The sequence below is a fragment of the Natrix helvetica genome (assembly GCF_964273705.1).
Source record: "Natrix helvetica genome assembly, chromosome: 1".
Lineage (NCBI taxonomy): Eukaryota > Metazoa > Chordata > Lepidosauria > Squamata > Natricidae > Natrix > Natrix helvetica.
In genome coordinates, this window is record NC_138548.1 from 307,187,852 (window position 1) to 307,332,030 (window position 144,179).

At 40.6% G+C, this 144,179-nt stretch overlaps 2 protein-coding genes across 5 annotated transcripts; both read right to left on the reverse strand.

Annotated features, from left to right (window-relative positions):
• Positions 1–1,326: 1,326 nt before the first annotated feature.
• Positions 1,327–28,991, reverse strand: CARD19 (caspase recruitment domain family member 19). Of its 3 annotated transcripts, none has more exons than XM_081932013.1 (6): positions 28,870–28,991; positions 16,208–16,350; positions 12,736–12,889; positions 5,085–5,144; positions 2,889–2,960; positions 1,327–2,111 (listed from the first exon to the last, which is right to left on the reverse strand). In XM_081932013.1, exons 1-6 carry the CDS (start codon positions 28,883–28,885, stop codon positions 1,996–1,998), a joined length of 561 nt encoding a protein of 186 aa, XP_081788139.1. In that variant the 5' UTR covers positions 28,886–28,991; the 3' UTR covers positions 1,327–1,995. The 3 variants fall into 3 exon arrangements, with proteins under 3 accessions (XP_081788139.1, XP_081788140.1, XP_081788141.1); XM_081932014.1 differs by lacking the exon at positions 28,870–28,991 and adding an exon at positions 23,118–23,521; XM_081932015.1 differs by lacking the exon at positions 5,085–5,144.
• A 4,663-nt stretch (positions 28,992–33,654) lies between these two features.
• On the reverse strand, positions 33,655–91,127 carry SUSD3 (sushi domain containing 3). Of its 2 annotated transcripts, none has more exons than XM_081936463.1 (5): positions 90,840–91,127; positions 58,213–58,401; positions 55,013–55,160; positions 51,898–52,062; positions 33,655–34,589 (listed from the first exon to the last, which is right to left on the reverse strand). In XM_081936463.1, the coding sequence occupies exons 1-5, from the start codon at positions 90,910–90,912 to the stop codon at positions 34,373–34,375; spliced, it is 792 nt and encodes a 263-aa protein (XP_081792589.1). In that variant the 5' UTR covers positions 90,913–91,127; the 3' UTR covers positions 33,655–34,372. The 2 variants fall into 2 exon arrangements, with proteins under 2 accessions (XP_081792589.1, XP_081792588.1); XM_081936462.1 differs by lacking the exon at positions 90,840–91,127 and adding an exon at positions 90,370–90,713 and having other exon boundaries at positions 33,658–34,589.
• Between the last annotated feature and the right edge of the window lie 53,052 nt (positions 91,128–144,179).

The window sequence follows — 144,179 nt, forward strand, 5'->3', positions numbered from 1 at the left end:
CTGTCCAATGAATGTATGCATTCACTGGCATTTTTAATTAAACTGTAATATACAATGTTATTTTGAATCTACCCAGCTAGGAGGAGAGGTGTATGAGACCTCAAGATTTGGATATATAGTAAGTGATAGTTCAATGTTTCATCTGAACCAGGCCTCTGCTCAATCACCAAAACAATGAAAAATCTTTTGGTCAAATAAAGACTAAGTTTGTTTTTAGACATGAATCTTTTGCATACTGTTGCTTTTCAATATTGCTGCTGTTGCTTGAAAAACCGCAACCCAATTCATTTCCAACGAATGGTTACTGGAATATACTCCAATTGCTGTCTGCTACTGCTGTTCATTTCAACCCTCTTTTTCACCTTTCTTCTTCACTACTCCAAAGAAAGTAGCAATTATGATCAGGCACGTACGTGTTTTATACATTTGTGTAGCACCTTTTCCTTCTTTAAAAAAGTGGACTCTGGGCATTTCAAAAAACTTAAAGTCAGCACCTTCCATTCAATCCTCCGAAGAGTTGCGATGCTTTAAACAACATGATTTCATAGACAACCAAGGAAGATTAACTTAACAATGATTTGGAAACATCCCTTATGAAATTGAAGGATGGCCACTTCTACGTACACCTAAGAAAAGATTCCACTTATTCAGAGTATCAAAGATGAAAATTAGGGGAAGGCAGGATTGTAGCATTAATTTTAAGGGTATAATGTATTGACATTCTGAATTCCAATGTAAGAAAAAAAAAAGTTGCCCGTACAAATGCAATATGCATTCTCACAGCTGAGGAATTCGTGGAAATAAGGAGAGGGAAAGCAAAGATCATTATCACTAGTGTTGCACCCCGTGCTTTTAAAGACATCTGTAGTCGCCTATATTATACCATTATAGCTTTGAAGCTTTGTGTGCTTAAGTCTTTCCAGCTACACAGATTACCCTTGTTAAGAGAGGTGAAAAAAGGCAAGGCAGAAGGGACTAAAGGATGATGACAGAGTCTTGATGCTCCATGAAATTGCTAGGCAGAATGAGCATGTAAAATGAGCTTCTGAGAAGTGAAATTTTTCATGGGACAGAACCCTTCAGGTGTGTGAGGCAGTTTATGCTCCTCAAAAGCGCATGATATTATAAAGGCTAAATTCTTGGCTACACACTTAAGTTTCTGTTTGGAACGTAACATGAAATCTGACACGGTTGGACTAAGAAGCAAATGCTAACAAATGCTTATTTTTGCCTAGGTTATTCGTATCAGTGAACTCCTGGAGTCTGTTAAAAACAAAGAATGCAGCATTCTTTTAACATTTAAAAAATAAAACTGTACACTCCATCTTTCATTAAGGCTTTCGGTTCATTTGCACCTCTAGCATTTGTTTATAATTGCTTATACATTATTTCAAATATTATTTCTTGTCTAATACAATTAATACAAAAAAAGAGAACAATTGGTAATGGATTAGCCGATGTACAAAACTTGATGGGTTCTATCATCAGCACTCAAGGTTGTCACTCATATTAGGTGGAAAACTTCCATTTATTCTCAATGAAGCAGGGCACCCAGAACAGCTTTCATGTAGAGTTCATTATCCTCTTAATAATGAGACACATCAAGGCTCCATCATTCAGTAGTAGCCTAAGCAGGAGCTTTCAGTTCATCTTGTAACAGAAAATGGCAGAATGCAATATATATATTTACTGTATACACATACATACATGACTTGACTCTCAAGACTTTGCAATGAATAAAGGCATGTTAAAATGCTTATTTGCATTAAAATATATTTTATCAAGGTGATAAATAATTTTTAAAAATAAGCTTGTACAAAAATAAAAAAAATCTGCTCCACAAGTAAAAGGCAAATACAAGTGATCTTCTGAAAGCCCTTTGAAGCAGCAAAGACTGCTAAAGCATCTGAGTTACATCTTTGGTATATGAAAAAGTAATTGCTTGCAAAGCATCCGTGTTATTAGCAGGGAAATCTGATGCTGCCCCATTTATTCTTACTGTCTTCCTGATGAATCTTCCATGTATAACAAACAGATGTTGCTAACATGTCTTCCTATGATAATTGGGGAAAATCCCAGCACCTTCTTGGCTTTTCCCAGAATTCTCGAATCTAAAATGAAATGATAATATGGAATGAAATGGAAAGGTGGGGGGAGGGGAAGGGAATCAGGTGTGTAAGCATACTGGATTTTTCCTTCAACAAATATTTCACAAAAATATCTTGCTAAAGTTTTACGCAAGGAGAACCAATTAAAAATATTATGAAAATTGGCTTCTCCCAAAGAATATCTAAGCCTGTTCTGAGTGATGGAGTATTTCATCTTAAACAAACAAACCTGCACATCAAGTTATGACTTTTAACAACTCTGTATAAAGATATGCAAGACACTCTCATGTGTTTATACCTATCCCAATAAACTTATCTTTCAAGTTTTGGACCGAAAAAACATTTTGATTTACCAAAACTGAAAAGAAAGGTAATCCCCAAAAGTGCTAATGTCTACAATAATATACTAAATTAACAACTGAATTACCAAAATAAAACTCTGAATTTTGATGACAAGGAATGTCAATATAAAATATGGGAAAGTGAAAGAGAGAGAAAGAGAGAGAGAGAGAGAGAGAGAGAGAGAGAGAGAGAGAGAGAGAGAGAGAGAGAGAGAGAGAGAGATCAACCTTTAACAAAAACAGATGGAATTTAAGAAAATGATGTATTTTACTGGGACTAGTTTTGTTCTTTAATTGCATGCATTCCTCTTCTTGCTCAGCCCACATCCACCAAGGTTTGAGCCCTACTAAAGTATGCCTGATAGAAAGCTAAAGAAGCCAAATAGAGCACCCTTTTAAACTGGCTCAAGTCTTGAGAAAAATATCAAACTTTTATTACCTGGATTGCAGCAATACATGAAGAATGCTAATCCCGCAGCAATACTGAAACAGGCAAGAAAGAAGGTAGGACCTAGAAAAGGAAAGAAATAAAAGCAGCGGCTACTTTGTTTTCTCCTTCATATTTCATAGTATATCACTTGTTTTTTCAAATGCAATTAGAATCATGGATGCCTTTATTGTAACTTTTGTAACTTTTTTTTTTCATTCATCACCAGCCTTTTTAAAAGCTTGCAAAAAGAAATGTTCTTCAGAGATTTAAATTCTATAGTAATAAGTTTGGCATTTTTGTCAAATTAAATCATACTGTGTATTATTCTAAAATAATGTAAAATGATACTGTATTATCCAATAGAGGCTATGTGATGGCTTTTTTGCAATGGCTGAACTTATGAATCCTCATTTTTCCTATTGGCTATCCATGTTCACCTTCTCAGGCTCAGAGCTGAATAAAATACGGGAGAATCTGATAGGACTAATGATGACTCTCTCCTCCCACAATATCCCTGCCAACTGGACGCTTTCCCCATTTACACGTGTTAAGTGTAAAAATCTCTCAAAGGTCATGCAGACCAAATACCATTGATAAATTGATTTAAATGTGCAAAAAAATATTTATTTATTCAGCGCTTCAGAAATTTAGAAGCTTGTATGGCCAGAGCTGCTCAGGTTCAGTTAAACTTGCTTACAGGAATGAAAGCAAATACACATCTCCCAGAGTAATGTTGCAGGATCCAATCTGGTTCGGTCCCCCGGGACCAGAGGTTTAGTCTTTCTAGCTTTCAGACTCATGCTGGAGCCCATCCTCGGGGAAAGTTCTGGTCCCAGTGCCTGACCCAGATTGGAGCCTTGCTTACAGGATCCTAAAGCCAATCTTTCCTTCACCCAATCGGTGCCCACCACCTGAAGGCTACAAATTTGAGTCTTTTTTGGACTAGACCAGTTCACATCTTACTTAACTGCAAATGGGCTGTGTCTCAACCATTTGGGAGATAAGTATCACCCCAAAACATGGAGCTGTTAGAACGAGGTCAGTGGGTGCAGCCCTAAAGGTACAGTGTTTAATGTTTTTAAAAAGAGACACAGAGAGAGGGGTGAGAGGGAGGGAGGGAGGGGAGAGAGAGGGGAAGAGAGAGGAAGGGAGAGTGTTGGATCTGGGCAACGAGAGACAGACTGCGGACACGAAGTGACTTAACAGCTCTTTATTAGTAGTAATAGTGATCCAGCTTACTCTGAGGTCGGAGGGTTCCCCTTTTATAGGGAGTGGGCACGCCCCTCGACCAATCAGAGGAATACCTGTTTCCCGCTGTAGGAGCGGACCAGAGGGAAGACCTATCCCGATATATGTTAATATCTAACAGAGAGAGAGAGAGAAAGAGAGAGAAAGAGACAGAGGGGCTTTGACTGGGGAAAGAAAAGGAGCCGGGTGTGCAGTTTTCACATTACAATAGGCTCCTTAACAATGTGCTGGGTTTGGTACAGCATTAATAACCTCTACCTGCCGAGTTGCTTCCCTGCCTTCTGGCTTCAAAGGAAGAACGTTAAGAGAAGAGAAAAGGAGTCGGGGGCCAGAGGGCAGCTAAAGGGAGCGTTCCTTTTAAAAATTGTATGCAGAGATATCATAAGAGGAAGTAAGACACATATTTGAACACTCAGGACCCTGCCAGGAAACCCAGCCAGCAGGTATATTTAAGTTTAAATCAAAATGTCATTGTTTAAAATATTGAGTAGAGCCCTACAGTCCCTTGCCTATGAAACCCTATGCAATCTTCAAAAATGAGAGCAAAAATTATGTGGCAAGAATAGATGCTGAAGCTGAACCTGTTATTGTGGAGATCACAGGCACAATTCCTTGGGATGCTCTACTGGGAAAAGCATACTGAAATTCTTTGCCAAATACCTTATGTGAGGCAGGCACAGGTGCATTCTTAGGTGATCCCTTCCCAATCCTTAGAAGATGCAGAATTTTAAGACAGCAAATAGATTAAGCTGATTGGTAGATACAACCCAGTTCTAATTATTACTAACCCCCTTTTGGATTTTACATATATAACCTTAATCTTTTCACACTGATGCATATGCTTGCAGCATGAATATTTTTTTAAGCTTAACGTCATCAAAATCAATCACATTAACGTAGTAATTTTGTTAACCTCATTATTCATTTGCAGCCAACAATATTTTACACGTTATTTACCCCTGTCATTTAGAATATATTTCTCCTTCTCAGGGTTTATCCCTGTGGGATCTGAGGTTTCTAGAAACAAAAGCAACACACTGAGTTAGTGCTATACACAGTCCAACAAGTTTAGGAAACAAATAATAAAAAAATGAAATTAATTTTCAAAATAATATAATCAAAACAATATGGCCTCAAACCCTCATTATTTTCTATATTTAGCCTATTTCGTTCTTGTGTTTTGCTGCTGCATATAAAGAGAAGGATCTGTTATAAAGACTTTCTGGTATAAATAACATTAGGTGTTTCAATGCTCAATTGATGTTGAAGGCATGTCCCCCCCCCAAAAAAACCCATCCTTCTTCCTCCTCCTTCACCTGGCTTGAAAAGCCTTGCTCCTACATAGATTTTTTTTTTAAAGTTATTTTACAGCAAGACAAACTTTAACTATAAATCTATTTTCCTTCCTACTCCAAAAGGTTTAATTATGGAAGACATGCATCAAATTCTGAAGCAGTATAATAAGAAAAGCCATCTTGAGAATTTGGACCAAATCTGGATATTCCCCAACATCTAATTTCAACTACAATATTGTCACAATTTCTTATAATATTGGTTTGAATATAGCTGGTGCAATTCCCAGACATTTGTTTAAAAGCCAACTGTTTTCTATCTGAAAGTGCTCTTTCTCACAGACCAAGCTCAGTGCTGCTTCTACCAGGGTATTCAAAATCGATGTTTGAACTCTAAGAATGGGTCTCAAACACCAGCACTTACAGTACGGAAAAGTTGACAGAAGTGGTAGAAAGCCTATGGTTCCAGTCTCTTTTCTCATGAACATTGCAAACCCACAGGACTTGTACAATTGACAGCAAGGCCTCAGGGTATCATTATACACAGCTGCAATGTAACATGTAATTTGCACTGGAAATCCATGCAAATGCCTAGCTCTTTATTGTAAAAAAAGAAAGAAAGAAAAGAAAAAAGGAAAAGCTCAAGTCTAAAATCATAAGACAAAAATAAATGTGGTTGATTGATCCCCTTACTTTGTTCTTGGAACATGTTGAACTAAAGCTACCAAAGGAGCTGATTAACTTTTGCACTTTCACAAAAGGCTAAAGAGCAGACACTTTTCTTATCTTCTTAACAATGAAATAAGTCTGGAAAGCTTTTGAAAACATATGCCCTTATATTTGGCTCTTTCAGGAACAGATAAATTGTGAAACAAACAGTTACTAGGAAAGAACTATGCCCCATTCGTTATAGCCTTACCATTGCAAAATAGAATAATGATGTATTGATTGAAATATTCAAATCACTTGATACCAGACAATCTATATTTCTAATAAAGGTCTTTAAAATGAAGCATGTTCCTAATTCCCATCATTGCTGCGACACAAAAAATGGCAATTGGGTTATTTTATTGTTATCACTATATAAGCTAATAGTGATTTTTGCAAACAATACTATTATATAATGTTATGCACTGCCTTTCTAGGAGTAAATTGTAGAGAGTTAAATGGGACAGGTTACAATTTACTTTTCAGCTTATACTTAGTTCCACAGCTGCCTTTGTAATCTGTTGCCTATAAAACTCTGTGGAGCTCTCACCTTGCTTCTCTCAGAGTAGTTGGTGGTCTCAATTCCATGGGAAAATACAAGATACAAGTAGGATTACTAAACCTGTTCATCAAAATATTCAATCATATTGCAAATAGATCAGAGGTGCTCTTTACTAGTCTATTGCCCAAGTCTCGTGTGCTTGCTGGCAAAAGAACTATTTAAGGGACCATAAATCAACCACTGATGTCTTTTGTTTTAGCACTTCTATGACAGTTCAGAGGAATCAGCTATCACAGTTCTTGACATCATTTTAGCTAGGAGAGCAATCCTAACAACCAAATCTAGACAATTAATAGATAAATTTAAAAGGAAAGTCAATGGTGTCTAGGGGAAGCAAGGATAAAACATGCATTTGCCTTGCAAATTCTAAAGACATTTATGTACTTGCATACCATGTAATCATAAAAGTGCAAAAGAGTACAGTCATATGTCATAATGCAAGCTTCATTAAAAGGCAAAGGTTCCCCTCGCACATATGTGCTAGTCGTTCCCGACTCTAGGGAGCGGTGGTCATCTCCATTACAAAGCCAAAGAGCCAGCGCTGTCCGAAAACGTCTCTGTGGTCATGTGGCTAGCATGACTAAATGCTGAAGGCGCACAGAATGCTGTTACCTTCCCACCAAAGGTGGGCCCTATTTTTTCTACTTGCATTTTTACATGCTTTCGAACTGCTAGGTTGGCAGAAGCTGGGGCAAATAATGGGATCTCACTCCGTTATGCAGTGCTAGAGATTCAAACCACCGAACTGCCGACCTTTCTGATTGACAAGCTCAGCGTCTTAGCCACTGAGCCACCGTGTCCAGATGCAAGCTTCATTACTTTGGTATTATTATGGATAGGAGCAGACAACCACAACGGCACATCTGGTTCTCATTGAAGCTTTTCTTGTCCATTGTACAAATAGTTTATTATGAAGTGGGAAACCTGACAAATGATGTACAGTGCTGAAAAATAATCCTGGCTCAAAGCTTAAATCAGCACATTAACCACAGTCAAACTAAACAATATTCTTCTGATTCCAGGTTATTAGAAGAAAATCATAGAAATAACATTTGAAAGGAATTTGATAATGGGAGAAATTTTCCTTCTCTTACAATTCATAAAAAGTCATCAGGAACTGCAGTTCTTGACACTGTTTTAGTAAATTGGAATGTCAGAAACAATGCAATGAAAGTTTATTACAGCAACCACAAAAGAGAAGCTTGTATACCAAATCAATTGGACGGACATCATAATATGTTAATGCAAATATGCTTTCTCGACTGAACACCTGCGAATTGTTAAGGAGAGTATAGTACATCTATTATTCCTCTTTGCTACCTGCAATCTATTTATTTGAGCTCCTTATTTCACTCATGTATATTTGCCAACAACAAACCCAAAGGACAGATGATATAGTGTTCTTGGTAATCTGTGAGCTTGTTTGCTTTCCTGCAAATGTTTCATTACCAGACTGGGTAACATTGCTAGTGCATGGAGAATGGGATTTGATGTCAATTATCCTGATTATATACAGGTAGTCCTCAACTTATGACCACAATTGATCTCAAAAATTTATGTTGCTAAGTGAAAAATTTGTTAAGTGAAGTTTGCCCAATTTACAACTTTTCTTGACATATTTGTTAAGCAAATCACTGCAAGTTAAGTTAGTAACAATGTTGTTAAGTGAATCTGGTTTTCCCATTGACTTTGCCTGTCAGAAGGTCACAAAAAGTGATCACATGACTCCGGGACACTGCAACCATCATAAATGTGAACCAACTGTCAAGAATCTGAATGTAAATCATATGACTAGGGAGATGCTGCAACAGTCTTAGTGTGAAAAATGGTTATAAGTAGTTTTTTTCAGTGCCATTGTAACTTTGAACAGTCTCTAAAGGAACTGTTATGTCGAGGACTACCTCTACAATACACTGGTCTGCTAGTCTTGGTTGGGATACGGCTTCTTTGTTTATGGTTTCAGAATTTCCTTAGCATTTCTGCATCTGGATTGGTCTAGGACAGTGTTTCTCAACCTTGGCAACTTTAAGTCCTGTGGACTTCAACTCCCAGAATCCCCCAGCCAGCTGCTGGCTGGGGGATTCTGGGAGTTAAAGTCCACAGGACTTAAAGTCACCAAGGTTGAGAAACACTGGTCTAGGATATCAACAGCTTCCTATTTCAAATTGCGGCTTGTCTATGTGTTGAGAGATGAAGAAATTCCATAACCAAATCAAATCATGGTTAAATCAACTACCAGCAGGTTGGCAAAAGAATGAGACAAAGGTATATATACCTGTGATGGCGAACCTCTGGCATGTTCCCGAACGTCTGGGTTACCCGTAGGGCCATTTTTTGCCCTTTGGAGGCTTCAGGGAAGCCTCTTGAAGCCTCCGGAGAGCCTCCGGGAGGAGGGAGCCCGTTTTCACCCTCCCCAGGGTCCTAGAAAGCCTCTGGAACCTGAGGAGGGGAAAAATGGGTCCTTTGCACGACAAAAGCAGGGAGAGGGTGGAGGTCGCGTGCACATATGCAGGGGTCGCACACTCATGTGTGCAGGCGGTGGGTAGGCCCCCCTGTGCTCCCCCCACTTTTGGCATGCAATGGGAAAAAGATTAGCTATCACTGGTATATACTGTTGCCTTATTTATTAAACCTATATGCTGAATATGAGAGTCATTTTGGTGTAATAGTTAGGGCACCAGGCCCAAAGCCAGTTGGGAGACCTTGGGCTAGTCCCTCACTTTCAGCCCTAGGAAGAAGGCAAAGGCTTCTGAAATTTTGTCAAAAATCTATAGGAGCTGCTTCAGACAGACCTCAGGAATCAATACTGACTCAAAAGACATAAAAACAGAAACAGCTAAATATACAGAGGGAAACTGGACTAGGAGATGATTACTGTGGTTTTAAAAGTGGATGAAGAAATACTGATAGCCTACCCTACGCTTATGGCAATACTCTGATACCTGAAAATGCAAATAGTATGAAAATGAAACCAAGGAACAAAAGTCGACGAACACAGGGAAAAACTGGAATTAAGATTAAATACAATGAAATAGGTACAAAACCCAGCCTCTGAAATGGCAGTGAAGATATTGTATTTAGGTTTACTTTTTAAAATCAACTATTGACAGGAAAAGAACCAATAGTCAAAAATGTTCTTCAGGCTTGGTAGCATAGCTATAAAGTCCTAGAAAGATAGTCAGTTTGTAGCTCTCTATACCTACAAAGATCAGCATTGTGTAGGGCCTAGCGGCGGTGGCGGCAGCGGCGGCAGCGATGTGAAGGCCGGGCGCAAGGATGCCGAGCCTGAGGCGCCGCGCGGCGGAGGCGATCCGGGCCCGGGCGATGGAGACGCACGTCTCGTGCCTGTTCAGGGACCCTCCCAAGGCTTCCCTGAAGCCTTCAGAGCGCTTAAAACGACCATCCGAGCAACCCGGAAGTCACTTCCAGGTTGCTCGGAGGGTGGTTTTAAGTGTTCCGAAGGCTTCAGGGAAGCCTTGGGAGAGTCCCTGAAGCCTCCGGGGGGGCGGGGGAGGCTCTTTTCGCCCTCCCCAGGCTCCTATAAAGCCTCTGGAGCCTGGGGAAGGCGAAAAATAGCTTTTAAAAAGGTGAATTCAGCTGACAGGGCAGCGCTTTGCATGCCCTGACAAATGACTCCGCCTGCCACTTGTGGCACGCGTGCCATAGGTTCGCCATCACGGGTGTAGGCTGATGGTTTTCCCTGTGACACTCTATGGAAGAAGGAGGATAGGAAGAATATTGATTCTTTTAAACTCTGGTGTTGGAGAAGACTATCATAGGTAGTCAAGAAAAGAAACAAATCAATCATCTAGAGTTCTTACTTGGAAGCACAAATGATCAGGCTTAATCATCACCAGCAACAAGGTGGATGGATTCAATTACAGTGGCAATGGATATACTATAGGAAGATCTGAAGGGCTAAGTTGGGGGCATAGCATCTTGGAAAAGGTTGATGAGAGTAAACATTGCTCTGATGGCACATAAATGATAATGGCATATAATTAAAGAGAGATGAAATATTTACAGTCTGGGTAAAAATTTGGGTTGTACCCAGGGTTATGATTTCTTGGTTTTCAGGTCCTGCTATAACTCAGACTGAAGCTAAGCCTAAGCACATATCTCAAGTTTTCCCTCCTTTAACTAATATTTACCCTGCTGAATTTTGCTTTGTGAACATTGAATTATGTGCACACTTTTATGAAAATAACAACTGTGAGGATATCAGAACTTGAACTGATAATGATGGATGATCAGTTCTTGCCATGATTTGCAATTTTCTTGCCAATTAGAAACCTACATACATATCTGGTTGAACATTATCGGTTTCAAATTTTTCTAATGTTTTCATATTTTAACACATTTGTCGTAGAGACCAGAACATGGTTTGTTGCATTTTTCAATATAGAATAACTCATATTTTTGTCCCTGAATAGTGTATGCATATAATTTTTTCACAATGGTAAATATTGATTATTGTAGGCTGCCCAGTCACTTCTTGTAAGACAGGCAGCTATATAAATTTTATAAACAAATAAATAAATAGTAATGATATATATTGGCATAGAAAAAGAATCAGGTAGAAGCAGAACATGCAATTTTTAGGGGCAACCTTTTGGGAAATGATTTTCCATCTTCTTTTCTTCTTAGGACTGAGAGAAACTGACTGGTCCTATTTTACCCAGCTGACTTTTTAGTCTTTCAGTTTCTACCAAGTATCTTTAACCACTACACTAAATTAGTTCTCACCAAAGAACTACAAACACAAAAACGGAAGAGTTTGAATGTTTAGTAACACAGAGAATATGAATAGAGGTATAAACTAATTCATAATCAATTTTCAGGTGAATTGCAAAAAAGAATTTAAATAACGGAAACGAAGTTAGGCTTGATCTTGAAACTTTTCTATACAATCTGCACATAATCTAGATATAGCTACACATTTGGCATCATCCATTCTCTTGATTAAATTACCGTATTTTTTGGAGTATAGGATACACTGAAGTATAAGACACACCTTAGTTTTTGTGGAGGAAAATAGGAAAAAATAAATTCTGCCTACCAGGTATTCATCTGGCTAGCGTCCTTAATCTGGTCAGCTTCAGCACATAAGTTTGCTGGTTTTTACCCCTGGGTTGGGGATAAAAACAGCTTCTAACACACAGCTGATCGTCGGAGAGAGAAGCAATGAGAAAAGCAGGCAAAATATGGAAGATCAAGAAGCAATGAGAAAAGCAGGCAAAGCATGGAAGATCACTTCATTCATTAGTGCTTCATTAGGGCTGAAAAACAGCTTCTAAAGCACAGCTGATCGTTGGAGGGAGAAGCAATGAGAAAAGCAGGGCAAAGCATGGAAGATCATTTCACTTGGTAACACCTCATTAGGGCTGAAAAAAAGCTTAGAAAAAGCTACCATCGGAGTATAAGACACACCTAATTTTTTAGGGGGGAAAATATGTCTTATACTCCGAAAAATATGGTAAATCTGAATCCAGTCTCTCTGTATGTTAGCCTATGTTACAGCCACACAGCAGAAGCAATCATTTCAACTTAGGTAGCTCTTGTGCAATAAAGGTCATAATTGTGGAATTTCTCCTAACAGAATGCATACAATTGACTCTGAAAATGACCTTAACCTTCCAGGTCAAGAGGCAACTTTGCAAACATAGATGATTACTGTCTAATCAAAGCACAACGGAGTCCTGTAGCCTTTAACCTCTTTGTCCAGAAGCAATATCACTTTTCTATGTTTTTAACAAGCAGCTTGAGAACTCAACGTTATGCAGAAGTATGTATTTAAATATACATTTGGGTATGGCTAGTGACGCCTAGTGATTGTAAACAGATATCAGATTTAATCACAAAAAAAAATATCAAGAAGGAATTGAGAACAAACTTTTAATTGTCAGAGCACTTGAGCAGCTCTGAGTATAAGAAACAGAATAGCAGAAGTTTCACTTAAGTTTCTGAAAATAAGACAAATCTGAGCACAAGAATTTGGAAGAATTAAAAAACAATGACTGAATAAAGCTGCTAGCATCCAACTTACTTATAATTTTCCTGCTTGGCAAGTTGTTATAGAGATGCTCAGCATTGATCTGTAAAGCTCGGTAAAATTCTTGACAGGGTTTGTCTCCTTTTTTTTTCAAGTGAGCTATAAGGTTTGATAGCCGATTATGAAGAGGAGCTTTGGGATTCCGAAACTGTAGAGAAAAAGTACTATTTAGATTGCAAGAACTAGATGTCACTGCCACAACTACCGTAGAATGTTAAAACAGTTCCCCATCTCATTTCTGCAGCACACAAAAGAGTACAACACTAGATTTGTAGCTTCTTCAAATTTGTTAGTTGTTGTTAGTTGCGAAGTCCTGTCTGACCCAAGGACAATGTTCCTCCAGGCCTTCCTGTCCTCTACCATCCTAGGTGTGAGCTTAAATGGTGTAGTATTACACGATTTAAGCTCACGCCTACTGCTTTGGTGACTCCATCCAACCACCTCATTCTCTGTCTTCCTCTTCTTCTTTTGCCCTCAATCTTTCCCAGCATTAGGATCTTCTTCCTTCTCATTAGGTGGCCAAAGTAGTTGAGTTTCATCTTCAGGATCTGTTCAAACTTATCAGCAGAATATGTGAGTCAACATAACATGTTCATGTTGCTTCTCTAACAGGATGGGAATAAAACATTTTCTACGACATGAAATGTTCATCTCTGGGCAGAAATATTCATCCTTTAAATGCTTAAATAAATAAGGAACGAATATGCTATACATTCAAGATCTCTGCTGTGGTCTTAGGAATGTACAATGGTATAGTTAGCCCTTATTATGCATAGTTACATGAACTGTAGTTTTGTGCATTTGCAATTGGTGATTAGAGATCTTTCACATAGCTACAGTTCTGGCCTTGTTTTTTGTTAACACACATGCAAAATAGTAGAGGGACTCTTCATGTCTAAAGTATATTCTCTCCACCACCAGTTAAGTCAGGAGCTCTGAAGGTCACCTACCATGAGGAAGCCACATAGACCTTTGTGATTGGGCTTGCTTATCCAATGAATTGAGTAAGCAAGAAACGTCTGTCCACTATGGAGTTTATGGGAACAAAAGGCCAATCATTGATTCAGGAACTTTATGCCAATTCTCATAGACTCAAAGGCTCATTCTTTAGTTCCAGATAATAATTGGCAGTTCCAGAGAATAGTTGGATTCTATATTTTCAAAATTGCTTGATTGCCTGTTTTTTTATTTATGAGTTACATCTCAAAGGGCAAATTCAAATCATCATACCGCACTTGATATAGTCCAACTTAATTATCTATATAAGTCTATAAGCCTCTATTCACATTTTGATACTTTCTGTGGATTGAACTGGAAAGCCATGACCTATGCATCGGTTGGAAGCATTCAGGCTTGGAAGTGCATCTACATGTAAATCAGCTCATTCCTATTTTACACAGTAATGCAATTGTAATTTCCTTTGCTGGAGAAGACGTATGTGTGCAGGTGCAAGCAAGAGACAATTACACTACAAGTGCACTATGGAAGATTTTGTTTCAGACTGGATGTTATGGCTGCAAACAGAGGGCAATCCCACTCAGAGTTCTACATGAATATTAACAAACACATGGATATGTCTCCTGCAGCTACAGAATAAGAATCTAAATAGTGTGGGCATATGTTCATAGCATTTGGAAGTTTGATGCCATTTAGATAAGTGCTCTCTGATTAAAAGAGCTTTATTTGAAGGAGCTATGCAACAACTTATGAATTAAAAATATTTTCTTACCTTCCACATGTTTTCCTGATGTGTCATTGAGTATTGCCATTTTTTGGCTTGGAGTAAAAATGATAGCAGCTCTCACATGTTCTTCTAAAAGAAATGTGCAATGCAATACAGAAACCCCTCCTAGTTTCTCTTTTAGATTTTTATCCAAGCCAGGGAAGGACTAATTTTACTCAAGCAGCATAACAGGTCTTGGGGGGATCCTAGTTTCCTGGACAAACCATCCTTACCTTAGCAAGGCTAATTAGCAGAGGAAGGAAGGAGTGAGATTTTCCCCAATCTGTATATATGCAAGAAACTACTTATTCTTTGTAACAGGGATCAGACATGCTGATCTTCTGTTCACAACTAGTCTACCTTGCATTTTTTTTCTGGTGACACCACTCTGGAACCTTGGTTCAAGGATCCATTTTGTTCCATTCAAAATGGAGGAAGAGTTAGTGAAGATAAGAAAACTCACTCAGATGGCCAAACTGACTTCTCTAATCAGAGAAATAATATCTACTTTTATTGCTGATTGAAAACCCTTCATGGACTTTTTGTCTAATACAGAAAAAAACAACTTATGTATGGTTTTGAAGATTAGGCGGGGCAGATTATAGAAAGCAGAGTGTCATTGTATAACTTTAGAGAAATTTATAATTGTACTTGTAACAGCTGTAAAGAAGCCGCTACTTTGTATCATTTTCTTTTCTATGTTTCTTTTTCTTTCTCCCTTGCACTTTTAGCTTTCTCACTGATTTTTTTTTTCTTATTTATATAATTTGCACTATTTTTTACCTTTGTCTTTAAAACTTTTAAGGCAATTATTATTATTTTTAAAAAAGAATTTATGTTATTCAGGACAAGCTTCAGAGTCAAGGACTTGGGAGCATGTCCGGGGGACGGGGAGGGGGGGAATAATGCATACAGAGAATCAAAGTCTCATGTACTGAAGTGCCTCATTCACTAAGAGAAGGAGTGTCAGGTTAACCTCCGGGTCCCGATTTTTCTTAACAGCAGAAACGAAATAATATTCTAGCCCACATGAAAAAACATGGGCTGAACTATTCTCATTCATAGAATCTACCTCCTTTTTTTCAAAAAGAAATCCTGCAGCTGTGACTGAAATAACTGAGCTATTCTTCTAATCAATTATGCTGTGTGTACTGCACCTTTGACAAACACCACTTACTCTTGCGTCCATGATGCAGATATGAATAGAAATTATCCATTAACAGTGTATATATTAAGAGTGTTCATATCTATTCTTGGAATTTCCTTCATGATAACTATCAGACTTATGACGGGTATAAAGAGATGCCAATACTGAAATCCTGTGCACTTTTATTTAACCAACTTGAATGGAATTAAGCTACATAAATGATAAAAGAATGGGAGTTCAGATTCTATGCTGTGCCTTCATTAGTTACATAGGAACAAGTCTCAGCTTTCAGAATCTTCATCTATAAAATCAATGTCTTCTAGAAGTATATGGATTGTTCCGTTTTTTTAAACATATACTACAAATGTGGTATGAGAATCACATTTCTACACTGGAAGGTTTTCATTTTGGCTTCTTATTCTTGGACCACTAGCAGTTATTGCTTTCTGGATCTTAACCCTTTCTCAGCCACATCCAGGGATATTATAGATTTAGAATTTTTTTTAAAAAAAGAATTCAAGAATGCAACTGTAGCTGCATAAAATGAGCACAGAAAAAATAATATGTATCTGGAGACACCATTTTCTCTTGATTACCTTTTCAGCTTCATTAATGGTGAGAATTTGGGGATAAACTCGATTTAGCTGAAGAATGATTTTATCAACCAGCTGTTCACTCAGTCTGCCATTGCTGGTTAGAAAAGCCGTGTCCTGTCGCAAACGATCACAATAAGTCTGATCTATAAAACAGAAACAGAAACAATAAAACCCAGGTGATTTCTCTCTTAAGCATGGCTGAAATGGAAATGATACATACTTCATTCTGACCAGGTCGTTACAATGCTAATAGATTTCAGACATACCTCGAAAGTATTTCATGTCGTGAAGCTACATCCCTTCTTAGATATGTGCAACATTTAAAGGGGCAGGCCTTGGATTGCAATGCCACGGATGCCATATTGCCTGGGTTGACCCTTCCTGGAGGCTCCACTTAAGCTACTTACCCCATCAAACTTAAGAATGACCCTTTGCCAGAGTCAGTTGTGTATATGAGCCTCTCTAGTAGTATAATTGCTACTCAATTCGACACGGGATAAGCAGTGCTGTGTTATCTCTATTGTGTTTGTAGTACAAACATTAGGACCATTATAAGTGAGGAAGATATAGGAAATGAGTTTCTTCTTTTAAATCCATTTTTTTGTAAACATATACAGGTTCAGGCTATTGTAGCTTTGTTTTGGTATAATTTACATAATTAACAAAAGAAATTTTCTTGCCTATCATCAATTGTCTTGAAAGAAGCAGCGTTTCCTCATCTTTCCTTAATGAAATCAAATGCATTTCACAAACCAATATCATCACCCTACATATTATGTAAACTGATAAAATCAATTTATACATTTGACAGATGGCTTAATCCAGAGGCCCCAACCCCCAGTCTGTGGCCTGTTGGGAACCAGTCTATGGAAGTTGCAGACACACATGCAAAATCATCCCCTCCCTACTGCCCTCACTGCTGCCAGTCAGGCTGGGGACCACTGCCTTAATCTGTTCTAGTTACAAGTAGTCCAAGTTATAACCATTTGTTTAGTGATCATTCAAAGTTCAACAGCATTGAAAAAAGTGACTTATGGCTGTTCCTTGCAGTTATGACCATAGCAGATCTCCAGGGCCATGTGATCAAAACTTGAGTGCCTGAAAATCAGCATATATTTATGATGGATGCAATATCCTAAGGTCATGGAATTGCCCTTTGCAACCTTTCCAGCTGGCGAGGAAAGTCAATAGGGGGAAGCCAAATTCACTTAAATCCACATGGTTTACTTAACAACTGCTGTAATTTACCATAATATGGCAAACAAACAAAAAGCATTTTATTAAAATAAATTTGATAAAAATAAAATATCTGATTTAAATTTTAAAAAAAATCAATTTAAATTAAAAAAAGTTTTTTTGATTTTTTTTTAAAAAATCAATTTAAATTTTTATCCACTCTGTTTAAAACTATTAATAACAATGAAATAATGATATCTGACATTTAAATGAATTATAGTTACAATGAATGCATTGTGGGAGAGTGGCCCATCAGAGTTTGACAGATCTTCTGTGCTACAATGTAGTGTCTAGAAACTATTGCACTCCCACACATACAACTAAAAGCAAGGCTCTGGTATGTAGACGACACCTTTGTCATAATAAAAGAAGGAACAACTAGACAAGACACATGAAACAAACACAGCTTCAAAGAAATAGAATTCACAGTATCTTTTCAAGTAAACACAGTGTATCACTAAATACCATGTCAGTAGTAACCCAAAGAAAGGAATAATTCAGCTATTTTTGTTTATGGACAAGAGGAAAGCTGACAAAGGTAAATGCTCTTTATTTTGGCTTTGACATAGATGATAAAGTGCTCTTTTGCACAAAGCAGGCAATTATGAAACTCAGAATGACTGCTGAATTACCAGGTCATTATGATAACTGCAGGTGTTTAAGGCCCACCTTTCCTTGTTTCTTTGAAAGAATCAGACAAATCCATACAAACAGAGAATTTTATTGCTGCTGGCACCAAAACTATAAGGTATATATAAGGCATCGTTATTTGAAAGAAAGTAGTTATGAAATTGTTAAAACTTAGGCAACTTTTCAGACCCAGATTGGGAAGCAAGAAAGGCTCCCAATTTCTGATTGTTGAGATTTCTGCAGTTTCTGATCATCACAGGGGAAGCAAGCAACAAGGAAAAGCAGTTTTCTTGCCTTTTGCAAGGTCTACAGTTTGGCTGGGCTACTAAATTAAATTGGAACATGCTGTTATCTAGTATGAGCAACTCTTATTTTACAGAGACTAGAAATGTATTAGTAAAGGAAAAGAAAATGTAAAAGTAAAGCCCACAAGTCCACCAACAAATTTAAATAATAAATAAAACTTTCTTTGGCTAGGGAGCAAGGTGAATCCATAATATCTTAAAAATGGAAATATTTTGATTTGACCATAAGATAGTTTGGATTAGATATAAAAAGTGTATGAACAATGGATGGCAAATCTGAAAAAGAAATTATAAGGAAGGAACCCTGGCTTTTACCAGGTTTGCATTGTACAAAAAAATGGGGGGGGGGAATATTGCTCATTGCAGTTTGTTTATTTATATTTTATTTAGTTTGTCACTCATGTACAAGATAACAGGAATAAAAATAAACATGAATAAGAACACAGGAAATGGGTACAAATAAATGGGGATAGTAGGACAGGGATGTTAGGAATGCTGGTGCACTTATGCATGCCCTTACTTAATCTTAGAACCAGCAATTAAAACAAGCAGTTCTTGGACTGTGCTCCCTGAAGCTGGAGTCTACAGCTACCTACAGATATTCCAATAAATCCAATAAACAAACAAATAATTTTCAGTCTACTTTTCTGTTTTACCACATCACAGATAAAAGTCTAAGATTGAGAGAATTGAGAGAATATATAACAACTCAGAACGGCTCCCCAAATTTCACTGCCTTGCTCCTTAATGACTTTAAAAAAAATAACAAGCATGTGCTCTCAAAAATACAGCAATACAACACCAAAGTCAATTCTGATTAAGAAACACCTTCAGATTATTATGAATGCTAGACACAGATAAATTAATCTAAAGGTAGTTCTGAAGGATAGCACTGAGAAGTTTAAAAAAAATTAAAATTCTAAATGGGCAATTTGTGGACATGTTAAAAAATAGCCATTCACTTCAGAATAAAACCAGGCCTTCATAAAAGTGTTAAAAACACTATCTGAAATGTCCCCTCGTGGGTGACTGAACTGTTATGCCTATTTTTTGATTGCTGTTAAACCATCTGATAGGAAAGCTATTTGATGTTACTTATTATAGATACTTCAGGTCAGGACATGCATATAATTTTGGCTTTCAAAGGACCACAGTAAAAGCTAATAAGTGCATCATGTTATTTCCTTCAGTGTCTCATCTTAGAACATCTAAAAGGGTTATTGTTTGCCATCAATCAGATGACAACGTGCATCCCAGGCACTTATTACAGGCAGCCTCAACAGTACATCCTGCTTCAGCTCTGCTTTTAAAGTCCCACAGGACATGAATCTAGCAAGAGAAGCTTTTCTTGCCCTTCTTACACTTGAAGTAGTACAAGCATTTCATACCTCCTTTTCCTGCCTAGGATCAGCCACAGGTGTGGTATGATGGGTCCGAAGTTATTCCATGTGATTTGGTTGCAAGCAGATCTGAACCCAAGTCACACCCATGTCCTAATTGAGCTTTCTACACAACAGCTCAGAAAGACCCATATATCTATGGATGCACAACTGCCTCTGCATACTACTACAGGTAGCCTTCAACTTACAAACATGATTGAGCCCAAAATTTTCATTGCTAAGCAAGACAGTGAGTTTTGCCCCATTTTATGAAATTTAGTGAATTGCTGCAGTTGTTAAATTAGTAACACAGTTGTTAAGTGAACCTGGCTTCCCTATTGACTTTGCTTATTAGAAGGTCCCAGAAAGTGATCACATGAGCCACAGTGGCACAGTGCTTAGAGAGCAGTACTGCAGGCTACTTCTGCTGATCACCAGCTGTCTCCAGTTTGGCAGATCGAATCTCACCAGGTTCAAGGTTTACTCAGCCTTCCATCCTTCTGAGGTGAGTAAAATGAGGAGCCAGATTGTTGGGGCAATAGGTTGACTCTGTAAACTGCTTAGAGAGGGCTGTAAAGCACTAGGAAGCAGTATATAAGTCTAAATGCTATTGCTATTGCTATGACCCTGTGGAACTGCAACCGTCATAAATACCAGCCTGTTGCCAATCTATATTTTGATCATGTGACCATGGGAATGCTGCAACAGTTGTGTGAAAAATGGTCATAGGTCACTTTTTTCAATGCCATTGTAATTCTGAACTTTTATTAAATGAATGGTTGTAAATCAAGGACTGTGTTAAAAATGTACAAACTCTATCCTATTTTAACACTACAGTAGCTATTAGAATTGTGCAACTTTTCCAATTTGACTGAATGTTTCAAAATGCACTGGAGTATATTTTTCTAAATCTGTTCAGATGGGGTCTCAAGAGAGATTAAGAGCCAAAATGAAGAAAATTCACATGCAGTTAAATGCAGCCAATTTTTTTTATCACTAGAGCTTTGCCTCTTGACCAGGGGTTCAAGAGGGGTGTTGGTTTTTAGACTAGCAAGTTCTGCAGCCTGAATGTTTTGAAAGCCCCTGCGCTGCAGTCTACTCATCAAAGCAGCCCTTTCTCTTTCCAGGAGCACATAGTTGTTTTACTGAGTCAAAGGCATAGTTTATGCTCAGTGCCACGGGACAGCCAAGCACTGCAAACAAGGCCTCAATTCTCTTACCATATCATCATTGCCCTAGTTTCTAGAAAATGGGTTTCTGACAAGAGTTAGGAGAAAGAACACAGCACTTTCTCTGAGTTCTTTCTCTAAAAGGAGTCTCATTACAGTGGCTTCCATGGTTACAATGCATAATAAGCCACTTCAACCTTCATGGAAGACCATGAAATGTGACTCTTCCCACCGAGCATTGAACTAGGATGGGGGCTGAGCCAGGAGACCGATAGGGGTTAGCATGGCCCCAGGTGGGAAAGATTGTTCTGGTTTTATTCTCTTTTTATTGGCTATTGTAGGATCACTCTGAGACATTTCTTTAAATAAATATATAAATTGAATCAATCAATCAATAAAAGCCACCCCTTCCAGCCAGTCTATATATCCTATCCAGTGGTGGGATTCCATTTTTTTTTACTACTGGTTCTGTGGTGTCGCTTGGTGGCGTGGCAGGGGAAGAATACTGCAAAATATTCATTCCCACCCCATTCAGGGGTGCTACCAGTTCTCCAGAACCTGCTGAATTTCACCCCTGATCCTATCCTATTTAAATTTATCACATTCTCTTTAGAAGTAATTGAAAGTGGCACCATCTTACCTAGCCTACTTCTGTTCCTTGACCAAGTTAGCAACTAATTTGCTGCTTAAGAAACAGCAAAAATAAAATGGCATTCACCATTCTACTTACAAATACCTGCTAAGGTGGAGAATTTTACAGGATAAGTGAGACCTGCCTGATGATAATAAGAGAGATGGTGCTCAAGTTCAAAGAGATATTCAGATGATCAGAAAAAGGTAGAATAACATCTAAGAAGCAGACAAGAAAGAAGCAAATGTTCCGGAGCAGTTTTTCTCAACTTTAGCAACTTTAAGGTGTCTGGACTTAAATTCCCAGCATGCAGCCTGGGGAATTCTAGAATTTGAAGTCCATACATCTTAATCTTGCTAAGGATGAGAAACACTTAAGATAGAAAAGGACTGGAGAACAAGATGATTCAGCATGAATGCTTATGCAGAATGAATATCACAGCATGTAATATTCCACAGGCTACTGAGCTGACTGCTAGCTGCAGTTCAGCAGATCGAATCTCACCAGGATCAAGGTTGACTCAGCCTTTCATCCTTCCAAGGTGGGTAAAATGAGGACCCAGATTGTTGGGGGCAATAGGCTGACTGTGTAAACCACTTAAGAGAGGGCTGTAAAAGCACTATGAAGCGGTATATAAATCTAAGTGCTATTGCTATGTGCCGGGAGACAAGGAAAGGAATGATTCAATGGAAACTATAAGGAACCCAGAGCAGCCTTTTCAAATGGGCAACTCTTCAGGATTATGGAAAGAATGTTTCATTAAAAATGTAGCAACTCTATTTTCCAGTCTTAGCAAGGTTTCAGGATCACGAAATTCAGAGCCTTCGATGAAACTGTAGTTCTAGCTACCGATAGTAAAAGGCCAATGGCTGGAATACATTTGAATCCTCTGCATGTTAAGTGATGTTTAGTATAATAGGGTTAACTATGACTGCTATAGTAAAAGTTTATGTGGGGCGTATTGGCAAAAGTATAGAAGTAGTGACTCTGTTACCATCTCAGTGAGTCACACATGCATGACTCACTCGACGCAAAGCCACATACTAACTGCTTTATTTCATTATCACCCATGTAGTACTTACTGTTAACGTATGCCTATGCAAAGACAACATTTAGGTTACATTGATTTAAAGTACCGTATAAAACTGGGAATATACAGAGATTCAAATTATATAAAACACAAGCCTGAAACTTGCCTACGAGTCTCGGATCGGCACTTTAATACAAACTTACTCTTGCTTCACACACCCGTTTAAAACCTGCACCGAGGACGCCCCTGCCTGGGCTGAACGCTCCGAAGTGCCCCGGAGTAAACTCTGCGGAATTCCGCTAAACGCTTTTCCTGCCAGGAATCGGTGCGAACTTGGGAGGTGTTCGGAACGCTACCGCGCCGCGCGACACCCACAAAGGCGTTAAGAGACCGAACTTCGCGGTCTCGCAAGTGGGTTTCCCCGACTCAGGCGGGTCCTGTCCTTCTGCGCCCCCTGCAGCCGAGAGTCGGCGGCGCTGACGGGCGTCTGTCTTCCCTCCGCTCGGTTGGCTGGGAAAGAAGCTACTGACCTGGCATTATGGCGGCAAGACGAGCCGGTGTGGCGAGGCAGGAAGCGTCTTTGTCCCGCGGCTGGCGAGCCCTCCCTTCCGAGCTGCCTCGGGGGCGTCTCGAGCCTTCCCGAGAGGCTAGGAGGCCCTCCAGCTGCGCGGCTCTGATTACAGGCCGGCCTCGTTCCCGTGCCTTTCCTGCAAGTCTGTCAGAAGCTGCGGAGGAGGAAGTGGGATAGGAGCCGCCGCCCGGCCAGCAAGTTTCTTTCCTCCCCGCTTGTCCTCTAAAGACTTGGCCAGGGGATTGGAAAAGCCGAGTCGAAACTCTCGCATTCCGCCTCGCGGCTGGTTCTAAAACGTTGCTGCTGGGATCTACACACACAGACACCCACACGCATACAGAGAGAAACGGTATTCTGCTCCTTGGCCGGAGCTTGTTTAAGTCTCCGTAATGTAGCAGGATGCATGAAAATGGCAGGCGATTAAGATAACTCTCGGCCGTGTCAGTGTGCAACTGCGGCTGGATTTGGGGGAGGAGGTCGCTCTTAGAACCTACTTTTTAAGAAGCCATTAGAAAGGCATCAGGGTCTGAATACAAAACCAGCAGTTCTTAGGCCTTTTTAGAATAGAATTCTTTATTGGCCAAGTGTGATTGGACACACAAGGAGTTTGTCCCCAGTTTATAACCTCACAGTGTACTTACAAGCAATAAGTGATACATCTTTTTTTCCCCAAATGTACAATGAATTTGCAAGAACTAAGCAGGAGCCCATAGAATGAGCCTCATCATGTGCATGGAACATAAAAAGCTGTCGTACTCGGACCATTCTGCCTTTGTTGTCTGAGAAGCATTCATCCAAGTCCAGGGTTACGCCAAGGACTAGATTGGGGTCCCCTTGAATCAGAGGATTGTTTGAGTTCAATGGGGCACTCGCTGAGTTATGCCCAGTGGTTGGAATGATACAGATGCTGCTCTGCGTGTGTATGTTGGGAGCTCTTGAATCTGATCAAATTTGGAGCCTCTCATTGCAATTGTATGAATTCTTTTTTTCCCTTTCATTCAATTGTATTCAATTCTTGGACACTACTTGGACAAGACTTTACAGTTTTGGGGGCAAGGCTTGTCAGAAGTGGTTTGCCATCGTTTCATTCGTAGGGCTGAGAGAAAGTGACTGGCCTTAAGGTCACCCACCTGACATTGTGCCCAAGGCAAGACTAAACGTCACCATCTCAATTTCTAGCCTGATTACTTATGCACTACATTAAACTGGCTTCAGGGCTAATGTTGAATTAACATCAACATTACATTATTGCGGATACTTTAACTTTGACCAACATGTAATGAAACAAACAATGGTAAAGGAATCCATTGAGAAGAGCACTTTTATTAAAGGGCTCCTGCTCTTCTCTTCACATGAGGTGATGATAATGCCTGAAATGGAAGGATTCTGGACAGATTACAACATTGTTTAATTGAATGTTTCTAAAGCATAAGAGGTGGCTGGGCTGTTCAAATAAACATTGGAGAAAAACATAGGGATTTTAATTTGGACAAGTTCTTCTCTGCAGGATATTTGCATCTGATTTATAGTAACTTTCTCCCAGGTTTTTCCTTTCCTTTTTCCTCCAAACTTTTATGACCAATAGTCATAAAAACCTTTGCCTGAAGATACAATGAGGATTAAGGTGGGTTAGATTTGTGTTTGCAAATCTGGCTCATTCATCCAAATTGAATTTGTATAGATTATTTCCTGACATGAAATTCTATAATATTGTCTTCCTGCCAGGGCAATCCCATAGAATTCAGTGGAAATCTTTTCAAACAAGATCACAGTTTGATCTTGGGTTCAATTTCTTGACCATACTAGAAGTACAATTGAATTTTGGAAATTAAGAGCATATAATAACCAAAACATTGACTGACTAAGCTGCATGGCTGCTTCATTAAATCAACCCCTTCCAGTGACATGAAAGCATTAACTAACAGTTATCTTTGTCCCTTCAGAAGGCTAGGAGGCTGAGTTATCAAACATTACTATTTTGATTTCTTCACTGTTCTGTGGACGAGCATCTAGAGAGAGTGTTTTGGGCTTGGGTATGCATGTTAACATGCAGAACTGGTTTCTATAACCTGGGTACTCTGGAACAATGATGTCCAACTTTTTGGCTTGACAGACTGGTAGGGGGAGAGAGGGCTGGTTCAGTGTGAGCAGCAGCTCCTTTTGTGCAAGTGGCGGGTGCATGTGCCTGTCACACAAATGGTGGTGCAAGACAGAGCATCCACCTCTCACGCAAGTGGGACCCGGCAGGCATGTGCACTCAACTACTGCTTGCATTTCCTGGTTCTAAATAGGTCACCGCCCGGTACTGGGCCACAGCCCAGGGGTCGGGGACGCCTGCTTTAGAAGAAATTTCCTGTTCTGACCTAGGCTTCACAAAATCACAAAGCAGACTTCTTGTCCCAACAAAACCCCTTTTTATGAAGCTAATATGAATTCTTCATTCACATCCAGCAAAGTCCTGGCAAACAGTCTTTCGAAGGGTGAACTTACAACCACAGACCTTATCAAGCTTGGAGAGCTGCCAGGCCAATATCTTCCAAACGCAACGCTGTACAAGAAAATACTTGGCAAGGGGCCTCTGAGAGTCACAAACAAATCTTCACACTAATTAAGGAAACTAATGATCTTCTGCAAATTCCACTCCCTTTTTGCTCCTCTATATTCCCTATGGGAGGGGCCATTCACTGTCCACCTGTGCCTTCACTCCCGAGCCAGCCCTTCTTCCTTAACTGTTTCATTCTCCTGGCAACTGTGTGCATGCGCACATTGGGAACAGGCTCCAGCTGTTCTTCTGCCCCATTGATCTGCAACTCCAAAGGCAGCTGATAACTGTCAAATGGCCCTGGCCCCATCTGTGCCTCTGAAGCAGAGCCCTCATCAGAGCCTTCCCCAGACTCCAGGACTGGCCCATGTTCCTCCCCAACCTCCTCACTGTCGGAGTCTGCCACCAGCTCTGCTGGCCACTGGCGGGCCACAACACTTCCAAGTTTGTTTGTTTGTTTGTTTTGTATGTTTGTTTGGATTTATATGCTGCCCTTCTCCAAAAGGACTCAGGGCGGCGTACAACATAAAAAAAAAAAAACACATCCCAAAAGTAAAAAAAAATTAAATCCATATCCAAAAAAACAAACCGAATTTAAAAGACAATACATTTAAAATAAGTTAAAATTAACAGGCCAGGCTGGCTTGCTGGAAAAGCCAACTTTTAGGGTGTGTCGGAAGGACTGGAGGTCAGGGATTATGCGAAGCTCCGGGGGCAGCTCATTCCAGAGGGAAGGCGCTCCCACAGAGAAGGTTCTCCCCCTGGAGGTCACCAGCCGACACTGTCTAGCCTACGGCACCCTGAGGAGGCCAACTCTGTGGGATCGTACTGGATGGTGGGAGGCTACTGGTGGCAGTAGGTGGTCTCGCATGTACCCTGGGCCTAAGCCATGGAGCGCTTTAAAGGTCATAATTAATACCTTGAATCACACCCAGAAAACAACAGTGCAGGCCGCCTAAAAGGGGTGCAACATGGGAGCACCTAGGTACCCCCATGACAACCCACACGGCCGCATTCTGGACCAGCTGAAGCCTCCGGGTGCTCTTCAAGGGCAGCCCCATGTAGAGAGCATTGCAGTAGTCCAGGCGAGAAAGGACAAGGGCATGAGTGACTGTGCACAGAGCATCCCAATCAGGAAGGGGCGCAACTGACGTACCAGGTGAACCTGGTAAAAGGCCCCCCTGGTCACAGCCATCAGATGTTCTTCTAAACTAAGCCACGTATCCAGGAGGATTCCCAGATTGCGAGCCTTCTCTGAGCGGGCTAAAATTTCTCCCCCTATCGTCAGAGATGGGACAAGATGTACAAATTGGGATGACGGAAACCACAGCCACTCAGTCTTGGAGGGATTGAGCTTGAGCCTGTTCCTCCCCATCCAGATCCACACAGCCTCCAGGCATCGGGACATCACGTCGAGGGCATCGTTTGGGTGGTTTGGGGTAGAGATGAAAAGTTGGGTATCATCAGCATATTGATGATACCGTACCCCAAAACCACGGATGATCTCGCCCAGCGGTTTCATGTATATGTTGAACAGGAAGGGTGAGAGAACCGACCCCTGGGGCACCCCGCAAGTGATGCGCCTGGGGGTTGATCTCTGCCCTCCAGTCAACACAAACTGCAACCGATCCGACAGGTAGGAGGAGAACCACCGTGAAACGGTGTCCCCCACTCCCAACCCCCCGAGTCGTCGCAGTAGGATACCATGGTCGATGGTATCGAAAGCCGCTGAGAGGTCTAATAGGACCAGGACAGAGGAGCAGCCCCTGTCCTGGGCCCGCCAGAGACCATCGACCAACGCGACCAATGCCGTCTCCGTGCTGTACCCAGGCCTGAAACCCGACTGGAACGGATCCAGGTAGACAGCTTCATCCAGGTACTGGGGAAGCTGACGTGCTACCACACTCTTGACAACCTTTGCTACAAAGAAGTTCCAGAATTTCCAATCAAAGTGTAACTAGGTAACAATTCAGAAGTTTGTTTTTCACATTTTAGATCAGATTAGATTAGTTGATTGTGTAAACATTGCCAAATTTAGAACTGTGGACAGAACTGATTGGAATTTACAGTTGAAAATCAAGGCAAGATACGGTAAAGCCAAAGTTCTGAGAAGAACTGGCTCTCTGGTTCAGTAATCCACTAATCGACATGTTAGGACCTTGCGAAATGTGCACACTCGCTTCTTAATGTCACTGATGTGCTAACAAAAAAATAAGGAGAAGTGTGTGATTCATCTGTTCACGGCTCTTTGCTGTGCTTTGCCTAGGGGTGTGGTTAATACACCTGATGCTACAGACAACTTTCCCAGTTACTAGGAAGTACTGAAAATCATTCTAAGAGCTATCGTGGAGCTCTTAATTTGCTAACTAATCACGTGATTCCAAGTTCTGGAAACATATAAGACTGGTCATTTGGAATCACAATTGTGACTTAATAACCTGTGAAGAAGATTTTACAACCAAGGTTATAGAAAAAGGTTTCCAGTTGCTGCCTATATATGGAAAGCTGCTTTTGAAAAGTCCTCACACTTAACCTTCAGAAATATTAGCGCTGATGTTGGTTGAGACAAACCTCTCCCTCCTTAAACTCTTGATTTAAGTTCTAAACTTGGCAGCAAGAGAAATCATTCCAAAAGATTCTTGGAGTTCCTTCTCCCCATATCCCTATCCTTTACAAGTCACAATCATACTTCTAAAGATAGACCCATTTTTGGTTAGCAGATCTAAAACCTAACAGTCAAATATATCATTTTAGTGCATATAATTGTTTATATAATAAACTGCTATCTTGACTTGCCCAGAAATAATATCAGAAATATTTCCCACAGAAGAATAAATTCAGTCCAAAATAAGATTACTTGCAGTTGCTTGTGCTGAAAAATTATACAGCATTTCCCCTGAATATTCTTGCATACAATTTATTTTTACATGGTTAAAAGTTATAAATATAAAGTCTGAAATATCTCAGCAAAAAATAAGTGGACTAGATCCACACAAAAAAGGAAGTTGAGATTAAGCAAGCGCTCCCTTTTCCCCTAAAGCTGTCCATAAATTTTCTTATCCCTTGAGCAAAACTTCCGTTGTCTTGAAAAAACAAGAACACATTTTTCTCAGCAGCCTGGTTGGAAAAGACATCCTTGGGGGGGGGGGGGAGGAATCTTATCACTTACATTTTCTGAAGATCATTGTCTATGAGTTTGACAGTTTTTCCCGCTATGACTGAAAGAAACCCATTAAATTTGGCAAGCTGAAGAGTTGTCTCCTTCCATTGCTGCCAGCAACGGAAGTTTAATGACGAGTTTATGGAAAAGTGAAAGTAAAATGTGAATGTCACCTTATTAAAGTTTTGGCCACCAGGGGTCCTTTTTTCGCCCTTGGAAAAATACATTGCTCAGGGAAGGGAGGGTAAGTGTAACCCAATGGTATTTCTTTGCCCTTGGGTTTCATTCAGGTTTTTAAAATCCTACGTGTAGTTATTTTTATTGAAAGTTGTCCAGCCTCACTGTACGCTGTTTTTCTTCCATCCTCAATCATCCTTATATGCTTAAAATGAGATTAACTGAAGGTTTACTGGCATACTGTTGACAAAACAATGATATACCCACAGCAAACCTTCTCTTTCCTGGAATAATGTTTTAAAATATGCTGTCATACATTAATTTTTGAAAGTAATACTTCTATAGTACAATCCTTTCCATTAATTAATTATTAAGTTATATTACCCAGTTAAAAGCACTTAATCGACTAAAAAGAAAGTTGCAATTAATAACCAAGTAGCAATATTTATATTGAACACTCCAAATTAGAGATTAAGATTTAAAAAAGAGAGATAACATTCCCTCTATGATGCACCCTCAAAATAAAGAGTATCCTTCTGTTCTCAATTGCATAGAAATATAATTATAATAATAACCAACTAAAATTGTACGATTTGTAGGTAGATAAAAGCCATTAAATAAAATGGTTAGATGTGTGGGAAATCATCTGCTTCATGAGCAAAATGTTCTTAAATCCTGGAAGTACTCTGAAAAATTGAGTACCTGTAAACAACCCATGAATGGACTCAAACATAGGACTGGATTAATGGCCCCTTCAGATTCCTGGAATTTAAAGACGATTCCCCCAAAGAATCTCTGGACAGGTATTTTATCGGTGAGGTAACAAAAAACAACTTTCACTTATCTGGGAAGAGGATCCTTTAAACCCACCTGATCTTCCAGGTCAAGAGACAAGAGGCACCACTGAAGACATACTAATGTTTCAGACAGTGAAGGTAGAGGCAGAACAGGGACCACATAATCAATTATTCAATGAGCTAAGTTACTAAGAGTAGCCTAGAAGGAAAATACTGAGTTAATGCCATTTGAGAATTCAGCTCGCTATTTTTAGAATATGGGAATAATTGACAGTGCTATTCCAAACTTTGGGAACTCAGCTTGCTACCTTCAGAGTGTGGGATTAAACGACAATCGTAAGATTTGTAGATTTTTTGCGCTACATTCAATGAATTCTTATTGGTGGCATAGGGAGTATTGAATATCTGAAGCTGGAGTTTGCATCAGTATCACCTTCAGAGTTTACTATATAGTGTGTTGTTTAGCTTTGGTCCTAAAACTGTCTAGGTGAGCCTGATAAAAACAGGAGGCTCCTAACAATACTGTTACTTGTGATCACTTCCTGTCTCTCTTGTGATACTGTTATGTCATGCAAACAAGATATGCCCATTAAAACAGGTTGAGTAGAAGCTGGGGCAGTGGAGGTATTGAAAGTGCACATAGCATTATTGACTGTTGTTACCACTAGACAATTAGAGGTAGAACTGGTAGAACCATACAGTTCTAGAACTGCATGCTATTCTGCACATTAAAGCAATCTACAAGACAGCCTGCTCCAATTCATTAACAGATAAGAACGGGAAGACTATAATTCCCTAAATATGTTAGTTTATATGTTTGCTGGGTTTACTCATTTCCTTTCATTTTTCTTATGCATATTTTAAATGATACATAATTTCCTACATGGGCAATAATTAAAGCTCCAGGGACATCATTATCATAAACAAAATATATTTACAGGAGAAACAGAAGATAATCATCACCAAATTTTCTGAATGCAATTTCTTTATAAAGCACCTTATACTTTGCAGGATGGAAATTGCTTAAATAAATCTTACTGTTTTAATAATATTCCTTCTGTAAATCTACTGCTTTCCTAAGGCTTGGTATCTTTGTGCTGTTTCTGATTATTGTTGGTGTTATTATTTCTATTTTGGATTTTTAAAAAAGGAATGTGCTGTATTACTTATTTTTGTGCCTATCTGTCTCTGTTGGGGATCGAGACTGTTCTCTAGCTGAAAATGCTTTTCTGTTTATTGCTCTTTTTGGGACCACATGCTGAACAACAAAACCCACTACGAAGCCCCAGCAGCCACTTCCCTAAGCATTATCTGTCTTCACTCTATTGCTAGTTTTTACATGCCCACCTCTTCCTGTTTTCTCTGCTATATGTAAAAGATGCATGTAGTGTAGTAGTAGCTAAGCAACAAGGAGTTTTGAGGTCAATTTTTCTGATGAACATGGACATCCTTTTTTTTTTTTTAGTCTCTCTTCATTTTTATTATTCCCTATCAACAATAGGTTTGGTGTAATGGTTAAGATATCAGGCTAGAAACTAGGAGACCATGAGCTCCAGTCCCATCTTAGGAAAATTGCTTTTGAATTCTTGCTAAGAAAACTATAGGGACATGTCCAGGGCCAGGCAGTCATCGGGAATCAATCCTGACTTGGAGGCAGAACACCTGCAAGATGGTTATAATAACTGCAACACTTTAGTGCAGAAAATTGATGTTGTTCAGATTCAGTAAGACTTTAAAAAAAAAAAGAAATTACTAGTTATGAGTTCTTTTCTTCCTCTTTTACCATTTTAGGTATCAGGGGAGAAACAAAGTTTTGGCTCTTGCTCTTCTGGCAGCCTCATTGTTTTTTGATGCTGTTGTAGTGTAGCTTTGATGTTGTCGCTCCGTCTTCTGGGTCTGCCTTGTGTTCTTTGACCTTCTCCTCCTTTTGCATTTGCATTGTTTGGCATAAGACTCCCACGACATGCTCTCCAAGTGAGCAAACCACTTTATTTACTGTTTTTTTTTGATATGCCAATTCTTTCTCTTATGGTCTCATTTCTGAGTTTATCTCTTCTGGTCGCTCCAGGAACTTTCCTCAAACATCTCATTTCTGTGGTGACTAACTGTTGTTTATGTTTTGTTGTAAATGTCCATGTTTGGCCCTGGTAACATAGGGTGGGGATGAGTAGGCCTTATATGAGATGCTTCTTTGTGCTGATTGGTACTGCCTTATGTTGTAGGAGTGGAGCATGCTGCCCATTCTTGGTTTGCCTTATTGCATCGTACGTGAATCTCTTTGTCCATTATACATCTTTGGTGAACATTTATTCCTAGATATTTGATCTTTGCTACTTATGATTGTTCCTTCTATTACTACGTTTAGGCTGTGCTTTTTTCTTATGATTAGGCTGCCAAAATAGTTGCAAAATCATACGTAAATTAAAACACAATACAGAAAAAATGCTGAGGGCATAGAAAGAATGCAGAGAAGACTTTGGAGGCTAAATCATGTTTTGTCCTGGATGGTATTAAGGATTCCAGCCTTGGGCGGGGGTGGGGGTGGACTAAAAGACACCCAAAGTTCTTCCAGTCCTATGATGCTATGGTTCTAAATTAATTTTTTCATTGTGTCATTAGACTCTCATGAAACTCATCAAGTTTTTGAAGAGTCTTAGGGTTCCATGGAGCAACCTAAAAGCCCTGGTCCATATGACATTGAGACTTTGAATGACTCCTCTGCTAGAACCTTTGATCCGGGCCTTTCACGAGGATGAGTTGGCACTAGGATCTGTGAGAGTCAGTTTCATATAGCGATTAAGGTGCTGGCCTAGAAATCGGGAGACTGTGAGTTCTAGTCCCGCCTTAGGCATGAAGCTGGCTGGGTGATTTTAGACCAGTCCCTCTCTCTCTCAGCCCAAATCACCTCACAGAGTTGCTGTGGGAGGAGGAGGAGTATTAGGTATTTTCATTACCTTGAGTTACTTATAAAATAATATGAACAGGATAAAAATCTAATAAATAAGTAGTGAAACATAATTGTGTGGATTTTCTATTCCTTTCCTATCCTTTGCCTTATTGTTTTTTCTTCGTATTGTCCATTGTTGAATTTTTTTGTTTTTGTTTTAATTGTTGACTTGTTAGAATTCATTATCACTGAATACTTTTAAAAATCAAAGGGTGGCATCTCAGCATTGTTATTCTCTCACAATCTTTATTCTTGTACCTGTAAGAACAAACCAGCTCCTCTATTAAGATAATCACCAGAAGCTGTGCTTCAAAGGATAATTGCATGGCTATTAAAAAATAAGCTGTTCTCTCTTTTTCACATAACCTTGATTTTATCCCTTTTAGGCACCCTATGATTTTTTTTATTGAAGGCACCAGTAGGTAATTTCAGTTTCAATTGATTGATATGGCAGCTTTTTTTACTTATTAGCTTTGAAATTAGGTTGCTGCACTTGCTTTGTTTTTTGTTTTCAAAAGAATTTTGCTTTATTTTTACATTAGCTGCTGTGACATTCAGTAAACGGAAGAGTGGTATCTAAGTTCTAACAATAATAATAGCAGTAGCACTTAGATTTATATACCTCTTCACAGTGCTTTACAGACCTCTCTAAGTGGTTTACAGAGTCAGCATATTGCCCCCAACAATCTGGGTCCTCATTTTACCGATCTCAGAAGGATGGAAAGCTGAGTCAACCTTCAGCCAGTCGGGATCGAACTGCTGGCCGTCGGCAGAATTAGCCTGCAGTACTGCATTCTAACCATTGTGCCACCACAGCTCAAATAGGACACATGATAAAGGACTTGAAATAGAAGATGCAACCTGGACACCGAACCAACATGTTTGCTTGACCAATTTCTCATTAAAATATATATTTATTTGTTTTAATTTCATCTTCTTATGAAAAAATACATTTTTCTTCTTTGATATATATATAGAAAGAGAAGGTAAACTAAATGTGCAGTTAGAATTCATTCTCACTATCATCAGGATGGTCACATGCAGAAAAGGTACAAACTGTTAAGAGCCAACATTAAAGCACATATTAAAACAATATACAATTCCTTTCTTGATGTCATCCCTTTTAAATTTTTTAAGCAAAGTGTTTCTACGGTAGCTTGGTATGAAATTACAGGTATGCACAAACATTAAAAATAATTCCAAAGTGCCTTGGAACAGAGTACAGCTTCTGTCCCATTCATTAAAGCACCAGCACCTTTTACTGAAGCTCACATGGAATAAAGTTGTGCTTCTTTAATGAAAGGAGGTGCTGTGCTTGTGCAAATCCAAGTAATTTCTTCCTAATTGTTTTTTAAGCATGCGCTGCCCTGATAAATATCAAAAATGCATTTTATTTTGCTTTTTTGTGAAAATGAATTTAGTTTTCCATATTTTGGGAAATTTGCTAAATTATAGCTATAGTCAGACATATACCGCAACAGATATATAAGAGACAGACATTTATTTTAATGTTGTTTTTAAGGCACATTCAGTAAGCATGTGTATTCACAATTTCCTTTGGTCCGGGATGACTTTTAACAGTTGAGGCTGTTTATCCAGGTAAGTGAGTATGCAATTTTCCAAGTATATCTTTATCCTGCCCGTAGACGGCTACTGCATGTACTGTATGGATCCTCTGTACACCACCATTATGTCCAGGGACCAAAGGTTTAGCAAGTGCATTACTAGTTCTAGCTGATTTATTTTGTAAGTCGTATTCTCCAGAACAGCGTGTTTGTGCCATGTCTCTAATCCAGTCCTCTTTGAAGCTGGAAAACAAAGAAGACACATTCTTTTTATTTATTTAGAAGAGAAAAAAAAACAATAGCTTTGGTTTAATTTAGTTACAGTATTGCAATTTTGCCTGGCATTTGAAATTAAAAGCACAACAAATAAGAATGTATTAACAAATACATTATTAACAGTATTAACAAATAGTTAATACTTTTGTAACTTGAATAGTTATATATCTATTCAACAATAGTTACATTAATTTAAAACCAGTCTAACTGCCAGATGTGTACTGTTTGATTAAAAAAAACAATAAAAGAATATAGAGAAATACAATCATTTGCAGTTATGTGCATGTAGAAGTACTTAAAATCATAAACTTTATTCCCTGAAAAGGCATAAAGGCAAGACATGTTTGACAATTTTAAAATATTAGCCAGTTTAATAATGAAACATGCTTGATTTGTGCAAATAAAGATTTTTGTAGGAAAATCAATTATATAATACATATATATTATATAATATTATACACACACACACACACACACACACACACACACACACTTCCCTCCCATATTTGGGTAGACCAGATAATCTGACAGAAGAAAAAACACTTAATCTCCCCCCTTGTTCAGCTGATAAAGTGAGGAGAACTTGTGGCTTAGAGGTTACTACAACTGCCCAATATGCCTAATATGCCCAAGTTCGCATCCTAGAAGGGTATGGCCAGCTGATGAGAGCTAAATAGCTTGAAATATCTATACTAGTTTTCCTTCATTTCTTTATCAATAAAAATGTAACACAAAATAAATGTATATATAAAATTTTGTTAAGTTAACTGTATAACTGGATGAAGCTGGAAGACATAATTGTTCATTTTTTCACTGAGATAATTTGGGACTTGAAAATGGTGAGGAAAAAATTCACTGCCGAATAAACAAGGGAGCCAAATATTCTATATGTTATATACATAAATGTTATATACATATATGTATATGGGAATGTGTGCTAGTTATTACTTATTTGGGTTTAGTGATTTCTTTTTCTTTTATTTATTTTGTGTTTCGGGGTGGGGGTGGGCTGCACCAAGGGAGGCTCATTCAATTTCATTCTACACATGTTGTGCGTTGACAATAAAGGCTTGATTTGATTTGATTTCTGCTCTATGTGTCTGGGGCAGAGGTAGGTTGCTAATTTTTTTATTACCGGTTCGGCTGCGCTCCTGTGCGTGCGACGCTTCTGCACATGTGCAGAAGCATCTGGGAGCTACTACTGGTTCAGCCAATTCGGGCTGAAGTGGCAGCAACCCACCTCTGGTCTGGGGACAGAGGAAATTCTAGGAAGTTTGGAAAGTTAGCATGGATTATCAAAGCAGAATAGTTCATGTCAATCAACACTCATGTTTCTGGAAAGAACTTCAGGTAGATCTTGACTTATGTCTATTAGTTCGATGACTGTTCAAAGTAATGGCAGTGCTGAAAAAATGAATGTGTGACCCTAAAATTCTGGCCATTGCAGCATCCCCAGGGTCACATGATCGCAATTTGGGTCCTTTGATGCCTAGCTTGCGAGTACAACATCTCAGGTCATGTGATCACCATTTGTGATCTTCCCTACTAGCTTGTCACAAGCAAAGTCAATGGGGAAGCCGGGAGGAAAGGTCACACAAGTTGCTCTGATAAGTCATTCCCACCTCCTACCTGGGTGCAACCTCCACTGGCACAGGGTCTTTCCAACTCACATGCAGACTGCCCTGGGCCTTCCAAGCTCTTCCTCAACTTCTCTAAATTCACACATGGCCTTCCTGGGCCTGCCCAGCTCTCCCTCTGATTTCCACCCAGCCTGTGCTAGGCATCCAAAGCCTAGTCTGGACTCGCACACGGCTTGCAGTGTGGCCTTCCCACAGCCTCCCGCATCTCTCTGCAACACCCTCATCCCTCCCGCAGCACCTTGATATTTCCATGAGGGAGTTCTGCCACTTTCCCATTCAAGGACCCAAGAATCAAAAACTAGGAAGTCTATTCTCAACTGCACCAGCTTTGCAGTCTTTATATTGACCTTTACTGGAAAGAAGCTTTTGCATAATCCACATTCACACAGCCTTCTTTATGGCACATTCTTCACTTGGATTCCTTGGAATTCTATTAATTTTTTGTTTCTGACATTCAAACACCACTTTTGCAATGGCCTTAGGGAGAGTTGAAGCTATGCAAGAGCAGTTACAGGAAATAATTCACTGAATACCACACTTTGTGCTTCTGACATTGTATTAATGGATTAATGACATTGGATACAGCATTGGATTTTCACAAAATAATAAAAGTCAGAAGTGAAACTGAAAGGCCAACAAGGGAGGAAAGGATGTACAATATAATTTGAAGGAGAAGGTGAGGTTGTCAACTATGTCTGTCTCTGATTCTAGCTTCTGGAAGCCATAGAATATCATTTTCAATTTTAAGGTCTGGCAGAAGGCAATAGTGATTCAAACAGAAAGTTCCCTCAGACACAAATTATTTAAAAAATCTTTGGTATTACCTATCTTTCTGTAACTGACTGTGTAGAGTTGTTTTTTCAACTTGCCAACTTTCAGATATATGGACTTCAACTCCCAGAATGCCTTAGCCAGCATTAAGTTGCCAAGTCTGAAAGATACTTCTCTAGAATATTCTTTGAAGTTTTATGTCAAAGAAACAGCAGGTAGAATACTTTTGTCAGGGTAAAACAAAATAAATCATTGAAATAATTATGTTAGGCTTAAAACACCGGTAGACATTGAATAAATGTCATTAAAATCTGTACCTTAAAATCTCAATAAAACTCAATTTGTCTAAATCAAATTATCTTGACTCAAGTATGATTTTTATAAGAATAAAACATAATTGTCAACAGAGTGGGGACTGGGAAAAATCTCTAGGAATTATATTAAAACATCAATCACAATTACTGGAGATTTCTCACATCCCACATTTACAAAATTCCTAAGAAATCTCCTGAACAAATAATTTCTATCAGAATACTTATCACTAATAATTTAATCAATTAAATTATCGAATTATTATTAGAGCCCTCTATACTATGAGTGAATTATTTTTGCTCATTTTATTCTCATATTGCTGATTTGGGATCACCAGAAACTCATGACAGATATTAAGAGTATTAACGGTTTGATTAAATATAGATTATTTTCTCCCACCGTTATTTTTGTAAATTATTCAAGATGGCAAACAAGCCAAAGCTCCTTCCTTTTATTTTCCCATCACAAGAACAATGTGATCCTAGACATAAATTGTTTCAACTCCTACCGTAAAAACAACGTTATAGAGCACTGCACACCAAGACAACTAGACACAAGAACAGTTTTCCCCCCAAATGCCATCACTCTGCTAAACAAATAATTCCTTCACCACTGTCAAACTATTCACTAAGGGTTCATTACTATCACTATTAGTCTTCTCATCATTCCTATCACCCCCCCACTTGTGACTGCATGATTGTAACTTTGTTTCTTGTATCCTTACTATTTATATTGATATTGAATGTTTCCTGATTGCTTATTTGTACCCTATGACCAGTGGTGGGTTCCTCCCGGATCGCACCGGATCGCGCGCGCTCCCTTTCAGCGCTCCACCTGGCTTGCGCGCTCCCTTTCAGCGCTCCACCTGGCTCTTGCGCTCCCTTCCGGCGCTGAAACCGGAAGTACAGTTTTGCCCGGCCCTGGCGAAGCAACGACGCCTGTCTGCGCTCCACCAGCTCGGCTGGGAACGGAGATGTTTCCTCAGCGGAGCGGAGCGCCTGAAAAGTCTTTTCAGGCGCTCCGCTCCGCTGAGGAAACATCTCCGTTCCCAGCCGAGCTGGTGGAGCGCAGGCAGGCGTCGTTGCTTCGCCAGGGGCGGGGCAAGACTGTACTTCCGGTTTCAGCGCCGGAAGGGAGCGCGAGAGCCAGGTGGAGCGCTGAAAGGGAGCGCGCAAGCCAGGTGGAGCGCTGAAAGGGAGCGCGCAAGCCAGGTGGAGCGCTGAAAGGGAGCGCGCGCGATCCGGTGCGATCCAGCAGGAACCCACCACTGCCTATGACTATCATTAAGTGCTGTACCTTATGATTCTTGATGAATGTATCTTGTCTTTTTATGTACACTGAGAGCATGTGCACCAAAGACAAATTCCTTGTGTGTCCAATCACATTTGGCCAATAAAGAATTCTATTCTATTCTATTTGTTCTGTTCTGTTCTGTTCTGTTCTATTCTATTCTCTATTCCAGGGGTATCCAAACTTGGAACTTTGAGACTTGTGGACTTCAACTCCCAGAATTTCCCAGCCAGCATGCTGGGAAACTCTGGGAGTTGAAGTCCACAAGTCTTAAGGTTCCCAAGTTTGGACAGCCCTGCTCTATTCTATTCTATTCTATTCTAATTCTTATTCTTATTCTTATTCTATTCTCTGTGTTGAGAGAGACTGACTGGCCTAAAGTCACTTAGCTGGTCTTTATGCCTAAGGTGGGACTAGAACTCACCCAGTTTCTAACTGGTGGCTTAACTCCTAGACCAAACTGGCTGTCTATGTTACCTGGAATAGAAGTCTTGTGGAAACAACTCTAATGGGAATTTGATCATACAGCAGATTTTTTTGGGGGTGGTGCATTTTATGAATATTTCAACTCACTTTGGCTTTATTTTCATAATTATTTTCCTTAAAACTTCATTATTCTCTTGCAGATGGCAACTCAGTCACAGATTGTGTGAAACTGGAAGGAGTGACCCTGATGTTGGTAGGAGTTCAACAGAAGTGGCAAAATAATCATAACCTGGATAATTTAATCTTAGTAGAGAAATGGATGCATGAATCGACAGTGTTGAGAAATATAGTTAAACCTAATTCTTAACTACAAAAAATAGAGAAAGTGGAGTCACCAACTCTGCTCATTCGATTACCACATTCACTGTATGGAAAAATACATTGAGATGCATTAGTTCCTGTAATATGCCAGCAGTTAACTAAATTTTCACCTTTCATTTAGCTTACAGCAATCAAGCAATGACTACGGGGTCTAGCAGCCCATTTTTTATGGAAGCATCTGTAAATTTGAAACTACAGTAGATATTGTAAGTGCTATCATTTCAACAGAGGGATGACTTCTTTGTACTTTTCAATTCTGTAGTAATTTAGTTTATAAGAAATGTATCAAAGGTGTACATGATATGACAACAGGGTGGGCATGTGCATAAATATGCATTTTTATTCCTACAAATGCATATGAATAACTGTATTTACATGCAGATTTCACTTGTAGAATCAGCAGTATATTTTGACAGTTTGATTGGTGTCTGTAGTTTTGGTTTTATTTTGCATTGCTCTTTTTTTAAAAAGAAAAAAAAATACAGTAAGCACCAATGGCATTCAGAAAAATTCCCTTAATTTTCCTTTGTTATTATTGCTTCTTGCCAGAAGGGATAATTATGTTAATAGCACGAGCAATAAAAAGATGCCCGCACAGTTAAGACATTATAAGTGTGGTCATATATTTCCTGACAGATGTTAAAAATGGCTTTGCAAATGAATTTCTTCCAAAAGGGAGTGGAACAAAAATTCTTGTTCCAAAATATCCATTTTAGTGGCAGTAATAGATTCTTTATGAGAAAATCAGGCACAAGGGAACACAATGTTTGCAACAGCATAATACTATATAAAGAAAGCAGAATTACATTATTTTAAATATTGTTTGAATTTGTTGTCTTCACCAAAAGGAAATTATTTAGACTCAAAGGATTTAACTGCACAACAATCTGAAAATCATTGATTTATCTATCTTTTAATTCAAAATACTTTTATGCTACTCTATATCCTCCAAAAATCAAGGGGGTATGCAAAGTGTAATCAAAACAAGTCCTAATAAAGTGGTATCCATATTATATAGTCCTTCTGCCTGTATATCATTTCTGCTTATTTTAGAAACAGGCATAGAGCTTTGCTATTTACTTTCAACTCTGTCATATTCCATACTGGTTGTACATGAACCTAGAAGGACTTCCTTTCTTTATTCTCCTGGTGTTTTGAATCCTACATTCCCCTCACGAATAATTGTTGCAATGCAAAACTGTGAAATAATTGACCAGGTGCCTCAGATTCTATTTTTTTCCTTTAAGTTTAATAAAAAATAGTACAGTAGTAGTAGTAGTAGTAGTAGTAGTAGTAGTAGTAGTAGTCATAGTAGTAGTAGTAGTAGTAGCAGCAGCAACAGCCGCAACAACAACAACAACAACAACAACAACAACAACAACATGAACAAATCACTAAAGGGACAAAAATGCCATATATCAAATGCCTTAGATAAATTCTGATTTATCTAAATCTCCTATCTCAGGGGTCCCCCCCCCCCCTTGGTCCATGGACCAGCACCATCCCAAGGCATGCCAGAAACCGAGCCGCACAAACAAGGAAGCCCTATCTGCAGGATGCAGGCAAGACATGAACCCACACTCCCTCCATTCCGTAGAAAAATGTCTCCACGGAACCAATACCTGGTGCCCAAAAGGTTGTGGGCCACTGTCCTATCCATTTACTTGGATACTGAAGTCATACAAACACAGGGAACTCCATTATATCGATCCATTCTGCTGCTCCAACTAATCTCCAACTAGTTAATACTTTCTAGTCTTTCAAACCAATATTTTTCTCACTGCCCTGAGCTCTCTATGGCCTCAAGACTATTCCTATCCACAGGAATAGGTGCTGAAAGAAGTTTTAAATAGATAAATGACAGAAATTTGTCCTACAACCTTTTTAAAAAGTGTTAATTGAGGATTTATAAAAAAACAAGTTGCTAGTTCGTAAAAGTAAGATTGAGCCTTAACAAATGCCAGAGCACAGAAAACAGAAGGGAAAAGAAAGTATTGCTTTATATTAGAAAACAGAGGCTACACCAGAGTAGTATATCTTAGTTTCTACCTTTCTCATTAATGTTTTTGATTAGAATTTCAACCACTTGAATATAATATTGGGGAATGTTTCATTAAGATTATTTTAATGGGTCCTTCATTCCTATATGTATGAAAACTCCAAAGCCTATATAGAGCTCATAAAGCAGGGTTGGTCCCTCCAGTCTAATCTCTGTAACCATCAGATTATTTCCTAATTTTGCCACTGAAATTGGGTGACAAAACCAACAACTTTCAGTCGTGTGATTTTTGTACTTATTAGTCTCACAAAAATACAGCATAAATATGTAATTTACACGTGAGATTATTTTCCAGCCCAGTTTCCCAACAACCCATAAAAATGCAAAAAGGTACTAATGTTTCTAGGCCTGGTTATTGGCCATCTGGAAAAAAAAATCCTACATATTTAAAATGAAAAGTTTATCCTATCTTATTATTATTATTATTATTTCTTTAGATTTCTAAACCGCCCCCTCTCCCAAAAAGGGACTCGGGGCGGTGTACAGTCAGATAAAATGCAGATAAAATACATGAATAACAATATAAATAATATAAAACAATTGAATACTAAACATTTAGGTGGAGGAGATGAGACTGTACAAGAAATAAAGGATCGCCATGTGATAAATCTAAGTAGCCCCAATAATATGCATCCTAGATACCACTTATTATTAGTGATAGTCACATTGAGGTGGAATGATGAAAGTCATGCTTAAAAAGTTTGGAGGTCACCAGATTGGGGACAGATAGATTAAATCTATAAATCCAATAAGATCTGGCAGCCATCCAGCTCCAAAGCCCATTAGTGAAACTGCTTATAGATTCTTGTATATCAGCCCTTCTATCTAGATTAACATTCTTTTTGAACTCTACAATTCCTGGTTTTCCAGCACGCCAGGGAGAGGCTGATTTGTTTGTGATATCTCTTTTATGTGCGGCCTAATTAGTTGCAACATATTGCTGTTAATTAGTTACTACTACCACCGAGTCCCTACGGGGAGAGGGGGCGGTCTATAAATTAAATAAACTATAAACTATAACTATAAACTATAAACTATTGCTGTTTTTCTTTTATTGTTTTAAAAACTGTATTACTTGTGTTCCTTCAAAAATTGTGTGCAAGTTAAATAAATGAAAGACTGAAGATGTGGAAAAGGAAGGGAGGATGGGATGGGATGGGATGGGAGGGAAAAATTGTGGTATTTGATGCCTTGAGATGTGGTGATGAATAGTAATTGAAATGTGTTTTGAAAGATCAGAAAAATCAGCAAAAATGTGTCAATAGTTGCAATTCTATATGCTAATTCTGAAAGGACATTATGCCTAAAAGGACTGTTCAGCAGATAGTTATAGAATTTCTCTTAGTCATTAGAACAGAATAAAGCTTTCAAATATAGAGACAATAAACCGATTCCAGGGTGGGATAAACAGCAGGAAAGAAAGACTGTTTTGGAAACCAGCTGTAGGACTGTGATGATTATACAAGCAGGATTTTACAATAAGTAGAGCCCTGTGCCTTTTATTTGCCTTGAATGTAAAACGTTCTAATGATCTGTGACATAAGTCTAGATCAATCTTGCTTAACCTTGACAATTTTAAGATACAGGGTCTTCAACTCCCACAGTTTCCCAGCCAGCACACTTAGGGAGTTGAAGTCTGGAAGTTGAAGTCCCTACATCTTAAAGTTGTCATGATTGAGAAACACTAGTTTAGAAAAACGGCATGGATATCTCATTGACAAAGTGAGATAGCAGAAGCAGTTATTATTTCTGGGAACAGAACAGCTAGTTTTATTACATCAAATGCCACTTATTCAAATATGCAGTGTTACTAGATTTTGCGGCTGCTTTTAACAATAAAACATCTATTGTAACTGATTTTTTTGTTACTGGAGCCTGATAATTACGTATAAGCTCTACTTTCTTGTATGTTTTAGATCTTTACTGCAAAATAAACATATTACAGCAATTTCACTCATTTTGATGGAGCACTTCCTTTTCCAGGTATATTGTTAAGTCAATTTGTGGCAGAAAAAATATATATGGTAGCATCTTAACAGGTGCTTAAAGCCCTCGTCTACTCAAATAGAAAACCCTTTGAATTTAGTGGTTTTATTTCCAAGTGAACTAGTCAAGATTTGAACCTTGGATTGCTTTTTTTTATTTGTAAGCTCCCACAGGCAATAACCCATTTCATTTCAAATGTTTATTCTTTTTCTTCCCAATGGCAATTTTCCTGGAGGCTCAATGTGTTTCTTTTCATTAAATCCTCCACTTTCCCTCACTACAAACCTCAGCTAAAAGCATCCTGATTTAACCTTTTAAAGACTCTCATAATATAAGTCTTTCAGAGAAAGCAACATCTAAAAATAACCTGCAAATACTTAGTCTGGAACACTCCAAACAGTAGCTCTTACCAACCAACCAACCAAAATATTTTTCTTTGCTGTTGGTACGTAGCAGCTGTGCAACCAATCCTCAGAAGACAGTCTCTCCTACTTAATGAAGCTTTTTGCTGTTCAACCAGCAATTAGATTACCTAACCAGTGACATTTTCCTTTTACAATTTCAGCTAGATAAACTAGCAACAACTTTTAGCAAAATTCTTTAGCTTTTTAAAAAAATGAATACAGAGTTTTTAGAAAAATCAAACATTTATTTTGCAAATCTACATACCAGAAACCCACTTGTAGCTGCATAGTTTGGTGGTTGCATCTACTATATATAGTATGATGTTTCATAAGAAATTATCAGGATGATGATTCTGCAGTCCTGCAGTCGCAGGCGACCCTTGGTCTAAGTTCAAAGTCCTCCTTCAGGAGGTCAGTTTAGATCTTTGATAAGATTTGTCTCACCCTTCTTTGCCCGGTGCTGTTTGGTGATGACAAAAGAGGTTATCTGTATGAGGAAAGAAGTCTGTGTTGGGGAATGAGAATTGGTGTCTTCAACCCTTCATGCTCTGGACTCTCAATCATTGCTTGCTTCAATTCCATTGACCAATCATCATTTCAGGAGTTCCAGGGAAAAAGGGAAGGTTGGAGACCATTTGTCACTTATCTAGACGTGCTAGTTGGACCAATAGTTTCTTGAAGAGGGGATGCATCATCATCATCTCCTTTCAGGTCAATAATACTACCTCCATCCTGAAGATGCATACACAATCATCCTGGTTAAGCTCCCAACACCTCCCAACGGAACCAAGGTCTAAACCACAAGTGAGTGCACATCAGTCCTTAAAATGGGCAGGCTCAAACTCATCCCAGATAATCCTGCAAGAAGTCCGTTAGACTATCTTCCTCTATGTCAATCCTGAAAATAAGAAGGATTAACCAAACCCAATACCACAGCCAAGCAATTGCATTTTGATTATCTTTGTCAACAATAGCTCCTATCACTCTTCCTTACCACCCATCTATTTCCATGAAGATAGTAATCCCTAAACTAATGATCTTTTTGTTACAGTCCCCTCTTTATGCTATTCCTGAACAGGCGTTCAGAGAAGTCACCACACTTTGTATTGTCCATTGTATTACTGTGTGTGCTATCCGCGTTCTTGGGTAACTCCTTACCCCAGCAAGAAAGCTCATCCAGCCCAGCATCTCCAGGAAAGATTGACTTGACTTACTCCTCTGCCCCAAAACGCTAATCTTCCTTTCTCTGCAGAAATCTCCTTTTCTACTGCCTTTCCCTGAACAAGCGATACCCGTACAAACAAGTGGACATTATGAATGCTGTCTCTTTAACAGAGGTGGGTTCCTACCGGTTCAGACCAGTTCAGCCGAGTAGGTAGTAACTCGCCTGCCATGCCCCGGTTCTATTGCCTGCACTGCCATCTTGATTTTTGGTTCTGCACATGCACAGAACAATCTTCATTGCAGATTTTTTTTTTTTTGCATTTTCTAAGGTTGTGCGCATGCACAGACTTTTTTAGGTGCAAATGTGCATGCACTCAAAGTGCGTGTTTGGTGTGCATGTGAGCAAAGCGAGTGCGCATGCGCACACTTCTTTGCACGCCAAACCGGCAGTAATGCCGGCAGCAACCCACCCCTGCACTTTACACTTTCTGTCTTTGCTCTGGATAAAGTTTTAACATCACACCTTTAAGTCTCCTGCCCTTTCTACTATGGCAGGAGCCATTAACGCTGAATTCAAAAGCTACTGACTTATTTGCTTGCTGGCATGCCTCAGACTCATTACATTGAACTGCTCAACCTCCTTGGCACAAGGTCTTCTGGTGTGCTTAGTTTCTCCTTTGATTTCTCTGTTTTTTTCTGCCTATATAGCTGAACTCTGTGTGAGCTCCATTAGAGTCAATTGCTTCTAGAAATCATCTCTTCCCCGCCCTTCTCTGAACTCACTCTTTGTCCCTCTCTCTCCTTTAATTGAACGTACTTCATTCTTCATAGCTTAGTATTAACTACTTCGGATCTCTGTGTTAGCTTTTACACTGCTGATTGGAATGAATGAATGTTCAGTGATTAGCCTCCTTTGTTTTTTTAAAAAAATAAAGTGCATTGCTTCATTATTCATTATAACTTTATTCTTGGATTTTTGAACACTTCTGTTTGTTTCTGGCCTCCAGGGATCCCCTGTTCATTAAACATTTTTTTTTTGGCCAAAATCTAAAGATTCCTTAACATGTTGACATCTAAAGGTGGCCAAATCACATAGGGAGGGCAAGTACTTGAGAAAAAGAGTTTAAATTCATTTGGTGCAGCAATACTTAAAGAAGAAGGAGCATATGGGAGAATGAATCCATGCAGTAAGTTTATTTGGTTCTGAATAACAAATTTCTGTTCTGACCATCCAGGATTTCAATGGCAAAGCATTTAAACTATTGATATAGTTGCCCCCATGTTGAAAAAAAAAGGCATTGTTTTGCAGGATGCTGTAAGAACATCCAAGTAGCGGAAAAGAAACTTTCAGCCGTTTGTTAAAATAAATTAAGATAAATGTGAGGACTGCCTAATGTTCAAAGTTGACAGCTTCTTTCTTTTCAGGATAATAAAGGAAGGAATTGCCCTTGGTGGATAAAAGCTTGGCTCTGGTTTCCAGAGCATTTAGCTATTTGGCACATTGTCTTAGCTTAGAGAGGCATAACTATGTTAAAAAAAATAGCAATTGTTATGTGAGGACAAGAATCTAGGAAATAGGATGCAAAAATGACATCTAATTTATTGTCTTCCAATTGGATTTCTAACATTAGACATGATGGCCCTTTTTGAGATTGCTCTTACTCCAATCATTCCTATTTACTGCCACGCTGTTAACAGCAATTTATGCGTTGGAATCATTTGACTCTTATCTAATTCATTATACAATATCCCTTAAGTGACACACAAAACTGGCATCTCATCTGTCATCTTCAAGGTTCATTTTCCACACAATCCAGTGGACCAATGGCAATATATCATTTGATAATATAGAGAGTGCCATATACAGATCTTCCGTGTTACTGAAATAGATGTAGTAAAAAAAAATTGCATGTTGTTTGCTTTGGTTCATGGGACAAAGGTATCCTTAGGGCAGCTCATGAGACTAATCAATAAAACAAATCAAACTAATAATAATAATAATAATAATAATAATAATAATAATAATAATAATATTTAATGCTTCTAGACCGCCCCCTCTCCCGAAAGGGACTCGGGGCGGTGTACAGTTCATACAAAATATAACAAGATACAATAAAATTAAATATGTACAGTTGACAGTTGACATGGAGGAGGTTAAAATGCCGTTAAAAGAACTGTACAAAGCAGATATAAAATAAATTCAAACCCCTAAAAACAAATACAGTAATTAAAAAACCCCTAAAATAACCAGATATAATACGTTTGCCAGGAGGGACAGTTGAATTATGCCAGGCCTGCTAATCGGAACAGGTGAGTCTTCAGTTTTTGCCGGAAGGAGCGGAGGTCAGAAGTGGTTCTAATGTCGGGGGGGAGGTCATTCCAGAGGGTTGGGCCCATCACAGAGAAGGCCCTACTCCTCGGTGTCGCCCGCCGGCATTGTCCAGTGGACGGCACCAGGAGAAGCCCCTCCCTGTGTGAGCGTATTGGCCGCAGGGATGTATGTGGGAGGATGCGATCCCGCAAGTAACTAGGTCCCGTGCCATGGAGCGCTTTAAAGATGGTAATCAGCAACTTGAAACGCACCCGGAAAACCACAGGTAGCCAGTGCAGCTCGCGCAGGAGAGGTGTTACGTGGGAGTACCTCGTACTCCCCATCACAGCCCGCGCGGCTGCATTCTGAACTAACTGCAGTCTCCGGGCACGTCCCAAGGGCAGCCCCATGTAGAGAGCGTTGCAGTAATCCAGGAGGAACGTCACCAGCGCATGAGTGACCGTGCGTAGGGCATCCCGGTCCAGTAGGGGGCGCAATTGGCGCACCAGGCGAACCTGGTGGAACTCCCCCCTTGCCACGGCTGCCACATGGTCATCCATTGACAGCCGGGCATCAAGGAGGACGCCCAAATTGCGCGCCCGTTCCACAGGGGGCAATTGTTCGCCCCCTATGGCCAGCGATGGGATCAGCTGGCTGAACCGAGGTGCCGGTAGCCACAGCCACTCAGTCTTGGAGGGGTTGAGTTTAAGTCTGTTGTCCCCCATCCAGACCCCGACGGCCTCCAAACACCGGGACATCACTTCGACAGCCTCGTTGGGGTGGTTTGGAGTTGAAATATACAGCTGAGTATCATCAGCGTAGAGGTGATACTCAACCTCAAAACCACGGATGATCTCACCCAGCGGCTTCACATATGTGTTGAACAGGAGAGGCGAGAGGACCGACCCCTGTGGCACCCCACAAGTGAGTGGCCTCGGGGTTGACCTCTGTCCCCCTGTCAACACACATTGCCTCCGGTCGGAGAGGTAGGAGCCGAACCACCGCAAAACGGTACCTCCGACTCCCATCCCCTCCAACCGGCGCAATAGGATACCATGGTCGATGGTATCAAAAGCCGCCGAGAGGTCTAATAGGACCAGGATAGAGGAACAACCTCTATCTCTGGCCCTCCAGAGATCATCGACCAACGCGACCAAGGCTGTCTCTGTGCTGTGCCCAGGTCGGAAGCCGGACTGGCGTGAGTCTAGATACTCGGATTCGTCAAGGTGTCGTGGAAACTGCTGGGCCACCACATTCTCAACAACCTTCACTAGAAACGGAAGGTTGGAGACTGGACGATAGTTAGCTAGCTCCATTGGGTCGAGTGAAGGCCTCTTAAGTAAGGGCCTCACCACCGCCTCTTTCAAGGCGGTTGGTAAGGATCCCTCACCCAATGAGGCATTCACCAGGCCCAGAAGCCAGCCTCGTGTCACCTCCCAAGATGCCAGTACCAACCAGGAGGGACACGGGTCCATTAAACATGTGGTGGGTCGCAGCCGTCCACGCAACCTATCTAAATCCTCGGGGGCAACAGAATCAAACTCCTCCCAGGATGGTCTCACAAGACTCGCTGTTGGCGGCCCGTCTGGTCCACTGAGTGGGGCCCATCCTAAGCCTAAAGTTAAGATGGAGGGTTCTACCTTAATACCAGTTCCATTTCCTTTGTCATTCTTTTGTGTTTAGTCACATTCTTAGGCCCATCATAGCTTGGGGATTCCACTGATTACCCCTCTTCCTTTTTAATTGGTTAACTGGCCCAAGTTGGCTCAAAAAAGCAGCCCCCATGGTCGTGGGAGCATGACACCATCACTAAAACTTTGGGATTAAAGTAAGTAGGAAGCAGCTAGCCCAGAGGAATGGACATATGCTGCTCCTTTGATGTGATACACTTTGTTACTGTTGCTATCGTATGCCAGTCATTCATTGGAGACAGTAGCAATCATATGCCAAGCAAAGTGGTAAGTGATAGACACTCACCCAGCTTGCTCTTAATCTCTTATGACTGGTTGCAGTATCTTGCAGTCATATGGCTATGATTTGTGACTTTTTAACTATTTTCCAACAGGAAATGGCAATCCACCCCACCCCACCTATTGCATATGCATTTAATGACCACATGGTTTGCTTAATGACTTGTGATTCAATTAATGGTTATCATAAAAACAGTCAGAAAATCGAGTCAACCCACAACGGTGACCCACTTAACAACCATGAGGACTTAGGATCAAAATTCTGGGCTTTATTGCGGTTGTAAGTCAAGGGCAACCTGTATTTGGAAGATTAAAAAATATCAGTATCTCAGACCTTCTAGGAAGAACTGCCTAGAGTTACTGATAACAATAATTTTGCAAGGAATCACTTACCAGGCAAAAATGGAGAAAAATAAAGATATCGATTATTACTAAAGTGTATATATACAAGAGGTGGTATTCAGCCAGTTCTGACAGATTCTGGAGAACCGGTAGTGGAGATTTTGAGTAGTTCGGAGAACTGGCAAATAGGCTGGCCCCGCCCTGCTGCCTCCCAGCTTTCCAGCCTCCCAGCTGATCTTCTTTTGTTTCCCTGAACAGGAGAACGGAGCTGGAAAGCAGGTTAGTGGGTTGGGGAGGGAATGGGGATTTTGCATTATCCTTCCCCTGTCAGGCCCACTAAGCCACACCACACCACACCCACCAAGCCACGCCCACAGAACCGGTAGTAAAAAAAAAAGAATCCCACCACTGGTATATACTATACTAGAAATGTACATTATAACCCAGATAATAAAGGTAAGTGTAGAACAATAGTTTCTTTGCCCCTTGGGAAGGTCATACATTCAATCCCTGGCACCCTGAATTGATAGGCCAGATAGGAATAAGAAAGACCGGTGTTGCTGGTCAGCAGAGACAAGGCTGGGTTAGATGGACAAAGAGCTTGATATGGTCTAAAAAAAGGTTTCCTATGGAGCTAAAGTGGTATTAATGAGGCCATAAGGAGATTCCTTTGTCCTTCTACAAGGGCAATTTCTGGCCCAGTGGTTGGTAGACTGGAAACTGCAGCTGGAATAATTGAATGCTGGAAGTCCTCCAACTGATCCAGCACAAGGCAGCACTAACTAATGGGGTGCATAGGAGTGGCTTCTTAGGGAGACTCGGATAGCCACACAGCAGGAGCAGCAGATTATTATATTATCTGCTCTGACCTTTGCAAGTTACTGCAAGGCACAGCAGCCATTTTGCACTTAGCTTTCTTTCTATCACTAGCAGTAACAACGGCAGTGATACTTTCACAAATTAAGGGTGAAAGATGCCGCAGTAAGAACTTTTCCCATGATCAGAAACAAGATGGAGCAGCTAATGCAGCTCAGTTTTAAGCAGATTTCTCTTCCAAAGAAGAGACGAAATGGCATTAAGTAGTTAACAGACAAAATCCTTGCAAATTTTGTCCTGTTACATTTCCATTCCTATATGAGTGGTGTGTGTGTGGGGGGGGGGGATTTGCACCTGTGTTAGATTCTCTAAAAGGGAACGATCTTGGTGAAATAGTGAAAGTAGGTTTTAATTATCCAGCATAATTGCAGCAGTGAAGCAATTCCTTTATTTATATTTAGCATTTTTTATTTTAAAAAATGGAATCATTTTACCAATTGTGAGAACTTTTATTTAGCTAAGTAACAAATCCTATAAACAGCCTATGATTATTTCCAAAGGTAAATCATCGCATGAGTTCATTTAGGGTTAAACATATGCATTATATTTAATGCACAACTTGAAGTTTCACATCGTTTTAAAAGTATAATTAAAGATAAAGAAGATATAAGTTTTCTATACTATTACAGCATGATGGGAGGAGATACACACTCTTGGGAGTGTTAGTGAAAAACACTAAAGCTGATAATGTCAAATTGGACTATTTTCCCCTTATCACCCAAATAAATCTGATGAATTTGGTTCCTATTCTTGTTTGATGCCACAATGGTCATCTTTGGTATGCATGGAACAACTTCTTGGTCCATAATTACAAATCCTGCAGGAGAATTAACCATCAATTGGCTGTTACACAGACAAATAAAGAGGCTGAATATTTTCTACGTCAGCTGTTCTCCATTTCTTCCATTCCTGGAAGGATGAAATTAAATGTGGGAGATAAACTAACATGCCATGCACTGAGCCTAATATGCAGCTTGATTCTTGATCTGCGGAATGACTAAAGATGCAGTGTAACTTTTATAGCTTATGTAGCATTATCATAAATAAAACTGCACAGTATAACTACAGCGGTGCATTTTAAATTAGAGGAAGGAATGCAGAGAAGGCCTGGAGGAGCAACTCTGAGAATGATCTAGAGGTTTATTTTACAATATGGTTTCTGTGTAGAAAACAGAACATTCAACAGAGCTTTGAATGACAGAGTCATTTTAGGCACTCTGCAAGATGGAGCTGTACACAAAAATGACAAAGAGTACTGAGTGGTTGGTGATAAGTAGATTGCCCAGTCATGTGTAAAAACTGCTCGGGAAAAGCAGCACAATATCAATTGGTCTCTTCCTTACCTGCAGAAGCCTTGGTTGTCATACACCACATTACTACCAGCATCAGACTCTGCCTGGATTTTAATATTTTTGTTGTTGTTGTTATTCCTGCCTTTCAAACCAAAGTAAGATGTTTGCATGTTTTCTAGCTCTTCACTTCTGAGCTGGTACCAGAACTGCATATCCCTGTTAAAAAGAGGCACTGTTATCATCCGTAGAAGATCACAGCAAATGTGTACTGTGCAAATGTGACTAATGTCAAACCTCTGAAATAGCAGATCACATCAAGTCTCTATCAGGACTGTCATCCTGCTACACCAGCCATACTTCGCCAGATGCCAGTCTGCCATAAGCAATGAGGGGAGGGACACGCAGGGAGGTAAAAGGGGAGGTTGGGATGAAGGGAATCAGAACTACTCTTCATATGGTCCAGTGGGAGTTGCTGGCCGTTCCAAGGTCATGGAAAAGTGAGATCATCCACCCCCGCCCCCAAGCCAGGGACAGTTGCCAAAACAATTTGTTTGAATGTAATTGGATAGTTTAAGATAACCAAGGGGGTGGGGTGGGGATGAAGGGAAGAGTTAACCAAATGCTTTGAGCACGTAATTTCAGATCCGGCTTTGCTACTTTGTAACCATTTGTCTTTAGTAAAGTGCATTTTCTTTAACAATGGATTCGAGAGTCTTTCTTTTCTAACTGACCAGGTTGAGACAGCTGACAGTCTCTGAAATTCACATGCCTATCATGAATCCCTCCCCCATTATCGTCTCTCTTTTATATGATGTTGGCCTTATGCAATATAACTTAAATAAGCTAAAATTGTGATGGCAATACTGGCAATGCTTTTCTCCAATTTAGTGGAAGGGTCCCTTTTCATCTTTATTGCAAATGCAAAATTGTGCCTGTTGCCCCTGATTCCATCTTTGTATACAATCATCTAAATTCTGAATAATGACAGTACAATATGTGTGAATTATATATATGTGGATTCTCTCCACACAAGAGAGAATCAAATTTCTCCAAATATACGGATAAGGTATCAAGATGGTATCAAGTTGGAGTGCTTGGTTGGAAGAATCTTTGGGTTTGAAATGAATATACAGGATGAATGTTGAAGGGAAATGAACTTAAAGCAAAGGTGAGAGTGAATCAGGAAGATCGGGGAGAATTTTGGACTGTAAATGAATGCAAATGACCAATGGGTATGGTAAGGAAAAAAATAGAAAATTAAATAGAGAACAGGAGCTGGTTGCCCAACTGGCACTAGTGCCAATTTGACCTTCAGCTGGAGCAATAACAGTGAGAAGGGAATGTAGATAAATATGATGGCCATTAAAGGACAATGGCTATAAAACAGTATGGTACCTTTATTCTGTTGTGGAAGTTGAACCAAAGGACTGGGATTTATGTATGAATGGAATTGTGAGACCGATTGGGTTTACGGGAGGAAAAGATTCAAGCCAGAGAAAATTTTTAGCCGGTTCGCACTGGTTCACCCGAACCAGTGGCAGAAATTTTGCCCAGTTCAGCGAACTGGTAGTGATGGGTGGCTGGCCACACCCCTGAACCGGTCCCCCTGTTGCCAGTTGCTCAGCCCACTTGAACTTACAAGGCAATGGGATGCGCATGTGTGAAGAAGACGGCAGCCGCTTTTTCACTGAACAGAGGATTTTTCAGCGGCCTGCAGCCAGCTGCCAACTTCTTTGAGAGCTGGTATGCAATGAGGCAGTGGCTGGGAGGCTTCTTTGCCAGCCAGCCGCTTCCCAGCAGTGGCGGCTGGCTGACGGATACCAAAAACTCTGGTCAGCTTGCTTTTCAGACTGGACCAGCCGCCGTGGAAGGTAAGCAACCAAAGAGGTGGTGGTGGGGGAGGAAGTGGGGAAATGGGGGCAACTAGCGAAGGGAGGGCGGGGGTAGATAGGGAAAAATCCTAAACATTTTCCTACCTTTTCCTGTGAGCATGGCTAGGTGGGGGGGATATGTGACTGAATGGGCATGGGCATGAGTGACGTCATGTTGGCCCACCTACTCAGTCACAGCCCCCCCCCTTAGCCATGCCCACCAAACTGGTAGCAAAAATGTTTGAATCTCACCACTGATTCAAGAGGCATGCATATGTACTTAAATTAACAATTAAGTAAACCTTCATCTCCCTTGGCATATTATTGTGAGCCCCTATGGCTAAAGGTTTGTTTCTTTGCCATGTCAGAAATCTGAGGAAGCCATTTTAGGAAATTCCACAGAGACAGCCAAACACCTCACAGATCCTGACAAATTAATTGACTTGTAAAAGCTGCCATACTGGCAGTCAGTAGAACAAAAAGTTATTGTGAACTTGGTCTCTCAAATTATACTGGCCCAGAACTCTCCTGAAACAGTTTAATCTTGAATCAGATTAACAAAATTTGAAAAAAAAAGTATTTCTGCCAAAAGGTCAGTAAACATGGGTGATGATAGGACCTTATCATAGTTGGAGAACATATTCATATGTATGTAATGTAATGTAATGTAATGTAATGTAATGTAATGTATGTATGTATGTATGTATGTATGTATGTATGTATGTAATGTAATGTAATGTAATGTAATGTAATATAATGTAACATATTGGGCACATTCTAGGGTTGCCCAACTCCAGAACAACTCTGAGTGGCTGACAAATAAAAAATGGGAGAAAAGTTACAGTATGAAGACAGTTGCCCAAAAGGAAGATAATTTCATTCTCTAGATTTGAAGGAGGAAAGGCATAAATGGTGACTCTACCCTAATGCCACTTTAATGGCTTAATGCCAATGCTTAAGTGTTGCACTGGGGCTGAGAAATCTAGATTTAAGCCCTTGCTTGAACAGACCTTACTAGATTATTCAGGCTGGTCCCTTCTCTCAGCCAAGACTCTACCTCATAGACTTACTAGTGTGAAGTTAAACTAAGAGCAAAGTAACACCAAAAAGTATTTCTACAAATTCTATTTAAAAATTGCAGATGCGGTCATATGGAACATGCACACAGATGAGAATCTTCCTGCTTGTATTTGCAGCCAGGAGCAGGAAATGAGCATTTACTAAGAGAGAAGCAGAAGTAGAGCAACAGCTCTGTCTTACAGCCACTTCGGTAAACAGCCTAAACCCAGATTCACCTTTGAGCCCTTCTTCTTTCACTTTTCTTAATACAGTTGATAAGACAACAGGTGACAAAAGCCATCGACATCAGGAGAATAATGGCACAGCTCACAATGGAAGAAATCACAGCAACTTTAAATCCAAAGGTTTCATACTTGGAGATGGCTGGAATAAAGCAAACACAGTCAGAGGAGGACATCTGCATCTCGATATAACCTTCATACCCCTGCAATTAAATGCACCAACAGTAGGAGTGCTCTGACTTAGCTCCTATCTGGAAACATTTCAAAGCCAACTATTTAAAAGCCCCTTATTTATCAGTGAGCAATGAAATCCTCATGAGGAACTTTGCACAGCAATTACCGTACTCCAACACAACTCAGACAAAAACAAAAGGGGGAGTAGTAACTTCAAAGCATCACTTCGGGATATCCCTGGGGACAAGAGGACCTTGTAACTATGATTGCTGCCCTTGTCACCACTATTTAAACTATTGTAATGTGTGTTATATGGGGCTGCTCGTCTGGAAGCTTCAGCTGGTATCAAATGTTGTGGCCTGGATGTTCGCCAGCTGTCATCACTGTATTTAGTTTGGCGTGCAATTTAAAGGGCTGGTTTTAATCTACAAAGCCTTGGTGCTCCCCCCTCTCCCTGAAATCAGCCTTAACACTGTGCTTGTGTCAAGAGAAGCAGCTGATTTCCCATTTGCAGGTCATGGAAGCTGATCCTTGATGACACTGTATAAAATAACAGAGTTGGAAGGGACCTTGGAGGTCTTCTAGTCCAATCCCCTGCTTTGGCAGGAAACCCAATACCATTTCAGACAAATGCTAATCTAGCTGTTTCTCATAGCAGCACCTAAAACTTGAGGTTAGACCAGTCCCAAGCCTCACTGCTTTGTGGAAGAAACTTAAACTCTTCTAGAGAGATTTTGGCTTGTGCTGCTTAGAATATTGACTTTTTTGTGCGGTCACTGTTGAATTTTTATCTTTTTGCACTGTATTTTTATTGTATTTGTATGCCACTGCAACCTGTTCTAACACACACCAGCAAACATGGACACTAACCTCATAATCAATACAAAAGCTACAAAGAGCACAAAGAGCCATGGAAAGATACATGCTCAGCATCACAAGACAAGACAGAAAAACCTGCACATGGATAAGAGAACAAACAAAAATATACGATGCCATCAGAAGAGTAAAAGAATTGAAATGGAAATGGGCTGGTCACATAGCAAGAAGAACTGATGGGAGGTGGACTATGGCAGTCACAGAACGGATCCCACTTGATAAAAAGCATCCACAAAAGAGACCTAAAAGAAGGTGGAGTGACGACATCAGCTAGTATTGCAGGCCCAACTGGCAAAGGAAAACTTATTGCTTGGAAACATGCAGAAGAGGCCTTCATCCTGCAGTGGATAGACAATGGTTGGAATGGTAATGATGAAGCCATCGGTAGGATAGAAATCAAATGCATAGATACAGTAAGGTTGGAGTGCATAATCGGTATTATAGGGCTAGAGGTAAGATATGGTATGACTGAGCCCTGCTATTAAGGCCCAATGTACCAGTAGAGAGTCCACTGCCAATATCTCAAGTCACTTGGTCATGTGGTTTTCTCCATGCTTCCATTGCTAATTTGCCCTCACTGGTAAGAGAGGGATGGAAGGAGGAAGGAACCGCAGATACTTTGCTTTCTCTTCAGAGGATTGCTTCAAAAGATGGTACTGAAACTCCAGCTTTGGTGAGAGCAAAGCAGTCAGAACATCCGACGTCACTAGTCCGCCAGTTGTATGACTACCAGTGAGGTCCTGAACTAAACCGCAAACGCTGGTTTTAATATTTTAAGCCTTAAAACTGATTGGGGTCAAGTTCACCTTCATCCCTGTTTCCATTTTCAGGAATGGAAATCCTTCTTACCTTCTTTTCTTTGACAGCAGTTAAGCCAATTAATGCAAGTGGGACCACACTCCACTCATTCATTCCCATTCATTTCTGTAAAAGCTCTAAACTTCCATTTGTTTTTTCCCAAGACTTTTCCTAAATGGGATTCTATTGTTCTGTTCTGGTTTCAACTCCACACAAGGTTCAATTTTGATACTGTGGCAGAATGTTTGTGGGCTTTATTAATATTTTTATTATGCTCTTTATAGCATTTTGATTTTATTATTATAAGATGCCTTGAGAAGGCTCTTGTCCTTTAGGATAGCTTAGAAATATTCTAAACATATTTAATATATATTGTTAACACAACTTTTTCTCTCTAGAATAGTCAAATGAACTGGAAACCACAGATAGAAAGGCAGAAGAAAATTTCAACATGGTTGTTTATCATCCTATTAAAATCACACAAAAATGGCATAGTTGAAGAACTTATTTTAATGCACTTGATTAACTGGGATTAACTGGGTTATGTTAAAGGAAAAGCAGAAAAAGCTATAGTAGCATTTGGAAGACCAACATACTTCTTAAGACATTAACTTTCATAGAGTTAAGTCCAGCCCACTGACTGAATGGCCTACAATCCACCAAAACCAATGAGAAACATAGTAGTTTTTAAATTGTTGTGTGATTTTTGTGGTTTTTATGATGCAGACGCCCACTTTCCAGGAAACTTACAGGAACACAGGCTTACACGCAATTTTAGAAATGCTGCAGTCTGACTTGCTTTGCTAGCGTGAATCTATAATCGCTTTTCTGTTTTGCAATTATAAATAATAGCCTAACTGTGTGTGTGTGTGCATGTATGCATGTGTTGTGTGTATATATATATATATACACACACACACACACAAAGCTGTACTCCTTTTCATCAACACATTTAGAATTTAAAACTGAACATTTATCTGAGCTGGAATGTTTTGAGCAAATATATGTCTCTCAGATATTAATTAATTAATTAATTAAATATCAAGCAAGACTTAAAGAAACAGAAATGAAATAAATGAAAGAGTAACGTTATTTTTAATTAAATTTCATCTTTTTTAAAAAAAAAAAGCCCGTGGCATTTCTAATCAGTATCAAGTCTTTCTTTGATAATAGTCAGCAATCTCTGAAAATGAATAGAATTGCAAAGTCTAAAATCTGCTCTTCTGTCTCGCAACTGTTATCATCAATTTTTACAGTAGTATAGATCACCTACATGTTAGAGAGAGACTCTGAAGCTTATATAAATCATTTAGCAGGGAGAGGAAAATGGGGAAAAAAACACTTACGTATACATGAAGGAGTGTCAGCTGTCCATTGTGTAGCATTTTCTTTCCAAATGCATGTGACAACTCCGTGACCAATCAGCTGATACTCTTCAGAACAATGAAATGTAATTACAGAGCCAATAGTGGTACCATTTCCGTAGATTATCTGTGATGAGCCAAGATGAGGAGGAAATATCTGGCTGCACTGTCCTAGGAATTCAAAAGGGAAGAATAAAAGCAGTTGTTTTATTTTTATCACCATGTATTTTGGACAGAAACGTATTTAGCATGAATGCATCTGAATATCATCATGAGATTAAAAACAATTGCGATGAAATGAGTAAGCATCTGGTATAGAACTGTGGGAAAGAGTTATGCTAAGAACTGAAAAGAATGGATTTAATGATAAATTGTGCACCGAAAGCACTCTGAATTTGTGACATTCTTCAAGATGAAACAAAAAATATATATCTAGAAATGCAAAAAAGCAAAATAAGGCAAAATGGCTGTTTGCTAATAGTGAAAATGGAGAAGGGTGGAAAATAAAAAGGCAGAACACATAGAAGAACATTTACCCAACAAAATGCTGATATCTAGAGATAAGCAAAAGGAAACAAGAAATCACTCAGTGTATGTCTAAATAAGTAAAGAATTGGAAGATAACAATTAGATGGGAGATATAGGTAGATGTATTTTTTTAATTACAGAAATAGAAGAAAACAAGATGAGTATAATAAAAGGCAACGGAATCAAACCTGTACTGATGAAAGAAAATATAATCAGAATTGAGATGGTGAGAACTGTATAAAGCAACAAGAATCCAAATCCGTTTCAGGTATTCCTTGCCTTATGACCACAACTGAGCCCCAAATTTCCATTATCAAGCAAGACAGTTGTTAAGTGCATTTTGCCCCATTTTACAACTTTTCTTGCCACAGTTGCTAAGTGAATCACTGCAGTTGTTAAGTTAGTAACATGGTTGTTAAGTAAGTGTGGCTTCCATATGGTGCAAAGTCGCAAAAGGTGATCACATGACCTTGGGACACTGCATCCATACAGGCCAGTTGCCCAAGGGTCCAATTTTGATCATGTCACCATGGGGACAACAGTCATAAGTGTGAAAAATGGTTGTAAGTCACTTTTTCCAGTGCGGTTGTAATTATGAACGGTCATTAAACAAATGGTGGTAAATCGAGGATTACCTGCATATACATAAATGTTTCACCATAGAACTAGAGCCAGGCATTAAGTTAAAGGACCCTAGAAGCTGCAGAAGTCAATGGAATAGCAGTGGAACCTTTAAGTCTTCCGAAATAATGCAATTAAAGTGCTGTTATGTGTTTTGTGAGCAGATATGAAAAGCACAACAGTAGCCAACAGACTAGAAAATATCAATTGATACTGTAATTTACCAAAAAAGATAACATTGGCAAATAATGCTAATACTACTGAACAACTACGGTATGTTTATCTCGCATCCTTGCAAGAGAATGCTCAAGACTTTGCAATTCAACTTTCAACCATACCCAGAGAGAATTTCCTAGTGTACAAGCTGAATTCAGAAGAGGTAGAGGCACCTTGGATTACCTGTACCTCCCTAACATATTGACTGGCAACTGCCCAGACTTTGTTAAAATACGGGTGGCTATATAAATTTAAGTAACTAAATAAGTTGAATAGTGCAAAAGAAGGGGAATTCCCAAAGTACATTTATTTTTAAAACATAAAACCAAAATAAAACCCAGTAACTTAATCATCCCGCTCCAGAAATCCTCACTCTACCCTAGTACCTCGGTAAAAAGCAAAGTCTTGATGGTCTTTTGAAAGCTGTAAGAGTGCCTCCTGAATCACACAATATACACACACTTATATGCACAATATGCAGAACATATTGTGAGAAAAGCTGAATTTGCAGAAATAGAAATGTTTCTGGGAAAAGCACCAATAATCTCAGAGATGTTAATTACTCACTATAATGGCTAGAAGGGAGAGAAAAAATTAAGGAATTGCATATTAAAGATGAAAGAATAGAATACCAAAGTTGGTCTGCTACTCATTAAAAGACACAACTATGTGACTTAGAGGTTCCGCTGCTATTTTACCAACTCCTGCAGCTTTTTAGGTAGAATGTAGCCTGAAATTATGGGAGGGAAGGGTTGTTTTCTGGGGGCAAAGAGAAAGTGGAAACGGAATGCCTGGTAGGTAGGAAGAGGGTGAGAGCGAACCCTCTCTAGCAATTCACAGAGAATCTCTAATAGTTACTCAGATAGTTCCAGGGGTGGTATTCACTTACCTTCCCTACCAGTTCGCAAATGTGAGTGCGCGTGCACAGCCTTCCACGCATGTGCTTTTGAGCTGGGGTGAGTGGGCGGGGCCACCCGCGATTTCCGCTACTGGTTCAGGTGAACGGGTCCGAACTGGTAGAATACCACCTCTGAACCGTTCCCTTAGTTCCCTCTTCGGCTTTGACTGGATGGTAGAATATTTCCAATCCCAATCATTCAGTCAGAGCTGAATTTAATTTAAGTATGGATTGTTATAATTTAGTTTAAGTATGGCTTCTCTTTCATTAAAAAAATATTACAAGTGACTTCACTGTCCATTATCCTGCCGGGACATTAGAAGTCAATCATGGCAACTGAAAGGAGAAAGACCAAATATTAGATCCAATGACAAAAGTCATACCATCAAGAGAAAATATGCCTACCACAGGGGTGTCCAAACTTGAGAACTTTAAGACTTGTGGACTTCAACTCCCAGAATTCCCCAGCCAGCCATGCTGGCTGGGGAATTCTGGGAATTGAAGTCCACAAGTCTTAAAGTTCTCAAGTTTGGACACCCCTGGCCTACTATACAGTTGCAAAATCCTGCAGTTTAAAGTCTTCCTAGCACTATGGTATTTCTCTTTGGTTTAGTATTTATTTGAATAGTATTTTTTCCTAGAACCATCTAGATCAAGTTTTAATGTCTGTGGCTCAACCCTCTTCGGCAGAGGTGGGCGGCACATGAATTAATAACGAAAAATGTGCATGTGCGCCATCTATGCATGTGCCCGGCCTTCTGGGCATGCGCTTCACTCACACGTGTGCCTTGTGCGCATGGCTAAATAGGACAGCATAGTGCCAGGGCGGGTGCCACCCATAGGTCGCAACTACTGGTTTGCTCAAACTGGTCCGAACCGGCAGTAGCTCACCACTGCTCTTCGGTCTTAGTGGTGTTCAGGTTTCCAATTGAGGCAATAATACCTTCCCCACCAGAATCATAAAAATGAAAGATGGCTGTGGGAAACTCATTTCACTGGTAGATGGAGATGCAACAAGTGCTCCATTATGCCTGACTTATTTTGAGGCTTAAAGAAGTCACCATATTCTTCTTTTTATTTTAATTTGAAAAGAAGGCTTATCATCACTAACATTGATGAGAGTTGAGAGAATGCACACCACCACCCTGGACTTTAGGACAGGGCACCTAAAGTCAAGATACAATTAAAAATGTCCTTCCATGACCTGTTTCCTGCCAGAAAAGTTATTCAACCTCGGTATGTAAAAAGACCGCAGAGACATAACTTGCTCTGTGGTACCGACAATGACTGCACTGTTGGCAAAAGTGGCAGCAATTAGTTTAATTGGAGGCCTGCAGGATGTTGTCCACCAAATTATTGTCTCTCCTGTAACAGAAAAGGACAGTTTGTATGACTGTGCTAAAAACAACACAATCAACTAATTTCTGTGAAACAAACTTGTATATACTTTGATGCAATCAGATTCTATAATCAATGAAGATCATAGCATACAATAATTAGGGGAGAATATTCAAGAGTGCACATAAAAGTTTGCTTTTGCAAATTTGCTCATATGGTTTCCTTCTTCAGTTATTGATGAGTGTCTTCTTGGGTACACACTATTAGCCAGGGATATGATAAGAAGCAAGACTGCCAGGCAGCACTGCTCAAAGCAAAATAAAGAATGGCAGGGGGTAGGATAGAAAGAAAAGATAGACAGAATTGTCACAGCCAGGCTGTTACAAATTGTTCAGGCAGATGAGCTGCAAAGAGCCTTGGCTTTCAAGGACCAGAACTGCTATTAGATCACACATGGCTCCAACCTTCTCAAAGCTTCAACTTTCTCAGCAGATTTCATCCATACCTACTTCCTTCTTGGTCCTTTCCCTTTCCAAAGCCCAACCTCATTTTCTGCAATTTCCCCATTCAAATGATTAAATTACTCAGCTGAGCAGGACTCACTTTATGATGGGATGTAATTGTCCTAGATCACTGATGTCTAACCTTTTTGGCACCAAGTGCTGAACGTGGAGCATGCACATGCATGCATGCATGGGCCAGAGTGCCGGAACCCGGAAAAGAGCAGCTGGTCAGTGCGCATGCACGCAGAGGGCAGCTGCTCTTCTGGGTTCTGTGATACTCATGTGCGCCGGACAGCTGGTCTGGTGTCCATGTGCACTGGCCAGCTGCTCTCTTCCGGGTTCCGGTGTGTGCATGCACCGGAACCCAGAAGACCAGCTGCCCATTATGTGCATGCCGCTGGGCCAGCTATCCAGTATGCATGCGTGTGAGCGGACCCAGAAGAGCAATTGGCAACAGCGCGCATGCCCACAGAGGGAGCTCTGCGTGCCACCTGTGGCACGTGTGACATAGGTTTGCCATTACGGTTCTAGACTCTAACAGCAAAAAATAAAACCCTCAGATATGATCTATCTGATTAGCTGCTCATTGGAGTTAAAGAAAGGAAGGATTCAGAAATAATGCTGAGAAATACTATAAGGTTTCTTTTAAAACTAGAAAAATGCAGGGTATATTCTTTAAGAATTATTCTTCTCAATCAAAGAGAGATACTGAGCTCTCTCCATGTTGAGAACAGTTTAACAGATCAGAGGAAAGGACTCCACTCTGAAGCCTGAAACACGGACCCTGTCTAGCCCATGAGACTCAGTGAAGCCATCTGTATTTCAACTGGATTTGGTTTCCTTCTTCTGCCTTCAAGTCTTAGAACAGAGGGCTCTCAGGCAGGCTTCCTGGGAAGGAATTTCTTCCCTCTCCATAAAACAATATTCTAACCACTTTCCCACTTAGGACGAAGAAACAAAACCAACACCATAAAAGGAATGGGTTTCACTTTATAAAAGTGAAGCTACTGAAGCTAGAGCTACAATCTGAAGCAAATTAGGAAGTTCTAAATGCAACTGAATAGAATAGGGATGACACAAGGGTGAAATCCAGCAGATTTTGACAGGTTCTGGAGAACCGGTAGTGGAAATTTTGAGTAGTTCGGAGAACCGGCAAATGCCACCTCTGGCTGGCCTCAGAGTGGGATGGGAATATCCTTCCCCTGCCATGCTTACCAAGCCACCCCCACCAAGCCACCCCCATAGAACCGGTACTAAAAAAAATTGGATTTCATTACTGGGATGACATATGTAAATGCAAGGTAAGGCAAGGCACGACTTGAATAAATAAGCACATGTAACCACTATGATCTGTTTTTAATGTGGTGAATGTAGAAAATTCTGTTTCTCAATAATTTCTTAAATGCGGATGCATACTTAATCCACATAAGGCTGGCTGAAGACATTTTCTGCCTGAGATACTGGACAAAATGTTACCACTTCTCCTAATTTCTGTTTACAAAAACTGAGCATCTTCTGATTTCTACTTCAGGACTAAGGACAGGCCAAGCATTTCCTGAAACTTAAGGTAACGTGCGAGCTTATGGACTGGCATTCCCAAAGCTACTTCAGAGGCTGGCACGCAATCCGAGCGCAATCTGCTCAGATCAGCGCAATCTGCGCTGATCTGAGGCTGGCACGCAAGCCTCAGATCAGCGCAGCCGCGGTCCCCTTCATGTTGACTGAGGAAGGAGGGGAATGGGACCGTGTGTGCAGGGGAAGGGACCACGGCTCGTGCTGATCTGAGGCCGGCGCTGAGGAGTCTCCTGCACACATGGTCCCATTCCCTTTGCAAGGATCCTGGACTCGCCCGATGCAAAAAATGCCTAGGTAACATCATCAGTGCTAGAAGGGAGGGGAGAGGAGGAGAAAGGAGAAGTTTCTCTTCTCAGAAATGTCTTCTCAGTGGAGCTGTGGCAGCCTGCCTGTCCCTTTCTGACATTTCTGAGAAGAGAAACTTCTCCGGTCAGGCTGCGCCCGTGCGATCGGAGCAACTACGCGGTTTGATGACGTCACCAGCCTCACCAGCCATAAACCTCACCCCAAGTCACTGAAACAAAGAATATGTTAATATTTCTCCCCATGCTGGTTTATCTGTTTGTTTGGTTTTATTTGTATGTCACATATATTATTTTTACAAATAACCGAAGGCGATAAACATATCCAGCACACCTTCCTCCTCCTATTTTCTCCACAACAACAACTCTGTGAGTTGGTCTGGCAGAGAGTTGGCCTGGCCCAAAATCACCCCACTGTCTTTCATGGATAAGGTGGGACTTGAACTCACAGTCTCCCATTTTCCAGCCTGGTGATTTAACCAATGGACAAAATCTCTCATTTTCTGAACTTGTTTGCTCCTCGAGGGATCAAAGCAAGATAAGGGGGGGGGGGGACAGCTGAACTGTCAGAAGCTACCATTTGAGGTTCTAGGATAGTCCACCTCTCCTTATGGCTCTATTTCTCTCAAGGGGAAACACATATTGTTTTCCAACACATATTGAAAGAAGCTATATTTCTTATTATCACTTTGCACTTCCACTACAAGGTATGAACCATCTTGTCGCTCGAAATACAACCATGTGTATGTATGTATAAACATAGTATACTGTCCATGGGTGGGCTTCAAAAATTTTAGCAAGAGGTTCTCTACCAGGTTGCTGGGTGGGTGTGGCTATGGTGGCCATGGCCTAATTGGCCTCCTGCATCATGGGGGGGGCGTTTTTGCCCTCCCTGGGCTCCGGAGTCTTTCCTCGAGCCTCCCCAGGCTCCAGAGGCCCTATGGAGGCTAGAAACAGGTCCATTTCCGGCCTTACCGAACTTCTGGTAAGCCCGCTTTTTGCCTTCCCTGAGTCTCCGCGTGTGCATCCACCTGCATCCAAAACGGGCCCCTTGGGGCCTCCTGGGAGAGGCAGGGCTGGGTGGGCGGGGGCCATTTAGGGGTTCTCCAAACTGCACAAAATCTTAGCTATGGGTTCTCCCGAACCCCTGCGAATCCCCAACAGCCCACCCTGATACGGTACATATACAGTATAAATAAAACAAAATAATTAAACAATGGATGGAAACAGCAATTAAATTTGAAAGCAGCAAACTCCAGAAAGAAGTGCCCAGGGCAGGCCAAAACATACCTTGGGGATCGGAACAACTTAAAAAACTAACAGGACAGCAGAACAGGGAAATGTAAGAGGCCCAAGAAAATAAGAAGCCTCATTTGATGCCACCAAAATAACAAATTAGGCTTAAGGGGTTTCCCCAGGGAGATTAATCCATAGTGGCGATGAGGGAATACCCTTGAAAAAGCACAGTCATTTGTAATTAATTAACAAGGGATGTATGGAAAGAGGTCCTGCTTCAGAGACAATGGCTTTGAGGTCTGAAGCACTTTATTGCTTAAAACAGAACTTTACATTAGGCCTAGAACCTGAGAGAAGATAATTCAGTCTTACAATAATATGATCAAATGTCCAGCTTGATTCAAATCAACTCAGTTCAAACCTTTATTGTCAGAGTATATGTGTACAATGAGATTGGCTGAGCCTCCTTTCGTGCGCCCCCCCCCCAACACAATACAACTCACAGTGAAAGACAAAAAAAGTCCCTAGCCCAGTGAATTCTACTAACAAGCACCCAGTCCTATTGCACCATGTGAACTTATTGTACGTCGCGCCGGCCCTGCAAGTCAATCGTACTATGTTGTTGTAGAGTTATTTGTCATTCAGTAGCATTCACTAGCTTCGTTAGTTGAATAAAGAGCATTACTTGCCACAGAGCCTGATTCCCAAATAACCACAAGGAATTCATACAAGGGATAGGCAACAGGGTCTTTCATTTCACTTGTCATGCACCAAACTTTGTTTAATTTGCTTTGTTTAAAAAGATATTGTTTTAATTAACTATCTGTATTGATCTGCATTGTGTTAAACATAATACCCCATTTGTCTATTATGTTTTGCCTAGGATAACAAATTTATGAAAGATTTCGACAAGCGAGGGGAGATTCAGAGAAGCATGTGATGATGAGGAGCTAGTTAGGCCTTAAAACAAGTTAGGCATTAAAACAAGAAGTAACTGGGAATGTTTAGCTAAAGAAATTGAGGGGGGGGAGTAGTGATAACCCTCTTTAAATTCCTGAAAGTGTATCACACAAAACCAAGTGAAGATCTGTACTCGCTCATTGAACAGTGCAGGATATAGAATAATACTTTTCCAATTGTAAAAGCAATTCAACAGTGGACTCTATTATCAAATGAGGTGGTGAACTCCTTTCAATGGATGCGTTTAGGAAGAGCTGATACGTCAACTTTAATTTGGTTTTCTGCACTTAGCAGGCATGTTGATTCAATGACCTACAAATTCTCTTCCAAGTTTGTGATTCTGTCGTTCTGTAAAATAAAAGGAACTGAAACCATGCTCTGGCACTTATTTACAACTTACAGCCTGGGAATCTAAAAGAGTTGTGGTTTCTAGAAGAAGTCAACTAATGAAAGTCAGTGTGACTCCTAAAATAATCACAATCTTTTTCAGGCTATTTTAAAGAAATTGGCTTATTTGAAATAGACAGCAGAGCAGGGCTGTATGGTTCTCACGCTAGGCTCAAATGCTTCCTCTGAATCATTTTGAAAGCATTTCCAGCATTCAGGTTTTGTCACAGGTTCTGCTCTCTGGCAAGACCATGAACAGTCTGTACCATTTCCACAAGGCACTTAACCACTAAGAAGATCCTCCTAAAATTCAGGATATTCCCCCTTTAACAAGCCCATCCTGAAGGGAGGGAAGGAGAGGGAAGCATCTGGCTTTGCACACTTGCAACTTCTTAACTGTTTAAAAAAGTTCCTCAGCTCCATGGTCTGACTCCTGGAGAGATTTGCACTCTGCCTTACAATCAAAGTACAGAAAATTTTTGCAAACGTTTTTATTGTACCTTTATCTTATTTTCTAACTACAATAGGAGATTTGTTCCAGTGGCTACATTTTCTCATTTATTTCAATGCCAGATTTGATTAAATAAACCATTGCTCTCCCTCATAGATCTGTAAATTATTGAGTCCTCTCAATATTTTGAGAATTTGCCAGATTAAAAAAAATTACAGCTTCTTCAAAGATAGCAATGAAAGCCTTATATCAGCACATTCAGCCCTGCAAACAGTGATTCCTAACGCCTCAGATAAATAAAGAGGCAATCTAATTAAAAGAAACTAAAGGTGTTGTATCATTCCACTTTGACTGTTATTTTCTAGTTAAAAATAGGCAGTAATGGAAATTGCCAGAATAAGCACAGCATTTGCAAATGTGAATTACTCATGGAAAAGGTGTAAACTGTTCTCTTTATTTTATTTTGTAATTAACATAGATCAGCATGTTCTTCTCTCTGATTTTTGTCCCATTGCCACCAAGGATAATTTTGTAATGCCATATCCTGCCTCACATTCTATGAAAAAGTAAATCAAAAGAAAAATGAAGTATTGGAGAAAGGCAGTACGACGTGCGACCGCGGAGCTCTGAGATTGCAGTTGACACTTTTGCCGCTGGATGGTCCATCTGGACCTAAACCGTCCTGAAGAGACGGTGACAGGGAAGAATATGTCTTGCTGATCTCAGGGACATCACAAAGTCCCTGATTGATCCAAGAGAATCTCTTCTAGCCAGCGACAAAAAGCATAGCCTCAAGCTGCTGAAGTCGGGACAGCTTCGCAATGGGAGGAAAAGCGGAAAGAGAAAGTGTGTCCATCTGGTGAGGAAATTTTATTTTTATAAAAGACTGCCCAAAAAAGATTGAAGTTAAATTAAACTGATAAAGAAAAGGAAATAAGCGGTGAAGCTTTCCACCAGCCCCTATCGATGGAAGTTTTGTGAACATTTTTTTACTTTTTAAAGTGAAAGTTTCAGATTTTCTTCTTCTATTTCTTTTTTTACCTATGGATTAAATCTTTTCCTTTATTTCTACAATTCTGGTTGGGATGGATTTTTTCTTTTTATTTCGTTTTATTTAAGAACTTTGTTTCTTTTAAGCCTGAAACATAAAGAATATTTAAAAGGTATATAAACAGGGTAGTAATCTTAGAGGGAAAAGAAGTTACACTGCCACTTGGAGGTTGGAGGTTGAGACCTGGAAACATTGCTTTTTCTTATGTCCCTTTGATCATTTTGACCTTGCACTTCAAAGGCTTCAGCTTGTTTATAGAGAAGAGCATGGGTTGTTTACGCAGGTGCTTTCTGGATGCTTGTTGCTAGCTGGAAAGAAGTGAAAACAAAGATTTGTTTTTAAACTAGAGTGGCAGTGTTTATTAATTGGAAGGATGGCATGACTTCAAAAAGAAACCACAACATTACAACAGATTATGTCTGGAATTCAATTGAGAAGAGATTGGAAAATATTGAAAATATAAACTTTAATGTGGTAAAACCTGATGGAAAAATGGAAGATATCCAGCAAATGGAAGATATTCAGCAAATGAAAAAAGTGGAGGCTGGAGTCCTAGAAACTCAGGGGGAAATGAACAAAGAGGCAAGATAACCATGGATATTGACAATGAACTGAGTGTGGTTGGAGATGGAAAGAGTGGAACAAGGAAAGGGAAGATAGATGGAAAGGTGCTTTACTACAGATTTCAAGGTATAGAAGAAGAAGAAAGAGAAGAATGGATGGACTTAAGGAGAGAAATTTTGTCAAAAACACTACTGATAACCAAAGATAAACTAATTAAAGAAGCTGATGGAGGGTTTTGAGATGTTACAAGATATGTAACAAGCAAGTTGTGAAGAGAAGGCCAAACAAATTTGATTAAGGAAATAATCAGAAGACTAATTCCACAAATGGCAAAAGAAATAGGACTACACTATTACTGGAAAGACACAGGTTGAGATATGAAAATTAATAAAACCCTAGTTAAATTTAGTTAAAATTAGAGCATTATGTTAAAAATAATGATAAAGTTAGGTAAATAATTGATAATGATAACAATGTATATATATGTATTGGTTTGATAAGAGGAAATTTGGTAAAAAAATGTAAATGGTGAAAAAAGGGGAAAAAGTAAGTTAAACTTAGTCAAACTATTGTTAAATAAATGACTGATAATGATAATGTAATAATTTGTATTGACAGGATAAAAGGGAAATTGGATATAGATTGTAAACAATGATTAAGAAAAGAGGTCTACATTTTTTGTTATTAAGCATAAGTAATATTTATTTTGAATGTGTTATAAAGGTATAATGTGGTTGGATGATATTGAAAATAGATAAGGGAATGCCACTATATGGTTTTGTTTTACATTTTGGAATGTTTGTTATAAAGGGACGTTAAAACAACTATAGTCATATGAAGGATAAGGTATGATGATAGCAATATATACTGTATAAATATATGCGGTGTAAAATATATAATTTGATATGAATCATAGATGATGACTGTGGAAGGGATGCACGAAAGTGATTTGTAACCAATTGACACACTTTCTAACATTTGTAATGGAAGATGATTTTGTTTCTGTTTATTCTATCTATTTATCTATCTATCCATCCATCCATATATATATTATAAGGAAGTATTTATTGAAGTCTGAAATGTTTGTACTTCAAACAGGAAGTTTAAAAGATAATAGGGCTGAAAGTAAATTTGCAAGAAACAAGGATATTGCTTTCTTGCTTTAAAAATGTAGACCTAATTTGGGAACTGAGATACAGTATTTTCTCCACATTAATTCACTAAGTTTTAGTTGCTATGAAAACTGTATGCATCTTTGAGGAAATACCTTGGATAAGAGTAAAAAGGAAGGGGCTGAAATGATGGTAATTGATCTCATTCCTTCTAAATTAGTTATAACTTGTCATCCATTCATACAAGCTGAGCTCACAGAATATCTGTGTCAATGCACAAGAATGGCATGGATCAGAATGGAGTGATATAAAATCAGCAGGAGCTGCAGGCAGAAACTAATTTTCTCCCATTCTCTGCAGACTGTTCATGCAAATTTTAGTTTATTTACTTATCTACCACATATAGATATCTGCAGATGGTTACAAAGAATAGTAACTATTGCTGGAACAGATACTCTAGATCTTAAAATTTGACTGAGGAGGCACAATCTTTCTGCTAAACACATCATTCTGCTGTCTCGGGCTATAAAACATTCCAACTTTTTCTTCAGTTATATAGATGTTTCTGTAACACTCATTGGCAAAGAATCATGGTGATTGTTATTCCTGTCATTTATTTCCAACATCTGGAAATCAAACAGCTGCCTGCTTTGCTTTCTAGATTTTAAGATTCACCTCCACACGTTGCTGCTTAGCTAGTAACATGGATAATAAAGGGCCCCTAAAAAATATGTGGCTTCAGTTCAGAAACTCTGGAAACCTTTTGTATCCTCACCTAGGCAGGCCATAGTTCCATACTAAGTAGGGAGAAAGTAACAGGAGGACCACTTGGTGCCATGAACTGTTGCCTCTGTTGCAACCTGATGGCAAACCTATTGATTATATTGAAAATCTTCTGAACAGTCTCTAGTTTTAGTGCAATTGATAAAGAAAAATGAACGGAAACAAAAGTTTCCAGAAGCTTTCGGCAATAATATAAGGTGGTACATTTAAAAAATCAGCTCCGTGTAAGGACCACTAAGCAGGTTGACAATGTTATCTTCCTAGGAATTGAAAGTTTCAGTGCAGCTACTAACAAGTAGAGTTCAAGCAGCTTCCTCAGGGGAGAGAGAGGGAGAGAGAGAGAGATGCCAGTCTAATGTAGTCAGCAAGACTGCTCTATAACCTTTCTCTGATACTCCAGAAATTTTCATCTTCAGTTTAGGTGTTTGTTTTTCTCCTTTATCCTCAATGTCTATGGAGATTCTCAGTCATCCAGGTCATAGTTGTATCAAAGGTGCTTCTTGGGTGAGCTGAAGAAGGTTACCTTTGTGTTCTGACCCCACTTCCTCCTTCGCCCACACAGAATACGCTCCGGAACAATACTATTTTAACAGGGTTTATTTCACAGACAGACAGACAGATTCTTGGCAGTAAACCACCACGACAAAGCTCACAAACACAAGACACGAAAGCAGCTATCCAGCCTGCTACGTTTCCAAGACCAAACTTCTTGCAGGATTTCTTTGTTGACTGCTGCAAAGGGCATATGCTCAGTCAACCCTTTTATAGCCTGAAGGGGAGTCCTCTTATCAGCAGCTGAGAGCCCTTACCGCCGATAATTGCGCCCTCGCTCCTTGCGTCTATGGGCACGGCAATAACGGGCGTCCAAGAACTCCCTGCTGATCTCTGATTCACTGTCCCGTGACTCCTCCCCACTGCTCCAAGGCATGGCATCAGGAGCCCCCCTCCTCTCACCACTGCTCCATGCCTCAGGCGCCTCCTGGTGGCCGACCAGACTCTCCGATCCCTGCTCAGAGTCAGAACCCTGCCCAAGATCCTCCTCATTCTCCAGAGCCGACTCATAGGGATCCTCACTCTTGGAGTCTGGTGGCAGCTGCAACGGCTCCTGCTGGGCCACAACACCTTTGGGACCTTTTTCCTCAAAATGAATTAAGGTTAATGTAGAACTTCAGTAAAGCTTTTGCACTGTTTTAGAACTTCACATGCTGGTTATTTCTTTTTATTCCTTACCTATAGCAATCATTATATTGCATAGCAAGGAAGTCTTTTTCCACAACAGGTAACATTTATTTTCCCTACTTCATTAAGTTTATTAAGACCAAGAACAAGGGCCACTATGGAACAGAATAATGTTACCATGATACAGCATAATGGGGCATGATTTCTAATCCCACCTCCCAATTTTCAAGATTTCCATTTCTTGCCATTTTAAGCATACTTTGTTTATTTTTCCACTAGAAACCAAAAACCAGTTGCACCACCAACTTCCAGAAATTTATCACAAGAATTGTAGTAGCCTGATTCTGAAAATTAAAAACAAACAAACAAAGAGAGGAGGGGCTTTTTAAAGTCTGCTGATAACATCATCTTCCTGCTCTGCAATCTTTTCCACTTCCTGCCCCAGAAAAAAAAAACCTTAAGAAGTTTGTCTGGGTAGAAAACAGAAACAGAAGTTAGAAAGGAGAGACATAAAAAGAGGAAATATTAAAGTGGAGAGTTGTTAAAGAAGATGTTAAATATTATCGTTATTATAATATTATATTATCAATATGATTGTGATGAATCCTACAACAAATATGAGGATTATGATTGTTTAAAAATAATTGTACCCAGATCAGTGTTTGATGGAAATTGAATGTTATATAAATAAAACATGAGAAGTTTGTCTTCGTGTTGTCGGGATCTGGCATCCCACTCAGGCAGGGAAAGTGTGTCATGAAAGCTAAGCTAACCACATTCATGCAAGAAATTCTCATCCCCGTCCTAAGAATTTCACCTAATATTCTTGTCCTCCTTTGAAAAACAAACAGGAACAAGGGCCAAAGTTTCTTTCAAAGGGGGAAAAGTGCTGGACAGTCAATTGACATTAAAGAACCAGCAAATGGCTGTCTGTGTGAACAAAAGCAGCACTGCCCGGGGAAGGTTTTTTGTTCACCGAATAGCACTATTAAATCAGGCCCAGGAATGCTAGAGAATTAGTTCAATTCTCCTGGATTTTGCTCAATAACTACTAAATATGTAAGGTAGGCAAATACTGTGTCACAGAACTGGCTCTTTCTCAGTGCCAAAGGTCTTGCCTTGAATGGGGGCAAAAGGAAGGAGGAATTCCTTTTGCAAAGTTTCTCTTTGTTTTTGGCTTTTATGATTGCCCCAGCATCGAATAAGTAACAGAATGAGAAATTAGTGAGCAAAAGGAATGGGCCCTTTGAGAAATCAGTAACCAAAAGGACATGCAAATTCTGTATCATCTCAGCAGCATGTTTTCCTTTTTGGCACGGCCCTTTGTCTTCCTTTACAGTAGTCCTTGCTCCGCGCAGCAGCCAGTCTTTTTATTCTGTTTTATTTAACCCATCTACAAACTGCCTCTTATTTTAAGCAAATCTTAAGGTAGTCTTCAAAAAGAACTCAAATGCAGAAGGAGAGTGGGACTGCCACTGCTGCTATGGTCTTGAGATTGAAAAACCTTAGCCCAAAGTACTCCTTGAGATTCAAATTGGTGTAGAGCAGTGTTTCTCAATCTTGGCAACTTGAAGATGTCTGGACTTCAACTCCCAGAATTCCCCAGCCAGCGAATGCTGGCTGGGGAATTCTGGGAGTTGAAGTCCAGACATCTTCAAGTTGCCAAGATTGAGAAACACTGGTGTAGTGGTTAAGGCGTGAGGCTAGAAAGTGAAAGACATGAAGTCAACTAGGTGACTTGGGCCAGTCATGCTCTTTCAGCCTAGGAAGAAGGCAAGGCAAATTACTTTGGAAATCTTGCTAAGAAAACTGCAGGGACTAGTCAATGCACTAATAAAGGAGAATATTGGGAGCTCGGGGTTGAAAAGAGGGGTCTTTGATGCTTTCTGAGCTTGGTTGTTTTCTTGCAGACGTTTCATTACCCAAACTAGGTAACATTATCAATCCTAGGACTTATGGTAGTCCGTGCAGTTCCAAGAAGTCAACAATTCCTGAAAGGCACACTCTCACTGCTTAGCCCAGTGATGGCGAACCTTTTTTGGCTCGCGTGCCACAAGTGGGGGGAGCGCAGGGGGGTCGAGTGCGGGCGTGCCGCACTCATAATGCAATGCGTGACCACCCCAGTGCGCATGCGCGCAAAACGCGTGACCACCCCATTTGTACATTTTTTTTTGCCCTCCCCAGGCTCCAGGGGCTTTATAGGAGCCTGGGGAGGGCGAAAAGAGCCTCCCCCGATCCCCCGGAGGCCCTCCAGAGGCTTCAGGGGCTGTCCAGAGGCTTCCCTGAAGCCTTCGGAGCACTTAAAACCACCCTCCGAGCAAACCGGAAGTCATTTCCGGTTTGCTCGGAGGGTGGTTTTAAGCGTTCCGAAGGCTTCAGGGATGGTCCCTGAAGCCTCCGGGGGGGCGGGGGAGGCTCTTTTCGCCCTCCCCAGGCTCCTATAAAGCCTCTGGAGCCTGGGGAAGGCGAAAAATAGCTTTTAAAAAGGTGAACTCAGCTGGCCAGCACGCGCATGCGTGCTGGCCAGCTGACAGGGCAGCGCCTCGCGTGCCCTGACAAATGCTCCGCGTGCCACTTGTGGCACGCGTGCCATAGGTTCGCCATCACGGGCTTAGCCCCTTGCTGCAACTTTCGGTCTGGAGATTTAATATTAATTATTTAATGATAAGCACTAGTCCAAAAGGAAGAGAAGGTAGTTTGGTGCTCTGGGTCCTGCTTCACAGATTTTGGTTCAGGAACAACATTGCACGTTGAAAGGATCATCTGGAGGTGTTATGAAAGGCTGCCAGAGGTTCTGGAAATCTGCTACCAGCTTAGAGATGGGTTGCTCCCAGTTTGGCCTGGTTCGGCTGAATCAGTAGTGGTGATTTGGCCTGGGTCGCAGAACCAGCAGTGACCCAGGCTGGCCATGCTTCTGAACCGGTTCCCCGGCCTCTTCTGCCATTGCTGACATATTTCTACACATGCACAGAACAATTTACAGTAAACTATGCATGAGTGAGCAACATGCCACGGGCGCACGCATGCAGTAAACCAATACCAACCAGTACAGGAACCCATCCCTGTACCAGCTGGATCCAAAGATGGATAAAGTAAAGATGTAAAATAGTCTGTTTCTAACACTCTGAAAGTCCTAATATATACCTAAAGGGAGTCATCCCTCTTTGGAACATAATTACTAGATTGCTGTATTGGTATTGTGATGCCTAGCTGGATAGGATTCCATCGGTAATTGCTATAAGAAATACTTCCCTTGCTCTGAATAAGATTCATTTATTTTTACAGTCATTTGCCCATTAGCAAACCTGACCGGGTTTGTAATCTCATATCATACTTTAGTCTCTTATGCTAGCCAGGAAGTGGTTCCTGATTGAATGGAATTGCTCAAAGAGACACAAAGTAAAGGTAACTGAAACAAGAGGAGAATTTATTTATTTATTTAGAAGATTTATATGGCCACCCACTCACTAGTAGTAACTCTGGGCAGCTTGGAATGGAATTAGTTGCTCTAAGCAATCATGAAGAAAAATAGGAGGTGGGCCAAGAACCCACTACTCATTAAGGGAAAAGCAAAGCAGGAGAACCTATGGTTCAGTCCTAATCATTATTCTCCACCAGATGCACGAATAACCTCTCTTTTGTTAAATATGTGCAGCCAACCATGGCACAGCTACAGACAGCCAAATAGTACATAGTCATTCACTACGGTAGAGGCCATATTTTTTGCTGGAAGGAACAATACCTGTAAAAAGTTATTTCTTGTGGGACCGCACTCAAGCTGGCATATTATCTTTGGATAATGTTCACCATGTCTGACAACCATAAAAGAGATCTATGAAAAGTATCACCACCCTAAAATAAATAAATAATTTTTTTCCCACTTGCAAGGCATCTAACTTACTCATAAAAATTCTAATGTTATCCTGTAACATCTTGAATCAAATCTCAATAGGAAAAAGCTTTTCACAGTGAATCTTTCATTAGACCGGGACTTATGTGTATGGAATATTAAAGTTACAAAAGTTCTCCAGGTGTTTCTCTTCTGTAGAAGAAGAAATTTCTTCTTTAGACAACCTATTATCTAATAAGTAACAGTCAGTGTTATGTTGGGGAACATAAGTTTGTTTACGTCATTTATTTTTTGGAATCAATTTTCAAACAGATCCAGATCTTATATAAGACTGTCATTGTCTTCTTTGTTAGAATTAATCTAAAATTTTCGATGCAACAGAAAAATAGTTAAAAGAAAAATAAGAAAAAAAGAAAGTGGAAAAAGAAAGAAAACATATAAGTATGAAGTTCATTCTTCTTTTCCATCCCTCTTTGAACCCTGAATCCATAAATTTTCTAAACAAAACTATCATTTCTTCAACATCAGCTATAAATATTACTTTTTTTTCCTTAACAACAAGGAAAACTTCATTGCAGTGCAACACTAGAAATTTGTCTTCCCAATATTTAAGGTTAACCTTGATTTTGCATTTTCTGGGTCTCCTTCTGTAATGAGATATTCAACATATTCTTTAGCTGCAGCTAATAAAATGGCATCACCTGCATTTTTCAAATGCTTAATGTTTGATTCGGCTACGAACTCTTCCAATCCTTCAACACTTATATTCACTGTACAAATTAAAAAGATACAGGTACAATATTCACCCTGGTCTCACTCCTTCATTCACTGTCTTTTTTCAGTTTTCTGGCATAATCAATATTTTCACTGTGTTCTACATTCTGGCATTATCTAAACCAGGGGTCAGCAACCTGCAGCTCTAGAGCCGCATGTGGCTCTTTCATCTCTCTGCTGCAGCTGCCTCTTGCAGCTCAGCACCACGATTTTGAGAGAAACCTCCAGTTTCGGGGTGGGGGTGGGGAAGCAGGGCCTGGCAGGAGGAGACTCTATGGCAAGGGATGTGTTTTCCAGTTAGCTCCACAATTGATAGGGCTTTCGGTTAGGACAGGTAGAGGAAAAAGGATGCCATGCTAGGAGGACACTCTATGGTGGGGAAACCGGACTTCCGGTCAGCTCCAAATTTGAATGGAGGGCTTCTGGTTAGGACCATTCTGGCAGGCATGAAGTCCTCTTATCTTTGCTACTGGTTTGGAAGCTGTAATGTGCATGCCTGCATGGTCATTTCACTCGCAGACAGCCCATCTGGGCATGAGCAAAACTTTCTGCATATGCGCAGGTGATCCGTGATGACGCCGGCTTGGGTGGGCAGAGCTTTGCACCACCGCCTCTACCGGTTCACCCAAACCGATGTGAACCGGCAAAATATCACCTCTGCTTTGTTGCTCTTTGCGTGTTTAAGGTTGCCGACCCCTGATCTAAACAATCAAAAGCCTTAACAGATACATTATTAAAGCAAAGGTGAACCTATTGGAAAGCTGCAAGTGAGTTGATTTCCAGAGCTAAAGAGAGAGATTGAGATACAGATAAGATAGGCAAAGCATTCAATTGACGTACAAAGAAATCATTAAAGCAGCTGCACTTTTAGAAGGTGCACGGAGTTGCTTCGAGGCTCTTCTCTGAACATTTTTGCATGCTCAGATAATATTTCCACTGTACCCATCATCAAAGCAAAATAGCGGTGTTTATATATCAGTCAAGAGCAGCTTTGAATCAACCATGTCAAGCCTTCCAAAGGATGTGGCTGCTTTATGCTTGAGCACTGTGAATTTGCTGACAGGAACAACCGCACCGGGTTTGATAGGTAAGAGGACCATAGTGGCTGCAAAATGTATTTTGCACTCATTTACTTTGTATCCTGCTTGTTTTCTGAACACTTTAGGCTGCTTATCTCCCCTTATCTGATCCTCTCAACAGCATTCTGCATTGCAGGTCAGGCCATGACAGAGGAATTGGCCAGAGGTCACCCAGGCCTGATGTTCTTTCCATCCCCAGTTATGAAGACATTTGATAATTTGTTTTTATTTTATTTATCAATCAAATGTATTTGCTTCCCATCTCTTGGTTCAGGCAACAATGGGCAGCTTAAAGGTAAAGGTTCCCCTCGCACATATGTGCTAGATGTTCCCGACTCTAGGGGGTGGTGCTCATCTCCGTTTCAAAGCTGAAGAGCCAGCGCTATCCAAAGACGTCTCCTTGGTCATGTGGCAGGCATGACTAAATGACAAAGGCACACAGAACAGTTACCTTCCCACCAAAGGTGGCCCCTATTTTTCTACTTGCATTTTTTAGGTGCTTTCAAACTGCTAGGTTGGCAGAACTGGGACAAGTAACGGGAGCTCACTTGGTTACACGGTGCTAGGGATTCAAACCGCTGAACTGCTGACCTTTCTCATCAACAAGCTTAGTGTCTTATCCACTGAGCCACCACATCCCATCTGAGCAGCTTACATCAGGATAAATTACCTATTACAACAATTATAAATGTAAAAGTGAATCAAAGTTGGAAAAATTAAGACAAAGTAAAAAACAGGAGTTTGGAGGGGAGAGGTGTGGCGTCTCCATCATTAGTATATCAACCACCTCCAGTCAGCAGCTTCTCCTTCAGGTCCCCTTGCCAGCCATCATAGACAGGTTTTAAAGGCTTTCCTGCAGGCTAAAAAGGGGAGATCTTATCTCCTGCGGCAAAATATTCCAAAGGGTCGGAGCTGCGGTAGAAAAGGTTCTTCTCCTGGATTCTACCAGCCACAATTCCTTGGCAGATGGGATCTGCAAAAGGCCCCTTTTGCCAGCACGTACGAGTGGGGCAGGCCAACCGCATTGGGGAAATATGATTCTGTGGACATCCTGGACCCCTGCAGTAAAGGGCTTTAAAGATAATAACCAACACCTTGAATCGTACCTGAAAGCAGATTGGCAGCCAGTTCAGCTTGCAGAACAGTGGTGTTACATGTGCCACCCTAGGGAGGGGGGGTGTCTCCAAAACCAATTGTGCTGCTGCATTCTAGACCAATTGCAGCATTGCATTGCAATAATTCAAGCAGAAGATGACCCGGGCGTGAGTGATGGAGCACAGGGTCTCCCAATCCAGGAAAGGGCACAACTGGTACACCACATGATATTGTACGAAGGTTCTCCTAGCTAAAACTGCCACCTGCTCTTCAAGCAGGAGTCACAAATCTAGAACTCCTAAGCCGTGCGCTGGGTCTGTCTGGGGTAGTGACATCCGCATCCAGAACTAAAGTCGAGAAGCCTGCAGATCCTGAGGTTCTGCATACCCACAGCCACTCTGTCTTAGCAGGGTTCAGTTGTCTCTCATCCAGGGCCTCACAGTCTCCAGGCACCGCAAAAGGGCACTTTCTTATTAAAACAAGAAATCAAAATGTCCTTACCCACCTCAAGCTGAGAAGGGTTATCTATAGGGATTTTCTATTAGCTCCCATGAGTGGCATTCTTGGCATAAGGGTCCATAGAGCCTTCTTCGCATTCAGCAAAATGAAGGTTGGACTTTCTATGATTCACCCCATTAAATATGAAAAAAAAGTGGATAAATTGAAATAACAGAATGTGATCGATTATTTAACACATGCGTCTGTGCATATTAGGCATCCCTGCAATATCGGTCGGAAAATCTGGGAGATGTAGTCCAATATTACGTACACATGGAGGCTTGCCTATTTGGGTCATTTATTGATTTATTGATAAGGCTTACACCTTATAATTTACCCATCTTGTAAAACACGATTTTTGGAGGCTCACATCAATAATAAAACCACAACAGTAAAAACAAGAAAGCCAAGTGGGGAAAATGTATTACTATTACTGTATGACCTTAAATCAGGGGTGCCCAAATTTGGCAACTTTAAGATTTGTGGACTTCAACTCCCAACATAGCTGGCTGGAGAATTCCAGGAGTTGAAGTTCACAAGTCTTAAAGTTGCCAGGTTTGTGCACCCCTGCCTTAAATTAAGCAGGTTCCCCTGAATTGAACTTGACTCCTGAAGATTACATGGACGGGTTGCTTTCTTGACAAGACGAGAGGCAGTCACTTCAAAGGTACCTTTATGTGTACTTGTCATGCACAAATATGCTTTTTTTAGCAATTGCCACCCTTTCAAACAATCACAAAACTCCTGGAAAATCTATCTATTCATCAACCCTTGAGGAAAGGCATACCAAAATTCCACTTCCATTGCTTTATGACCAATAAACAGAGCATATTTTCTTCTTGGAAGCCATTAAATTGTCACCAAATGGTACTGTGTTTATTCAGTCTTCTTGCAGAGTGCGATAGTGTGGTTGCCTTTGGGAAGAGAAGGCTAAGAGCCCAGGCTGGTCTCCTCTTTAAAGGGTTTTTCAGATTCTCAACATAAATTATTTGTATAGGGCTTCCTCTAAAATTTCTGTCAATACAGCCACAAGTGCCCATTGTCTTAATTCCTTTCTCAGGCAAGTGTAGGCAACTCTTTTTTTTGTTTGTTCTGGCACTCTTGAACTGTTTGCAGTATCCCCTATTTTATAGCTCTAGTGACAGATTTATATGAGATCCACTTCTGAATTGCTCTGGGCAAATTTCTCTCTCTTAAACTAAGCATGAAAAAACCAGGGATTCTGCAAAAAAAGTGGGTTTTGCCCAACAATAGCCATAATGGATTCAGTATAATATCACCAGCATATTTTGTTTTGCTTGAATGGTATTTATAATTTTAGGGATGTTCAATACGCTTTATTTTATTTTCCCTGCAGGATTTTTTTTTACACACATAATCTTAGAAAATTACAGGCGCCACAAAGAGGCTAATAATTTCCTGGCCATATATTTCCAATTTCTAATGGGGACAAGAGGCAAATGACCATCAAAATCCTATGTAGTCTTTAGTCTCCCAACGTTAACCCATCCGGGCTCTAGATGAGGACAGTGGCGTAGCGTGGGTCAGCACCCGGGGCAAGGCAAGTAATTTGCGTCCCCTAACCCGTGGATTTTAGCACGCGAGTCTCTTCCACTAGATTAGTTAAAGAAACCCTTACCCCCTAAGCACATGTATTGTTTGTTATGAAAATACTGATGTAATTAAAGTAAAATGCATCTAAATACAAGTTTATTTTCAAACACTTTATTGAGTGCGAACATGCATTACACATTCTCCACATTTTCAGCAGGTCTATGAATACAAATCTACAAATGTAGTAACCTAGCATGGGCCATGCTATTATATGTCGTCTCACAACCATCGTAAACGACAAAAAATATCAAGAACAAAAACTAAACATCAAAATGGAACCTAGGTTTTCCTCCTGCAGCGTCTGTCACCACTGGCTCTCTCCTCTCTGGCCTGTGTCACCTGCCGCCGCTGCCAGCTTCTTCTTGCTGCTGCCTGGTCTGGTCTGGTGTGGTTCTCTCCCGCGCTCAGCACTGTGCTGGGCGGCCGCTGCACTGTCCCTCCCCCAGATAGTCCCTCGCTCTCTCTCCGCACCGCACCGCATGCCTGGCACCCCCCCTCCACAGTGGGCGGCGACCCGGCGGCTCGGATCAGATTCGCACAGCCAGCACTGCAGTGAGAGTGAGTGAGCCAGGCAGGGGCAGAGAGCTGCGAGTGCGAGCGCGCCCCCCCCAGATGTTGCGCCCGGTGCGGCCGGCCCCCCCCTGCACCCCCCACGCTACGCCACTGGGTGAGGACTCTCCAAACTTGGCAACTTTAAGACTTGTGGACTTCAATTCCCAGAATTCCCCTGACAGCATGAATTCTGGGAGTTGATCCACAGCCTTAAAATTGCCAAGTTTGGAGTCCCCCGATCGGGAACAATATTTGGCGAGTGCCTTAAAACAGTTGACAAAGGAGTATTAACAGGTTATTATTTATATAATATGTCTTAATGATAGTTGATTGCTAAATTATTGCTTCTTAATTTAGGAGAATTCTGATACATTTTGTATTCATACTGGGGATGGAGATCTCATCTTTCTTCATTTTATATTTCTGGAAGACAGCAAAGATTGCAACGATCTCTATTTTTGATTGATTTCAAACAAGAAATGCTAAATGTTTGAATGGATATTGTAAGAGAATAACATTTGCAAATGATGTTTGCTTCTTTGGGAAGTTTGATATGGGGCAGTGCATTTCTTTATTGGCATCTCAAGATGTTCTTCATGTTGTATAACTAAAAACAAAGATATAAAAATAACCAAAAGCCTCACACACTCTAATGTACATTTGTTTTGAAGCAAATCAAATTTAGGTAAGAACTGAGCCAATGGAAGCTTTGTAGTAAAGCCATGACAAATAATACACTGACATATAATGTAGCCATCTTTAAAGAAAGTTTCAAATATTCTACTCTCTAATTACCTTGACAGATATAAGACAAATGGTATTTACTTCAGAGGCGGTATTCAGCAGGTTCTGACCAGTTCTGGAGAACCGGTAGCGGAAATTTTGAGTAGTTAGGAGAACTGGTAAATACCACCTCTGACTGGCCTTGCCCACATCTATTCTCTTCCTCCTGAGTCCCAGCTGATTGGGAGGGAATGGGGATTTTACAGTATCCTTCCCCTGCCACACCCACCAAGCCATGCCACGCTCATCAAACCACGCCCACAGAACCAGCAGTAAAAAAAATTGAATCCCACCATTGTATTACTTGATTAAAGGTAATAGTTGTTCAAACAAAGACAGAATAGATCCTATCAGCCCTTCAAGGTAGCCCAGACTAAAAAACCAAGGCCATGCAGGTTACTACTAATTTTATAGCAAGGGTTGAGTAACAAAATCTTGCAAGTCAGAATGTATTCACCCTTCTATCCTTCTGTGAACTAAGGAGGGGTTTGCTGAGACATTTGAGCACAGGGTTGGACTAGAAGCCCTCCAAGGTCCCTTTTAACTCTGTTATTCTGTGTCAAATTTTTGGCCAGGATTCATGTTCTGTTTTGATTGGTGTCTTAGATGTGGGTCTCCCTCCTTTCCTTCAAGGCCATTTTCTTTGCCCCCTACATATCAAGGCATAAAGCAGACTATTATACATGCCATTCTATGGATTCTCATTATTCTGCCTAAATCATTTACAGTAACTTTTGTGGAGCTTGAACCTACAGTTCACTTTCTTGATCATTTGCAGCAGGGCTATAGGTAAAACTGCCAAAATGATGGTATAAGCAAGAGAGGCAAGGCTAATCGGCGGTTAGCCCACCCGAGCAAATCAGACAGGAAACAAGACCAGATGAGCAAAACGCATTTTCTTGTAAAGCTATGCTAACAGAACCTTGCAAGTGTGGAAGTACAAACTTCCTGCCCACCACTTTTAAGTGCTATATCCATTCGGGTGGATCCTTCTTCAGTTTCTTTCTTTAACTGTTAATCTACTGAGGGCTCCTGCCTCTCTTGTCTGACAGCTTCCTAAGCAACCTCTCCTAACTCCTTTCCTTAAGGTTATCCATGCATTCCATTACATTGGGCATGACTGATAAATATAAGAATGGGAGCAATAACATTCTAGAAATCAAACTATTGCCATTTGTACCTTTAAAAAGTCCTCCAACCTCACCAATTCCCATGGCCTAAAATAACCCTTCCAAATACAATTGTATTGACAGAATTAAACTTTTTCAGTCACCAGCTACAAAAGCCATCCGTAAAAACAAACACACACAAAAAAACCCTGTTGGGATATGTTCATAAAATGTCGCATTGTAAAAAGCTATTTTTCGCTAACCATTTATCCTCCATTCTACCATGATTCAGTTTCTTCTTGTCCCCATCTGCTAGCATTCTGGGACCAGTGAACATGCCCAGTCATTTTGAAGAAGTTGTGGGTTTTTTGGAGGACATTTAAAATGCTTTTTAATCTATTCCACAAACAAGAACTATTAAGTCACTGGAATGGAATTCTTTACTGTTTTATCGACATATTCGTTTGCCTGTCTTAATTGCCTTCAGTGGAACAGTGCATCATAGGGCAATACTTACAAGGAACCTCAAATGCATTAGCTAAAAGAATGTATCTTTTTTAAAAAAACCAAAAACCCAGGACCCATTATTCCTGTGGTATTAAAATTTCAAGGATCTTCAGATCAGTTGTATTTGCAAACTTGTGGCCATTGCAGAATGATCACAGTGAGCCACACCTACATGATTGTTATATCTGACATTTCCTACCAGCTTCTCACAAACTATGTCAAAGGGGAAGCCAGTTGGATGTCAGAAGTCACTCCTGCTCCCACTACTTTTTTGTCCTCCTGTAGTCGTTCTGTTTCTCTGTTTAGGTAAGAAAATATCTCTGAGAGGACAACCCAATGGGGCTTGGTTAGGGTTAGGGTTAGGTCTAGTACAGTGATGGCGAACCTATGGCACGCGTGCCACAGGTGGCACGCGGAGCCATTTGTCAGGGCCAGCTGAGTTCACCCTTTTTAAAAGCCATTTTTCGCCCTCCCCAGGCTCCAGAGGCTTTATAGGAACCTGGAGAGGGTGAAAAGAGCCCCCCGGCCCCCCGGAGGCCCTCCAGAGGCTTCATGAGCTTCCTTGAAGCCTCCGGAGCACATAAAAACGGCCCTACGGGCAAACCGGAAGTTTGGGAACGGACTTCCTGTTTGCTCGGAGGGTCGTTTTGAACGCTCCGGAGGCTTCAGGGAAGCCTCCTGAAGGTCCCTGAAGCCTCCGGAGGGCTTCTGGGGGGCGGGGGAGCCTGTTTTCGCCCTCCCCATGCTCCTATAAAGCCTCTGGAGCCTGTGGAGAGTGAAAAATGCATGCAAAAATGGGGGGTCGTGTCTGTAGTGCGTGCATGCGCACTGGGGCCGCACATTGCATTGTGCGCGCATGCGCACACGACTCCCTGCGCTCCCCCTACTTATGGCACGCGAGCCAAAAAAGGTTCGCCATCGCTGGTCTAGTATATACTTATATTTCTTGCACTCACTACCTTTTCCAGACCCTCCATTTTATTCTTCTTCCCACTGGGTTAACAGATAAATGCCACAGTCATATTATTTTGCTTATGAAACATAAAGCACTGTCCATCAGATGTTTATCAGACACAACCCAACATTTTAAGTGGGTTACAACCTGGTTATCTGACAGACTATTTTTCTCATTATGAATTTGATTGTGAAAATTGGTAGAAAACTAACTTTTGAGGACACAGTGGCCTCAAAACAGCAAATCCACAACTAGTACTCCATAAGACTATATTTATTGTAAATAGTCTATCGTAGCTTCTGTGTGACATGCTGAGAATGAGGATTAATTTCATTTTGGATGCAAGAACGGAAAAGGATCTCCTAAGAATGGAAAATCTACAACCGACTAATTATAGTACATATAGCCATTTAGAGTAATAGCTGTAACTTTGGTATTTTCGTATTAGTGTGATGTTTTGATATATTTTAATTAATTAATTTTAATACAATATTTAAAACTCTCTTGATTTTTACCTTCTTTTAATCAATCAATTGCTCCTTGAGCCTATGTTCCCTGATTTAGAACTATCTAGAATTGCAGTTGCAATGCCAAGCTAAAGTTATGGTATAAACTTTTTAGAACAGACTAGAATTCTTTATTGGCCAAGTGTGATTGGACACACAAGGATTTGTCTTTGGTGCCTATGCTCTCAGTGTACATAAAAAGACAAGATACAGTTGTTATGAATCATAAGGTACAGCACTTAATGATAGTCATAGAGTACAAGTAAGGGTGCAAGTAAGCAATCAAATCATACTAGGAAACAAGCAATATAAATCGTAAGGATACAAGCAACAAAGTTACAGTCCTACAGTCATAAGTGGGAGGAGATGGGTGATAGGAACGATGAGAAGACTAATAGTAATAGTAATGCAGCCTTAGTGAATAGTTTGACAGGGGTGAGGGAATTATTTGTTTAGTGGAGTGATGGCGTTTGAGAAAAAAACTGTTCTTGTGTCTAGTTGTCTTGGTGTGCAGAGTTGTTTTGAGGGTAGGAGTTGAAACAATTTATGTCCAGGGTCACAGGTCTATTGTGGTGGGAAAATAAAAGGAAGAAGCATTAGGCTTGTTTGCCATCTTGAATTATTCACACAAATAACGGTGGGAGAAAATAATCTATATTGAATCTAATCGTTAATACTCTTAATATCTGTCATGAGTTTCTGGTGATCCCGAATCAGCAATGTGAGAATAAAATGAGCAAAAATAATTCGCTCATAGTATAGAGGACTCTAATAATAATTGATCTTTTTACTGATTAAATTATTAGCGATAAGTATTCTGATAGAAATGATGCTCTATAGTATCGTTTTGAGGGTAGGAGTTGAAACAATTTATGTCCAGGATGCAGGGGGGGGGGAGGATCTATAAATATTTTCACGGCCCTCTTTTCGACTCATGCAGTGTACAGGTCCTCAATGGAAGCCAGGTAGGTAGCAATTGCTTTTTCTGCAATTCTAATTATCCTCTGAAGTCTGGCATTGCAACCTCAAGTTGGCACTGCAACCTAGGCAGCTCTAAACCTAAGGCAGGGAAAACTACTTATTCCATCATCTTCACACTGAATTGCAGGCCTTCCTTTGCAAAGATGGCGCTTTAGATACACAATCTTAGCAGAGGAAACATGAAGTAAAGGAGATTGTTGGGAATTCAGTAAATGATTTCTCAAGAAAGCAGTACCACAGTCTCAGCCCCAAGTATTAAGAAACTTTTTTTTTTATTGACTTTCAGAATACACTACAGTCTTAGCCTCCATAGCACGGCATGTCTGCAGGCACATTCCATTAATGAACACAGTTAGAGTCTTCACCAACACTGCCTTTCCCTGCGTGAAGCCAGCTTATTGCTTGACCCCAACTGACATCACTTCCCTCTTTATGGCACAAATTCTAAAGGAAGCCAAATGTTGGTACAGCAGCAAGAAGGAAGTTAAGGTACAATTTAATCTACTTAAAAGGATGCATGTTTCCTTCTATTTTTTAATCTCTGAGATAACATTAGCAAATCAAAGGAGGCTTCTATTTTTCTGCATCTTTGTGTAAGCATACTAGGTAACAAACACCTGCTTTTTATTCCAGCAAAATCAATTTGGAGCCCAAACGAATGTGCTTCACTTTGAAGAAGATTCTTTTTTTTTTCAAAAACCAAGAGTCAAAATCAGAGTAAGAATACATTTTATCTGGGGGAAAAAGAAAGCCAAACTCTCCCCACCCACCATGGATTAACAGCAGTTCCACATTTCATTTGTGAACCCTATGAAAACTGGGGAGGGAAAAATGTAGTTTAAAATGTAAAATCTAAATTTGTATTTTGTAGGCTTGGCCTTATTTTCTCCCGTCAAACCAAAGAATACTTAGAGCATATAGGTTTCCTGAAATAAATAAATAAATAAATAAATAAATAAATAAATAAATAAATAAATAAATAAATAAATAAATAATAAATAAATAAATAAATAAATAAATAAATAAATAAATATAAATAAATTCCCTTTCTACATAAGTCAGATTATGTAAAGCACAGAAAGGGAATAAAAATAGGAAGTCAATGAAGTTGAAAGTATGAAATTAATAGTGAGAGAGAAAAATATGAAACACTATAGGATGTGATTAAAATATAGTCATTGTCTTTAGTGTTCAATTTTTTTATGTTCAATTTTTTACTTTTTTTTGAGGAACTAGTAGCATGCTCATATATATACTCCCCCTCCCCCTAAATTCCTTCTTTGGAGCTCACCACCAACTATCCAGTACCTTTCTACCAGCATTTGAACATGTCCTTATTCCTTAGTAAGCATGAAGAAACTTTGCTGGGTTTTGGTTTTTTTTTTTTTTTTGCCATTTAATCATTTGTTCTATTTTACCTGTCAAACTAGCCACTCTGGTCTGGTGCATTCATTATCAGATCAAAACATTCCATCGCATCATACAATCAATATAATATTTACTGCAAATAATTTGGCTCTTCAACACAAGAAACACTTGGAAATTTCTTCTCTCACATTCACACATTTCCAAATGAGTTAATGATCTGAAGAGCAAAAGATCCGGTCCCATCCTTAACACAAAGTCACACTCCATTTCCCAAAATTGTTCACTGTTATGTCTCATACCCATCTGAACAGAATTCTGATCAGCCACTTCCTAGGCACATTTAACAAACTAATTTTGTTTTTACTGTATCTTCCCCTTTGCACAGGGGAACAATGCTAGCATTCCTTCAAATGTCAAAAAGAAGTGCAACCTTCACACCTACCTTAATCAAATTGCACAGCCACGTTATGTACCAGCCATATCCCTATTTTAACATTTCTCCAATTATACTATTTTCAGGCTTACTATTTTTCAACATTCTCATATAATGATATTTTTACTGGACACAAGATTGTATTCCTATCCATGGCCCAGTTCTTTTTTGCTGCATTCTTTCATCTCATTCCCTTCCATCCATTATATCATTTCACACATTCTTGCATTACATTCACTCCCCAAAATTCATCGGTACTTCACTCATTATCACAATTTAATGTAACATCACATGCAAATATTACAAACCATGAATTCATAATTTTATATGCACCCATAGCCTAGGTGATAGAAATGCACACTTTCTGAAATAATTTTAGCTCTTTAATTAATAATTAAACTTATACTTACACTTTCCTGTTCATATTAATGAACTCTACTGCAAAAGAACAACTTTCATTCAATTATTAGTCCTTCCCTTTCTCTTAATTTCACAGGCACACAAGAAATCTATTTTTCCCCATTTCTTTCTTTCATTCATTTATTCATGCTTCCTGCTATTTCCATACATTTCACGTTGCAATATGCCATGGTCCCCACCAGATCTGTTCACATATATCTTTCTATTGTACTTATCACGGTTTTAATTAATCAATGCTTTCCCATAATTCATTGTTAGTTCACATAATTCATTGTTAGTAAGATAGATCTCCAGCCATGGCAATACTGATAATACATGAAGCTTTCCCTGCTAATGGTAAGTATAGTACTTGTTTTCTTTTTCACTTGCTTCTAACTAGACCCAGTACAAGTTGTACCAATCAATTTGGGCATATTTTGGTCAGCCTGCCCCAAAGTACAATCCAGGTCCAGTGTTATCCCAAGTCATTTTACACTCTTCTATGCAAGACAGGATCTCACTACGTCTCAAGGCAACATGCTTTTGCCAGCATCTGTTCAATTCAGAGATACACAAACTCAGGATATGATATGTCTGCAAAGCTAAGCTGAGCTGAGTTTATTAGATAAAGATTTTGAAAATCCATTACCAGCTCTCCCAAAATTTTCATCTCTGCACTCAGGAAAGCGTCTATCACAAAAAAACAGGGCAACGAGAAATAAAATAAAATAAAATTAGGTGAACCAATCCGTTGTTTCACATAATATGTATTTTTGCTCTGGTAGAAGCTTCCAATAATTCAGAAACTGGTTTCAATTCCAGGTAGATGAACCGCAGCACAAGCAGATCTCCATCTCAGTGTGTACCAATTTTACTTCAACACTGGCCTGTCATTGTTCTCACAGATTACATGAGTGCCTCATTAACTGAATTGCATGGTGGATTTCAGATTCTTTCCATATTTCTCTCTATTTCTCTCTACTGAAAAGCTCAGTTCATACATTTCAGTGAGGGAACTCTCTTCCTGTGGGAATAAGCCTAAGTAGGATTCCTGAACAAATCTGAGCCTTGGGCTCAAGATGGATTTCAGAAAACTTCTCCTTAGTTATTTCTACTCCATCTCTTTTTCCTCCTGGAAAAATCAAGCTGACTCTTGGCCGTGTCCCATTAAGTATTGCATGATACCAGAAGACCTTAGCTTCACTACTAATGTGACTTCATACATCTTCAGATGACATTCAGCTTGGAGCCTTTCAGAAGGTTGAAACAAATCCAATAACAATTGGAGAGGGGTTTGCTTACCATATATACTACTTTTAAAAAAAAAAACCTGATAGGTCATTTGGAGTATCAAGGGGCAACCAAGGTCTGTCTACAACATTCTGCTATTTATTAAGGAGAGGCAGGATTAGGACACTGATTAAGGAGTACTCTAATTAGCAGGAGGTCTTTCAGTTCTTCAACCCTGACCTCTTTCCAGGTGAGAAGGTGGAAATTGAAAGGGGGCATCCTGCACGTGTTTTCAGGGATCCTGAGAGGTGGGTGGTGGTGGCAAGATTCAAGTAAACTCACTCCGGGATTTTAATTCAGGCAAAACCCCAATCCCAAGGACAGACATGTTTCGGCCAGTTGTTAGCCTGCTCACCATCCCACTTTTCAATACCCAGCGTAAGGACATGCCTAAACCAAGGAAGGCAGAGCCAAACCCACTGGCCACCCTACGCGAGAAAAGAGAAGAGCAGCAACGAATGTTCGCAGATGCAACCTGGGGAGAAAACGGACTCCCCCCTCCCCCCCGTCATCTGCCCCTGTCCCGCATATCAAACCCCGGAGGAGCCCTTTGCCTTCTAACGGCACCGTGACTCTCTTCGGTCAATCGCTGGCTCCCCGCCCGCCCGTCCACTCCCCGCCGCCCCTCGGCCGCCTTCTCACCCGCGGATTCGTTTCGCCGTTGACTTCCCTCCTCGCGGATCACCACCGTTCTCGACACGTCGAGGATGGAGGCGGTGGCTGCTTGCATGGCTCCCGGGCCCTCGGGGCTTCCGAGCCGCAGGGGGAGGGGGCGACCTGGCCCTCTTCACCGGGCAATGTCTCACACTCTTCCCGTGGGATGGGGGAGGGAAGGAGGGACGGGTCTTCCCCGCTGGCTTGTCCGCCGCGGCTGAGGGGATCGCGGCGCTCCAAGCAGGCTTCTGTCCGCGGGCAGGAGCGCCGGCTTCGTTTCCCGCTTCTCCTTTTTACAACTGCCGGCGCTTCGCTCGCCGTCCCCTCCGCCTCCGCCCCGGCGGCGTCTAACGAGCGGCAAGCGAAGGACGGTGCTGAGCACCTGGAGATCCCGCCCTCCCCCGCCCTCCCCCGCTCGTTCCCCCCTCCCTCCCCACCCGCCACACAAGGCAGCACACCTCGCTTCCTCTTCAGCGCTGAGCCCGGGCGAAGGAAGCGAAGGTCGTCGCGCCTTCTCGATTCAACGACCATCGGGGACTCGACGTGCCGGAGCCGTCGGAGCTCTCCCGTCGGATGCGCCCCTTGAATATCCAATCCAAAGGTGCGTCGCGCTTCCCCCCCGTGAAGATCGCACAAGAGGCAGATTCGGCCAGGGGCTCCGAGGCGCCTCTACCGGAGCGGTTTGCGCGATCCCCCATCTGGTCAAAACGCAAGGTTGGACGAGCGCCTTCCGCCGACTTAGGGCAGAATCCGGGGCCTCCTGTGGGTCGGGCCCCGCGCTCCTCAGTCCGAACTTATCTCTCCTTCCCCCAGAAAACGGGAGCAAGGGGACCATTTAGGCTACATGAATATGCACGAGTGATTCCTTCAACACTTCTGGTTGTATAAGAGCGTGTAAGACAAAAGGCACGCTCCGCTGGGGAGCGGCGGAATCATCACACACATACTCTCCAGAGGCAGACGGCAGGGCTTCTTTTTTGGGGGGGGGGGTCTAAAATGGCACATATTTATGTTTTGCGTTGCTCCTTGTTTTAATAATTCATATCTTGCCTGATCTTTGGGAACTCACACACAGCGCGCCCTCCTTTCATATTTTCCCTAAACAGAGCCTTGCGACGTAGATCAGACTGCAAAATAGATTAGCTCAAAGTTATTTCCACGACAGTGGAATTGAACCTGCGCAGTTTTCCGTGTTCTACTACTACTTCAGTGTTACTTTCCATCTGCCTTTATTCAGTTTCTTTTCTCTACACACACAGGGAGGGAGGGAGGGAGGGAGGGAGGGAGGGAGATAAAACGAAACCTTTAGATGTGGACCTAAAAATATGCCCGATTTGCATATGTTCATATTTTCCAAAATGTCCACATGAAAATAACATTTAAAAATTTTTTTGTGGTAGGAACTAATAGCATCAAATGATTCAGAAGCAGGAATATTTTTGATGCACAACCTTTCACAGTGTATAAATCTATCAGTCTGTACTGAACAATGGTTTGTATTATACATATCTGGGTTTGCATGATCGTAGCTACTTTACAAGAAGTCCTGGATGGGATGATTGACAGCTGTGCAGCTCAGAAGTGGGACAAATAGGAGCAGTAAGAATAAAGATTTTGTAGGTAAACCATTAAATACTAGTACTTAACAAATGTTGTACAGTACATCTACTGCGCATGACTATATAATAATGCCAGCCCTGTGACCATATAATGCCATCTCATATACCCATCGTATCTAATAAAAACCAACATTCAAATTACATAAATGACATAATTTCTGTTAGATGTCATGAAACCAATGGCTTACTGTAAGTCATATGATTTGCCAGTGACATAATGATAAATATGATGTCATTTCCTTCCTGTCTGGATGGCCGTGCACATATCCCTATTATTCCCCAGTCTAGGTAACTCTAAATTTGCTCCATTATCCCAAATCCAAATAAATGCCGGCCTTCTGCCTTGTTGTCAATTAGAACCACTAATCAAGCTGCGATCCTCTAAACCAGTGATGGCGAACCTTTTTTCGCCCACGTGCCACAAGTGGGGGGAGTGCAGGGGGGTTGAATGCGGGCGTGCCGCACCCATAATGCAACGCGCGACCCCCCCAGTATGCATGAGCGCACAACGCGCGACCCCCCATTTTTACATTTTTTTTGCCCTTCCCAGGCTCCAGGGGCTTTATAGGAGCCTGGGGAGGGCGAAAAGAGCCTCCCCCGACCCCCCGGAGGCTTCAGGGACCGTCCCTGAAGCCTTCGGATCGCTTAAAACCACCCTCCAAGCAAACCGGAAATGACTTCCGGTTTGCTCAGAGGGTGGTTTTAAGCGCTCCGAAGGCTTCAGGGACCGTCCGAGGCTTTGCTCGGAGGGTGGTTTTAAGCGTCCGTCTGGTTTGCTCGGAGGGTGGTTTTAAGTGCTCCGAAGGCATCAGGGAAGCCTCGGACGGTCCCTGAAGCCTCCGGGGGGGCGGGGGAGGCTCTTTTCGCCCTCCCCAGGCTCCTATAAAGCTTCTGGAGCCTGGGGAAGGCAAAAACTAGCTTTTAAAAAGGTGAACTCAGCTGGCCAGCGCGCGCATACGCACTGGCCAGCTGACAGGGCAGCGCCTTGCGTGCCCTGACAAATGGCTCCGGTTGCCACGTGTGGCACGCGTGCCATAGGTTCGCCATCACGGCTCTAAACCTTTCTTTCATTCAGTAGGGCTTTCTTTAATTCATAGAGTCAGGCTTTGTTTATAGAGAAGCTAGAGGTATACAAGTGTGGGAGTTTGATTTCAGGCAGCATTGAAAAGTTAAGAGGGTTAATTTGACTTGTACTTCAAGGAGACATCCATGCAGTTTTCTGCTTATCAAGATAGAAGGATTTGTCTTTGCTTTCTTCAGCCATGTTGTGTTTTTTTAAATATTTACAGACTATCCTAACATTCTAGAATGGGGTTTCCCATTCAAGTGTCAAACAGTCTGAATCCTGCTTAACTTAGCAGACTGTATGTCAGCCCAGTGAGTAAACTCATCACTTGTCATTATTAATCTTGGGCTTTGGATATGATAACATAATCCCCTCCAGGTAGTTTTTGCTGCCATCTCACCAACTGATTGACATCTGCACGAAACTAAGCTGATCTGTGCAGGGCAGGGCTATCTATTTATATTACCGTAGCTTGCTCTGCAGAAAGGGTAAGACATTTTTTAAAACTAAAATACCCGATATACTTATTGGATCAGCAAAATAAGATGGGGAAAAAAAGATAAGAGAGAACTGATGTTTAAGCGAAACCAGAAAATATGGACCGATTTAATAATAGTGCAGGATTCTTTTATTTCAAGCTGCAGTATTTATTTAATCAAATTTCTGTGGCTGCCCATCTCAAACAAGGTGACATACAATAAATCCAACAATTAAAATGGAATATAAAAAACAGCTAAACAATTAACCTAAGTAAAAACAAGATTGTGAGAGGGTTAACATATGTGATTTGGAGGAAATGGGGATTTTGCAGTAACCTTGCCCTGGAGTGGGGTGGGAATGGAGATTTTACAGTGTCCTTCCCCCTGCCATGCCCACCAAGCCATGCCATGCTCACCAAGCCAAGCCCACAGAACCAGTAGTAAAAAAAATTGAATCCCACCACTGTATTATTTGATTAAAGATAATAGGTGTTCAAACAAAGACAGAATAGAATAGATCCTATCAGCCCTTCGAGGTAGCCAAAACTAGAAAACCAAAGCCATGTAGGTTACAACTAATTTTATAGTAAAGATTTCGTAACAAAATCTTGCAAGTCAGAATGGAGTGGGGAGGAAATGGAGATTTTATAGTACCCTTCCCCTGCCATGGCCACCAAACCACACCCACAGAACCAGTAGTAAAAAAAAATTGAATCCCACCACTGAATAGAGCATATTATAATAGTCCATTCAGGAGATAACCAGGATATGAGAAGTTGTGAGCAGAGCCTCATGATCCAAGAACAGGCACAACTGGTAAACAATATGAAGTTGTGCAAAGGCCCGCCTAGTCACAACTGCCACCTGCTCCTTGAGCAGGAATCATGAATTCAAAAAGATCCCCAGCTTATGCATCAGGTATGTTTGGGCCAGTTACAGCTCTATTCATTAGAAAAGACGTGCAGTTTCAGATTTGGAAGGCCTAAAACCCAAACCATTCAGAGTCGGGGCGGGGGGTGGGTTGGTTGACAGTTGACTTTACCCTACACTTCCATGTAAAACAAGAAGGGACAAGATTATTAACCCCTGAGGCACCCCACAGGTGAAGGACTGTGCACATGATCTCTCCTTCTTTGAATATCAATTGGAACTGATGGCTGGAAAAGAAAGTGAACCACTGCAGGACAGCTGTTCAAAGTTTGCATTCCAACTTGGAAGAACAACTCTTTTCTAGATGAAAAAAATATATAAGAAAAAGTACTCCAGAACATTGAACTGCCACAAAAGCACTGCAACATCTAAAAGCATTCCAAAGACAAAAATGTGAAGATGTGCTTCTTTCTTCCAAAGAATATACATACTTTGAAAGACTATGATTTTTTTTCATATTCATTGCTCTCATGAATGAAATATAAGATTTATTCCAGCAGTGGGAGTAATGCATGAGTGAAGGAGGACCACCTAAAGGCTGGAATAAATTATGAATGCATGAATGAAAAATAAAAATAAAAACCAACAATATTCTATGATTGAACTTTTCTCTGCAGGGTCCAGAGCTCTCTATCTCATTTGCTGAAGGATTCAGAAATCTTCCAGTGGAGATTTTGGGGCAGGTAGAAAAGTGTAGCGGGAAATCAACAAAGATCACTTTGCCCACCCTTCTCCAATAATGTTCTCTTCCCTCAATCAAAAGCCTCTCATCTATGGAAGATTTGAATTGGATTCAACGCATAACACTATGTATATTCAAAGTTGATTTTTCCCCCTTTCTTGCAATAGAAATAAGTAATTCTTTTTGTAGTTATATTTTATCCTGGCATATAGAAAGAGCAGGGTTGTTCAGAAGTACCCAGAAGAACAACAAGAACAGTTGCCTAATTTTTCTCAAACGGCTATTTATGCAGAAGAAAAACAAACAGGAACATAATTCCTTCCAAAGATGAGTTTAGCCATGACCCTATTAGCTTTCCATAAATCCCTTAAAATATGGTTCATTCAGCAGCCTTGCTGATCCCATGGAAACTGGGTGCCTGCAAGATCATATTGGGTTTAGCATGTTGGTCCATTCTCCTACAATTTTACTTATGTTTATGCTTAATTGTTTTTAATGGTTCTTTATATTTGTTTTCAACCTACTGTACACTATCCAGCATCACGTGTGAGATGGGTTGCTATGTAAATTTGCTAGATAAATAAGTCAAGCATCATGGTATTTCAGAATTAGGTAGGGAAAAGGTCTGAATACCATTTGTCTCTTGGTCATGTTTGCTAGTGCATTAGAGATAAGTTGATGCATTTCTTTCTTATGGAAATAAGTAGCATTTAATCGAGCCAAACTGCAAATATTATAGCAAAAAAAAATCCACAATATAAGAAGTTTCCTTTGAATTGAGCTTGATTCTTAGTAAGTAGTTGAGCTTTGTCTTGTTATCTGGGCAACAATATGTGTGTGGTTTGTCCCACGCTCTTCTCTTCTCCCCAAGTGGTTCTGAGTTTCTCATTTGAGCCTCAGTCTAGTCCTGGGATTCCCGGGAAGTCTTCCAGACAGAAATCTGACCCTGGTTGACTTTCAAATCTGATGATGCCACCATTATTACCTGGTCACTAAAATGTATTTACATCAATACAAATCACCTTCCAGTATTTTTTAACCCTTGGATTGGCAGGTCTATTTTTATCCCAGTTTATCTCCAGGAAGATCCCATTCTGAGACAGCTCTCTAACACACAGGGAGAATTCTGATCATTAGATAGATGAGATGAAGCAGTCTGTTTCTACAGCAGAATGGAATCTGAATCAATAATGGGCTGCAAGCATCAAAAAGGAGAAAGTGTTGTGTTTTCCTGCATCATAGTTTCTTCTCACAAGAGAACTTTTGCTTGGAATATGCAATTCACACAAGCAGTTTTTTTTAAATGAATGTTGAACATGAATATATGATGTATGTAGGGACAGGAAAACATAATCAAGCTAGTTAGGAAAGCATGTCAGTGCGTGTTAAGAGCATAAGTACATAATTTCTCAACCCACTTCATCTCTTCATTCAAATCCAGCATTTTACTTTCCAGTGCTTTCAGTGGTCCAAGCAGACCAGCATGGAGAAGCTAGAGGTATGGTCAGTGGTGGGATTCAAGTAATTTAACAACTGGTTCTCTGCCCTAATGATTTCTTCCAACAACCAGTTTGACAAAATGCTCAGATAGTTAACAACTGGTTCTCCTGAAGTGGTGCGAACTGGCTGAATCCCATCACTGGGTATGGTCAAAGAATTAGGACTACTTTCGGTCAAGTAATGTTGTTAAGGAGTATTAGAAGAAAGTGGCAGGGACAGTTCTACTGCCAGGCAGGCTTCTAATATTACAACAGGGATATGTTTTTGAATATTTTTTAAAATCAGATTCACAATTGAACAGAAATTTCCTCCCATTATTACTACACAGACCCATGCACAAGTCTACTCACACATGCATACTGTGGCTGGTCTATGGTACTCCATTTAAGTGGACAATTGTATTAATGGAGGTGATTTTTCATGAAGACTATCACTATGCAGAATGGATGGTTAAGAGATAGGATTGGCAGAAATAGGGAAATTGACAGATTTGATTGAAGAAAAAAAAGTTGACCAATTTTATTTTCTACCTGGAATTTTGTGAGAAACTGAAAGAAATGAAATTGTGATTTTGGAATTTGATGATTAGAATTATGTGGGATTATAGAAATAATGTGGGCTAATTAATTTTAGAGTAAGAGTTTAATGTATTTTTTAATCTATGTCTGTATCAAAGAAAGTTGGAAACCATTCTTGTTCTATTTTCTTTACTTTTTTGTTCATTTTTCCTTCTGCACTTTTTTTCTTGCTTTTTCCTTCCTTTAAATTCTTTTTCTTTTTTCATGTCTATTTTTTAATTCAACAAAGACACACACACACACACACACACACACACACACACAAATGCAAGCACCATCCACTTTTATTAAACCTTATTCTAATATGTGAATAATCCCTTTCTTTCAAGAGTACAAAATGTTAAATTCAGATTGAATGCTGAAAGGGTGCATAAGGCCACGGAAGTGAACACATGGTATCTTGTGCTCATCGGCCCAGTTTTTCCTTCCCCAAGATTATTGGATTTAATGGTAATGTTGTGGGTCGAAGGGTCAAGTTACTAACATTTTAAAAGAAGCAATGTATTTTTATATTAGGTTTTGTTGCTCAACTGCCAAGTTTAAAGCAGAAGTAGGCTGGATTTGGAGACTGTGGAAATAGTGCTGTGAGCAGAGGTGAACGATTGCAGGTTGAAATAATGAGATGGAAAATATATTCTAAAAGAGAGAGAGAGAGAGGGAGGGAGGGAGAGAGAGAGTATGCGTGTATGAGAGTGTGTGTGTGAGAGAGAGCATGTTAGCATGTATTTAGCCCAATATCAGGTTTAGGAATAGCAATTTTGAACAAAGCTATAGAGAATTTCAGAAATAGTAATCATCAAGGTCATTTTGAAAGATCTATCATAATGTATAATTATTTTGCATTTGCTATTAAAGTAGTGCATTGATATCAATAAATGGCACATGTGAAATAATGGCTTTGATGATCATCAAATGCTGCTTTTCCAGAACAAAGTTTTAGGCACACTCCTATAATATTATCTCAGAGGCAACCTATTGGCTTTGCTTTTAAACTGAAATATGGAGACTTACGTTGCTTTCCGTGCTGCTACAGTTCTGCAGGTCTACAAGGTGAAATTTTAATATATCATATTACAATTTTGCACATTTTCAAAGACTTGCACTTTAAAAAAAAAGTGTGCCACATTTAAAATCAGGCATTCTGTGCCATTCTTGTGTCATTTTATGAGCTCTTGATCTCCTCCTTCTTCATGGAGGGATAAAAGGGATGGTAGATAAAACTCAAACCAGGTTGAAAGGAATCCCAGATACAATTGTAAGGTATCAACAGGTCAGTATACCGGATCAGGAAACAGACTCCATTGGAAGAATTGAACCATACTTTAGTGTGATAGGCCATAATAACAAAAACTGACAAACCCAATTAGGACTTATTTTTCTTCCGTCTTACATCCCATTTAAGACATAAAGGAGAAGCTTTCCAAATGCTATCTTGCTTTCCAGATCTTAAGGAATATTTTGGTCCCCTTTGCTTATGCGACATTGTTGCTTATTTCCCTCAAGGTCATAGTACAGTGTTTATCAAGCTTGGTGACTTTAAGTCCTACAGCTGGCTGGAGAATTCTGGGAGTTGAAGTCCACAGGACTTAAAGTCGCCAAGGTTGAGAAACACTGTCATAGAACATAGAATAAAAGGATTGAGAGGGAGCTTGGAGGTCTTCTAGTCCAATGCCTTGCTCAAGCAGTGATGGTGACACTTTTCAGCACTAAGTGCTGAAAAGGGAGTGTGCACGCTCGTCTGGGCTGCAACCCAGAAGAGTAGCTGCCCAGGGCATAGGCGTGCTCCTGAAAATGAACTTCCAGTTTCCAGGACACATATGAGTGCCGGCCATCTAGTCTTCCAGATTTCTGGCATGTGACAATCAGCTAGCCGGCGCACTTGCTCATGCAGGAAAATGAAAGACCAGCTCTTCCAGTTTCTGATACTGCTGCACGCACGAAGGCCAGCTGATCGTCATGGCTGCATGCGTGCCAGAAACCCAAAATAGAAATGGGCAACGCTGTGCATGCCAGGCAACATGGCTCAATGTGCCACTTCGGCACATGTGCCATAGGTTCGCCATCACGGGCCTATATTTTGCCAGACAAATGGATGTCTCTTCTTGAAAGCCTCCAGTGATGGAGCGCCCATAACTTTGAAGGGAAGCCGTTCCACTGATTAATTGAAATTTCTCCTTAGTTCTAGGTAGGACCTCTCTTTAATGTATACGAACATTTGCAAGGAGGCTGTGAAGAAGACATTGAATTTAAAATAGTTAACAACAAAAGTGATGACCGTTCTCATCATCATAATACCCTCAGCTAATGTTATTCTAGAAACATTCCCTTTTGTAACCTTCTCTTAAAAGAAATGTTGAGATAAAAGGGGAGGTTTAATCCACGCCTAAAATACCACATTGATTATTTACAGCAGTTTACCTTGCAAAAACTATTTTAAAAATCCAGTGGTTACTTAAGATTGATTTATACATTGTGTTCCCTAGATTGAAGAGATGGCCAAAAGAACATTTTATACTAAAATGTGGTATATGCAGGGCACAATTCCAGATATAGCTGAGAAATGATAAAGACTTCTTCAGTTTCTGTATGTACGCAGTTCATAGACTGCAGTATTTTAAATATTTGGAAATATGTTGCTTTTAGAGACCAATTTCTGCCTTCTGCTTGCTACTCTCCTTGTAATAGAAGTGCCACCTGAAGTATCTAGCTTTCTTCCGCTGAATGAAGGGCTTATATGCACATTGCTTGTTTGTTCGTTCAATGTATTTTTATGCCATCAGATGCCAAAGTGACCCTCAGCAATTTACATTCCCAAAATATGAAACATTGTAACAATGGACAATCAAAATAAAAAGGTCAAATGCACAACTGCAAGTGGTGCCAGGGGGCCAATATTCACTTCCCAAATGCCCTCTGTAACAATTCAGTATTCAAAGTCAACAGAGATTGTTTCAAGAAGTACATTATTCCATGGCGTAGGACCTCAACTGCAAACCATAGTTTGTCAATCTTCATTTCCTTCAGCCATTCATTTTCTCAGCATGGAAATTGACTACTGGACATACTGCTGCAGACTTACTGCAAAGGTTTCATAAAGAAGGAAGTAGCACAAGGAAAAGTACAGAGCCTCTTCCGCAGGGGTGGGATTTACTGGTTTGGACCAGGTCAGGTGAACTGGTAGCTCCGACGATCAGCTGGGAGTGAACCGGTTCTCTCTCTGCTATACTGACATATATGTTCTCAGCTGATTTGCAGTAACACATAAGATAAGTATTCTTAAAACTGTGCATGCGTGCGGAGAGTGCGTCAGGTGCATGCATGATCACCGAACCGGTTGTTAAACTGGCAGGATCTCACCACTGCGTCCTCCCTGACTGCCACCAAATGGTATCACCTGCTTAGGAAGAAGAAGGAAAAAATAAAGCACTGTGCCCTTAACTCTGAATCCTTACAGGCAGTCAAGGTGGTACCATGTTCAATGAGGTTGAAAAAGACCAGAAGGGGTGCATTCCTTCCATCCAGGTCTCTCTTTTGTAGTGAAACATCCAATGTTCCCCAGGCCCAACTCATCACACACCCCATTTCTACCTTAAGCCAGAAAGGGCATGGATAAAATCTGCAGGGAGGAAGGTTCATAGGATAAACAGAATCCCAGGTAATATTGTAAGATATTACTTGAAGCACCATCGATGAATGATCAAATTTACAGCAAATCTGAGTGACTTTATCAGAAAACCATTGATCCTATAGCTCACTGAGACCAGGATACTGTACATCTCTTCATACCCATTGTACATAAGAGGTCTAGCATATGTCCACCTCTTGAGTTGGTGTCATGCTAGTGGTTTCACTGGAAAATTGGTGACCAGGAATTGAGTAGTGATGTGTACCCTTTGTGGTGTGTAGGTATACAGAATTCTATATGGTTTTATATTTTCATATAATGGTTCGGTATGAAGTTCAGAACTATGCAAGTATTTATTTAAAGGGTCATTCTTGGATCATATTTTGCTTTACCCTGTCCTTGGTGAGACACCTGTGTAGAGTTGGATTATCTTTTTCATTTTCAATCTAATTAATCTTGAGATATACTTGAAATTTGAGATGGTCTGACTACCACCTGGCATAAACAAAGACTCCTTAACCTTGATGGTCTCATTCTTGGCAAGACTCCCTAACCTTGAACTTTGATGGTCTCACTCTTGGGCAGAAGAGCAAAGCACTCCAAGATAAGAGAGTTGTCTCTTTGTCCTTGGTAAAATCCAGAGAAATGAGACAATTGTAAATCAGGTCTGCTTATTTATATTTTGAAGCTTATCCAGTATAAGCTAATTATAAACCTCTATGGGATGGAGCTTCAGTGCAGATATAATGGAGGAGGGAGTCTGCTTGTCATTATCTCTCTGGGATTCCATGACTGGACAAAGAAGTGTAAGGTCTTTCTTTTTTCTTAGTGTATTCTTCAATATTTTAAAATTGCTATTTGGTGTTAATATTCATTGATTGTTGCTTCATGTTACGTGGTTATATTATTATAATACTGCCTTGGAATAAAGCCTTAAGTACTCATATTAGTCTGTTTGTTGCTTCTAAATGCAAAAGAACCAACAGAGCCTGTAATCCAACACAGCTGAACAAAGAGAAATATAATCAGGTTGGCTATTACTTAAGACAACTTGATGGTTGTCCTGGATTAGCTTGCCTGGAATCATCCCAAGGCATGAAGATTGATGTCTTGTCAGCACAATAAGTTGGGGAACTCCACCAGCAGCTTCGTGATCCAGGAACCTAGGAAGGTATTCTGCTAGGCTGATTGGAGCTGTTCTGAAAGCAGGCTCTCAACTAATAGACAGGCAATCATATCCTGTCATGGAGGTTGGACCTGGAACATGCAAAGTGAAGATCATCCCTACCTATCCCACCTCTTCAATCAAGAATGCTGAAGTATTAAAACCTGGAGGAGTAAATTCAGAGGTGATATTCAGCAGTTTCTGACCAGTTCTGGAGAACTGGTAAATACCACCTCTGACTGGTTCCACCCCCATCTATCCTCTGCCTCCCGAGTCCCAGTGGATCGGGATGGAATGGGGATTTTGCAGTAACCTTCCCTTGGAGTGGGGAGGGAATGGAGATTTTACAGTATCCTTCCCCTGCCATGCCCACTAAGCCACGCCCACTATGCCACACCCACCACGCCATGCTACGCCCACCAAGCCACACCCAAAGAACCGGTAGTAAAAAAAAATTGAATCCCACAATTGGGTAAATCTCTGAAAGGATCTCATTGCCTCCTTTCCCCAAATAGGTATTGGCAATTGACTCCAAGTTTGATTGTTCATCCGCAATCAAATTGTGATGAACATGACCTTGTTTTAAATAGATCTGCATTCATTGTCAGCAGTACAAGGCCAGGTCAAGCAACAATCCAACCCCATGGATCTAGGAGTGGGTCATTCAGGTTGAAAGTATGGATCAATTTACTTTGATAGTCACCTTCCCCTTTAATGCCTCAACCAGTGCCCCCAGAAATAACTCCCATGAATCTTTAGAACCAATACGTTGTGAACTTATTGCCTACTCTCCTCACATAACTGGGAAACATAAGAGCTAATCCACAATCCCTAAGCACTCAACCTACATTTATTCCAGTGGTGGGTTCCGGATCCCATTCCAACTAGTACAGTTGGAATGGGCCCGGCGTCATCCACATGGACATGCGCAATGTGCACACACACACACAGTGCACACATGCATCTTACCACTTCTGCGAGCCTCTGCGACACTCCAGCTGCTCAGTGGAGCGTCACACAGGTGCTGTATACACTGTGCACGGAAGCGCCAAAGACTTGAAAGACCGGTAAGGAGCTCGGACAAGTGGGTGGGCCCTGTGGAGCACCGTACCAGAATGGTATCCAGTGCTCCGGGCAGGCTCTGGTACACCCGTACTGATTTATTCTCTCTCTGATGCAAGCTGAATGGAAGCTAATATCTAGCAACCCAACTCTCGCCAGTCTCCAACTCATTCTTAATCTCTTTCATCCAGCTTTTTAGTTCCTTTCACAATTCTTCTTTCTCCTCTCTTCCAGTTTCCCAAGAAAACCCCACTCTTACTTGGGTCTTCTAGGTGGATAGCTCCTTGTCCTCTCACTCCCGCCACCTATCAATGCTCCTTGCTTCCCAAACCTGCTCCTATTGGATTCACAACTCGTCCTCTTGGAGCTTGTCCTTTTGTGGTCAAGTGGTTTGTGGTTAAACTTGTCCTTTTGTATTACTCAACCTTTCCTATGACACATAATCCATTCTGCTGACCATCTACTGCACCTACCTCCTACCGAATTCCAAGCCCAGGTAGATGTCACTATCACAGCTGGCCATCAAGGAGATTGGGGGCTACCAAATCTCAGTATATTCCTTGACCAATTTGACAATTGGGCAATTAGTATGCCAGACTACTGCATTATTTTAATAGTAATCTCCTTGGGTCAAATTTCTGAGGAGTTACACAAGCATCTTGCCCCTTCTTTCATCTCTAACTCTCTCCATTAGGTTCTCCTTTCTAGTCTTCCATGAATCTTCTTCAACATCCAACCAAACATCCACTCCATTCCCAATTTTCACCACTGTAGTGATGGAGCTTAAGTCTTTTCTCTGCACTGCCACTTTCTTCTTTCACTTTTCTTCCTCTTTTCATCTATTTCTTCTGCCTCATTCCACCATTAACCCCATTCCTGGTTGGTTACCTAGAAAATCCCCTAACCTGGCTTGCAATACCATGGCTTCTTATGGTCAATGAATATTTACAGCAGCATTTTTAAGACATTTAAACATAGCAGCTGCTTTTACATCCCTCCAATTTATTCTGATGCCAATTTCATATGCCACAATTCACCATCATGAGGGGAAAACATTCCCTTATCAGCCTTTCCACTTCTTTCATACCACAAACTAAGGCTCCTCTTCTCAAGGTTCTTTCATAGAACTCTGATCTTTCCATGTGCCTCAAAAAATGAAGTATTTATTTTATTTATTTATTTTATTTTTCAGGATTTATAGACCGCCCCCTCTCCCCGAAGGGACTCGGGGCGGTGTACAGGCGTCTCATTAAAACAAATACAAAAGATAAATATCCTATACCCTTAAAAATGAATTAAACCTAATACAGCTGTACAGAAAAGTAAAAATTAAAAACAACTAAAAAGCATACCCCTAAAAAACTTAAAAATGCAGGCTTGAGGGACTAAAATTGGGAATTAGGCCAGGCCGGCTAAATTGAACAGGTGGGTTTTTAGCTTCTTACGGAAGGAGCGGAGGTCGGTGGTAATCCTGATATCCGGGGGGAGGTCATTCCAGAGGGTCGGACCCATCACAGAGAAGGCCCTACTCCTGGGCGTCGCCCGCTGGCATTGCCTAGTGGACGGCACCCAGAGGAGTCCCTCTCTGTGAGAGCGAATCGGCCAAAGGGATGTATGGGGCAGGATACGATCCCGCAGATAACTAGGTCCTGTGCCATGGAGCGCTTTAAAGATGATAACCAACACCTTGAAATGCACCCGGAAAGCCACAGGTAGCCAGTGCAGCCCGCGCAGCAAAGGTGTTACGTGGGAGTATCTAGTGGCTCCCACAATTGTCCGCGCGGCCTCATTCTGAACCAGCTGCAGTCTTCGGGTGCATCTCAAGGGGAGCCCCATGTAGAGAGCATTACAGGAGTCCAGTCGAGATGTCACAAGCGCATGAGTGACTGTGCAGAGGGCGTATATATGGAAATAGGGGACGATTTCTCAACATGTTTCTCCTTGTACTGAAACTATTGTACACCACCTAGAATCAATCTCTTGTGAGATGGGCAACCACACAATTATGATAACTATATAAATAAAACAACCCAAAATTGCATGCAATTTCAGCATGAGGTCTTCTCTTAATAATATCTATAACTGCTTTTATTTACTTCTCTATTTGTGCTGGGGGTGAAAGTATCTCAAATAGTTGACTTAGCTATTGAAAAAAATAACCATGATGCATTTATATAGCTAAAGAATATCCATACACGGTAATAAATATGTACCTTGGTTTTCTTTTAAGAAGCTTAAAATAGCATTTTAATCTTAAAACACCCTTGGACTTTGATTAACTTGTATCACATAATTCTACAATTATATTTTCATTTATATTTCCGTTTTGGACATCATCTTAAGAATAGTTCGTAAATATGTTATAAGTTTCCTGTCAAATATCTACGGGGAAGGCAACTAAGATTGGATATCTTGAGGTAATACAAACAAATGGCAAAAATATTGATTATAAAAGTAGAAAAAAGACACAAGACAGGAGAAACTATAATTATCATTGCTGGGGAGAATTTCTGTGGTAAAAATGAAGGCCTTTTTAAATGATTTTTTCCCAGACATTATCTTTTTTGACAACTGATGTACTATTTAAACAGAGGCAGAAGGATACATCTATATTTGTGTGGCAGGAAAAACACAAGTTAGATATTAAATGTTAGAAGATGCAAAGGAAAGTGGAGGTTTGGGTCTACCTGATATGAAATTGTGTTTTGTACTTTGCTGTTTGGTTCGGAAAAAGAGTGGGTGCTATTGAGAAATAGAAGGCTCTTGAAGTTAGAAGGTCATGACCTGAGATTTGGATGGCAAGCTTATTTGTGGTACAATAAAGTGAAGGTTAATTTGCATTTTAAAAATCATTATGCTAGGCTTGCATTATTGAGAATATGGAATAGATATAAACCTGAACAATTCTTTGGCTCTTAGTAAAAGAAGCATTTTTATAGGCAAGAAATAATAGATAAACCTACACTGTGTGAGAAACTAGAATTTTGTCAAGGGGAATACAAAATAAAATCAAGAGAAGAACTGGTTTCAGAGGACTATAATAACCAATATTCTTCTTAGTTATCATTATTAGAAAGATTTAAAATAGACAAAAGATTTTATGATTTTGAACAGTGCAAGACTGAGTTTAAAACGGATATTGTCTACAAATGATGAACATGTCATTGCTAAAATGTATATATTTTAATTGAAATTTGAACCAGAAGAAGTGAAATAATGTATGATAAAGCAGCCTAAAAATTTGGTTATAGTACACACATGATACAATGGGAAAACATGCAGTTTGAAGGAATTGAAATTGACATTATATTGTAAACTTAAAGATAATTTTAATAAAATGATGCACCACTAATGTATGTCACCAGAGAAATTGTCTAGAATGTATAAAGGCATTTCAAATTTATGTTGGCAACAACAAGAAGGAACATTTTCTCATGTTTGATAGATGTGTAAAAAAACCCTCCAAAATTAGGATTCAAATACATACACCGAGTTAGAGGATTTTTAAAATTAATATACAATTGAGACCAGAGATTTTTTTTTTAAGATTAATGGACAAACAGTTGCGGTAGGGAGAAAAGTCAGGGAGCATTGTTTTTGTATAGGATAACTGCAGCAATATTATTGTTTGCATTATGAATAAAGCCAAAAGCATTCCAAAGGTGGAATGATTTGGCATTTCCACAATGGAGGAATGATTAGTGAAGTTGATGAAACTCACTGAAATGGATAAATTGACTTCTTCAATCCCCCAAAATGACAATATGCTTATTGCTGACTGCAACCCTCTTATGGACTTCTTGTGCAAAACAGGAAAAAAAATGAATTCATGATTCATGGTCTTGATGATTAGACAGAATAGATCTGAGGTGTCAAACTCGATTTCATTGAGGGCCGCATAAGGGCTGTGTTTGACCTCGGGGGTGGGAGGCGTGGCTGGTTGTGTGTGGCCACCTTCACATCTCTCGTGTCAGGGGTGCCTGTGGTGGCCTAAGCGCTCTGCCAGCGAAAACGGGTTCCAAAAGCTCTGTTTTCGGCCACAACAGCCCTCTGCAAGAGAAACGGAGCTCAGGAGTGCTGTATGCTGCCCTCCTGAGCTCTGCTTTCTCTGGCAGAGGCACTGTGGGACAGTCCTTCGTTATTTCCAGGGTGGCCCTGCCGGCCAAATCTAAGCACCCTGCATGCCAGACCTCTGGAATAGATTATAGAGAGAAGAAATTCATGTTGTAATCTTAAAATAAGAGGTAAATTTATCATTGTATTTATAACTGCTTTAAAAGAGATTGTAAGCCACTTCTTTGAATCTTTTTTTCTTTTTTGAAATATTTCTGATTCCTTCCCCCCCCCCTCTTACTTTATATCTGTTTATATTGCAGACCTAGCTGATAGCTCTTTTTTCAAATTACGATAGTACATGAGCTAAGGAAGCTCAATGGGAGCTGGAAGATATTACAATACTTGTGGGTTTCCTGCCGTTTCAGGGAGCAGAATATTGCTCTTTGAGAAGAATAACAGATTGTACTTTTGTTGAGAGATAAATAAAGAGATATGAAACCAATGTCAGCTTCCTAAGGTGCCAAGTGAGATCTGATGTGAGATCAATAAATATGGCTGTTTAAGCTGTGTCTCAAAATGCAAAAATAGGTGGAATACAGATTGAATAAATAATAACGTAGTAATTGCCAACAAACCTGCAGAGGAATCAATCCCACATAACCACTGCATTCTTGGAACTTCTAATCATTTCAGGAAAGGTAGTTAAACAAAGGAAAGCTGGAATAATACGGACATCTAATCCACTCTCACAGGCAAACAATCAGTCACATACAAAATCAATACAGCAACTTGCCTAAGAGCTTCAGCATTTCCCCAATTTGATACCCTCTAAATGTGATTTACTTTAACTCTCATAATTCCCAGCTAACACATTCAACAGATAGTTCATAATTTAGATGGGATTTGAACCTATATTTCTTTCATCCGAATGCAGCAAGCTTGTCACTACACCACACAAATCAATGCTAGCTAGCTAAATTACATTAGACATGTCCATTTGGAGACATAGCTTGAACATTTTAGCAATCTGTAATTGTTGATACTTTTGCAAGGGAAAAAAGAAACATGGTGTAACAGGTAAGTGATAGTAACCCTATGAATTCTAGAATGTTAGCTCAAAAGAACTGATTAATTAAAAAGGGGATGAGATACTTTGTCTCTCTCCAAATCAGGATTTACAATATTTTGTGACAGGGAACTTTGCAATGTTTAGGAGCAGAAAGTGTAGAAGGTGGGAAGGAAAGGGATGGGTGAAGTTAGGATTTTTCTGTATGCATTCAGAAAAGCAAATATGCAACCAACATTTTCCTTATCTCCTTCCTGACCTGAAATTACTATGACATTTTTTTTTACTGAATAATGAATTGAGGAGGCAGAAAACATGGAGGCAATTAAAAGCTCAACCAGAAAAGCAGCCAGCTTATACAAATGGCTCTGAAAAGGAAAGACACTATTGGGTTGATTTCTTGTGGTGGTGCAATGGTTAAAATGCAGCACTGCAGATGACTCAGCCTTCCATCCTTCTGAAGTCAGTAAAATGAGGGCCCACACTGTTGGGGCCAATATGCTGACTCTGTAAACCACTTAGAGAGAGCTGCTGTAAAGCACCTTGAAGTGATATATAAGTCTAAGTGCTATTGCTGTTGAGCTAGCCATATGATTCCTTAGAAAGTTTACGACTGTTGAGAATTTCTGAGATTATTTGGGTTTGATTAAGCTGCCCAAAGGTAGGAAAAAAACTCTAGGAGGAAACAGTCATAGGGGCTAAATCAAAGTTTATTTGATGCAAACAGCATAGCTTTGACATATCCCAAAAGATTAACTGGAGCAGCTGTGTGATTACCGAACTACACAAGATGTAGGGTTTGATCTTGGTCCCTTGAAGGAGTTGGTATTTTTGATAGATCACTATACAAGCAGAATTTTTATCTGTCACAGTTCTTGGGGGAAATGATGTTGAAATTAATGGGAGTTTTGACTCTAACTACTTACCAGGAATTTGTAAAGGGTAAGAAATTTAAAAAAAACTACAGTCAAAAAAATCCCAGACACATCAGGAACTGTGCAGAGTTTTATCCAAGGATCAGAGAAAAACATGAACATCACCTCATTATTCTATCACAGGTAATGCATTTGCTGAGCTGAAATACTTTTACAGAAATATATCTGAGACAGCAGTAATCCTGGTTGGCTTTAACTCTATAGAAAAGTGATTTTTCATTAGTTTGCCCCAATTTATTAATTAGCAAGCAAGTCTGACTGAAATCACATAATGTGACAGAGTTGATAGTGATAAATCAAAGAATTTAAAACAGTACACAGAGTTCTCTGACAGATAGGCAAAGACAGACCTAGAATTAGGCCCAGGATCTTCTGCCTCCCTCCCTCACTCTGCCCCCCCTCTCTTTTATTTATTAATTAAATTTATTATGGTTGCCATTGCAGCAGACTCTGAGCAGCTTTCATAATTTAAAGCTGCTTACACAGAGTGTTGTCTGGGATTCATATTTACATCATATTCTTAACAAAGAAGTTCTAGAGTACAAGGAGCAATCTAGAAGAGGAAAGTCCCAAGTTGGTCTCAAAGTCTTTCCATATTGGGGGTACATAACGAGATTCACCACAGTTACTGGAAAGATTTCAGTTGCAAGCAGCTCAAAGAGGAACAGAGAATAACTTTAAATGTGATTGAACAGTGCATTTTCCTTACCAGTTGCCTAATTATTCTGTCAGAGCAGTCCTGATTTTTCTCTTAACTTCAGAGGTTGACTCCAGCTTATTCCTCCATTCTCTGCTGTCTCTTCTACTTTCTGCATTATTCCAGGGCAGGTGTGGATCTTAGCATCTTCTTCCTCCTTGTAGCTATGTTCTCTTTTGCAGAATAGTTTATCTTAGGGTCTTCTCCCATTGCTGATCTAAACCTGTATATCATTTTGGAGGGAAAAAACAAATCCTCTCATCAGAAGAGTCCTTCTAGGCAGTAATGACAAGGAGAAATATTCAGGCAAAGCATGATGGATTAAACAATCATTGTATAAAATTTATTTTTCTTCTGTACTTTTGAGATTCTCAAAGAGTTGGGATAAGGAAATAATCTGGAATATTCTCATCCTTTTCTGAATTTAATAGAGAGAGAAAAATAGCATGGAACAAATTACCAATAACCATCTAAACATGACACCTACACTATCATATAGATGATCAGATACTTACATGTGGCACATTTTTATTTACATTGCTATGATGTTTATAGGATTTCAAAGGCTCATTGTAGAAAACTTTTAAATCATACCTTCAAGTGGAAATGCAAGGAACTTGGAGTTTCTGCATTCAAAACATGGAATTCACCATGAAATTGAACTTAGATTGTGTAGTTCCTCTTAATTGTCAAGTAACATTTATTCTTAAGCATCTTAAGTGACAGAAATGATGTTGGTTTCTATTGGGTTCCTTTAGATAAAGATGGCCCAATATCTTCACATCCTTCTCCAACCAGTAGTTTCTAGGTCTATTGGGACAACTAATGGGAATGATGGGAGTATAGGTCTATACTCCCATCATCCTCATTAGTTGTGCTTTAGGGATTTAGGCTGGTACTGGATAAATACATCTGCAAACTGATGCTGGATTAACAGTGATATGATTGAAATAAGATGGGACATGGTGCCAGCCTGCTGCAGGTATTTGTTTACTGGCAGAAGAGTTCAAATATTGATCATTTTCTAATACTGACATTTTAAAATAGAAACAAATAACTTTGTAGTGGCCAAAAGGATGTAGGTTTTATTTGCTTAGCTCCTGAGAGCTATAGCAATGTATGACTGGTGACACAATTACATTATTAGAAATCTGTTTCATTACTCTGGGAATTTTAAAGGACAAACTTGTTCCCTAAACATTGGACAGATTTTAAACAGACATTTTGAGCCTTAATCACATCAAAATAGAAAACAAATGCTCTGTTTTTGGTGGGTTCAGGAGATTTAATAGAATAACAGAGTTGGAAGGGACTTTGGAGGTCTTCTACTCCAACCCCATCCTCAAGGAGATTCTATGCAATTTCAGACAAATGGTTGTCCAATCTCTTCTTAAAAACCTTCAGTGATGGAGCACCATCAATGGACAAAATTGTTCTGTCAGCAAATTTCTCCTTATTTCTAGGTTGATTTTCTCCTTGATTAATTTCTTGTTCTGCTTTCAAGTGCTCTGGAGAATAGGTTCACCTGCTCTTCTTGTAGTAACCCCTTGGATATTGGAACACAGCTATCATGTCATACCTTCTTGTCAATAAAGTAGGCATACCCAATTCCTGAAACTATTCTTCATATATTTTAGTCTCCAGTTCCCTGATTATTTTTGTTGCTCTTCTCCACACTCTTCCTACTGTCTAAACATCTTTTTTATATTGTGGAAATCAAAACTGAATGCAATATTCCAAGTGTGGCCTTACCAAGGCATTATAAAGTGGTATGAACACTTCATGTGATGCAACCTATGACTGTGTTGGCTTTTTTGGCAACTGCAGCACACTGTTGGTTCATATTTAAATGCTTGTCCATTAGGACTCCAAGGTCCCTCTCACAGTTACTATTATTAAACCAGGTACCATCTATTCTATACCTGTGCACTTGGTTTTCCTTGCCTAAATGTAGAACCTTATTTTTTTCAAGATTCCTCAGTTCCTGTCTAAGGACTGAAATGTTTGTGCCACTTTGCAGACACCAGTTCCCTCCTGAAGAGAGAAGTTTCACTCTGCTTCGAGAGGGACTGGGAGGTGACTTGATTTCTCAACTTTCCCAGGCTATTGTATCACAGGTTTCTGACATAAACAACTAGCTGACATTTGTCAGAATTGATTCCAAACCAGAGGCCAAGATAGTACAGCTTCCTAAGTTTCCCTGAGGTTTCACCTTTTTAATAACCCAAGAGTTTGAGCTAGTTTTTCTAGTTGCATAGAACAACTGCAACTGCACTGTTGGATAAGTTATACCACAACAGTGAAAGTTCAAATTTGTGTCAGCAAAACCAAGCACAGTGATAATCACCTCCCAAAAGTTCCTTTCAGAAAAGTTGAATTTCCCCCATGAGACTCACCAGGGCAATTTACTACACACGCTGGGAAAGTAATTACTGGGGTGTTTATGCTAACATTCCTCTGACTCCCCAAATCTGATTTCCGACTTCCCCAAAGCTACACCATGTTGCCTGTCACAAGCCAGAATAATGTTGACAGGCAGCCCATAATTGTCAGAAACTTCGTAATTTCTTTAGAGCCAATCACTTTATAATAATGTGGTGTCCTGATATTGATCAACTTCTTGCTAATGATTGAGCAGTATATCTTACTCTAGTGGGGAAGTGTAACATCGGCAACTTCTTGCATGTGGCTGGAATAGATCAAGTGGATCTGGTCTTTTTATTTATTTATTTATTTTTCTTTTTATCTAAAATGCAGCTGCACTTGATTGAGCTCATCTTTTGCAGCCAGCTATTCTAATGATCATTTACTGGGACTTCATGTACACCCACGCCAAAGTGGGAAAGCAGGATAGCAAGCAGAGCGGGTGGCATTCTAATAGTCCAAAGTGCAATGTTTTGCCATTAACACTTTTTGGAATATTAAACCACATTAACAAGAGCTGTGAAGTGACACAGTGTCCTCTTCACTTGAGCAGCTGTGAAATGTTCTGTTTCCCAGAAGAACATAGTTTCAGTTGAAATCTTCAATGCCCTATAATTCTCAGTCAAATAGCATGATATTACTGATTTCAAGAAGAAATGTCCATATTTGGACATTTGGTTAGGGTTAGGACATTGGTTAGGGTTAGGGTTAGGGTTAGGGTTAGGGTTAATCCACTCTTGTTTTTTACAAGCATAGAAAGAAATTCTATACAGATACTCCTCCACCTGCAATCATTTGTTTAGTGGCCATTTAAAGTTACAACAGCACTGAAAAGGGTAACTTATGACTGGCTTTTCACACTTACAACTCTTGTAGCATCCCTGTGGTAGCATGATCAAAATTCAGGCACTTGGCCACTGGCTTGTATTTATGACATTTGTCCTGTCCTGGGTTCATGTGATCGCCATTTGTAACCATCCCAGCCAAGTCAATGGGGAGAGACAAATTTACTTAACAACCATACAATTCACTTAACAACTGCAGTGATTCACTAGACCACTGTGCCATAAAATGAGGCACAACTCGCTTAAGAACTACCTTACTTAGTAATGGAAATTTTGGGCTCCCTTGTGGTCATAAGTTAAGGCCTACCTCAGTGGTGGGTTCCGGATCCCATTGCAACGGTATGGTGCAACGGGGCTGGGCGTCCACCGCATGCATACTTACCGCCCGTGATGATCCGCGACGCCTCCATGACATTCCAGCTGCTCAGCAGAGCATTGCACAGCCACCGTATGCTCCATGTGCATGCGCCGAAGCCTCGAACAGCTCAAATACAGGTAAGCAGCGTGGGCAGGTGGGCCCTCCTGAGCACCATACTGGAAGTGTACCTGGTGCTCCCAGCAGGCACCGGTACGCCCATACTGGGGTGTACCAGTCATATCCCACCACTGATCTACCTATATATTTCTTGAAGAATGGAATGATCTCACGCCTTACTTTTCCTAAAGGCTTTCAGCAGCATCCATAAAAAGGATTTTCATGAAAAGTCAGGATCATTCAACACAATCCAGAAAATTGAATGGAAAGTCAGATCACCTCCACTCCATCCCTTCTAAAATTCATTGTAGTTGTCAAAATATGATGCATATAAACATGTTAATTATGTAATACTCATCTAGTGTATACTATCAGTAAGCAAGTTGCTTAGAAAACGCCATAGTGATTCATTTTTTAAGCGAAAGCCTGCCTACATTAGCCAATATGAATTAGATACAAGTATGGCACCTTGCAAGTAACATAAACTCATTGGATTGAGTGTTGCACTTTTTTTTTTGAAGAACAGTGAGTCTTTTGATGTCTTTCATCATAGATCTTTTGTTGCAATATTTGATATTGTCTCTTGGTGCAAGTATCTATATGCTATTAAAACTCTCATTCTTTCTGTTCATATCTTCAAGTTATTCCAGGCAGTGCATTATACCACAACAATTTTTAACTTAAGATACCTAAAATTGGTTTGCTTAAAGAATACATGAAAAATCTGGGACCTACTCCTCCTCTAGAAGTGAAATTTCCACAATGTTCAGCCAATTTTATTCACAAAATGTATCCAGCATTGGGATAGAAATATATGATCTCCCTAAAATTTAATATGCATTCTGGTCACATCATCCTGCACTACCTTTCTCTCAGAGGATGACCCAACAGGTCATGGGGTTGTCTAAAATCAACATTTTGCTTGGTTGTTATATCCTTCAGTGCATTATTTTAATTACATAGGCTGAGGTTTTTGGATCAGGTGAGTTTCAAATAGATGTTATCTCTCTTCACGATAATCTTGTTTTTCTCTTAGCCAAGGTATAATTGTATTGATTTTATTATTTTGGAATTGAGGTTGTGGTTTTGTATAATGTTAAAACTAAAATTAGAGAAGCTGGGGATCTGCTCAAATAGTTATCAAGGAACTGATGCTAATAGGCATTAAATTACAAAGGTAGAGCTCCAACTTCTTTATACTGCATTATTCTGCAGCTTCCAACTCCTTCCTTCTCCTTCCAAATTCTGTTATCCTATCTCCTCTCTTACCATCTTGAGCACAATTCAGGGTTGTGTTGCCAGCATTGAATTTAAATCAGTATTTCAAATCAAATACAGGAGAAACTTGCTTTAGTCAAACTAGAGTCAAGGGAAACTATTCATGTTCTATCAGAAGGAAGTAGGAGAGTGAAGTCTATCTTCAAAGTGTGGGCATCTCATAGTGAATATTCTATCAACTCCCCGCTATCATGTCTACAGAAAATCAAAGACTTAATAATAGGAAAAGATGAGATTATGTTGCCATTTGATATCACAGCATTCTTTTCATCCATTTACGTAGAATTAGTGAAAGAATTCATAGCAGCTATGCTTATGTTTATTTATTAAATTTATATGCCACCCATGTCACTATCAAGTAACTTTGGATGGCTTACAACTACATAAAAACAAGGTAAAACATTAAATAATAAATGATACATATTAAGATTAAAATCAACAAAAATCATTTAAGGAGGAACCAATAAACAATAGGGTGGAGATGACATCTTCTTTAATATGTATATAGCATATGTTATATACTATAGAACACACCAGACCTAATCAAAGATTGAAATATCTGAATCATGGATCTCATTGAACTCTGCATCACCATCTATTTCCAGTTTGATGGACAAATATACCAACAAGTCAGAGAAAGATTCATGTACTCATAGCAGAGACTGTAATGCAGTGTCTAAAAGCACTCTCACACATATAATCAAAGTATGGATGTGCTATATAAACAACAGCTTTTTCATAATAAAAAAAGAATAACTAGAGAAGACACATGAAAAAAATTTAAAAAAAAACTTTTTCAAAGGAATAAAATTCACAAGGGAAGAAGAAAATAACACATTACCCTTCCTGGATATTCTCATCAGCCGAGGAAATGGCTGCAAAATAGAAACACAAGTCTTATTTTTTTTAAAAAAACTACGCCCACACTAACTAAGTGTTCCATTTCCAAAGAAACAACCCCATCTCCTACTAGAAGAGCTGTTTAAAAATATTATTCAGATGAGCACAAACGCACTGCAGCAACCCAGAACACCTTCAGTCAAGAAACAAGACTGCCTATACAATAACTTCTTGCAAAATGGTTACAAAAAGCATCTATCAAAAAGTGTTTGACCATTCAACCCATTATAACACAACCAGCACACGTTATGAAAAGGATTACAATACTACACATCAAAAGCAACTTAGAAACAAGCAAACTGACTATTATAACCATATGACATCACTATAGCAATAAAACAAATAATGCCCTACAAAATATGTTATCTGCAATATACGGTGTAGATACTACAACAGCCACTGATGTAAGATAGAAGACTAGCAGAGCGCATACATGTACACCAATTAGCAGTCGGAAGATACAATGAAAATTCCTTAATTTCACAACACATGGACAAACTTAACCATGGAATCAAGTGGGACGCTGTGAGCATCATAGATCAAGTTAAATCCAAAACTTCTAGAGAATTCCTGAAAGCTTGGCAACAGGTGCATGGAAATAAACCATATTCACACACCATTCAAAAGAGACAATAAAAAAAGCTAAAAGGGGAACAAAAAGACCAACACACATTCACTCCAGCAATCAACATCCAAATAAGCAGGGATTAACACCAGGTAAACAATACTCTAATCAAGGAATAACCAACTTGGAACAACAATCAAGCACTAAACAACAGCCTAATCAAGTAATTGCCATGGAGAAAGCCGCAGCCAACACTGACAGGAAAGATGTTGTATATAAACAGTAAACCCCACTGCCTTCTAGGACTGAAGATGTTACCTGTTGGGTAATGAAACATCTGCAAGCAAATAACCAAACTCAGAGAGCACCAGGGGCACAGCAAAGTTGCCTTGCACCAACCTACTTTAATTTGTGATGAGCTCAGTAGTTTAGACATCTATGAAAATGACAGACTGAAACTCACCATCTGATTTTCAAAGTGGAAGTGACGGCACGTGTATTGAATGTTCAAAACAAACAAAGCTTCTAATTGATTATTGACAGCTCAGCCCCATTGTTTCACCCAAAATGCAAGAAAACAGAATCATTATCTTTTATCTGCTTTATTAAATATCAAGGGTAAATATTAAAGATTTATGCAGTTTTCTAAAACCATGAATACTAATCTTCTTTCTCTTAATATTTGACGCAGTGGGAGGGGAAGTCAAAGTTGCAGTAAAATATAAAGAACAAAGAGATGGAAGAATTTAATCAGAAACATTTAAAGGAATCAATTTCATGCCCTATTCACCCAGATATGTTCTTTTTGTGTTTAGCTAAAATAATAATAACAATAAATTTCTAATTAATCCTTCCCATTGACACAATGACTTCTGTCACTGAATTAATGGCAGGACAATTTACTTCTATCAGTGAAACAGTAACAGGAGATTTGGCAATCCACACAATTTTTTTTAATTATAATTTTTAATTTTGGGGAGAGGGTATCTTTATTTTTTTGCATTTGTCAGCCATTGTCACAATGGTTTCTGACACTGACATAGGAATGGGGCAATTTCTCTTACTTGCTACTGTCCCATATTTTATTTTAATTTTTTTTGACAAGGAATAGTTGATTCCTGGAGTTGACTGGCTTACTTCCTACAGTTTTTTGGCACTATTTCAGAAGTGGTTTGCCCTTGCCAACTTCCTAGGACTGAGAGGGAGTGATTGGCCCCAACGCCACCCATATGGCTTCGTGCTTAAGGTGGGGACTAGAACTCCTAGTCTCTGGTGTTGTAGTCTGATGCCTTCAACCACTACACCAAACTGACTCTCACAGATTCCACATCCCAATTAAATATACTCTGAATATCTGAAAAAGGAAGGAGTAGAAAGTTTTTTTTTCCAGGTGAAATCATTACACCCAAAAGGAATAAAAATAGGAATTGGCAATGTGCTCTGCCAGGCATTTTAACTTTTATTTATTTATTTAAATAAATAAATGGGGCTTCCCTTGGGACGCGCCCGAAGACTGCAGCTAGTCCAGAATGCAGCCACGCGGGCTGTCATGGGGAGTACTAGGTACTCCCACGTAACACCTCTCCTGCGCGAGCTGCACTGGCTACCTGTGGTTTTTCGGGTGCGTTTCAAGGTTTTGATCACCATCTTTAAAGCGCTCCATGGCACGGGACCTAGCTACCTGCGGGATCGCATCTCTCCACACACATCCCTGCGGCCAATTCGCTCTCACAGGGAGGGACTTCTCCTAGTGCCGACCACTAGGCAATGCCAACGGGTGGCGCCAAGGAGTAGGGCCTTCTCTGTGATGGGCCCAACCCTCTGGAATGACCTCCCCCCCCCGACATTAGAACCACCACTGACTTCCGCTCCTTCCGGCAAAAATTGAAGACACACCTGTTCCGATTGGCTGGCCTGGCATAATCACAACTGCTACCTCCTGGGAAACATATTTCTTAACTGGTATTTTAGGGGAATTGTTTCTTAAATTTGATTTTATGGGATATTTGTAGGGGTTTTAAACTATTTACTCAGCTGTACAGTTCTGTTAAACCTTTTTTGTCCTCCTTCGTATCTATTTATCTATTTAATAATTTTTAATTGCTTAATTTTATAGTTATTTATATGATGTATTTCCGATATGGACTGTACACCGCCCCGAGTCCCTTTCGGGAGAGGGGGCGGTCTATAAGCGCTCAGTAAATAAAATAAATAAATAAATTTCAATTTAAATAATAGTAAAAATTAAAATTAAATAAAATCTATCTATTAAAACATTCTGGATCACACAGTGGCTGACCTGGTGTTTCAAGCGGGCGAGGGGGTCACAAACAGGGTAGGCGAATGATAATCCTATTTCCCAGAAGCTGGGAGTTAAGATTTTCTGCATATGATTCATGATAAGGAGTAAGGTTGTTACAAAATAAGATGGAGGCACAGAGTGGCAAGAAAGTGACCCAAACTGTATTATATATGTGTGTAAAAATGAGTATAGAGACTAATGATGAATAGACAAATGTTAAATAGCAATTATAAGAATGTATATCTATGAATGGATTTGAAAGGGAAAAATAAAAAAAAAACTTTAAGAAGGATTCATGAGACAGCGTGCAGCCATCAGTACTGAAACATTTGATAGTCCTCAATTTAGTGAACTGCTAATATCAAATGGTGCCTAATTCCATCATTTAATAATTAAGTGTGTAGAGCAGTAATCGTTTTCATCAGTTTTGAATATCCCCATTTCTATTTTCCTGCTGTAACAGGGAGAGAGAATAACTTCACTCTATTCATATCTTCCACAAAGTATGTTATAGCTCCCCTTTCCAGTTTCATTCTGAGTCATTTAGTTCCATCTCTTTAACCTGTAATTTTACCTTTGTTCTGTGCATTTCTATCTTTGCATCTGGTAAAAAGTATGCTATTGTTCTTGAAGGAAAGGACTAAAACTGTTGTTACTCCAAGAACAAAAGGCAACTTAGGAAAGAAAATGACTTGGAGATGGGTAGGCATATGCGACTCCAAATTAAGGTTGTCTAAAATGCCAGCAGAACTAAGGATTTTTATATGGAACAAGAGACTTTTCAAATCACCCTTCCCCAATATTATCCCTTCCTCCTGATTGATATGGGAACAAATTATGCAACCAGAAGATATCTTGAAAGGAATGTCAAAGGATTACCGTATTTTTCAGAGTATAAGACGCACCTTTTTCACACAAAAAAGAGGCTGAAAATCTGGGTGCATCTTATGTCAGAGGAAGATATTTCACCCTGAACTAGATGAGGTCTTAGATCGCGGCTTTTCCAAACAGCATTATCTTTAAGGTGCGAAAAAAGAAATAAAATCCCGGAAAACATATTCTAATGAAAAACAAGCTTTAATACAAAAATAATAAAACAAAGAAATAAACAAATCTATCTAATTGTTACATTTTGGCAGAAACAGTTTGTCTACCAGCTTCCTGGCAGACGGACAAAAATCAAAAGGAAAGAAGTCTCTGGAATGTGTGAAGAGCAGGCGCAGTACATCATTGTCAGATAAGACCTTATGACCTGCGCAGTAACTCTTTCAGTTCAGCTAGCAAACATTTAATGCAGTGACATCTTATACACTGAATACAGCATTTTTGCCTCCTGAAGCCCCTCCCCCTTCACCAAAATGGCCATGCATACCCTTATGAGGGCTTTCAGAGAGCTCCTGGGGTCTGGGGAGGGCAGAAATGAGCAGAAAATGGGCCATCCCCCCCCAGCAGCACTCTATAAGCCTCCATAAGGCTATGCATGCAATTTTTTTGTTCAAAAAACGGGCCTGTTTTCACAAAAAACTGGCATTTTTTTGCTCATTTTTGCTCCCACCCCACCCCAGAAGCACTCTGCAAGTCCCTCCAAAGGCTATTCATGCCTTTAAAAAAACGGGCCTGTTTTCGTGAAAAACGGGCCATTTTTGGGAAGGTTTGCAGAGTGAAAAAACGTTTTTTTCCTTTTGGAAAGCTCTTTAACTGATTGATGAGCACCACATGGATAAATACACCTGGAAACATCTACCTACCTACCTACCTACCTACCTACCTACCTACCTACCTACCTACTCTCTCTCTCCCTACCTATCTACTGTATTTCTCTCTCTCTCTTTCTATTTCTCTCACTTTATCCCTCTACCTACTTACCTACCTTCTCTCTCTCTCTCCCTCTCCCTCTACCTACCAACGTACCTACTCTCTCTCTCTCTCTCTCCCTACCTATCTACTGTATTTCTCTCTCTTTCTCTCTCTCTCTTTCTATTTCTCTCTCTTTATCCCTCTACCTACCAACCTACCTACTCTCTCTCTCTCTCCCTACCTACCTACTGCATTTCTCTCTCTTTCTCTCCCTCTATCTACCTACCTACTTTTTTAAAAATTTGCCTCTTCAAAACCTTGGTGCGTCTTATACTCCAAAAAATACGGTACATTTACTTGATAAAGTGGCACGTCAGAAGCATGTCAAAAGATGCAGAGTATCTGACCAGGGCAGAATCTGTGATGATATTTTCCTTCATAAAATATAAATATGAGTCTAGAACCTTTTGGGCACCAAGGGTCGGTTATATGGAGAAAGTCTTTTCCACAGACTGGAGGGTGTGTGGTTTTAGATGCTGCTTGCATCCCACAGATGGGGCTTCATTTGTTTGCATGGACTGATTTTTGGCACGCTGTGGCCCAGTGCCACAGGTCCATGGATCAAGGATGGGGAATCCCTGGTCTAGATGATACTATTTCTGAAAGGACTCACAATTAGCTCAGAAGTTAAAGAAAAGCCAGCAGCTGTTAGAAAGTTAAATGAAGTGTTGGGGTGCTTTCATTGATGTATAAAGTCCAGATCACAGGAAGTAATTGTTTTCTACTCTATCTGGGTCAGGCACTATTCAGAATATTGTGTCCAGTTCTGTGTGTTCATAGAGGATAATGGCAAATGTGGAGCAGGTTCATAGAAGGTCTATGAAGATGGGGGGGGATCTCAAAATCAAGTCCTAGAAAAACAATAAAAGTATCTAGGTATAGTTAGTCCACAGAAAAGATAATGGAGCTGGGGGAAGATATGATAAAAAGGTAAAGGTAAAGGTTCCCCTCGCACATATGTGCTAGTCGTTCCCAACTCTAGGGGGAAGTGCTCATCTCCGTTTCAAAGCTGAAGAACCAGCGTTGTCTGAAGACCTCTCCTTGGCTATGTGGCTGGCATGACTAAATGCCGAAGGTGCACAGAAGGCTGTTACCTTCCCACCAAAGTGGTCCCTATTTTTCTACTTGCATTTTTATGTGCTTTTGAACTGTTAGGTTGGCAGAAGCTGGGACAATAATAGGAGCTCACTCTGTTACGTGGCAGTAGGGATTCGAACTGCCAAACTGCCAACCTTTCTGATCGACAAGCTCAGCATCTTAGCCACTGACCACTGCGTCGCTCTAGAAGACATGATAGCATGCTTCAAATGAAGTAGCACTTCAGTATAAATTCAGTATGAATTAGGGACCCACAGAGACGATATTCATCAAAAGAATATACTGCTTTGAGGCAAGTAATCCTAGTGCTACCCATTTCTGACTTCCACCCCAACGAGGCTGTCGAAGTGATGTCCCGGTGTTTGGAAGCCGTCGGGGTCTGGATGGGGGACAACAGACTCAAACTCAACCCCTCCAAGACTGAGTGGCTGTGGGTACCGGCGCCTCGGTTCAGCCAGCTGACCCCATCGCTGGCCATAGGGGGCGAACAGCTGTCCCCTGTGGAGCGGGCACGCAATTTGGGCGACCTCCTCGATGCCCGGCTGTCAATGGAGGACCATGTGGCAGCCGTGGCAAGGGGGGCGTTCCACCAGGTTCGCCTGGTGCGCCAATTGCGCCCCCTACTGGACCGGAGTGCCCTGCGCACAGTCACTCATGCGCTGGTGACGTCTCGCCTGGACTACTGCAATGCCCTCTACATGGGGCTTCCCTTGGGACGCATCCGGAGACTGCAGCTAGTTCAGAACGCAGCCGCGCGGGTTATTATGGGAAGTACTCGTTACTCCCACGTAACACCTCTCCTGCGCGAGCTGCACTGGCTACCTGTGGCCTTTCGGGTGCGTTTCAAGGTATTGATTACCATCTTTAAAGCGCTCCATGGCATAGGACCTAGGTATCTGCAGGATCGCATCCTACCACACACGTCCCTGCGACCTATCCGCTCACACAGAGAGGGGCTCCTCCTGGTGCCGTCTGCTAGGCAATGCCAGCGGGCGACACCTAGGAGTAGATCCTTCTCTGTGATGGGCCCAACCCTCTGGAATGACCTCCCCCCAGACATTCGAACTACCACCGACCTCCGTTCCTTCCGGCAAAAGTTAAAGACTCACCTATTTCAATCAGCTGGCCTGGCACTTTCTTAGTTTTACCTCCCGGGGATTTATTCATTTTAATTGGGTTTGGGGTTTTAATAAGCTTTTAATGTACTATATTTATTATTCTATATACAGTCTTGCAACCTCCTCCACCTACGTATTTAATTATTTAACTGTTTTATGTATGTATTTTATAACGCATTTTAGTGACTGTACACCGCCCCGAGTCCCTTTCGGGAGAAGAGGCGGTCTATAAATACGAATAATAAATAAATAAATAAATAAATTATGGCACTTTTAATGTTTGGGTGGAGAGCCAGTTTGATATAGTGGTTAAGACATCAGATTACAAATCAGAATACCATGAGTTTTGGTCCTGCCTTTGGCACAAAGCCAGCTGGGTGGCCTTGGGCCAATCACTCTATCTCCGTCTAGGAAGGAGGCAGAGGCAAACCATTCTGAAAATCTTTACCAAGAAAACTAAAGGGACTTGTCCAAGCAGTCTCTGAGAATCAGACACAATTGAATGAAGAAAAGAAAAAGTTGGGTGACAGTCCTCAGCATTAAACATTCAAGGGAAGAGTAACTAGACTAATTTCTATTTATAAATTCAGCATTTTGTCTCAGTTCAAAGCAGATGCTTGTACTGCCCAGCAGAGTCCGTTCAATGTGTTCATGTTCAATCCCACAAGGTATTATTGATGTCCCACAGCAGGCAAGTACTCTTTTCCATAAACATTGCATTTTGCCAGAGTTGGAAATCATCCTTTTCATCCTTTTGAATACTTGCATTGATTTCATGTTACCTGCAGGAAGCCAAATAGTGGGAGAAATATAAATACAAAGGTATTGTGCTGTGATTATTATTTTTTAAAGAAAACTTGCAGCCCTCTATTACAGGTGCTTAGCCAACTTTCGTCTGACACCAGCAGCCGCTGGATTTGATCCAAATGTAGCAGATATATTATGATGCCCCAGCACGCCATTCTTTTCCCCTCTCTGCAAATTATGGCATCAGGACAGCATCGCACTGTATAGAACATGAAATATCAAGGGACTTGTTTCCAAATTACAGCCATAAAGTGTAATTGGCAGAAAAAATAGGTCTGGGAATAGAAAATACGTTGAAATATTGGCCTGAAGTAAAAGGAATGTTTCCAGGGGGGGGGAAGGGGAAGAGATTTCGGTCAAAGACCTTCCTTAAATTGCTTATCAAGGGTCCAGCTACAGACGATGTTAATGGAAAGAATAAAAATATTGTCCACATTTCAATGATTGCCACATTGGCAGATGGTTGACCTTGTCAGCTCCAATGATAAGTGGGGAAAAGGCCTGGTATGATTCAGATAAGAAATCACCTGAGGGCTCAGAGCAGTGCTTCTATACCTTGGCAACTTTAAGACATGTGGACTTCAACTCCCAGAATTCCCCAGTCAGCACGCTGACTGGGAAATTCTGGGAGTTGAAGTCCACACGTCTTAAAGATGGCAAGGTAGAGAAACACTGCCCAGAGCCAAAGGCTAAATTGGGAAGAGGAAAAAATAACGAATGTTTCTTTAAAATGCAAAGAAAAGCTTTCAAAAGGAGAATTTTTGATGAGAACTAAGTACGGGGACAATGTTCAACTTATCTCACCAAACTCTTAGATTAATTGAAAGAAAACACAAATGTGAAAAATCTCCATTTTGCGGTCATTCAAATGAAACAAACTTAAGCCAAACATAAAATGTCCTCCCATTTTTTTCTATACATTATATTTCTTGCTATTACATTTCTTTTTTTCCCAGCTCAGCAACAGTGGATATGGAGTTAAGGAGAAATTTCCCAACACAGAGAATCAGTGGAAAAGCTTGCCTTTAGAAGCTGTGGGTGCTCCATTACTGTAGGTTTCCAAGAAGAGATTGGGTAGCCATTTGCCCATCCAGGGAGCTGGAGTGGGTGTGGTCTGCAAATGATGCATCTGGCCTGCACGTCGCCAGTTTGACACCCTTGGTAGGGTCTTCTGCTTGGGTAGATGGTTGGCATAGAAGATTTCCGAGGTCCCTTTCAACTCTGTCATGTTGTATTGTGTATTCTGTTCTGTTCCATTCTATTCTGTCTTTTGCTTGGTGCTTCAACCTCACCTCTTTCTCTTCTTTTAAAAAAAATATCTAATTTGACTTTTTTGTATTCCCCAGAACTTGGCTCTTCAAAGTTTCCTTGGACACCCATCCAATCACTTTCACAAATCTTTTCAGGAAAGGGGACTCTTAAGCCTCAGTTCCTTAAGGAGTGGTCACCCACAAGCTACATAAGAATGGAGTCAAGGGCAGAGCCCAACTTTTATCTCTCATCCATTTGTCATCTTTCTCTCTCCTGTCCTTCTATGTCTCCTTATTCTTATTTCTTCCTTCCAGCCCTTGTTGTCTTTTTCTTCTCCATCCTCTCTTCTTTTTGACTACTTGAGGTTGAAACAAAATGCCATCCCACATCGTAGGAAGCAGAGGAGGTATTCAGCCGGTTTGGACCAGTTTGCCTGAACCAGTAATGGGAAATCGTTGGGTGGGCCACCCCACCCCACCCACCACCCACCACCCACCTGCCCTGGCTCTATTTTGTCCTATTTAGGGATGCTCTTTGAGCAAAGCGCATGCACGGAAGGCCAGGCGCAGGCATGGATGGGGTGTGCGTGAGTGAAGCAAGTGCACACACACACACACATTTGCAAACCGGTAGGGACGGTAAGTGAAAACCACCCCTGGTGGGAGGAACTGCAGAATAAAATGCAGAAATGTAATAATATAACTCATATTACATTTAAAAAAAATAACTTAGAAGTGCAAGCAGCATACGGAACTCAATTTGCAATGTGGTTGGGAATATCATCAAAAATATATTGACAAAGCCAATTGTATTCCAAAACAGCTGAGGTTTCCAGGGTTCAGGTGAAGAAGAAAGAGATCAGAGACAATTAGCTCAATGTAAGACTTCAACCTTTCCAGGTTCCTTTAAATCCCCAGTGAAGCCCGTGGCTGTTCATTCTCTCCCCTTTAAGGATGGCTGAGTCTTCTCAGCAAGGGCCTGATTTATATTGGACATTAAGGCACTCGACTGAGGAGTTTGGTAATCTTTCAAAACCTCATTACCTTATCAGTTGTGCCAGCAATTACAGATATTTTGCCTTGTGGAAAGCGACTACTTCTAGCCTGGCCCCAATGTCTTCACAGTGATTAAGGGACCGAATAAAATAGCATTTGGGTTGAGGCGGATATGAATAATGCCAACAACACATCTTCCCATTTGCCACTGTTTCAAAACGCGAGTCCTAAGAAAGAATACAAATGAACTTTGAAGCATTCTATATTGATTTGCCATCAGTAATACATTAATATTGTTATTGGAGCTGCAACTTGCTGTAACAGACAGAGTCCCATGAAATGGAAGTGTGATGCATCTCCTGAACCCCCCAACCAAGTGATCTGTCTTAGAATGCAAGATTCATACTTGTTTTGTCTGGATTCAGCTACAGAAACAAATAGCTTGGCTTGCTGAAGATTCCTTTATGATTATAAAGTCCAGAGTCCTGCAGTTGTGGCCTGCCAGCGGCCAGAAGAGCTGGCAGTAGTTTCAGACAGTGAGGAGGTTGGGAAGGAACATGGGTCAGTCCTGGAGTTCGGGGAAGGCTCTGATGAGGGCTCTGTGTCGGAGGCAGATAGGGGGCCAGAGCCTTATGCCAGTTATCAGCTGCCTTCAGATTCAGACATCTGTGAGGCAGACGAACAGCTGGAGTCTGTTCCCAGTGTGTGCATGCACAGAATTACCAGATGAAGGGAACAGCTAAGGAACAAGGGCTGACTTGGGAGTAAGGCCACAAGTGGATGATGAATGGCCCCTCCCAGAGGAAAGAAAGAGGAGCCAAAGGGGAGAGGAGTTTGCAGAAGACAATTATTTTCCTTAATTGGTTTGTGACTCTTTGAGATTCCTTGCCAGGTTTTCCATGTATTGGCTTGTCAGCTCTCCAAGCCAGATAAGGTCTGTGACTGTAAATCCTCCCTTGAAAGACTTTGCTGGATGTGAATGAGTAGAATTCACAGTAAATTAATAAAATGGGGTTTTTGTAAGGACAAGGAGTTTGCTCAGGAAGCCTCTGTCAGAACACCTGCTAAGCCACTGATGCTAAACCTTTTGGGCTTGGCATGTCAAAAATTCGGAAAATGTCCAACTAGACTCTGTGAACGTGTCATACACACAAAACCGAATGAAAGAGAAACAATTCTTCAATAGTCAATATTTTTTAAAAAAAAAATGCAATATAACCATGTGTAGTGTTATGTATTATGTACAGAAATGTCAAATAATTACAGAAGTGAAAAACAAATCCAGTCACATGTAAAATAATAAAAGTGAAAAAATAGATTCATTATTAAAACTTAAGCTTAGTGCAGCATGCTAATGAAACAGGAGGAAAATCACAATTATGCAAACATATACAGAGAGAAAATGTAAAAGAAAATCCAGTGATTTCATTACAAATAAAAATATGCTCACTAATAATTGGACTTAAAAGAATCCATTAAAATACCCTACTTGTAATAGAAATTTTGAACTAAATTTTAAAAAGCATGGAACACATTGTCAATGGAGATTCTCAGTCATCCAGATCACGGTTGTTGCAAAGGTGCTTTTTCAAGAGGCAACTGGATTTTCTTGTTTTTCTTTGAAGATGTTTCACTTCTCATCCAAGAAGCTTCTTCAGCTCTGATTCAGTGATGGGTTTCAAATTTTTTTACAACCTATTCTGTAGGTGTGGCCTATTTTGTGGGCATGGCTTGGCAGTCATGTGACCATGTGGGAGTGACCAACTTGTAAAATGTGGTGAAACTCATTTAACAACGCTCTTGCTTAGCAACCAAAATTTTGGGCTCAATTGTGATCATAAGTTCCCTTTCTTTTTCTTTCCTTCCTTCCTTCCTTCCTTCCTTCCTTCCTTCCTTCCTTCCTTCCTTCCTTCCTTCCTTCTTTCCTTCCTTCCTTCCTTCCCTCCTTTCTTTCTTTCTTTCTTTCTTTCTTTCTTTCTTTCTTTCTTTCTTTCTTTCTGTCTTGTGTGTGTGTCTCTCTCCCTCTTTCTTTCGTTCCTTTATTCCTTTCTTTTTCTTCCTTCCTTCCTTTCTTCTGTGTCTCTTTTTCCCTCCCTCCCTCCCTCCCTTTCTTTCTTTCTTTCTTTCTTTCTTTCTTTCTTTCTTTCTTTCTTTCTTTCTTCTTCCTTCTTGTGTCTCTCCCCCCACTTACTTACTTCTTTCTTGTGTGTGTCTCTCTCTCCAACTTTATTTCTTTCTTTTTCTTTCTTTCTCTCTCTTTCTCTTTCTATCTTTGTCTCTCTCTCTTTTTTCTCTCTCTCTCTCACTTTGGTGGTGGATAATTGGTTGTATGGGCAAATCATCCGCCTCCTCCTCTTCTTTAGGGGTCAGTGGAGGATCGGCTGCAGCAGCCTGGCCCCAGCCACCTTTCCCCAAACCCGGACAGCACTACTCCTGCCTCCCAGGTGTCCAAGCTACAGCAGCAAGCAAAGCACAACTTCAGCAGCATTTATCTCCAGCCAAGCTGCAAAGCACAGGAAGCAGAGAGCAGCTACACCCACAGAAGCAGAGACCAGCCACTGCTGCTGCTGCTACCCCGCTGTTGCTGCTGTGGTGATAATAATAGCAGACATGGACGCATCTTTGCTGTATGTTCTGCTGCACCCAGTTTTGTGGGAGGTGAAATGGGAAGCGCCCCACCAGCAGAGCCTCCGGGTGGAAGGCGAGTAAAGGGCGCAGTGGTGGGAGAGGCTGCCCGTCCCCAAAGCCAGCTCTCGAGGATGAGGCCCGGGGCTTGCATCCCTGCTCCTCCCACCGAGAGCTGCGGGCAGCGGGTTGCCGCCCATTGCAGTTGCCCAGGGCAGCCTCGGCCCCTGACTCCCCAGCACCTCCAGGCCCACGCAACCTCCTCGCCAGCCCACCAACCTAGGGAGTGAGGACGGTCCCAATTCTGATGGGTAGCCGCTCCTTCGTGCCCCGTTGCCGGCTGCAGTTGGGCTTTTGGCAGCCCCGCTTTCTCCTGGCACCACTTCCCAGCTGGAAGACACTCCAGGACAGCCCCGCCATGCCATCCTAGCCAAGCACTGGGTTGGTCAGCAGCCCGCGCACTGCCGCCACGTGACCTTTATAAACAGAAATTAACCAACTTCTTTTAAACTTTCCATTTCAATTAGAATTTTTCTAAAACATCGAAAGAGACAGAGAGAGAGAGAGGGAGGGGGAGAGAGAGGGGGGACCGGGCAGGTGGGGGGAGCGAGTGGGGGGGAGCAGGCCAGGGGAGGGACCGTTCTAGTACAGGTCCACCAGAGGCCACGGTATGCAAATGCACGCCGGATTTCTGGCATCGGTCCGTGCGTACCGGACCGGACTGGCTGAAACCCACCTCTGCTCTGATTGGATGGTGGGGAATAGAAGGATTTATATTCCTTGCAGACAGCTGGTCATTTCTATTTCTTTTTAGAGAGTCATTGAGGCTACTTGGAGGTTTGTCTGTGTCCTCGGGGCCAGCTAAATGGTGCAAATGGGTATGGAGCATTCTTGGAACTGTTGAAAGGACTATGTTGTAGACTGAAGACAGATGATGCCATATCCTTTCCCCTCTGTTGAGAGAGGGCTGTTCAGTTTTGACACAGATGGCCTCTTTGATCTCTCTTTTAAACCAGCAGTCCTCTCTGTCCAAAATGTGGACATTGCTGTCTTTAAAAGAGTTTTAAAAGAATGCAAATGGACTAATGAATCTTGGCCTGATGTGTTTGTTCTCCTGTGTTGTGTGTTCATAAATGCATGACACTACATAGAAAACAAACAAACAAACAAACCTGAAACTCTTGTTAACCACAGCTCTAATTCTTCAATTTGTAGCCATCGGAAATCATTTAATTCCATAGTCATGTCAACTAGTACATCCGGATACTTAATTGTTTTAATTGTCTGCTCTGAATTGATTAAATCTTCCAGAAAACCGATCAATGGTTGAGTTTACAATGTGCTGGTACTTTATATGCAAGGCTTCATTTCATTTTGCAAATCTCAGCTGACCTCCGCAAAATACTTCTTTAGGGAAGAAAAATGTACATTCTAGTCTCCGTATCTTGTTTGAAAATTTAGCTTCAAAAGCTTTTTGTATCGAAATATAATGTCAATACTTTGCCAAAACCTTGTAACTTTTAAGTTCCGTTCATTTATATGAAGCAAGAGGCCTGTAAAACAGGTCAGTGTGCTGACTCAGGTATAATCACTGAGCTGAGGAAACTGTTCCAAATCTTTATTCTCGGCATACAGTAATAACTTAATTTCTTTGTAACACTCCGCAAATCTTTTGAGGACTTTTCCTCACATTGTTGTGCATCATCAGTCCACTGTAGATTGATTCAACCTCTTGCAATGCTGCAGAGAATTCTTAGTTGTGAGGGGGGTCAAGCAGCTACTAAATTCACTATTTTTGTTGCAACTGTCATTACATCATGGGTTTCTGTGAATCCTGCCTTGGCACACAATGCCTCCTGATAGATTATGCAATGCAGTGGCACAACTGGATGTCCATAAATGCTTTCACAAATCTGACCCATTTTTCACATTATATTGGGTGCCCACATCTGTGGCCAAAGAGACATCTTTAGGCATATCAATGCTTATGTCGTGGACATTGTTGCTAGCTTTACCAACTGCTGTTTCATTGTCTCAGAAAAGCTAGCAATAAAGTCCAACCAAGCTCATGAGGTGACATCAGTAATTTTGTCAAGATAATTTGAAGAACATTTATTATTATTATTATTATTATTATTATTATTATTATTATTATTATTATTGCATCAACAGAATTGCATCACAGCGGCCAGTTGTTTCGCCGGATTTGGCATTGATTACTAGTCGGGCCCCACCCAGGGGCCTAGGACGTCGTAACGTATTTTTGTAATATGTGTGCAGATCCAAGCAGTGCGGCCTTTTGCATTTGACTGATGGTGATTTTGTCAATTTTTAACTGTTTTAAATGTAATTCCAGTGCTTTTGGAATAGCACCCAGTGTGCCGATTACCACTGGAATTATCACTGCTGGTTTGTGCCATAATCGTTGAAGTTCAATTTTTAAGTCCTGGTATTTTGCGATTTTTTCATATTCCTTCTCGGCGACCCTGTTATCACCTGGTATTGCGATGTCTATGATTGTAACCTTATTTTATTATTATTATTATTATTATTATTATTATTATTATTATTATTATTATTATTATTCCTTTTAATTGAATGTGTGTCAGAAATCTTTAATGGTATTTCTTCTGCTTGTAAATCAGAAATACGATTAATAATAGCATACTTATTTTATGTTTTTATTAAGCATGTTTTGAATCTTGAAAAAAAAGATGCACAATTTAGAAGAGTTTCTTTCATAAAATCAGGGGTGGGCTGCTGGGGGTTTGCAGGGGTTCAGGAGAACCTCTAGCTAAGATTCTGTGCAGTTCAGAGAACCCCCAAATCCCACTATTGGCTGGCCCCACCCACCCCTTCCTTCCCCTGCCAGGAATCCCCACCCGCACCGATGCTCGGGGAGGGCAAAAAATGGGCCTACCAGAAGTTTGGGAAGGCCAGAAATGGGCCTGTTCCAAACTCCAGAGGGCCTCCGGAGCCTGGGAAGGCAGTTTTTGCCCTCCTGGATGCTTGAAGAAAGCCTCCAGAGCAAAAAGTCCCTCCTCATGCTCCCGTTGTGGTGCAGGAAGCTGACTAGGCCACGCCCACCATCGCCATGCCCACCCAACAACTGGGCAGTGGACCTCTTGCTAAAATTTTTGAAGCCCACTCCTGAATAAAATCTTCTTCACTGAGGGTCTTTTCTTGCTGAACAATGGATTGAGCAATGCTGATATGAAATTTGTAGGGCTTCTTAAGAATTTAAGGAAGTTATTAGCTACCTTCATGGAACAATGGCTGAGAAACATAATCCTTTCTTTCTTCTTCACCAATTATCATTAGCTTTTCACAAAGGCCAATGATGATTTGTTTCAAAATATCTTCATATATTCCAGTTCGGCATCGGTTTCATTGCACAGTAGGCATAATGATTTATCAATAATCCCATATTTCTCAGTCCATGCATTATGGAATACTTGACCCCTTCTTTTATCATTCAGTCAGGATTTTTAAATTTGAGTTTCCACCATAACAGAGCTATAACATCAAAGGAATGATTTTTTTTTATAAATTATCAATTTCATGAAAAATGAGAAATATTTAATGTAAGTGATAATTACATAATAACTTCAAATGAATATTTGATTATTATTTATTGTAATAACCATCTGCTAAATTTTCCAAGAGTTCTCATAATTTCAGAATCCATTTCTCTTGAGGTTTGGTGATTCATTACATTTTCAGAGGAATTACAAATTACTGAACAGACACTATGATTCTTACATGCAAACAGTGTCATGTTTACATTTCAACACTGGTACAGTTTATTATTTTAATTTCATTAAGTTAAGGTTGTAGGTTATATGGCCAAAGAAAGTTGTTTTTGCTTAAAACATGTGGAAAATGAATGTTAAAATAACTTAAGCTCACTTGTCATGTAGTCCATTTGCTTGTTTATGAGCAAAGTGCCTCATAAATTCACAACTATTGATTTCAATTTGACCTGTCTTTAACAACAATTTGTTGCAAACTTTTTAAACATTAACCAATTGCTTATCGATAATAACAAACACAAAAACTGATTTCAGACAAATGCTGATATGACTATGGAGATTCTCAATCATCCAGGTCATTGTTATCCCAAAGTTTCTTTTCCAAAAGACAACTCGACTTTCTTATTCTTTTCCTTGAAAATGTTTTGCTTCTCCTCCAAGAAGCTTCAGTTCAGTTCTGAACTGAAGAAGCTTCTTGGATGAGAAGTAAAATGTTTTCAAGGGGGGAGGGGGAACCAAGAAAGTCCATTTGCCTTTTGGAAGAGCATCTTTGAAATAACAAATAATGATTTTGGAGATAGCATTCACAGATATCTTCTGGGTTTGCACCTAGATAATAAGCTTTGATACATAAACATCCATCCTGTACAGTGGTTGGACGACAACTGAACTATGTGGCTCTTGTATTTCTATCACATTTTGCAAGTGGTCTCTCCTTCATGTCACCGCCAATCATAATTCTGAAGATTACAGATTACATGCTGATCAGAGGTGGTATTCAGCAGGTTCTGACCAGTTCTGGAGAACCGGTAGCAGAAATTGTGAGTAGTTTGGAGAACTGGTAAATACCACCTCTGATTGATCCCGCCCTCATCTGTTCTCTGCCTCCTCAGTCCCAGATGATCTGGAGAAAATGTGGATTTGGCAGTAACCTTCCCATGGAGGGGGGAGGGAATGGAGATCTTACAGTATCCTTCCCTTGTGATGCCCACCAAGCCACGCCCACCAAGCCACGCCCACAGAACTGGTAGTAAAAAAAAATGAATCCCACCACTGATGCTGATACAGATGGTGAGGATCCATTTTAAGCTCTGAATAGTGCAGAGTTGCATATTTCTTGTACTTGTGCTTGTTCAGTTTCTTTGTTAACTCAGTCCAGGACGGTGGTTACTGTCTGGTGTTGGTGAATGCTGGTGTTTCATCCAAAACGTCAACTTTGACACGCATTTCAAAGGTTCACCACTAAGCTCACACTGGCTGGGGAGAGCAGAGGAAGGACAGTTTTTCACATGTTTTGCAATGCTGAGATTTGGAAAATCCTAAACTCTGTTTCTTGAGTGTTGGAGAATGCTGCAAAATCTCAAGTTCTTCTAAACTGGCTCTGGGAAACCCTCTCTTCTGCACCTTCTGGGTGGTGGTTGGTAGACAGGAGCAGAATTTTCAGCTGCCAGAGAGACAGTGCAAATCTGTAGCTTTCAACATTTTCTTCACCCACCTTCCCAAGAAGTTCAGGTATCTCCTGTAAATAGATAAGGATCATGTATTTTATTATACAAGGTTACTTGAGTCTTATTTATTGCATTTTCTGCTATCTATCACTGGATGATGTTATATTATACTTTATGACAACATATGCCTCACCAAAAAAATCCCGTAACAGATTTAGAAAATAAATCAATAAACCGTAATAAAATAGCAAGGCAGTCATGCATACTAAAATTTCATTTCAGAAGATTATTAGTTTGGGGATGGATTTGAAGAAAGGGAATTTTATGGAAAACAATCTGACAACTTATATGGTAGTATTCCAAAGTGACATTTATTATTGTAGAATTTTAGGGGAAAATGCATCTAAGAGCTGACTTCTCAATGGATTTTTTTTACTAAAAACACTCATTTCAGTTAACTGCCTCCTTACCAGTGGTGGGTTCCTACCGGTTCGCACCGGATCGCGCGAACCGGTTGAAGAACGAACCCGGAAGTAACCGGACCCGGAAGTAACCGGGAACCGGCACCGGTCCTGTCACTTTATCCCCCTTGCCATCCCAACGGAGCTCGCTCGCTCCCCCGCCCGTCCGCACTAAGCTAGCTAGCCCAGCTAGCCGCTCATTGATTGGCTGGAGTTCAGCCAATCAGTGAGCGGGCTGGAGGCGACCCGTTTAAAAACGGGTCGTCCTCCATTTCAAAACTCCCTTCTCTTCGCTGAGAGCTTGCTGCTTCCCTCAGGTAAGCAACTAAGCACGAGGGGGGGCGGCGGGAGGCTTGCTTCGCCGAGGAAACGCCTCTGGGCCTTTCCGAGACGAAGCGCCGTGCTCGCGTGGGCGACGCGGCCGGCGGGAGGCTTGCTTCGCCGAGGAAATGCCTCTGGGCCTTTCCGAGACGAAGCGCCATGCTCGCGTGGGCGGCGCGGCCGCCCGGAGCTTTGCATCGCCTCGGAAACGCCTCTGGGCCTTTCCGAGACGAAGCGCCGTGCTCTCGTGGGCGGCGCAGCCGCCCGGAGCTTTGCATCGCCTCGGAAAGGCCTTCGGGCCTTTCCGAGACGAAGCGCCGTGCTCTCGTGGGCGGCGCAGCCGCCCGGAGCTTTGCATCGCCTCGGAAAGGCCTTCGGGCCTTTCCGAGACGAAGCGCTGTGCTCTCGTGGGCGGCGCAGCCGCCCGGAGCTTTGCATCGCCTCGGAAAGGCCTTCGGGCCTTTCCGAGACGAAGCGCCGTGCTCGCGTGGGCGGCGCAGCCGCCCGGAGCTTTGCATCGCCTCGGAAAGGCCTTCGGGCCTTTCCGAGACGAAGCGCCGTGCTCGCGTGGGCGGCGCAGCCGCCCGGAGCTTTGCATCGCCTCGGAAAGGCCTTCGGGCCTTTCCGAGACGAAGCGCCGTGCTCTCGTGGGCGGCGCAGCCGCCCGGAGCTTTGCATCGCCTCGGAAAGGCCTTTGGGCCTTTCCGATACGAAGCACCGGGCTGGCGTGGGTGGCAAGCCTCCGCGAGGCTAGGCCAAAAGCCCCCCCCCCCTCTCCAGCCCTAAGCAGTCTTAAACATTCTTACCTGTCCTCCTGCCTCTCTGCCTGTCTGCTGCCTGTTGCATCGGAGAGCTGCTGATTCTGCCTGCTGGTAAGTAACCTGGCTTTTTTTCTTTTATTTTTTAAATGTATTTTAAAATAATATTTTATTTATTGTGCATAGAATTTTTTTAAATAATTTTACTTAAAAGTATTGAGTGTAGAATATTTTAAAATGGTTTACTTCAATTTATTGTGTGTGGATTCTTTTTTTAAAATTGTCTTAGACTACTTAAAAAAAGATTCTATCCAAAATAAATTAAAATAAACCATTTTAAAATATTCTATACTCAATACTTTAAAATGTATTGTGCATATAATTGTTTTAAATTGTTTAATTGTAGTATGGAATATTTTTAATGGTTTCATTTTAAATTATTGTGTGTGGAATAGTTTGAAATGGTTACAGTATAAATTATTGCTGGTGGAATAATGGTTACAGTTGGTACAATACCTTAAAATAGTTATAGTATAAATTATTGCTGGTGGAATACTTAACAATGGTTTTTAAGGATTTTTTTTTATTTATAGAATATCTTTTTTAAATTATTGTTTGGGAATTTTTATGTTTTAATTGTTTATAAAATATATTTACTACAAGAAATGTTATTCCTTTTTGCAAATGTTTTATTTGTGATGCAATATGTTGCTTTTAAGTGTACAGGTTGGTGTATGGTATGTGTCTCAAGGTGGCTTCTTTTCTGTGGGCAGGCCAGGTTGGTGCAAGGCAGCTTTGCCAGATTTTGTGTGTTTCTGTGTGATACCTGGTTGTTTATGTAATTGTGATGTGGTTGCTGGTTCTGTGAGCTTCCTGGCACTGTCCTTTATAATTTCCCACAATGCCTTGATGGTTTTGATTCCAGTGGCTTTGTCTTTCCTGTCCTTAGGGTTAGGGGGGAAAAAACACTGGTTTCATTTGCAGTCTTTGGGGGGGGGGACAAAAAGGAGAAAGAGGGAGGAGGTGGGGGAAAGTGGGATCCTTGCTGCTTTCTGAGCTTGGTGGTTTTTTTACAGACATTTCACTACCAAACTAGGTAACATCATCAGTGCTAGATGGGGTTGTGGGGAAAGGAGGAGGAGGAGAAGTCGAAGGACAAAAAGGAAAAAGATAAGGAGGGAGAGGACTGTGGGGTCCTTTGGTGTTCTCTGAACTTGGTGGTTTTTAATTATTTTTAGGGAATTTTTATTTATTTATTGTTTATAGAAAGTTTATTACAAGAAATGTTATTCCTTCTTGCAAATGTTTTATTTGTGATGCAATATGTTGCTTTTAAGTGTACAGGTTGGTGTATGGTATGTGTCTCAAGGTGGCTTCTTTTCTGTGGGCAGGCCAGGTTGGTGCAAGGCAGCTTTGCCAGATTTTGTGTGTTTCTGTGTGATACCTGGTTGTTTATGTAATTGTGATGTGGTTGCTGGTTCTGTGAGCTTCCTGGCACTGTCCTTTATAATTTCCCACAATGCCTTGATGGTTTTGATTCCAGTGGCTTTGTCTTTCCTGTTCTTAGGGTTAGGGAAAAAAACTGGTTTCATCTGCAGTCTTTTGGGGGGAAATTGTTTGTGTGTGTGTGTGTGTTTGTTTTCCTGGCACTGTCATAGTTTGTGTTTGTGGGTATGTAATGTCCCGCAGTTATCTACACATTAATAATGATCAAGTGCTAATAATATTTCCTTATACATTTTAGTGACCTTTCCTTTCATAATTGGTGTTTTCTTTCATACTTTTAGATTTCTAATTGCTGTTTTTGTTAGTTAGCAATTGATAAAACAAATTCCACATGAAAAAGTATTCCAAGCCTTCTTGGTTTTAATTGTCAATTTATTCATTCTTGCACATTCTAATATTTATTCATTTTCATATCTTTGTTTTTTCCACTGTTGTGCAAACACAATTCCAACAGCTGTTAACATGTGTAAAATTAAATATGTATTTATTCCCTTTGAAATACAAGTAGTAAGTAAAACTCTTTTATTGTTTTGTGTACTTATTTTAATCTTATTTAAGTAGTAAGTGCACAAAATAATAAATTTCCTTTTTTATATCTTCTTTTTGTAGATCATTCATTGGGGCAAAAAATTCAGTGACATTGTCTTGGCCACTCCCATCCGGTCACATGACTGCCAAGCCACTCCCACCCGGTCACATGGCCGGCAAGCCACTCCCACCCGGTCACATGGCCGGCAAGCCACTCCCACCAGGTCACATGGCTGGCAAGCCACTCCCACAAAGGAGGCCACACCCACAGAGTAGGTTCCAAAAATTTTTGAAACCCACCACTGCTCCTTACCTAATGCCAAGATAAAATAGGAAAGTTCTAAGAGTGTTAAGCCATTGATCTTAGCATTTGTCTATGGTACTCACTGCTACCTTCTTAAATTGTCCTCCTTCTATTACCATCACTGACATTTCTTTCTTTATCAAGATGCTAATATTCGTAGGGTTCAGTATAGGGCAGGGGTGTCCAAACTTGGGAACTTTAAGACTTGTGGACTTCAACTCCCAGAATTCCCCAGCCAGCATGGCTGGCTGGGGAATTCTAGAAGTTGAAGTCCACAAGTCTTAAAGTTCCCAAGTTTGGACACTCCTGGTATAGGGTCTCCACATTGGTGTGATTGGGCAAGAAAACCAAAAACAAAGCTACTTTTTTTTACATGTGCTATGCCTATGCATGGTCTCCAGTTTACATTTTTTTAACTACCACCAAGTGCACGCCTAGTCCAATGAGTGTCAATATCATCCCAACACGCAATCACTTTACAAGTGTTGCAACTTTCAGGTAATCCACTTGCAGGATTCACATCATATTTGCCTCTAAGATATATTTGCCTTTCATTAAATGGTGCCAAGTTTAGTATAATTTAAATATTGGATTTTCAGAAAAGTCAAGTGCTGTTCTTTTTTCATCAGTGCCAGAGGTGGTATTCAGATGGTTCTCTCCAGTTTGGGTTGTCACTGCGTAATTTGGTTTGCCAGCTGTGCTTCAACTCTAAGACATACGGTAGACTGATCTGACTCTTATCACTAAGCTTACTACGCATGTCCACACATTCTTCCACATTCCTTCATCATCATTATTTCTTTTCTTTGTCTTTTGTTCGCCTGCCAAGGTGGTAGGCAGGAACTCTGGCAAAATGTAATCGTTAGCTAGTAAGTTTGTATTTTCATTTTCTTTACAATAAAATGTGTTTCTTAGAATATATCTCGGGTTTATTTTGCTTAATTATCAAGTATACTTCAAGGAGAAGCCACGGTTCATCCCTCATTAAATACAGGGCTGAATTTACACCTTGACATGGGTGAACCAGTAGCAGCGGCTGCGGGAGGCTCCATCCCCCCACCCATTCCGACATAATGTGCAAGCACTGCTCATGCACAGAAGGCGGTGCGCATGCACAGATGCAGTGCATGCTAACTCACATTTGCGAACTGGTGAGGAAGGTAAGTGAATCCCACTGCTGATCAGTTCCTCTTTCCAACATGGTAGCTGTTACATATTTCTCCTCTTTTTCCCCATGTCAGATATCTGGTCTACCATCATGTTCTTCTAACTGTTGATGGAACTTCTTTCCTGTAATTGTCTTATTTTTTTAAAAAAAAATCAATCTCTCCCAGGATTGAAGGAACCTTTTTGTCTGCAGGCTGTGTTTGTGAGCAGGGAGAGTATTTTAATCTCTCACTAAAAACTTGAAATCTGCCCGTAGACTGAAAGTGGTTTTTGCAATAACTTTGTTTAGGCCTATTTAGGGTTATTTTTATCCACTTTCCAGTACATTGTTCACTAAAATACTTTTTAAAATTGACATTTATGCACAGCTGGAAAATTGCTTTTATGTTCATGTAGAACACTGCTTCTCAACCTTAGCAGTTTTAAGGAACTCCCAAGAATTCTCTAGCTAATTGATTTAGACTCAACCATATTCCTCCTCTGCCCTTGTTTTTGCCACATGAAAAAAATATCTTCACATTTCTCCTTTGTTGTTGTTATTGTAAGTTGTGAAGTCGTGACCCCTTGGACAACGTTCCTCCAGGTCTTCCTGTCCTCTATCTTCCTCTGGAGGCCATTTAAGCTCACACCGATTGCTTCAGTGACTCCATCCAACAACCTCATTCTCTGCTGTCACATTCTTCTTTTACCCTCAATCTTTCCCAGAATTAGGCTCTTCTCCTAATCTTCAGGATCTGGCCTTCTAAAGAGCAGTCAGGGTTGATCTCCTCTAGGACTGACCTTGCAGTCCAAGTAACTTGCAGGAGTTTTCTCCAGCACCATAGTTCAAAGGCCTCAATTCTTCTCAACCTTTCCCCTAGGCCAGTGGTGGGCAACCTTTTTTTTCAACTGAGCCAAATCTCGCCAAAACCACGATTGAAATTTATTTTGAGAGCCACACTTTTAAAACCGAAAATACATAGGATGGTACACTGTTTTTAGTTTCAATAAACTCTGGCATTTGAAGCACGCAAGTCTTAAACCTGTCAAGTTACAAAATCCTTGCATCCCTAACCCTTTAGGAAAAAAACCCAAGGGGTCTTCAAACCTGACAGCTTGAAGACTTGTGGACTTCAACTCCCAGAATTCCTCCTCCAGTCATGTTGGCTCAGAAACTCTGGCATTGAAGCATGCAAGTCTTAAAGCTGTCAAGTTGCAAGACCCTTGCACCCCTAACCCTTTCGAAAAAAACCAGGGTCTTCAAACCTGACAGCTTGAAGACTTGTGGACTTCAACTCCCAGAATTCTGAGAATTGAAGTCCACCAAGGGCATCAATCATATTAGCCCAGGCAGGGATCTGCAAAATTGGCTACTGCCCTAGGCCCTTAAAATAATTTATTCACTTCTAAACTCAGTTTCAATTTCTTCCTTCACCTTCCTTTTTCACTAAGTAGTACTCAAAATTCCCATAACAACAATTTGATTTAGAACCTCAGAAGTTGTGAATCACCAGTGTGAATGCTACTGGAGTTTTGTGATATTGCACCAGTAGCTGTTTAGCCTGAGGTTCCTTTTGTTTCACTCATTCTCCCCCACCCCACCCACTTTCTCTGTTTTAAGCAATCCCATATGCCAAGAACAGTGAAACTTAAGCAGATTTGTGACCATCATGACCAGCCTGGAAATATATTCAATCTAAAAATGAAGAGGGCTTTCCTACATTGCAAACAAATTGAATTCATGTATGTGTATGTATGTATGTATGTTATGTATGTATGTATGTATGTATGTGTATGTATATTTGTGTGTATGTATGTGTGTGTGTGCGTGCGCGCGGTCATGTGTGTGTGTGTTTATATATATATATCTATGTTTTCATAGATTTTCAAGGGTGTAGGTATGCTGGTCTTGTTGTATTCGGGTCTTTTCCCGTGTAAGATTGAGATTGTCTTGGCAACGTTTCGGTGAGGTCTCACTTGCAATCTTCAAACTGGGTTTTGGGTTTAAAGTGTGGTCAGAGCTGCCGTCTTTCTATAACTCTTGGGGGGGGGATGGAGTGCTAGCTTTGTTTCAGTAAGTGGAATGATTGATTGTATGGTTGTATCATGATTGTGTCAGGCCTGTAGTTATGTTTGTTTTAGGATCTTTGGCCTGCCACACTTTCTATTAATTTCCTATGCTGTTTCATTAGTGTAGTAGTTGGAAGGGGGGAATAGAAAGGAGTAGGATTGTGGAATGTTTTGTTGTCATTCTTTCTAGAAGCTCAAGGTCATCTCTTGTCTCTGCACCTCGACATCTGACTAGAAGCAGAGGGGTGTAGATGCCAGAATGGAAGATGATGATTGGAACATGTGATGGGTTAAGGGTGTGGGGATAGGATCATGAACTTTCAACTGGGTGGAATTCCAGGAAGAGAATCAGAGTTGGAATTCCACAGAAATGCCAACATGCCTGTATGATTAAATTGGAACTTTAAGGATGATTCTGCCTTGGTCTCTGATTGATTTCATGCATGGTATTTGGAATGCTGACAGATTGGTAGATTGGTGCTGATTGGTGCTGGCTGTGTGTCCGTTGTTGTTTCGTGTTGTAATGGCCTGGGTGGGGCTCGTTTGTTAACTAGGGCTGGTTTCCAGATGACTGGTAGGCGGGAGGTATCGTCACGTTTATTCATGTTGTGGGTGTGTTTCTCTATTTCAATAGCTTCCATTATTATTCTCTTGTTGAAGTGTTCAGTTTCAGATATTAACCTGGTTCCTTCAAAATTAATTAATGTGTGTGTGTGTGTGTGTGTGTGTGTTTACACATACATACATACATACACACACACATATATATACACAGACACAGACACAGACACACACACACACACACACACACACACCAAATCTGGAGAAAGTTCTGGAAATGTTGCCCTTTGGGTCAAATGCAAGGGCTGCATAGAATTCTTTCACCATGAAAAAAATATGCCTATAGTATTATGAATTTTGGCAGATTAGATAACTCAGAAGTGATCAATATTTAAAGTGGGTTAGCCATAGGGGAGCCTCTGGATTGCATTTCACTATTGCTATGTCACTGTAGAAAAGGAAGAGGAGAAAGATCTGAAGCAGGACTGTGATCTATCATTACAACAGTTCAGTGATAGCTTGACAGCAAACCAAAATTAATTCTGTCTTTAATATAAATCAGTATAGCAAACCATGCTAGCTTCAAAATATTAGATTAAAAAAGAGAATAGGATACCAGATCTGGACTGTCAACCTCTAGACACCATCTACAAAAGGGCAACTACCTTCCTAACAAGAGCTGTTGTTGTATTATTAACCATCAGTCAGTTAATCTATGCTGTAAAGAAAGCAGCTCCTATGAGTAGCTTGAAAACAATCAGATGCAGATACAAATGCAGCTTTAATTAACGTTCTTTTTTATGTTTGCAGCTGAGATCAATAACACCCTTGCAAATTGTCTTGAAAAGGCTGAACCCTAATTAAGAACATAGCTGCATTTCCCATTGTCTTCTCCGTTAACACAGGGACTCTGCTAAGACTAGTTTGAATACCAATGCAAAAGCCTGAAACAAACCGCAGTCACACATGTAACACAACCATACATTACTCAAGCCTTTCCTGCTGAAATTCAATTGTTTCATTTCCTGTTAATGAAATTAAGGAATGCATTCATCTTGTTGGGTCTGCTGCACAGGTGGGTTTCTACTGGTTCGCACTGGTTTGGGAGAATTGGTAGTGGTACTTTGGCCGTGGTTGCAGAACCAGCAGAGACCCAGACTAGCCACGTCCCCAAATCAGTTCCCTGGTCATCGCTGCCATTGCCAGCATGTTTTTTAGTAGTTTTTCATGTTTTTTGTGCATGCGCAGAAAAGTTTACAGTGAACTGTGCACGCACATGCAGCGTGGGCGAAACGAACTAGTACCAATGCCGGTAGAAACCCACCTCTGGTCTCCTGCATCAAAAAATGTCCCTTCTCTTGATTAACCATTCAACTTGATGTGTCAAGAAACAGCAGGGCTTTCAAAAAATGGGCAACAGAGTGTCTCTTATTTTCATGTTTAGTGAAGCTGTATGCAAATCAGTGGTAGGTTGCCAATTTTTTTTACTACCAGTTCAGGTGTGCTGCCAGGCGGGTGGTGGTGGTGGTGGAGCCTCCCACCGCTGCTACTACCAGTTTGGCTGATCTGGGCCAAACCAGGAGCAACCCACCTCTGATGCAACTGAGTCCATAGCATCCTAACTCCTAACATCCTAATTGAGATTTTAAATGTTTTGGCTGAATCCTATATTCTTCCTTTCGTTGGAAGAGCTGATGCTGTTGCCAGTGTCATGGCAAGCAGAGCAGTCTAGCCGGTTTGATTCCCTAGCAAAGCTATGTTATTACTACAGTATTGCTCAAGGAAAGTCCTGGCTATCTGAACAGCAGCATCTGCTTGGGAGTTAGGAGTGAGGTCAAAATCAACCAGATATAGGCAGGGCGAAAGCCCTTCCCTTTTGCAGGAGTGCTCCAAAGGTGCTTTTTCAAAAGGCAACTGGGTTTTGGTTTCCCCTGAAGGTGTTTCACTTCTTATCCAAGGAGCTTCTTCAGTTCTGACTGGATGGTGGAGGATGGAAGGATTTATATTCCTTGCAGTCGTCTGGAATTATTTCTGAAACTTGTCGAGGCCACTTGGAGGTTTATCTGTGCCCTCGGGGTTACCTGAAAGCAGTTCCAAAAAGATTCCACACTCATTTGCTCTATTCAGGTGACCTTGGGGGTACATAAAAACCTCCAAAAGCCTCAAGGACTGTCAGAAAGAGTGCTAACGACCAGATGGCTTCAAGAATATAAATCTTTCCATCCTCTACTATTCAGTCAGAACTGAAGAAGCTTCTTGGGTCAGAAGCAAAAGGTCTTCAAGGAAAAAGAAAGTCCAGTTGCTGTTTGAAACAACACCTTGGGGACAATCATGACATGGATTCCTGTCTCATGTCATGATTGTCCCCGAGACATTTTGTAGGAGGACACATTTAAAAAGGGCAGGGTTTGCATCATGAAGCTCTGTTCATCATCTTGCTCATTTTGATACCTCCCACCCGAGGACACTGCTCTGTAAATCTGGCCTGTCGCTGTAAAGTGCCAGATAGCAACCATTGTAAATAAGTTGGTGCTGGCTTTTCAGCCATTTTCTCTCCATTTCTACCTATCTCTTCACAGCCATACGTTACAAATGGGAAAACAATGTGATCTTGATAATGCATATTTTGATTCCCAGTAGGATGCATCAGCATTTTAATATCGTCTCAGTATCTGAAATTATCTTTCTTCCAATAGAAGAGAATATAGAACTGTAAAGTCTTTGATGTTCTCCAAGGTTGGTTGGTTTGCTTACAGATGTTTCATCACCAAGCCAGGTAACCTCATCAGTGCTAGTGAGTGTGGGGTTTGCTTTGGGTTTATATATAGCAGCGATGGCGAACCTTTTTTGGCTCGCGTGCCACAAGTGGGGGGAGCGCAGGGGGGTCGAGTGCGGGCATGCCACACCCATAATGCAACACGTGACCTCCCCAGTGCGCATGCG

Coding starts and splice junctions, on each gene's coding strand:
- CARD19 (XM_081932013.1), bottom strand. Junction 5,145..12,735: donor GCCAAGCAGGAAAATTATAA/GTAAGTTGGATG, acceptor TTTTGTTTCTAG/AAACCTCAGATCCCACAGGG. Junction 2,961..5,084: donor ATATATTCTAAATGACAGGG/GTAAATAACGTG, acceptor TTCCTTTTCTAG/GTCCTACCTTCTTTCTTGCC.
- SUSD3 (XM_081936462.1), bottom strand. CDS start 90,457: ATGCAAGCAGCCACCGCCTCCATCCTCGACGTGTCGAGAACGGTGGTG. Junction 52,063..55,012: donor GAAAGAAGAAGGGCTCAAAG/GTGAATCTGGGT, acceptor TCTTTTTAACAG/GGATATGCAGTTCTGGTACC. Junction 34,590..51,897: donor GACAACCAAGGCTTCTGCAG/GTAAGGAAGAGA, acceptor TTTGTTTTCCAG/CTTCAAAGAGGACTGGATTA.